Below are 139612 nucleotides of genomic sequence, written 5' to 3'. Positions count from 1 at the left end.
CTAGGAGATAGGGGGGGGCGGGGGCTGGTGGAGAGACAAACCAGCCTTGGAGGCCGGAGGTGAGCAGGAGAGGTGGGTCCAGGAAACCAAGGGAAGGGAGTTTTCCCAGGAGGCCGGGCTGCAGCTCGGAGGGAGCTGGGTGCGGGCTGAGGCTGAGAGCGGCTGTTGGGTTTCGGGGCAGGGAGGGCCTGGCTTCGGGCGGCTCCTGAGCAGTGTGGGCACACCTACTGTCACAGGATTAAGAGAGGAAGGGAGGGCAGAGTTGGGGTGGGGCTGGGGAGGTTGGGGGGTTGGGGTGTGGCGTTGTGCTGCAGAGGGGAGCTGGGAGGGGGAGGGCGTGGCGGGGGGGTTCTCAGAGGCAGGAACACCTCTCTCCCCCCTGTGAATGCACAGGCCCTGCAATCAAAGGAAACAGGCATATTCCTGATGCAAAGTCGTGCGTGCGCGTCACACATCCTGGGGTTTTTACCAAACGCAGAAGGAATCCAGGCGTCCCACGGGCTACACGGGCCACCCCCAGACAGCTGTCCTGCTCCGCTGCCCGTGCCACCTGCAGGCTAATGCGGGGGCCCCCTCCCTCCCCCTCCCTCGATGAATAATCCAGGCGCTATTCTAAATTAAAACCAAATAAAGCCATTTAGAGTGACTAATTTCTTGTGAAATTTATGTTCCCCGAATGGCTTGCTGCTGGTAACGATGCTGGGAGTCATGTACCCCCGACATTTCTGTCGTGTGGCTTCTGGGAGGAATTCCCGGGCTGGGGTGGCCTCCTTTCCAGCAGCGGGGCGCAGGGTGCCCTGGGAGCCTCCCCAGGCTTCCTCCCAGCCCTGGGCGGGGCTCCCGGTGCCCCCCCCCCACCCCCGCCCTGGTTTTCACCTTGAAGGGATGAGTCTCCCAGCCTGAGTTCAAAGCAGACTCCGTTCTCTCCCTGCTGTCGATGGCCCAGGATGAATCCAAAGCACTAAATTTACTGTGTGTCAGGCAACTTTTCAAGCATCCCAAGAAAGGCTCCTGTTTTATAGCCAGCGCCTGTCTCCAACACATTCCGCACGATAAAAATCAGCCCCGCACAGGCACCTCGAGGAGCCGCGACAGAGGAAGAGCGCCGGCGAGATTAGACGCTGCCTGAGAAGATAGAGTGATGGATGGAGACCCGAGGTGTAAATGCAGTGCGACCCGCGGGAGAGGCTGGGGGCGGTAAATCCAAAGTGACAGTCTGTGTACGGTGCGCCAAGATCTGTCACTTTCATTGTTCTTTGTTCAGAAGTTGCAGATGGGTCGTTATTTTTATTGAAGAAGTAATGCTCAATAACGCTTAGAAGTGAAAGGAAAGGGGCTACACCTTAAATCCAGATCCCGGCACGTTACACGATGGCAGCGTCTTTCCGTGGGCCCAGAAAACATTCCAAATCTAGAAAACGTGGGCGTGTCCTGGGCCACGCCCAGGAAGGTGGGTCACGGTAGTGCCCACAGCTCCACAGTGGGAGCGCCCTTCCCCCGCCCACAGGGCACCCTCATCAATCACAGTGACCGCGCCTGGGGGCCTGGCCTCCTCCCTGTCACTCATTCCAGGGGCCTCTGAAAGCAAAGGTGGCTGGGGCCCAGGGCTGCTGGCTCTTCATGGCTTCAGGCGGTCCCCCAGGAGCCCAGTAGAAGGTCTGTCTAGGTGAGCCCAGCCCAGTAACAGAATAAATAAATGTCCGTTGTTTTAAGCCCCCAGATTCTGGGTGGTGCGTTACACAGTGTAGTGGATTAAAATATGTCCATACACAGTTTGACATTCCCTAAAAAAAAATAAAAAAAAAAAATGGAGTCTGCTACTCCTCTGCTGTGTGGGGGCTGGACTTTGTGACTCACTTCTAGTCGACAGCATACGGCAAAAATAGCGGTGTGCGGCTTCTGAGACCAGGTCACCAGTCTCAGTCCAACCCTTGGGAGGCGGCAGACCCCACCAACATCTTGACTGCATCCTCACAAAAGACCCTGAGTCAAGCCACCCAGCTATGCCACTCCCAGGAGCTATGCCACTCCCAGGAGCTATGCCACTCCCAGGAGCTATGCCACTCCCAGGAGCTATGCCACTCCCAGGTGCCTGGCTCTCAGAAATGGTGTGAGATGGCGCTTATTATTTTAAACTGGTAAGTTTTGGGGCGATTTGTTATGCAGCGGTAGGTAACTGATACACGTGCAGCAGCAGATAACTGCAGTAGTCCGTGTGCTCCGCAGGTTGTCAATGTACTGGAATATGTCATGGTAGATGGTCTCTGCTCCAAGCTCCCTCCGTGTCTCTCTGCTGTCCTGGCCACCCCAGCAACTCCCCTGGGACTCCCCAACCTTCTCTTGATCCCTCAGTTATAAGGGGGGTCATCCCTGGCCTGGCAGGCACCCTGGCCCCTGCTCTGGCACATGGCCATGTCCACCCAGAGGCCAAAGCCCAAGTCATGATGATGTGAAGTATTTTTTTAATATGTTTTTATTAGACAGATAAAAGTAGGGGAGAGCAGACAGGGTGAGTGGGGGAGGTGTTCCCGGGACAGCTCTCTAAGGAGCAGGCTCTCTTGTTCAGGGAATTAGAGGGTGGCTCGACTGCCATCTTTTCTCGAGCCCCCCAACCCCAGCCCTTTCTAATTAAAGCAGAAAACATCTCGCAGACAAATGCATGTCTCTCCGTCCCCTTGCCGTCCTGGCCCCTGGTGGATGTCCCTGCTGCTGGAGGAACACCATCCAGGCATCGCGCAATGAGGCTCTATGTTGATCTGTCTGTTAGGGTCCCTGCAAAAAAAAAAAAATATCAGGCATTTTCATACATTGCTGGTGGGAGGACAAAATGGAGCCACCTTCCCAGGGAGGGAAATGGGATCAGAGCACACAAAGCCTCGTGCATTTTCCCCAGCCCAGCAATCCCATTTCCAGGAACCGAGCCTGAAAACACCCCTTCAGCAAGCCTGCCCGACACACGGCTGAGTTATTGCGGCATCACCTGCCATAAACACTTCTACACCGGAGCGCGGCCACGGGGTGGAGACTGCGCGGTTGTTCTAAGAAATGAAGATCTCTATGTACTAATACAGAGTGTTTTCCAGGATGTATTGCAAAGTGAAAACAGCAAGGTATGAAAAAGCATTATGGTGGGGTTGTTTTTTGTGTAAGGAGGGAATATAACTGCACAAACATATGTATCTGCTGGGTTTTGCCCAGAATTAGTGCCATTGGCCGCCCACAGGGTGGATGGGGGGCTTCTCCGACTATACCTTTTTTGTATCGTTTTCACTTCGGTATCAAAAAATTAACTCAACAATATTTTGGGAGGGATGGCTTAAGAATGATTATGAACATAAATAAATGGGCCATACTTTATATCAAACTGATAACATAACCAGATAGAAGAGAATTTTTTTAAAATAGGTGATCCAAGTGTGTTTTAATCCCTGAAGCTTCTTTTTGATTTGTTCGTTTTTTTAAATTATATTTTTATTGACTTCATAAAGGAAGGAAGAGAGAGAGAGAGAGAGAGAGAGAGAGAAACAGCAATGATGAGAGAGTCATCGATCAGCTGCCTCTTGCACGTCCCACACTGGGGATTGAGCCTGTAACCCAGGCATGTGCCCTGACCGGGAACCAAACCGGGACCCCCTTGTTCATAGGTCGACGCTCAACCACTGACCAGGATGGCCAGCCCTCCCCCCACAAGCTTCTTTAATGGGCAAGCCTGGTCCATTATAAGCATTGAATAACGTGCTCTGGTCACAATTTATTTATATAATTTAATGTCTGTTAAGATCATTCATATCACAAAAATGAGCCACAGGTTGTTTCTATGGCCCCACCTCCCACGCCCCTTCCCCCCAACAAGACTCTCCACTCCCCCCCATTGCTGGCATCTTACCGTTCCCTGCCCTGCTTCCCCCACTTCCTCCCCATCACCCAGGGGAGACCTCCCCATGAGGCCCTTGCTGCCACAACCCAGTGCCAGAGACCAGTAGCCGAACAGAAATGCATCGTCCAGTCCTGGGCTGGGAACCTAAAGTCAGGGTGTCAGCAGGGTTGGTTCCCTCCGCGAGCTCTCTCCTTCGCTGTGGATGCCGTCTTCTCCCTGTCGTCACGTGGTCTTCCCTCTGTGAGTGTCTCTGTGTCCAAATGTCTCCTCCTTATAAGGACACCAGACACATTGGCTTAGGCACATTCTAGTGACCTCCTCTTCACCTGACCGCCTGCAAAGACCCTGTTTCCAAATGCGGCCACATTCACGGGTCCGGGGTTAGGGCTCAGCATCCTGGGAGGGACACAGAACCCTGCCTACGACCCTGGCTGACACAGGGCATTGCTGGCACCAGCGGGGCTGCTGTGAGGATTAATTATTCAGACACATAGAGCATGAACCACAGATCGAGTTCGTAACTGTTGTTGTTATTATTATTATTATTATTATTATATACTGTGGCATGGCCTCCGCTCTCACGAATACCCCAGTGCTCACCCCTGAGCAGATGCCATCCCAATGGGGCACCTACCTGTCACTTTTCACCCCACCCTCAGTCATGGCTGCCTGCCAGGTCACCAGGGCCACGCCCCAAAGTGACAGTCCCGGTTCTGTGCCCTCCAGCTCGGAAGCAGCCCAAACCACCGAAGAGAACATGTGAAGCCGAGGAAGACACTCCCAGGGCCGCGAGGACAGACGCTGTCTCTGTCAGATGCCAGCGGCCTCCAACTCCATCGGCCACGTGATCACGGAGTCTCCACCCTCCAGATCCCTCACAACACTGACACCTGTCCAAAGGCTTTAGCTTCGAGAAATGTCCGTGAGCCTGGCCGGTTTGGCTCAGGGGATAGAGCATCCACCCAGGGACTGAAGGGGTGTGGGTTCGATTCTGATCAAGGGCACATACCTGACTTGCAGGCTCGATCCCTGGCCCTGATGGGGGCACGTGTGGGAGGCAACCAGTCAATGTGTCTCTCTCACATTGATGTTTCTCTCTCTCTGTCTCTTCCTTCCACTCTCTCTAAACATCAATGGGAAAATATCCTTGGGTGAGGATGAACAAAAAAAAAGGAAATGTCCGTGAAGTGTGGGTGCTGAGTTGGCAGCTCTCAGGGCTCTCACTGTCCCCGGGCTCTGAGGTCTGCCAGGGACACCCTCGGAGAAGGGCAGAGAGGAGCGGTCTCCTTCGTCACTGGCCGCGCCCAGACCCAGCGCCACTTTCTCAGGGAGCGTGGGCCAGTGTCTGTCCAGCTCCACCCAGGAGTGAGGGACTTGGCTCCACAGTTCATTTGGGGTTTGAGAACCTTGGCCGCCCGCCCCTTCCCTTTAAGCGATCCTTTCAGGGGCCAGTGGAACAGGAGGCAGCCTGGTGTGTGACAGGCGGGCCCCGCTCTCCGCTCAATCCAGGATAGAGAGAGAGAGAGAGAGAGGTCCCAGCTCAGCCAAAGGAAGCACCGCTTTTGTCCATGAAACAGGAGCCTCAGAACAAAGGACGGAGAGCAAGGTGTGGCCGCTCCCGGCGTGGCGATGCGTGACATTTCTGGGAAATGAACTTAGCGCGCACACCAGCCATTCAAAACCTTGTGCCAAACAACCGATGCGAATAGAACCTGTGGGAGAAGGAACGGCGTGGAGATGAGGCACGTCCTGAAATAGGCGCCGTGTGCTGCCGTGTCCACGCGCGCAGAGGGAGGCACGTTGTCAAGGGAGTTTCAATAAAGCAGAAGAAGAGGGGGGAGTCCGCGGAGTCCGCTGAGAGAGCCTACGGGTGGGTGGGCGGTGGGGGGGGGGGCCTGCTGTTCTGCTTACTCAGATTCTTGGTCTCCAGGCTCCCGGCAAACTGTCCAAATCCTTCACTGTCCCCAGGGCCTGCCCACGGACCTCGCCGCGGCCCTGGTGTCCCAAGGCCCATCCCACAGGCCCCTCCTCCTCCACGTTTCCAATATGAGCCCCTGATTCCCCCCAAACTCGCTCCTCCCACCACTCCCCATCTCAGGAAGGCATGGCCCCCCCTCCCCACCACCCCCTTCCTACCTGCTCCCTCCGCATCACCCATGCAAAGTCAGCTTGGGGTTGTGAGGATGGGTACAGACTGCGGGGATGCTGGGTTCAAATCCCAACTCTCCCCCTTACTACATAACCCTGAGCAAGTTCATTTCTCTGAGCCCGTGTCCTCGTCTATAAAACGGGAGTGGTGACAGCCGTACCTTCTTCCTACGGCTGCGGGAGAACTCAACGGCTTAAAACTTGGGACAGCTCAGAGCTGTGCCTGGTCCACAGGAAATACTCAAAAAGCATTGACTCTTGTTATATTGTTATTAATATTAGCACTTCGTCACTCAAATATGTCCCGTCTGTCTGTCCCCACTGTCCCTCCCTGCAAGATCACCTCCCTGCTTCATCCTTCTCCACCCCCTCCCCCCCATCCAGGCCCAAGGTCAGCCAGCTGGGATCCGGCTCCTGGTCAGGGCCATCCCTTCCCCCACTTCTCGGAGCTTCAAGGGACAGTCCCTCCCCTAAGACCACCCGAGGCCTTCCTGGCCCCAGACACCATTACCTGTGGTGTGTCGAATAAGCATTCCTGAAATTCACATTCACCCCCGAACCTGAGACTGTGACCTGATTCAGAAATAGGGCCTTTGCAGAGTCAGCGAGTGGAGGTCACACTAGATGAGAGGGGCCCTAAACCCAGTGGCTGGTGTCCCTCTGAGAAGAGGAGAGGACACAGAGGATGCACCAGAGGAGGAGGACATGGGAAGAGAGAGGCGGGGATCGGAGAGATGCCACCACCAGCCAAGGGACACGGAGGGTGGTGGCCACCACCAGGAGCTGGAGGAGGCGGGAGGGGTCCTCCCAGAGCCTCCGGAGGGAGTGCGGCCCTGCCCACACCTTGACTTTGGACATCTGGCCTTCACAGCTGTAAATGGATACATTTCTGTTGTTTCCAGCCCCCCGGTTCCTGGTCATTTGTCAGGGCGGCCCCAGGGAACCAATACAGCCCATTCCCCCTCACCCGGCACCGTCAAGCGCCCCGCGTCCCTCATTAAATACCATTTACAGCCAACAACACGGGAGTCGGACCGCGTCCCTGCTGCCCAGAAGCCACAGCATGACATTCTGTAGATGTTTAATTAGACTTCTATCGATTATGGTTTTGTAATGTTGTTCATATTTCACAGCCCAAAATTACTTTTTTCCACATTTCAAATGTTTTCTCCGCCTTCGAAAAGCCAACGGCCCAAGGACCCTGCGCCTCCCGGGCCTGGTAGATGGGACACCCCTACCCCACGGCCTCCTCTCCTGGCTTAAAGACGCCCCTAAGGACAACGCATGCTCTGCCCCGGAGGCCACCACTGTCCTTGGTCAGAGGGGAGCTGGCCCCCGCTGCACCCCCCCACCTCCTGCTGAGTGGAGGGACTCCGACCTCCCCGGTGGGGTCTGAAATACAAAAAGCTGGGGCTTCCGACCCTCACACGTGAGCAGAACAAAGCAGCACACGGGGCGGGAACGGGAAGGTACCCCAGCACGGGGGCCAGCCCAGCACAGCTGCGTGAGTGTCCCAGGCCAGGGCCCACGTGCAGGTGGCCGAGCAGGGACCCAGGGACTGACCCCTTCCCAACAGTGCTCCATACGCAGCACCTGGAGTCAACACTGTTTTACTCCCAGCTTCCTCCCCTTTCTCCCCGCTGCACCCATTCCTCGATGCACCGCTACCTCATGGCCTGTGGACCGGGACCCGCCCCGTCCACCCACACATACAGTGATGGGGAGGCGTCCTGCCAGAGCGGGAGCTGTAGCAGCACCTCACCCCTGGAGGGTGCGCCCCCCAGTGGGCACCTGGGTTCCTTGCCGGGTCTGACTGCTCCTCTTTCCCTGTGTCCCTCCACCCACCTCATACTTCTTTGTGCATCAAATCTGCCTTCTCCGTGGGCCGTGGGCCGTGGGCCGTGGGCCATGGAGCCTTCCCCACCACCCCCAGCACCGCTCCCACGGGTCAGCGCCCCGGACACCTGCCTGTCAGAGACCAGGAGCCCAACATAAGGCTGGGTTCTTGGCCGGTGCGCACAAACTGTGTTGCCACGGCGACGGCATCGAGTTCTCTGGATCTGAATGGAAGAGCCTGGTTTCCTGGGCTTTGTGTGCGTTTCATAATTTAGAATGTGTTTGGTTTTCATTTGCAACCCGGCCCGCCAGCCCGTCCTCCCCGCAGCTCTGCAGAGCGCACCAGTAATGAACAGGAATCCATCAAGCCTCCTGGGCTCTAGCTGTCGCCAGGAGGGAGGTGGAGTAATGGGGGGATCCGAGGGTTCTCCTGGGTGGGGGTTCTCAAGACGCCGCCTGGGAGTGTCACCCAGGGGACGTCCACGAAATGCCCCCGGTCTTGCTCACAGGATGAGGCCCGGTGGATTCATCAGAAGTCCTCTGGCTGCTTCTGAGACACGCCTTGCTTAAGAACCTGCTGGAGTCCAACTCCCTCACTTCCGGTGAGGCAGCTGAGGCCTGGGGAGGGAAAGGAAGGTCTCCAGGAACAGAGGGTCTTGGGTGGCAGCCCCAGGGCTAACACTCCTGGCAGTACAGTGAAGGTGAGAGCAGAGGTCCCGGTCTTGGCTCCACCTCCTGCCAGCTGTGTGACCTTGGGCAAGTTGCTTGACCTCTCTGTGGTCAATGTCCCTACCTGCAAAATGGGTGCAGTACCACTCATGCCTGGTTGGCGTGGCGTGAGCTGACAGGAGATCACCCCCCCCCCCACACACACACACACACACACACCCGCATGTAGTAGGCCCACCCATGTCCAGTCTGATTATCTCCAGGACGTGTCTTTGTTAGTCCCGCATCACCATGAAGGGAGCTGGGCTTTGGAGTTAGGGCTCCAGGCCTCCCTTGGACTCCATGGCATCCAGGACACTCCACCCAACCTCCTCTCCCACCCTCTCTCCTCCCCTTGGGGGGAGGGGTCCACCTTGCATCATGGGCTTATGGTCCCAGTCCTTCCTGACTCCCTCCCCATTTTCCCCAAGGGCGTTTCTCCTAATAAAATTCTAACACAGTTTTAGCATCCACTTCTCAGGGGTGCAAAGGAGTCCTATCTGCTTTTTTTAAATACATTTTTTTATTGATTTCAGAGAGGAAGGGAGAGGGAGAGAGAGAGAAACATCAATGATGCGAGAGACTCATTGACTGGCTGCCTCCTGCACGCCCCCTACTGGAGATCGAGCCCACAACCCAGGCCTGTGCCCTTGACCAGAATCGAACCACTGACCTTTCAGTCCACAGGCTGACGCTCTACCCACTGAGCCAACCCGGCCAGGGCCCTATCTGCTTTTGAGGGGACCTGAAGGGATGAGGTCCCAATGGTCACTCCCCTGGGGAGTGAAGACTGGAGACGGGGGCTCTGGCGGGAGCCCCATGACTCTGGTAACCAGGCCTCCTGGGAGACTGGCAGGATTAGGGCATTTGCAAGCCCAGCGCTCCAACTCCACTGGCCGACGCAGGAAACGGAAAGGCTGGTGCCGTGACTGAGGGTCCAGGAGGTCTCACTCCCAGCCCAGGCAGGGCCAGGCCTCCAGCCGCCCTGGGCTCCGCTGTCCTCGGGGCTGGACAGCTGAGGGGGGCTCACCCCTCCAGCAGCAAGAGGGCATCCCTCTGAGCAACTCTGTAGAAAAGCCCACCTGGCCCCACTGTTTCCCGTTGGCCGGCTGGGGTCGCCAATCACTTAGGCCAGGGAATCAAGGGTTCTGATTGGCCAGACCTGGATCACGTGTCTGTTCTCGGCCAGGGGTAGGGTTTGCACAAGGCACCTGGGCCCACAGTGGCGGGCCACTCCCTGCGGGAAGACCTGGGTACCGTTTCTAAGAAGGGAACGGAATGACCACAGCCAGGGCGGCGCTGAGCAGAGGGGAGCCCAAGGCCACCGGCGTCCTCACAGGGTCAGGGCGCAGACAGGGACAGGACCTGAGCCATCCCTGCACGTTCCAGAACTTTCCAGAACCTCACCCACCTTGTCTCCCAGGTCAGTGGGAAAACTGGAGGTGAGCAGAGTCGGGGTGGGGGAGACTGTCGCAGAGACCGGCTTGGTCTTGAGGAAACAGGGGGCAGATGTTTGGGGTTGAGCCCTGGGCCTGGGACAGGAAGGGCGCGAGTGGGGGGTGGGGCCCCGCCAGGGTGTGGAGCCCAGAAGCCCCAAGTGGATGGTTTATACACAAATGTCCCCTCAAAGGACCCTGTGAGGCAGGTGAATAACTCAGGACCCGGGGTCGGGCCAGGTTAACCTGGATGAATGGTCTGCACCTGCTGCCCCTCCCCGCTCAGAACCCCAAGTCACCTGACCTGCCCCTTTCACAGCTGGGCCCCCGACATTTCCTGGTTAGGGGACAACAGGGCGTTTGGGTTTTTTAAATGACAGAATCTGGGAGCTAATTAGGCCATTATTCTTCGAAGATTTAATTTGCTTTGATGGGCCAATCTATAATCATATTTCCAAACAGCTTTTATTTTAATTACTGCACGAAATGAATAAGGTCCTCGAGCCATTGTGTCTGATAAACTCCCTCCTGTTTCCGTTCCTGAGACGGAGAAAGACAAGGGGAGGGGAGGGGAGGGGAGGGGAGGTGGCAGCCCCTGAGGGCAGGGCAGCTGAAGGTGCTCCGCTCACACCTGCCAGTGGGTCAGGGTGGGCCGCCTGGAGCCTGCATTCTTCCAGCCTGAGGAGGGCAGCGTGGGAGAAAGCAAGTGGTTCGTTTACCGAGCGGCCCTCGGCCACCCCGGGTCCCCTGGTGAACCCCTCTGGAGGCCCCGAGGGCAACTGCTGTTGAACTGCCCGGCGCTCATCCTGCCTTCCTCCAGGGGATGACACCCTTGCTTTGTTTTGAGGGGCACCTCGCCCTTTGGATTCTGTCTTGGTGGGTGTCATGGGTTGAATTGTGTCTCCGCCCCCCACGTTCATATGTTGAACTGCTAACGCCAGGACTGCAGCGTGTGACCTGACTTGGGAACAGGGTCACTGCAGGTGGATTTAGTTAAAATGAGCATAATGGAGTGGTCGGGGCCCGAATCCAGTATGAGTGGCGTCCCTGTGAAAAGGGGAACTTCGGACACAGGCACTCTCACACACACACACACACACACACACACGGACACACACACACACGGACACACATGCACACACACACACAATGCCATGTGGAGACAGGCGTGAGGCTGCCACCAGCCAAGACGCTATCAGAAGCCCTGAGAGAGGCCTGGAACGGGTGCTGCCCTAAGGCCTGCAGGGGGAGCGTGGACACCTGACCTTGGACTTCTAGCCTCCAGAACTGTGACTCAACACATTTCTGGGATTTAAGCCACTCAGTTTGTGTCTTGTTTTTGTGTTTGTTTTTTTAATCCTCACCTGAGGATATTTTTTATTGATTTTTTAGAGAGGGAGGAAGGAGGAAAGAAAGAGAGAGAGAGAGAAACATCAATAGGTTGCCTCCTGTACACGCCCCAACTGGGGACTGAACCTGCAGCCTAGGTATGTGCCCTGACCAGGGAGCAAACCTGCAACCTTTTGTCTGGGACGATGCTCCCACCAACTGAGTCACTCTGCCAGGGTGTGGTATTTGGTCACAACCCTCTCACCTGCTCTGGCCAGGGTGCTGATCTGATGCCCCTCCCTGAATCCGGATCCCATGGCCCTGCCATACTCCCCCACACCCCCGACCCCCCTAGGTGGGCGACTTTCCTCTGGGAACCTCCCTCCCTCCTGCCTCCCCTTCAACTCTGTGAGGTACCCCAGGCCCTCCTAATATGGGGGAATGGCTCTATCAGATTTATTTTTTTTCTGTTGCTGGCAGTCAAACGATCCTGAATGCCAATCCAATGCCAGAACCAGAGCTGCCCCTTGTCAGGGAGGTCTCCAGGCAGGAGGGAGGGGGCGGAACCTCACTGCGCATCAGGGTTGCTCAGTGTGAAGTCATCCTCCCTCTGGCCTGACCACACACGTTACTCAGCTCGTCTGGAACGCAGGCTTGGTGCAGGGACGAGGACGCTGCCATGAGTCAGGCAGCAGGAAGAGAGGGGATGAAGTAAGCAGTGTCCATCAGCAGGGTGGGTGTGATGACAGAAAGTATGGGGCCCTGTGGAAGCCCAGGTGAGGGGCCCCTAACTCGGTGGGGGTGGGGCGGTGGTCAGTAATGAGGAGGGAGCAGGGCTGACCAGCTGGGAAGAGGCTGGACCAGGGTGACCAGCTGTCCAGGTTTTTCTGGGCCTGCCCTCAGACAGTCAGTCCCCCGAGACGGGGCACCCAGGGGATTTGTTTGTGGCTGGAGTGGAGCGTGCAGGGCAAAGAGGGCGAGAAACTGAGAAGGGGCAGGATGATGGGGGGGTCTTGCTGCCTGTGGAAGGAGGTGCAGGTCTTAGAGAAAGGGCGGCTGTGGGGGAGCCCCATGCAGGAGGTGGTGTGGCGAAGTCTGTGACCTTTCCCGGGACCCGGTGCCGGAGGTGGGCCATGGAGCTTGGGGGCAGGAGGTGTCATTGACGGGGACTGCAGAGCGAGTCTGCCTCGGGCCGGCTGGTGTCTTGTGGGTTCTTGGCCTCGTGCAGGAAAGATTTCACAGCGGGAGGTGTTGAGGGCACGTTTATTAAAGCGGGGACCGTGAAACGAAGGAAGCATTGGGGTAGGAGAAGCCACAGGGGAGCCTACGTGAGGCTCTGCTCATCTCTCTGGAAATGTTTAGGAAAGAGGTGAGCCGGGGCTGGCCTGCTGTCAGCTCACTGGGAAGTCAGAGAAAAGGGGGCCCTGGAGACAGGATGGGGGTGGGGGGGGGCGAGGAACCTGGGACACGCTGCCGCTGCCCACTGCTCCCCTGGTTGCAAGTCTCGTGGGGACCCTCAGAGTTTAAGGGAAAGAAAGGAAAAAGTTCACGTCCGAGAAAAGGCCTGGGTGTGCGCCAGAGAGAGCCCACATGGTATCCTTTGTCTTGAGGGTTTTAATATGCGGATGCATCACAGTGAGCATATTGGGGAGTTTGGGGGCATCCTCTGGTCGGCTTCACTGCTTCACTTCTTTATCCTGGGTCCGTCCGGCTCTCACCCTGTTACTTGTTCCCCTGACTTCAGCCGTCCTTGGGTTTGGCCGGCACGAATGGCGTTAATTGGGTCTCTGCCCTCTATCTCCCGACCAGCGACCAGCGTGCCTTCAGCTGTCTGTTCTCTGCTTAGGGAGGAGAGGCGCAAACCATTGGCTCTCAAGCGCCCTCAGGGAAGATGAGGGCTTGTGCTCTAGCTGCCTGCAAGTTGCGCATATTGTTTGGCGGTGTTCAGTTATTGTCGCTCCGTTTCCCCCTCCCACCTGCCCAGGGCTCTTCCTAGCGTCTTGCTATCCTGCCTCAAAGGGAGCAGAGAAACCACCCCACACGGAGACCCCCGAGGGTGAGGTCCCAGTGGAGGCGGGGGGAGGGGGCGGTGGAGGATCCAGGCAGCGATTCTGAGCTTCTGAGGGTGGAGCAGGGCAGTGACGGACCCACTCTCGCAGCCCGAAGACAACCACAGACCCTCTCCTCCGCGAGGTGCACACAGCGACGCGCACACGTGCGCTCTTTCTCAGGCACATGCACCGTCGAGGCAGCCTCAGGGGAGTTGCAGGCCCCTGAGACCCGCCCTGGGCCCGGGATGCTGAGCCCAGGTGGCCACATGCTGCGCTGGCCTTTGCCGTGGCTTTTCCATCCAGCATCACACCTTCCCTCCCCGTGTCCGCCTCCCACCCCAGGGCCAGAGGGCTGGGTCCTCCCTCCCTCCTCCCAGGCCCAGCAGGGCAGCCACTGACCAGGCTCGCCCATCACACTGATTCTCGAGTCTCCTCACCCGGGCCTCGGGCTGGGGGACAGTTTCTCCTCTCGGGCAGCATGGTCATTTCGAGTCCGGACGGTGTGACGTGCGCTTCGCAGGATGCTGCCCGTGCGTCAGGGGCTGCGGTGCCGTCATCGGCATTGGCTCCCTGTGCGCGGGCCTGGGCTCCCGCCCTGCCGAAGCCACGCTTTGGAACAAGGGAATCGTTTCTCTTCCTGTCCTGCCGGGTGGGCGGATCGCAGCGACTGCCAGCCAGCGTGTGGGGCGAAGCGAAGCGTCAGGACCCGAGGGGTGCGGAGTGGAGCAGGGGTGCCGCCCGCTGACTCACGCTCCCCGGACGGTGAGATTTCTCCGGAGGAGCCTCTGTGTGTGTGGCCTCCCCATCGAAGCGCCTTTCTTCTCTCCCTTGATGAGATCCAAGTGCCAGCTTTCGCCGGCGATGCCCGGAGAAGGCGAGACAGCGGTCTGGCCTCGCCCACCTCCACGGCCACGCTGCCGACGCCTGTGGGAGGAGATGCTCGGCTTTTCCCTGCGTGAACCTGGCTCTCCTGCAGGTTCCTAGGCGGCGATGCCTGTCAGAAGTGGATGAATTCTTCAAAAAATTAAAAATAGAGCCACCCTGTGATCCAGGAACCCCAGTTCTGGTTTACACCCCAAGTAATTGAAAGCAGGGCCTCCACAGACATGTCCTGAGGAAGCACACCCCGTGCCCATCCACAGGCGAATGGAGACACAGAGCGTGGTCCATCGTGCTGTGGACTATCGTTCAGCCATTAAAGGGAAGGAAAGCCGGTCACAGGCCACACAGAGGAGCCTTGGGGCCCGGGGGGGAGGCAGCTGACACCAGGGCTTCCCGTGGCTTCTCAGGCAGCAGAGGCCTCGGCCGAGGAAGGAGAGGAGGGGAGCGGCAGATGCTTCCTTTTGTGGGCGCCTCAGCAGGGTGGGGTCCCCGGTTCCCGTGAGGCAGGTCATGGCCGGGACAGAGGCAGGCCCGGGCACCTTTCGCATTCGGCAGAGCACTCCAGGGGGGCGGAGTCTGGAGGGAACAGGACTAGAGGGGTCCCCATGGCAGCCCCCCGGGACCTGCAGAAGGCTGTGGTGCCAGGGCCTTCCCTATTCCAAATCCGGGGAGAACGTGTCTCTTCAGTTTTTAGGCCACTAAGCGCGTGCTCATTGGCTGTGGCAGCCCCAGCAAACGTCACGATACCTCTCCATTTTACAGGTGAGGGAACCGGAGGTCACACGCCACTAATTCAGAGTCAGGATTTTTTTTAAATATCGTTTTCTTGATTTCAGAGAGGGAGGGAGAGATAGAAACATCAATGGTGAAAGAGAATCATCCATCGGCTGCCTCCTGCACTGCCACCCGGGCATGTGCCCTGACCGGGAATCAAACCGTGATCTCCTGGTTCACAGGTCGACGCTCAGCCACGGAGCCACGCCGGCCGGACAAGGGTCAGGGTCTGAATATGCAGTTTCAGCTTCCAGGCTCAGGCTGCGGTCTGCTGTCCCGCCTCGGGAGGAAGGCCCAGCCTCTCTAGGACAGAGGACGGTGTACGCTGTGCCCCGCGTCTGCCTCAGGCGGGTTTTCTAGAAAATAGACCCCAAGACAAGACTCGAGGGCTGATGCCTGACTGTGCCCTCCCAGGGGGTGAGCGTGAGGATGGGGGAGACCTAAACGGGCAGACATGCTCCCGGGCTTGTCGCTGCCTCACCTGCGGAGGTGTCCCAGGGCCCTCGGCCGGGGGTGCTGCCGACAGGATGGATAGATTGTCTGGGAGCCGTCTTTCAGGAGGAGGAAAGGGGAAGGTTGTATCCTCCGGCTGCATCCCATCTTCTACCTCCTCTGGCCAGAGTTGTTGCCGGGGGAGTAAACCCTCCCCGCCTGGTTCCTTTAGGCGACTGCGGGGAAGCCGAGGCCACGCGTTCACCTGCGGGAGGTCAGGACGATGCACGGAGAGGCAGATGCTGACACTACACGGAGCAGGGAGATGCCCCAGTGTCCCATGGGTGACCCCCCCCCCCGTCCCCCAACAGATGGCAATACCTGCGAGGCTATAGGGGGGCTGGAGGAGCTGCTCCCTGAGCCCAGCCAGCCCCGGGACAAGAGGGACCACGGGACAGCTGCTGGGGCAGTCTGTTCTGTGGGAATGAGTGAGCAAAGCAGCCGTGACTCACGCTCTGCTTCCCTCGGGGCTGAAATCTGCAAAAAAATCCCATGTAAAATGTCAGCGGTGTGTGAGCGCCCACCCCATTGAGGCGCGGGGGTAGGAGGCGCCCGCTTCCAACCGCCGCCCCCCTGTGCCTTCCGAGGTATTTGCAGCTGACAGTGTGGCCTGTTGGAGGCAGCAGGGCCGAGGATACTGCGAGATTGGGGGCCGCGGTGTGACCCGGTAGCTGGCCCTTCTGATGAGGGTGTGCGGGGACACTGGGCTGGGGCAGAACAGCAGTGAACCTTCTCCGAGGAGAAGAAAGCGTTAGGCAGGCCACTGAGCCCCGTCACCTGGGCTCACGCCCTCTTGGGGCCACAAGGCGGGGCCCAGAGCCCATGCCCAGTAGAAGGGGAAGGGCGCAGGCAGGGACAGTGCTCCCACCCTCACCAAGAGGAGGTGCTCCCTCCAGGCCAAACAGCGTCTGCTCCCAGGAAAGTCGCCAGGGGCCCTGCAGCGCCTCTAGCAGAGAGGCCCAGAGGGCACACAGTCCTGCCCAGGGGTGCCCAGCAGGGCAGCGGCATGGTCAGGCCTGCTCCTCAGTCCTGGTCCCCATCCCGGGCTCCTCCTGCACCCTACCATCCCTGCTGAAGTTGTCCAAGCAAGAGGGTGGGCCTCCTGGGCTCAGCGCTCCAGGCTGGACCCCCGTGGACAGAGGCAGGAGATTTGCCCCCACTCAGCTCCCGGCCCCTCTGGCTGCGAGCGCAGCTGGACGCGTCTGACCGGCTGTCATGGTTGTCATCGGCCCTGGTAACCAGCCAAGGCTGAGAGCGAGTGCCATCGCCATGGAAACCGTGAGTCAGGGCCACACTCCACAGAGCCAAGCATGCCAGGGGCTCTCAGGGCCTCGCGCCTGCCAACGGGAAGCGATGCTGGCACAAGGCCTCTCCTCGGGACTCATTAACAGGGTGCAGAGGGGGTGACAGGGCGGGGGCGGGGGAGAAAAGGAGAGGGAGAGAGAGGAGGCGGAGAGAAAGTCGCAGCACAGCCTCAGGACCAGCTGAGGGCTGCCGGGGGCGGAGGGGTCTCTCCTGCCACTTACTGAATGCTAGAGGCCGAGCTCCCGAGACCAGCGCTCCAGGCGGGCCCCGCAGACGCAGCCTTTAGCGGCGATGGGCAGCCGGGGAGGCTCTGGATCATGAGGTTCAGAGCAGCTGCTCGTTCCCTGGGGTGCAGGGAGCTTTCAGACTTGCCCGGGATCTTGCAGTGGGTCCACATGGGAGGCAGGAAGGCAGCGTAGGGGAGCCCATCCCAGCCCGTGAGCCCTTCCCCGCTCACCAGCGTCTGGGGGACAGGGCAGGTGTGGGCCTCGGCTCTGAGGAGGCTGGACCACACAGGAGCCCTGACGTGGCCTGGGCCCAGCAGAGGACGACCCACCCACCCCCCAGATCCACCCTGGGCACCCAAGTGGTGTTGGTGAGTCAGCTACCGGCTTCACGGCACCCGGGCAGTCAGGTTCCCAGGCTGGCCGGTGCCCACCTCGTTACCACACCCTGTGGTGTTTCCTCTGCCCGTGGCCTCGAGCCTGACCCTCTGAAAAAGGGGCGGAGCCCACCCCCAGGAGACCCGAGCTGTCTGCACACCCACAGCCTGTAGGTGAGGGCTGTCGCCACCTGCTCACTGTGGGTGACATTTCTCTCGTGTCCCGCCTCGTAAGGGCTGGTGAGAGAGGGGCTGCAGAGCTCGAAAGAGGGAGAGCGGGGCTTTGAGCACAGGACCTGCTGATTCGAGAACAGCGTCGTCGTCCACTCGGCCGCTGGGCCATCGGTGGGAGTCACACATCCACCTGGGGAGGCGGCTGGAGGCCGTGCAGCCCGCACCGCGCACAGGTCTGTGGGCACCGGAGGACGGAGAGACGAATGCCGGCTGGGCACGACCCCCTCTGTCCTGGGCCTCGGGTGTGGGAGGGGCCAGGGCAGTGGGAACTTTGGGGTGCGGCCCCTCCGCTGGAATGGGGGTACTCGGGCCCCTCCTTCAGGTTTGCTGAGCAAGCCACAGAGAGTGAGCTGGAAGGGTCGCGGGAAGGACGGTGGAGCTGCAGGTTGCGGCCGGGGGCAGAGCGGGCTCGCCTGGCCCCTGAGCCGAAGGCGCCATCGAAGTTGTAACTATTCCTTCATTAGAGCCGACGGCTCTCGCCCGCCCCGCGTCCCAGGAAGACCAGGCGGCATTGTCTTTGCCGCTGGAAGAGCGGACTCGGAATGAGATTACATCTTATACATGTTTAATGCGCCGTTCTCGCTGTTTACAATGCGGCTCTATTAAAATAGCAGGGAGGGGGGAATCGACTCGCAGAGCTCGGTGCGAGAGAATAGATCACTAGTGAGATGAATAATATATTAAGGGGATAATGATGTTGCTCCTCATATTAATCGTATACATCACAGGGTTCTCAGGCTGTCAGCAGAAGTTTAAAAAAAAAAAAAAGGCAACTTCTGGTTTCCAGACCGACAAGCCTGCGGCCCACGGGGCATGGGAGCTGGCTGCCTGGCGGCCACGTGGACGATGAAGCAGGCTTTCCGGGCAGGCTGGCCAGGCTGCCGAGGACCCGGGACTGCCCCGGAGGCCGCGGGGATGCTGTGGTTCCCCCCCACACACACACACACACACACATCTCCAGGAGTTTGGGTAAAATTTTCCATCCCAGAGAGCCGCCAGCTGACTCTCACAGTGTCTCCTCCCTCCCCCCACCCCTCCACTCATACCCCCCTCCCCCCCCCCCCCCCCGCCAATCCCCAGCTGCCCTGCCCTTCAGCCATGCGCTGGAGCCGATGGGTATTTTTGGAAACTGGTCCCTGGGTAGAGCCTGGAGAGTCTGGATAAGGGGTGGACAGGCCGCTTGAACACGGTGACGGTGGCCCTTGGGGCACAGGCTTGGCAGGTTGAGAACAATGTGGAGGGGAAGAGATGTGAGATGTGAGAAGAGCTCGCATGTCCCCAGCCCCGCCCTGGAGATGAGGGCCAATGGGGGTCAGGGTGAGCCCCCCAGGCTTGGGGCTGGCTCTGCAGCTTCACTGTTCAGTGGCTCGAGCACTTGGTGTGGCCTCTCTGAACCTTGGTCCTCTCATCTGTGAAATGGAGGTCGCCCTACACCCCCACCCCCACCCCCACGCTGCTAGGGCCTATTGGGATGAAGGCAGCCAGAGCGCACGTCAGGGTCAGCACCGTCATCGCGATGGCGCCGTGGTGAGGCCTGGCGGTGAGGGTGACGGCGTTGCCTGTTCCGGGAAGAGTTTCCAAGTCATCAGCTGGTGTTGACAATACTGTCGAGGCTCCTAAAGGGAATAGAGTGAAACCCACACATCTGGAGACAGTGGCAGCAACATCTGGAGACAACAGCAGCAGCCTGTCTCGTGGGCTGTCCTGTGGATTAAATGCTTCAATGATTCAAATCACATCAAGAAGTTGGAGCTGAGGGCTGTGTGTGCCTGTGTGTGTGTGTGTGTGTGTGTGTGTGTGTGTACACAAACGTGTACAGTATTTAGAGCGTTTTCTTTGGGATTCTGGCTGCCATTATGAAACAGAAGGGCAGCCAGCATACTTCCCAGGGGCAGATCCTGGCTAGTCATGGGGTGTTTTCCACCTGGTGGAGGTTATAGAGAGGTGAAGACCCAGGTGGTACCGTCTCACCTCCTGGGACCCGGGTGCTACTCTGATACCTGATCACAGGATGGGTGAGAGGGCCTGGGTAACCCCCCCCCCCACACACACACACACCCTTGACCCCCTGCTGCCCACTGAGGCCCCCTTGCTGCAGTACAGGGAGTCCAGAGGGAGCAGGTCGGGGACTCTGAGCAAGATCAGGAGACTTGCAGGGTTTGGGGCAGGGGCGAGGCACAATCAGCGTAGGTTTTAAGCGGCGTAGGTTTTAATCGGCGTAGGTTTTAAGCGGCGTAGGTTTTAATCGGCGTAGGTTTTAAGCGGCGTAGGTTTTAATCGGCGTAGGTTTTAAGCGGCGTAGGTTTTAATCGGCGTAGGTTTTAAGCGGCGTAGGTTTTAAGCGGCGTAGGTTTAATCAGGAGACAGCACAGGGCTGACAGCAATGAGCCAGGGACCAGGTGGCGGTGACTTGAGCCAGGCTGGGCGCTGTAGAAGTGGGAAGAAACAAGCAAATTCTGGATAAATCACCAAGTTGCCAAAGGGACTTATTGCAGATAAATGTGGTGTTTGAAAAAGAGAGAGGGGTTCAGGGCGCCCCCCGAGGTTTGGCCTGAAACCCCAGAGGATGGAGTTGTCATCAAATGAAGTGGGGAGGCCAGGAGGAGCAGGGTGTGGGGACCAAAGCGGAAAAGAAACCCGGGCTTCCCCCAAGCCCGTTAGGAACCCATTTCAAGAGACAGGAAGAGGAGTGAAGGGCAGGGGAGTGGGACACCCAGGACCACGGTCCGCCCCCTCTGCCTCCTGAGCGTCCTCTGCAGGGAGGGCTGCCCAGTGGGGCACCCACCCAAAGGCCAGGGCCTCCCGCTGCTGCAGAAACCTCAGGGAGCCGTCAGCATGGCTCCTCACGCCAGCCAGCGAGTGACACAGCAGCGTCCCCTGTAAGGCACCTGGTCCTGCCGCCTTCTCCTCGATGGGTCCCCTGTCCCCTGGCTCTGCACCTCTCAGCCCTGAGCCTGCTCGGCTGTTCTGCGCGAAGGTACAGCTCTCCTGGGACAGAACCAGAATCCCTCGCCTTCCCATCTGCCTGCCTCGCCTCCCTCCCTCCCTAAGCTCAGCATGTGGCTCCAGCTCTTTATCATTCATCACAAAGGTCACACATAATGAGCTCGGCTCTGCCTCTGCAGCCGGGCTGTCAGCTCACCTTAGGAACCCCACACCCGGACACGGCCCTTAGATCTTGGCGTCCGGAGGCTGGGGATGAGTCACGTGTGAGTCAGGCGTCCAACTGAGCCAGCGCAGCCTCCTCCTGAGGACCAGCTGTGTGCATAGGTGCCACCTCCCATAATCCTCCTGGCAATGCTGGGAGGAAGGCGCCCACATACCCATTTTGCAGGTGTGAAAGCTGAGGTCCCAAGAGGTTTAGTGTCTTGTCCCAGGTCCGATCATGGGTGTCTACTAAAGAATCAACCGTCCTGGGAGGCTCTCTAAGCCCTGGGGATGTCCTGTCTGGTAAGAGTGACTGTTTGCCTGCCAGGAAGTCTAGCAATGCGAATGAGGGTGGGGCTTTGGGTCATGGCCTGTCAGCTTGCCCTCCAGAGGGGCTGAGGTCAGCCACGTGGACAGTTAACCGTGTCTGTGATGGAGCTCCAGTGAAGACTCGACACCACGGCTCAGGGGACTTTCCGGTGAGCACTACCCTGGGTCGCTGCCAGGAGCTGTGAGTGCTGCCCGAGGCGCCCCTGGAGGGAGGGGCCGTGGGAAGCCGGGCACGTGGAGCCTCCTGGACCCTGCCCCTGCGTCTCTGCCCATGGCTGACTCGAATCTGTCTCCGTTGCTGGAATAAACCCTCCACGGGTCTCGCCTCGCTCAGTGAGTTCCCCAAGTCCTGGTTTCCTTGGCTCACAGCCGCATCCCTCCAGCCTCTCCTCCGTCGTCACATGGCCACTTCCCCCGTGTCTCCGTGTCCTCCCCTCTTCTAATGGGACAGCTTAGGGTCCTCCTAACTCCAGGATGGCTTCCTCTGGAGGTCCTTACCTAAGTGTGTCTCCCAGACCCGACTTCCAAATAAGTCACATCCTGAGGCCTGAGAGGACATGAATTTTGGGGGAGGGGCACGCTCCTACCCTCCACCAGGCATTTCCCCGAATAGAATCCTGGCTTGACATCTGATGATGGGCAGACTGCACTTCGTCCCCTCTGTGGGCCGGGCGCCGGAGCCATGAGGGCAGACCACCTGCCTCCCTGCCTGCCAGGGAGGGGCTCCGGCCCCGCCATTCCAGAGAGAGGACGGCCGGGTGCTGGAGCCAGGCCCTGGCTTCCGGGGCTCGTGCTCAGGAGGCCGCCTGTGGTTGGAAATACTCCAGGCGTCTGCAGGGCTCTTCCTCTCACTGCCTCTCCGGCTCCCGAAATAAACGAACAGGCGACGCTGCTGGCAGGGTCTGCGGAGGAACTCCATGGCAGGGATGCAAATTGGCTGCATACCCAAGAAATCCTTGAATGGAAAGGGATTTCTAGGGCATCACACCTCTAGGAACAGAAGGCGTGGGCGGTAAACCCGGGGGTGGGGGAGGTAAGGCTGCCCTGTGTGTCTGCGGGCGTGCCGGCTGGGCGCACACCGCACAGTGTGGCACCTGCCCAGGTGGGTGAGCAGGTGGGTGAGCGTGGGGAACTCAGCCGGAACCACAGCACGGGCTTTCTCCCAGCCTCTCCCCTCGCCCCACGCCCGCCAGCCGCTGCAGTCACCGTGTCCTGTTACATTTCAGCAGCATGGGCCTTGGCCCCTGTCCAGGGCCTGGGAGGGACGCCAGCCTCACGCCACTCCCTGGGGATCCTCTGCAGGCCGAGTTCCGGCTTTGGCTAAATCCTCCATCTGCCTCAGGATGCGTCGTCCTGTGCCAGCCGTCCCTTCTCCAGGCGTCACACTGCAGAGCTCAGGGACTCGCTGTGGAGGCGGCTCTTTCCGGCTCCATCGCAGCCTCTGCTGTCTTTAAACTGAAACAAGGCAGCCCAGGCCCAAGGCCATGACCAATTCTGCTTCCGGGAGCTGTCCTGGCCAGAGGACCTCCCTGCCCCTGTCCAGACGTGCCAAGGCCGCTGTCGTCAGAACGCCCCCCCAGGCGGGTTGCTAAACAAAGACAGCTCCTCCCCATCCCACATGGACTCTAGCGGGTCTTCAGGCATGGGGTACCGCGTGGGCCAGGACTGTGCCCCTCCCAGCCGGCTCTGGGGGACTCTCCTAGCCCTTCTCAAGGAAGTCCATCCTCTGGTCTTTCTAGAAGCCCCAACCTTGAGCTCGGGCGGTGAGAATCCAGGCGTGTGTGTCCGGGCAACCTATCGGAAACCCCTCCCCTTCAGAGGGGAAACCGAGGTCAGAGAGAGAGCCAGGAGGCCTGAGCCATGCCAGGACTTAGTGGTCCCAGAGAATGTAGAGCCCGGGTCTCCTGAATGTGTTGGCCTGGAAAGGAAGGTGTATACGAAGAGAAAGAAGACAAAGCTTAACCACAAAGCAAACAACGATCTAACAGTGGAATTCCAGGCACTGGGACACTTCATTCACTCTGGAATGTTCATTCATTCATTCATTCATTCGTGTTACGGAACGCTCACCATGTACTAGTTTCAGGACACTGGGCATAGACTGACAAGCAAGATAGATATGGCCTGTACCCACCTGGAGCTCACCCCCCACCTGGGAAGAAAACTAATGCAATTAATTGTGATAAAAATGTCATTACTGGGCCCGACCAGCGTAGTTCAGTGGTTGAGCGTCGACCTATGAACCAGGAGGTCACCGTTCGATTCCGGGTCAGGGCACAGGCCCGGGCTGTGGGCTCAGTCCTCAGTAGGGGTGTTCAGGAGGCAGCCCATCAATGATTCCCTCTCCCTCCCCCTCCCTCTCTGAAATCAATAAAAATACATATATTTTTAAAGGTCACTATTGGGATGGAGAACGAAAGAGGGTAATGAGGACCCCAGAGGAGGGCAGCAACCTAACAACGAGCTGATGTTTACGACCCAGCCAGGGGGAAGCCTAGGGGGGGTCAGGCGGAGGCAGCGGCAGGCCAGGCCAAGGCTGGGAGGTGAGCGGCCTGGGGATGACAGCAGCTTCCCTGGAGGAATCGCTGGCCACGTGCGGCTTTTCCATTTCAATCACTGAAAATGAAACAGAACCCAGACGCAGCTCCTCAGCACTCCACAGCCACCGCCTCAGTGGGCAGGGTCATCACATTTCCATCTTCGTGGGCAGCTGTCCGTCAGCGGCAGCCGTCAGCCACACGTGGTCGCCAGCATTGGAAATACGGTTGGTGCCACCGAGGAACTGAATCTCAAATTTATTTCATTTCAGTTAAAATGGAAAACCAGGCCTTTCATTCAGTCATGGGAAGACTTTTAATCATATTTGGAACAAGGCGGGTATGTGCATCTGTTTTTCCAACTGTACATTTCGTGAAATCTAAAGTTAAAATATGCCGTGAGAGGAGATACACACGCCAGATGGCGCAGGCGTAGCAGGAAAAAACGAAGGTGCATCATCCCATGAGTTAAATTTATATTGCTTACATGTTGAACGGTGACATTTTGGTTATGCTGCGCTAGAGATATTATTAAAATAACCTGGCCTGTTCCTTTTCTTTTTGAAGGTGAACATTAGAAACTTTTAAATGATACACATGGCTGGAATTTTTTTCTATGGGACAGTGTCAGACTAGGGCCTAGAGCAGCCGTGGGCAAACTACGGCCCGTTTGAAATGAATAAAACTATTGAAAAAAAGACCGTACCCTTTTATGTAATGATGTTTACTTTGAATTTATATTAGTTCACACAAACACTCCATCCATGCTTTTGTTCCGGCCCTCCGGTCCAGTTTAGAACCCATTGTGGCCCTAGAGTCAAAAAGTTTGCCCAGCCCTGGCCTAGAGGGAGGGAGAGGGGATGGGCAGTGAGCTGAGAGGTATGCAATGGGCAAGGAGGGCTTGTTGGCTCAATACAGAGTTTGAACTTCTTCCTGGGTAGTGGGGAGCCACAGCAGGTGCTTGCGCAGGTCAGTGACAGGGTCAGGCATTTATGCCTCGGAAGGATCCCTCTGCAGCTTTGAGGAGAATGGGCCAGCAGGACACCAGTTGGAAAGGGTTGTCATCAATGCCAGTGGCTTTGATTAGGATGGTGGCTGCAGGGATAGAGAGTAGCCGTCTGTCTCCTTTTTGAGGGGACGTTGCGGGCGCTTCACCCCAAACTTCTGTGTTTCTTCTCATCAGGCCCCCCCCCCCCCCCAGCTGCACAGGGCGCTGGGAAAGTCACTTAGTTGGGCTCATGGTGGTTCAGAGCAAACGGGGACCACCGTCCTAACGAAACAGAAAGGACAGGGTCTGGGCAAGCAACTACCACCTCCATGGAGGGCAGTCAGGAGGGAGAGGGAGGCACAGGCTCCGGGGAGAGCTGGGGCCTGCAGGCTCGGGAAGGATGAGCTGCTGCCCAGGAGAAGGCTGCCACGCTGAGCAGCAAGGTGAGAGCCGAAAGCTGCAGGGTGCACAGGAGGCGCCTGACAAACGAAGGCACTGATAACCTTGGGAAGAGCCAGCTGCTGAGCGGAGGGGAGAGGGAGGGAGGCCTGAGTGGGTGCACTTCCTTCCGGAGTTGGGCTGGGGAGGGGAGGTGGAGGGGTTAAGTGGAGGGAGGTGGGGGTCCGTTCAGCTCTGACTCCCAGGCCCAGTGTCAGCATTATTATTACCGCCAACAGACAGATAAGATTAAGGCTTCGAGAGGGGCGGGGGGGGGGGGGGGGGGGGTATGTGCCAATGGCCCAGTTTTCAGAGGGGCCTGAGATTGGAGCCCGTGCCCCAGCCCCTCCAGCACCCACAGCCCGCCTGGTCCCCACCCTCTCCACCCCTGCCCTCCCCCACTCCCTCCCAGCATCTCATTTTTCTTTAATGAGCTGCCTCTTTAATAATGGGAGTCGGCCTTTTATGAACTAAACAAACCCAAGCTGCAGGGTATTTTTTTTTTTTTAACAAAAGAGCTCATTGAATAAGCAATGGGCCTTTTGCAACTATTTTTAAAGTTGGAGCTGCAGGCCAGGCTGGGAGGAAAATCACAGAGCAGCTCCTGAAGGTCACCCCGCCCCAAGGGCAACACGCAGGGCTGGGCTCCTCCCGGCCCACAGGACAGCCCATCAGAGGCAGGGTCCTGGGTGTGACTTCCAGAACTCAGCTCCGTCCTGCCCAGGGGCGCACAGGTGGCCCCCCTCCTCCACAGCATCCCGAGCCTGGTCCCTTCAGACAAGGGCGTCGTGACCCCTAAGCCCGGGTCTCTTGTCCAGGACGCTGCTGGCTCCTGCCACACTCACTTTCCGAAAGGAGATGCCATAGCTTCGCCCACACCCCCCACTGCCCCACACCCTCCCCCTCCAGGGCCCTCCTCTGATGCCCACAGACGGCTGTTTTGACCAATCCACCCTCACCCCCGGGCCCCCATGGGCATGGCTGCCTGCATTTGGGGTGTAGTCACTGCACACCCGGGGAACAAGACCTCAGACCTGGTCCCTGTCCTCCAGGAACCCCAAGGTGGGGCCAGTGTCCCTGGGGACACATCCCCACACCTAATTCCCAACCACTTCCAAAGCCTCACCCCGGGGGAAACCGAGGCTCAGAGAGGTCGGTGGCTGCATGTGGCCGAGCAGGACTCACACCCACGGCTCTTTCTGTCTCCGTGGTTCCTCAGTTGAGACCAGGGCACACAGCTTGCAAGGGTTGGAGCCCAGGCAGCCCTGCCTGGCTTACCTCGAGGCCTGTGGGGAGGGCTAAAGAGAGGGAGGGGCTTTGCTATTCGGGTCGAGGTTGGGGTCTTAGGGTCCAGGCTGGCTCTTCGGAACTAGTGTCCGCCCTTTGGGTCTAGATTCGGCTCTTCGCTCTTGGCTGGGCTATTCATTCGGGGCTGGGCTACACCTTTCAGGGCTTTGCTAGGCTCTCGGGGCTAGGCTCTGCCCTTCGGGACTGGGCTCGGCTGTTCGGGTCTTGGGGGGCAAGGAAGAAAGGGGGAGACAGGGCTTGAACTGCTCTCAGCCCTGCTTTTGGGCCTATCAGCTCGCCATTCTTGGGGCCCTGCCGCCCCCTGGTGGTCAGAGCGGCCCCTGCAGCTCAGCTTCTGTCCTAGTCACGCCCGGGACAGGGGGGCCCCTCTGAAGGCGGGAGGAGCCAGCAGAGCCAGGTGGGAGCCCACGGCCAGGCAGCGAAATCCTGCAGAAGTCGCTGAGCGAGGCGGCTCTGCAGCCAGCCATTTCCCAGCACACAAAGGAGCACAGGGCTCAGGTGCCACCGTTCTCGTGAAGGGGTTGAATCTGAAAATAGCAAGAACGCCCACGGTGTCCATAGTGGGTCTGAGAACAAGTAGGCCACGGCATTGCCCTTTCCTCGCAGCGGTCACACCTGGGGAAGGGCGCGCGTCGCACGGGTGGAGTTGGTGCTGGCGGCGTCCTTAGGCACCTGCGGGGTATTGGTTGCTGTTTTCGGCCCCTGGAGCTCAGAATCCGAGAGCGACTCCATGGGAAGCCCGAGCCTGGGGAAGCCTCGTGGTTTTCTGCCAGAAAAGCCACGCTCGACTCCAGAACGCTCATGGCTGTGGCCGGGGCCGGAGTCGGGACTCTCAGCCTCTCGGGCACCAGGCTGCCTGCTGGGCCCCGGCCAGATTTCAGGCAGTTTCCCGGGCAGAACGCGAAGGAGAGGCGCCGGAGCGGCACGGGCAGCGGCCCCTGACGGTTGGTGGCTATGTCGGCGGCTCTTGGATCGGTGTTGCTTGGTCGTCCACGGGACAGGAAGCCCAAGGGGCTGGGCCTGGCTTTGTTCGTGGCTGCACATCCCAGCACTTGGCACAGTGACATTTGCTGAATGAATGAATGAATGAATGATTGAATGAAGGGTGAGCCCTGAGGGTCCTGGCCCAGGGTGAGTACTAGCACAGAAGGCTGGGGTGCACTTGGGAGTCCCTCGAATGCCAAGCGGAGAGTTTGGACGTGGTGCTCAAGGTTACGCGGAGGCGTTGAGGGCTGTGAGCCGGACAGCGAGCTGATCTGACCTCTGTTGGGGGCCAGAGGCCGCAGTTTCTGTTTGAGAGAAGATGCAGCACCTGCCACAGCCCCATCCCGCCCCAGCCGCCCCCGGGATCGGGCTAGGAGTGGCCTGGCCCCAGTCAGATGCTCCTGGGGGACCTGGGAGTGGCCCCTCAGGGTCACTGTAGTGACTGGTCAGAAACTACTGCCAAAGTGGGAGCCACTGATTCTGGAAGGGGAGGCCTGGCCTTCCAGTCTTTGCTCTGCGGCTGGTTTCCTCTCAGAAGAGTTTATAGCGCCCCCTGCTGTCCATTCCTGGAAGCACATCGTAGCATTTGGGAGAAGAAAATGAAAAGAAAAAAAAAGCCCCATTCCCGTTTGCCGACCACAGTCTCCAAAATACTGACTCGTCACATGACTCTCGTGACTGAAATGTCCCCGACGTGCTTGCCATCCTTGTCCCCGCTGTCCCCCTGCAGCGCCCACCTGCTACCTCTGGGAAGAGACTGCAGGAAGCATAGCCGGGCAGGGCTGCCACCTGCTGTTCACACTGGGCGCTGCAGGCAGACAGCCTGTCCGGGCTGGTGCCTGGGCTCCTGGATCAGATTCCCGGGGGGAGCAGCCTTAGGACCCCCAGATGTATCCTTTCCTATGGCTGGAAGAAAGCAGGGCCCCCAGGCGCCCCTGTGTCCCTGTGGGCATCTCTAGGGAACAGCTACAGGGGCCTGATAGCCTCTGGGCACCAGAAGCCCCCTCTAGTCCAATCAAGCCCTCAGAATAATGTTTTAAAAGCATATAAAATAATAGGATTACAAAGGAAACCAGTTATACTGAAATACGGATATCAAAACGGTGATTGTAATGGATCGGCTCCGTGAAATAAGATCAGCGGCAGGACAGTAGCGGCTGATTTTGAAGACACCATCAGCACAGATGACCTTGTGAGATCCCAGCAATCCGACTGTGATGTGCAAGCGTGTGTGATTTCTCCCAACGGCAAAGGCGCAGCGGCTGCTACCACCACCACCACCGATCTTTGCCTGTATTTACCGTGAAAGGAAGTGCACGATGTGATTAAAGGCTTGTGACATTCAAGATGTAATTTCTCCCGTGAATTCTCTCCGTGAATCCCTTGGGTGTCGGGCACCCCAGGTTAAGAGCCAATGGCCAGACCCTGCCTGGTGGCCCCAGCTCCTCCCCAGCTCTCTGGCCAAGCAGGTCCCAGCCCCACTTGCTTCTCTGGCCCTGGCACACCCTCCACACTCCAGCTGCCTCCCCCACCCCTTCTGATCCCCCCTCCTCAGTAACAACGGTCCCTCTCTCCAGGGAACAGGAGAGAAGATCCAAACCAGGGCTTCCTCTTTGGACAATCTGGGGAGACACTGGGTCCTTTCTTTAGAATATCCCCTTTCTTTTGAATTCTAGACATGGTGAGGACATGAGTTTCTCTTGGTTGGGGGGGTGGTGCGTTTCCCACCCTCCTTTCCTTGGTGATATTTAATGGGCACCTACTTGGTGCCAGGCGTTGTTCTAGGCGCTGAAACTAGGATAGTGAGCACAGTAGGCAAAGGCCCTGCCTCTTGGAGTTTTTCTTTCACAGAAGGAGACGGATGAAATAAATAAATTAGTAAAAGTAACAGAATGTTAGGAGGTGACCCGTGCTTTTAGGGGTCGGGGTGTACGATGCGGATGGCAGGAGTGCTGGGTCAGCCTCACTGAGGAGGCCACGCTGAGCAGATGTGAAGGTGCTGAAGGAGCCAGAGCAAAGCCCTGAGGAAGATGGAGTCAGGGATGCAATGCGGGGTCAAGGTCCTCAAGGTCAGAGGGTCAGGTCACGCAGGCCCTGGGGGCACTGGAAGGACTCTGAGCTGGGAGAGGATCAGGGCTTTGGGCGGAGGAGGACACGGGCCTGGTGTGGTTCTGAGGCCGCTCCGGGCTGGGTGAGGGGACGTGGAACGGGAAGGTTCTGTGGGGGGTGGACAGGGCAGCGGAGACAGGAGAAGTGTTGGATGTAAGATCTGGCTAGAAGGACTTCCTGTTGGACGGGTGGGACTGTGACAGACAGAGCTGCCAAAATGGACACGGGGAAAGCGTACGTGTTTCCTGTAGCCGCCGAAACAAATACCACAGACTGGGAGGCATCAAACAACACAATCCTATCCCCCCCCCAGTTCTGGAGCCAGACATCTGAAACCGAGGTGCTGTGAGCCGAAGTGTCCTTCCAACATTTATCTGTGAAGCCCTCACCCCCAGCCCCTCAGAACCCGGAGACGGGGCCTCTAACGCGGTGACTCGGTCAAAACCAGGCCTTCGAGGTGGTCCTAACCCGATCTGACTGGGGGCCTGATAAGAAGAAGAGATTCGAACCCAGACACACAGAGGGGTGACCATGAGAGGACATGGGGAGAAGGCGGCCTTCTGTCAGCCAAGGAAAGACGCCTCAGAGGAACCCACTCTGCTGGCACCGTGATCTTGGACTTCGGCCTCCAGAACTAAATAGATTTCTGTTAAGTCACCCAGCCTGTGTCCTTCGCTGCAGCAACCTGAGCCGACTAACGCTACAGGCACACCTCGGAGAGCGTGTGGGTCTAGCTCCAGAACACCACAATAAAGCCAGCCGTCATCTTTCTGCTGGCGAAGGGTCTTGCCTTCCATTTGTAAAAACCGCGCCATCTGTGAAGCTCAGTAAAGCGCCGTGTGCCTGTACACGAGTCTGCCTCGTGCCTCTCCCAGCTTCTGGGGGCTGACAGCTGACCACCAAGTGTGGGTCAGGGGAAGGGTGCATGTGCTAAGAATGCTGAAGTCCCAGGAAGTTCTCTCACTGGCTTTGCTCACTCGAAGTGGGGTTTCCCAGAGTGGTACAGCAGGGGGCAGGGGAGGGTCCATTCCCACCTGCATCCAGCTTGGGGGATACCTGCTGGGTGCTGGCGGGAGAGCAGAGGCAATGAAGACAAAAGAGAAAGTTAGGGAGGGTGTGGGCCCACCCAGAGGTTTTCCAGTCGGTGTGGTCCTGGGTCCAGCAGCGTCAGCAGGGATCTCGTTAGAAATGCCGCATCACAAGCCCCACTCCCCCCACCCCGTCCCGAATGAGAACATGTCATTGAACAAGCCCTCCCGTGACTGTCATGTACCTCCGAGTTCAAGAAGCCTGCAGGAGACGGGGTTTCTCACACTTGACGCCCTGGAACCCCGAGGGCTGTGGAAACACAGGTGGCTGCCCCTCCCAGGTGCTGAACCAGGTGTGGGCAGGGCCCAAGAATGTGCATTTTCAACAAGGGCCCAGGCGTGGCACATTCCCACTCTGATCTGGATCTGCCCGGAGCACCAGACTTGGCTGCGCATTGGTCACCCAAGGGCGCCTGGACCCACCTCCGAGAGACCCTCATCAGACCGTCATCATGATGCGGCCCGAGCAGCAGTTTGAGAATCACTGGCCCGGTCCCGAGGCCCCAGACGGCAGCTCCTTCCAGACCACTTCACCAGAGAACACGCCAGGGACATCCCGCCGCGGCCAAGAACCACTCCCACGTCACGCGTGGAAAGAAAGCGCTCGGCCTCCCAGCACATGGGTGGTTATACTCAGAGCACACGAGCTTTATTCAGCAACTATGGCAGTGTTTCATGAGGATGAGCTGCACGACTGTGTTTTCTGTGCAAAGTCGGAGAGCAAACAATTACAGCAACAGGGCCCGGCCCCCATGCCCTGCCCTCCCCCCGCCAAACAGGCCCAGGTTGCTCCTGGCACCCCTGCACGGTGGGCTGGGGCCTCGTGACTCTCCTCTGGACCCATCACCTGCTCCCTCCCTCTTCTCTGCCGGCCCCAGCCCCCGGGCTGCAGGGGAGAGGCCTGGGCTTGGTGTCCAGTCCTGCCTTTTCCTTCTCAAGGCCCCTCTGGGGGCATCTGGGCGGCAACACCACCTTCCCCTCCCAGGGATCCTAAGTCCCCACCTGCTCGACTTCTCTTTTGTTTCAAGGCCTTTTCCTCAATGGATGTGAACAGGGTCTCAGCAAAAGAAGGTGCTTTTCTGAAGCACTTCCCACTCACCCAGTATTAGCGCTGCCCCTTCCCAGCCCTCGGTAAGCAGGCAGGGGACGTGGCATCCTTCGAATGGGACCAGGTAGCTGCAGAAACCACTCACAAAGGGACGGACCAGGCCCAGGAGCTATTGGGGCCAAGTGGAGGTCAGATTTCATCTTGGTTCTAATTCAGGGTACATCCCAGCAACTGATTGAATACGAAGATCACCCGAGATATCTGTGTGACCTGTGTGTGTGTGTGCGTGAGTGTGCACACGCATGTGCTTATCTCTATGCATGACCTTTTGTGATGTATCCCTAATCGTTTGTGACCTTTCTCCTAGGTTTCTGACCCAGACAGGGGTGCTTGGGGGAGGAAAGCTCAAACCACACGTGGCCAGCAGACATGCCAACATGGGAGGATCAGGTAGGGACAGCCAAGCACACCTGAAGAGAGGAGGTGCCCAGCCTTTTCAAAGGTGAGGGGGTGGGGCTGACTTGAGAGGGGCTTACAACGGTGGCTGGGTTGACAGATGGGCAGATGGCTGGGGGATGGTGACTGAGGGGGCCTGTGGCAGCAGCTGGACTGTACAGATGGACAGCTGGCCAGGGCAGATGGCTCCGCACACATGAACCCCTCCTGCTGGGTAGCATGCACCACCTGCCGAAAGCGTGGAGTTGGCAGTTAGTTAAAGCGGAGGCTGGGTGGGGAGCGCTCACACTGTGTAAGTTTTGACAGACTTATAGAGGGGTGGCAGCAGCCCGTGGTTCTCACGGACGACCTCCAGGTACTCAGACGGGGTCTCCAGCAGGAAGGGCACGCAGCACATCTGGCAGCACTTGGCCTCAGTGGGTGGCTCTGGGTTCTTGTCAGACATGGGGGAAAAGTCAAAATCAGCCACCTATGATGAACAAAACCCCATGGGTCAATCACCCACCCACCAGGAGCCCCATTAGGTGGCCTTACGAGCTCAGCTGCCTACTGGCAGCATGCACAAAAACCTTTCTGGCACCACACAGCATGCCACTGTGTCCTGGGCTTTTCTGCTTCCTGGGGTTCCCTCTTTCAGTGTCCCTCTCCCTTACTAGCTCCTGGGCACAGCTGCCAGGCAAGAGCTAAGTCAGATGGGAAGAAGCCAAATCAACAATTTTGCCTGGTCTGTGGATGCCTCATGGGCACATCTCCCCCAGCCCCAGGGTCTTGCACTGGATCCAGACCCTTCTAAGCCCTCTGGCCTTGCCCCCATGTCTCTCCATACAACCTCTCCATCATCATCCTCTCAGGGCCTAGAGGTCCAACCTCCCACCCTCCTTAGCACCCACCTCCACCATGTCCTTCTGCTGAGTAGTATTCCTCAGGGTCATGTACATGATAAAGGCCAGCATCATGGTGATAATTGTGGCACAGGGGAAAGCAAAGACAGCTGGCTGGATTCCTGGGAGTGAGAAAGGGTGAAGTCATGGACCCAGGTAGTCAGTGTTGAATGCTAACTCTCAGGAGGCCGCAGCAGGAGAGAAAAATTAACCCCACCAGAGCCTTTTTCTTATGTACATGCATCCCAACTAGGCAACTTCAAAAGGAAAATCCAAGATTTCACAAAAACCAAGTTGCATGTGGCAACAGTGTTGTGACAGAGATCACGTGCTGGGGAGATGGGGATAAACAGGAGATGGGGATCATGGTGGTGCATTTCATGTGGACGTGTTCATGTTGGGGACATGTGTGGCATTGGTAACGTGGAAGGGACATTGGTGACAATGGTGGTGGCAGCTAGAGAGCTGAGACGCTGGGGCGCCATGGCAGGGGTGGCCTTGGTCCAAGTGGCATGGGCCTGGCAGGAGGGGTGTTAATAGCAGTGCTGAAGGGAGCAGCAATTACAGAGCTGTCCGCTGGTTCTGGGCATTGCTGGGAGGTGTCGGCAGTGCATGTGGTTGCGGTGCTGGTCAGCTGGGCTGGTGGTGCGGAGCTGGCTGTTGTTACTGCTAGTGGTGGTGTCAGGGTGGCGTTGTCCCACAAGGGTGGACGGAGCTGCAGAGGTCAGCAGCCAAGGCCCAGCCCTCCAAGGGCTCTCCTGGGGAAGACCGGCCCCCCACCCCCACGGGGACAGGTCAGAGGGAAGCACCATCTAGAATGGACGGTGCTAGAGCTGGCTGTTGGTGGCGCTGGTACAGTTTGGTGGGAGGGGGTACGGGCAGTCATCAGTGGTATTGGTTGATCAGTAGGGTTATTGGTGATTCTAGTGTTGGAGGGACTGGCTGCTGATGGCATGAGCAGCGTGGGCTGGTGGCAGGGTGGCTGGGTCTTGCTGCCTGTGTGGCTCTGAAGCAGAAGGGAGGTGTCACTTACTGGAGGGCCACACCTGGACCCGGTGGTACTGATGTGTCCTGCTGATGACATTCTCGGCCCGGATGCTGAAGCAGTAGTCCCCAGGGTCCATGATGATGGTGGTCACGTTGTAAACTGTGCTGGCCACGGACACGGGGCGACACTCGTGTTCCTCCAGCGGGAGGCACTCGGACTTGATGCGCCAGCACATGGTCAGGGGGGGGCTGCAGGGAAACGTGGGCCGCGTTTCAGAAAAGGCTCAGCAAAGAGTGTGGGCACAGACCAAGGCCAAGGAAGGCCAGGCGGCCAGGAACTCCATGTCCTTTCCAGACAGAACCCCCAGCGGTACTGGCCTCACACCTTCCAGACTGGATAGAGGTGGGGACCCCGAGGGGATTCCAGGCCGTGAGGCAAGCAGCCTGCGCGGACTGCGGGCGGAGGCCGAATGAATGCCCCAGTGATGTGCAGGCACGCTGGGCAAGCCTCCTGGAGAAGGTGGCATTGAGGAGGATCCGAAAGGGTAAGTTGGCCTGTGATCGGTTTAAAGGGGACGAGGGCATTTCATGTCGTTTGCCTGCCCAGCACAAGCTCCGAGCTGGGAAACGCAGGTCTAAGGAACGCCCAGTGAGAATTCCCATCTCACACAACCCCAGGCTCGTGTAAAACACACACGAGCATCAGGCTGCCAAGCCCCTGGCTTCCCAGCCCGTTCTCCAGGTTCAAGCCCCACAGCCTCCTGAAGGCCTCACAAGCCCCCTCCAGCCCCACGGCGTGTCCTCCTCCTTTGCTCATTCTCCCTCCAACCCTGTCTCCCTCTGACCTGTCCCGTGGGGGAGGGAACTGGTCTTCCCCAGGAGAGCCCTGGCTGCTGCCCTCTGCAGCTCTGTCCACCCTTGTGGGCAAACACCCCGGCCTCTCCCTGTCTTGTCGCTTACTACACTCTCAGCTTAATGCTTTCTTGCCAAGAGCTGGGACCCATCCTACCCAGGATGGCTTGCTTTCCGGGGGCTGGAGTCACATACAGGGGCCTTTCATGAAGGGGTCCCTCGTCGGCCTTTGCCCTGATGCCCACACTGCAGACAGCCCGAAAGGCCAGTGCCCTCTCCCCTGCACCCTGAGAATGGAGCTGTGCCCACAGCTCTCCCATGGCACAGCCAAGGGGCTGGGTGGCCCTGGCCCTCCAAGAGCCCCCAGACTTGGGGCCCCTCAGGATATGGAGCAGGCTCAGGACATCTGTGGGAGAGAGCGGCAGGGCCACAGGTCACACAGTGCACTCTGGGGTTCACTCACCTCCCCAGGAAGTTCAAGGTCACTGTCATCTCCTGGAAGGCCTGAATTTCAGTGGGCCCCATGACCTGGATGCCTCGAAGGGTTTCTGAAAGGCAGAGGGCCCCGTTAAACCTGGTGGCTAAGGACAGATGTCTCGGGGCTCCCGGGCCCGGGCTGTGTGAGCGCCCCTCTTGCCAAAGCCGGGGAGAGCGCATTTCGGTGTTTCCTCCCCATGCGCTAGACTGGGGCAGTCCAGTGCGCCTTGTGCCCTTGACCAGAGGCCGATGAAGCCGGGGAACAAGAAGCACTGAACCTGCACCCCCACACACACACCTCCCGGACTCACCCTGCAGCTTCAGCGAGCCCGAGAAGTGCCCCGTCTTCTGCACGATGCCCTTCCCGGCAGCCAGCGCCGCCTGTTCCCACTCCGCCACCACTTTGAGCTTCACGGTGAAGGTCCCCATGATCGAACGGTTATAATAGACAGTAGAGTCTTCCGTCACCATCTGGGCGCTGTAAGGTGACAGGGAGGAGAGAGATGACAGAAGTGACCCACGTGACTTCGTAGAGGCAGGGTGGCTGTACAGTGACAGGCCTCACGAGCAAACCTGTCACCACGGCAGCCGCCTCCAAACCTCAGCATTGCTCACGGACAGATGTTTGTTAGGCTGAGGACATCAGACCTCAGAGCCCACACGCCGCTTTCCAGGTTCATCGAAGGCTCAGGAGCCCTCCCCACCCACCCTCCTGGCCCCATGGGACTCACAGGCTCAGGGGTTCGGGGGACTCCAGTGGGTGAGGGGTCTCCCCTGAGCACCAGCCTTGCATGAACTTGGGGTGCCTGTGGGCTGCCGGGCTCACTCCCCAACCTGCCCCCTGTAGCTGCCTTGTTTGGAGAGGAGGAGTATGGAGAAATGAAGCCGGTACAGGTCCCTCCAAAGTCAAATGGAGGAAAGTCCTGCCGACCTTGGCCTTCCTCAAAGAACTGTTTGGGGCACCAGTGACCTCCTCTACTAGGTCGCAGGCACCTCGAGGCAGGTCCCAGGAGACTCACCATGGTCCCCACGCACCCCAAGCTTGTCAGCGAGCGGGTGCTCAAGGAAAGTTTGGAGTGTGAGAGAGTGAGTGGGTGAAGGCGAGACAGTCCAGGGCCCCCTGCGTGGGACAGTGGGGCCACCACCAGGGGCCAAGGCTTTGGGGCAAGGACATACCCGTCCCCGAAGTCCCAGCTGTAGAGAAAGGAGGCGGTCTTGAAGAAGTTGCTTGGGTCGTGGAGGAGGAAGGAAGTTTTAAGGAGTGTCTTGGTGAAATAGGTGCTGGGCCAGGGCAGGGACGCGTTCTGCGTGATGACGAGTTTCCCCACGATGTTCTCTGGGGGAGAGAGAGACCAAGGGAGGGTGGGCCCACGGAGGTGTCAGGAGGGCGGAGCCAGGAGTGACCTCAGGGGCCTGCAGGCGGAGCAGTCGCCCCCCTACCTGGCCTTCCAGCTGTCAGAGCTGGGGGGTGTCGAGAGGGGACCCTGCCAGTCACTGCACACCGAGGCACACGTCCCCCGAGTCATGGCGCCTGCCGTGTAGACGGCGTTGAAGACCCACAGCAGGTGGGACGTGCATAGCTTCCGCCTGCACCCCTTTCCACAGGGCCTTGAACTTTCTGGCCCAAAAGATGCCCAGAATCAGAAGGAAATGCACAGGCTTCGAAAGTGACTTCTGGGACATACTTCACGGCATTAGAGGAGCCTTAAAGAATGAGCAGCTCTACTGACCGCATCCCTACACCCAAGGTGCTGGGCTGGGTGGGACCTCCAAGCTGTGTCCTTCTCTAAAAAAAAAAAAATTGAAGAGCTGATTTTTTTCCCCTCCAGCACAAAAGCAAAGAGTAAGGTGTGCTCATGGTGCTCATTTGGAAAATGCTGAAAAGTAGAATGAAAATTCTTATCACTCTCACACAACCATTGTTGGCGTTTTTGAAGAATTGCGAAGTATTTGTGTGTGCGTGTGTATATCCGTATTAAACACAGTAGGTCAAACTGGTTATGTTTTGCTTTTTTAAAACATATTTTTATTGATTTCAGGAGGAAAGGAGAGGGAGAGAGGGAGAGAAATATCAATGATGAGAGAGAATCACTGATCAGCTGCCTCCTGCACTCCCTCTACTGGAGATCGAACCCACAACGCCAGCATGTGCCTGACGGGAAACTGAACCATGACCTCCTGGTTCCTAGGTCGATGTTCAACCATTGAGCCACACCAGCTGGGCTGTGTTGCTTTTAAAAATTTTATAAGGCCCTAGCTGGTTTGGCTCAGTGGATAGAGCGTCGGCCTGGGGACTGAAGGGTTCCAGGTTTGATTCCGGCCAAGGGCACATGACCAGGTTGCTGGCTCAGTCCCCAGTGGGGGGGTTGCTGCAGGCAGCCAATCAATGATTCTCTCTCATCATTGATGTTTCTATCTCTCTCTCCCTCTTCCTTCCTCTCTGAAATCAATAAAAATATATTTTAAAATAAATAAATAAATAAAATTTTACAAGCATGAGTGTTCTCTCAGGACATTACGAACTCAATATAAAGGTCATTATTATTCATTACTCAAAATATGTCAATATACTTAACCATTCCCCTCATGGTTGCATACTTAGCTTGTGTATATCTTCTACTATTGTGAACACCACTGCAATGAACACCTCTGTGCATAACGCATCACACCAATGGAGGGTTACTTCCTGACGATAAGTTATTTAAGAGATTGTGAATTCCAAGAGAGCGGGGACCTTTTGGAAGGCGGGAAGGCGGTGGGGGAGAAGGAGAGAATGAAAATGAACAGTAATGTTTCTCTGTTGACCCGCTGCTCTCCACGGGGCTGTATTCATTTACAGCCCCAGGAGCAGCAGGTGCTTGTAAGAGCCCGTTTCAGCACAGCCCTGCCAGCAGCGGGTACCACCATTTTCTGACCCTTCGTTTTTGTTTTGTTTTTAACATGTTTTTATTGATTTCAAAGAGAGAGGGGGAGAGAGAGAGAAACATCAATGATGAGAGAGAATCATTGATTGGCTGCCTCCTATACTGGGGATGGAGCCCACAACCCGGGCATGTGCCCTGACTGGAATGGAACCATGACCTCCTGGTTCGTAGGTCGACACTCAACCACGGAGCCACGTGGGCCAGGCCGATCCTTCGTCAACTCAGCGGACCACGGAGGAGTCAGGGGGCTAGTGTGCATTTCTGTCCTTACCAGCCAGGCCGGATGTTTCCCTGCACCCAGAGTCTGGAGGCCAATTAGCAAGCAGGAAAGGTCCCCACCTGTGATGGAGAGGACGAGGCGGCTCCTCGCCACCGGCTGGCACATCTGGCAGTCGGCGGAGGTGACCCACACGGAGATGGGGAAGTCCCCAGGCAGGTTGCCCACGGCGCGGATGGTGGACCTGAACGCCTCCTCCGTCTTCCCCTTGAGCAGCAGCGGGCTGTGGACCCAGTGGAAGCGATAGGAGAGCGGGTCGGTGGGCAGGGCCAGGCTGCCGTTGTCGCTGGCCACCAGGCTCGCCGTGATGTTCACCTCTGCCCCCGTGGTGGCAGGGCTATCGGCGACGAGGTGAAGTTCATACAGGCCTGGGGGCCCAGAAACAAAAACCGCGTTTCAGGAGGGGGCATGGCAAGCGACAACACTGCCACCCTCTGGGCTGGGTGCCTTCTGTTATTCTACCTGACCGGTGGAGAAACCGAGGCCCAGGCCGCTCACCTGACTCGCCCAAGAGCTCATTGTCAAGCTGGGACTCCAACCCGGGCCTGACTGACTCCAAATCACGTGCTCTTCCCAGTGTCCCAGACGTACTAGTATCTCACAGAGCCTGTGCGTGGCCTGGGCCTGACCCTCCTGGACTTGCATCTCAGCTCTGAGAAGAGACTGCCCGCCCGCCCATGTCGCAGGAGGAACCCCGCAGCCGCTGCTGAGACGTGCCCACCGCTGCCCACTCCTTTGGACTCGCACATGTCCAACGAAATGCCCCTCGTCCATGGCCTGGGGGGGCGGGGGGGGGGGTGTTCCAGATGCTGTGGCAGAAGCTGCCCCAAGAAGATACGGGGTGTATTTTACAATGGGGGACCCTGAGCCCCCTGGGATCACACCACTCCCTGTGCTCAGGGAGCAGAACAGCAGAACAGGCTGAGTTCCAGTCTCTCTCCCTCTGGCTGGGAGGTGGCCGGACTGCGCAAGAAGAGGTGCTCAGATAAGAATCTATCCCCTCCTCCATCCTCATGCTGCTGCCCACCCCCAGGCAGGAGTGTGGGCCAGAGCAAGGCCGGCAGGCGGCAGGGCCGTTTGGCTGGCTGCATGTTAAGGGCCATCCAGCATCTGCAGGGACAGGCACATGTCACAGCGCATGTCAGCACCAAGGCGCAGATCCGTTGCCATGGAAATGGAATCAGGAGGGCAGACTCAGCCGGGAGGAAGGATGGGAGCGAGGGGCTGTGCCTACAGCAAAATTGTGGCAGACCCTGGAACAGCTCCTGGGAGACCCCTACCTATGTAGACACAAAAAGCCTCCAAGGGCATTTTTTCTTAAGCATTTTGTTGTTGCTGTTCATCCTCACCAGAGGATATTTTTCATTTATTTTTTTTTTTAGAGAGAGTGGAAGGAAAGGGGAGAGTCAAAGAGAAAGAAACATCCTGTGAGAGAGACACATCCATTGGTTGCCTCCTGCACACACTCACGCCCTGACCGGGGCCAGGGATGGAGCCTGCCATGGCGATAGGTCCTTGACCCTTCCGTCTGAGGGCCGACATTAAGCATTTAAAGCAGAAGTTTCACAGTTCCTGGGCGATGCTGTCCTCTTCCTGGGGGCTCTGGGAAGTCTCCAGGACATTCAGGCTGAAATGGACCATGAAGGCTTGGCTGAAGGAACCAGGCTCAGGTCCCGGTACCCTACCCATCGAAATCTATCTTTGCAAGTTTGAGAGTCCACGTGACAGAGCAGCCAAGGCCTGGCTAAGAGGGCGCCAGAGGTGTCCCGAGAGACCTCAAGCTGAAAGGGCCAAAGCAGAAGGCCAAGTGGTAACTGCACAAAGCAACACCCACCAGCAAGCCCCGGGAGCAACACGTTTTCTCTGACAACACAGTGTGTGGAGCCCTGAACATTCTAGAATATGGCTACATCAGCCTTTCACCGTGCACATGTAGACAGCCCCAAACACTTCTGGGTACCTCTGAAGTCTGGAGAACACACTGACGTCCAGGGCACAGACTTCTGACTTCAACCCCTGGTGTAGGACCAACACCATGCGGCTGACCCAGACCCCAGGAGGGTGGAATGGGTGTCCGAGCCTCTCTTTTCCCCCTGTGGGTTCTCCCAACCCCATTCCCAGCTATTTTGACCATATCATGGGTACAATAGGCCAGCCTGGGAACCACACATGACTTCCAAATAATTAATTCACTTTTTTTGTGTGATTTGGGCCACATTGATCATTTCTGGACGCGTAAACCTAATGGAGACGAGATCCCATTTCTATCTGAATCTCTGGGGGGAGGCAGGTGATCCTGACCAAGCACAGAATTCCCTTATTTCATCCCTGAGATGCAAGTTCTTATTTTACTTTATGGCTTTCATTGCACGGAATTGCCTTCCTCTCTCCCATTCTTTTAAATTGTGTGTGGGGCTGCGGTGGGGGTGGGGGGCGGGGGTAGTGAATGAAAATGTTAGGTAATATTTAACATCCCCTCCCCAAACCGTCCCAACTGTTCCCAACAACTCTCTAATACGGACAATCCTTTTTTGTCGCAAAAATGAGTTCGAAAATTTGGTGCTGACTTTGAGGGGGCGGCGGGGGGGGCGTGTTGTAGATGGTAGAGGAGCGACCAGGGACGTGGGGTGGGGCCCGCGGAACCTACCCGGGGTCCATTTTGGAAATATTCCCAGAGAGGAAATGGAGGCTGGGCTTTTAAATCGCATCCCTCCCCCCAAACCAACACAAATCGGGTGAAAGGCTCTCCAGATAAGGAGACGTTTCACAGCAAAAACTGCGGCTCCGCGGGCAGCCTGGCTGCGTTCCCTGGGGGGCTGTGACGTGATGGCGGACCCCGCACATAGCCGGTCTCCCCGCACCATCCCCCCACCTCCATCGGCTACTAGGTCCCCAAGCATCGGGCTGGATTCGCGGGTTACCGCGCACTGTTCCGAGGGCAACGCAGGGCCCATCCATGGGTGGCAGCACAAAGCGAGGGGCGCGGGGAGCCCCCTCAAGTGGCGAGGCGACTTTTGGGGGCAACGGTGAAGGGAGGGAGAGAGTAGAGGGGCTCACGGTGGGCGGAGGGGAGGTGGTGCACGCAGGGCGCACGGCGCCAGCTCCGCAGCCCAGGCTCCCGGCAAGGCCCTGGGCGCGCGGCGGCTCGGGGAGGGCGGGTGCCGGCCCGCGCAGCGCCTTACCTGCGGCCACCACAGCTGGGGCCAAGTGCAGGAGACAGGCGAGCCGGAGGATGTGGCTGACGCGCAGCCAGAGGGTCGGGGCCATGGCGGCTCCAGGAGCAGCAAGAGCTGGAGAGGATGCGACTCGACTGCGCGACGGCGGCCTCTCCACCGGGCGCAAGGCGCGCGCAGTGCGGGGAGGTGCGGGCGCGGCGCTCGCTCGTCCTCGCTGGGGACAGTGTCGCTGCGCGCCGCCGCCTCCCACAGCCAGCCGCACCGACCCCAGCCCACGTCAGCTGCTCAGGGCCCCCTCCCACATCCCCCTCCCCTCGTCGCACCCTCCTCTCCCCACGATCCTCCGCTCCGCTCCCCAGTCCGCGCGCCTCCGGTCTGCGCCCCCTCCCCTCCCGGGTCTGCGCGTGCCCGCTCTGACTCAGCGTCCCCGGGGACGCACGCACCGCTGCAGAGCCCGGAGCAGGCCCCTTTGGTTTCTTCTCCGGGTGCCTGCTCCGCTTGTGACGCACACGATTTAGAGATGCGGTTCTTCATTCGAGAAACGTTGAGAGCCTACCGTATGCCAGGCGCTGGGCAACGGACCTTGAACACCCCCTCCAGAGAGAGGGGCTTGAGCACAGGGTCCCTGCTCAGGGAATGACGTTATTCCTCAGTTTACCCTCTCCGCGCCTGCTTAAAATGGTGCTTGTGCTCAAACCTGGCCCCCGGTGACGTCGCTGTCACGGAGGGCCGTGCAAGGATCAGACAACGGTGATGAGGAGTGACCAGACTGCTCCCTGGACATTCCTTGGTCTAAGCAGGCGCTCCCATCTGCCATAACCAAGCAGAGCGTGTCTTTCCTCCTAGAGGGTGGCAAGGCCTGGCTGGCCTTAAAGACTGCACACCAGCTGGGTCGTGGGTCCAGCTCGACTTTACTTTGGACCTGGGCAAGGGATGGGGCCCAGAGGGAAGGGGTCATACAATTGAGGTCAAGCACGGCCTGCCAGGAGGGAGAGCCAGCTTCGGGACACGGAGGAAAGAACATTGCAGACTGGAGAATTAGAGGCCAAGGTGCTAGGTGGGGTGCTGCGATGGTTCCAAGGATGCCTCGGGAGTCACGTGGCCAGGAGACGCGGTGTCCCAGGCAACAGCGGGAAGAGAAAACTGGACGTTAAGCCCCGCCTCCTGGTCATGAAAGGGGCGGGGGGATTTGTTGAGTGTTGTCCGCATGCGCTACTTCTCATTGCATTCTGGGAGTTGTAGTAAGAGCACTGTGTCGCTCCGGGGAGGACTACATTTCCCAAAAAGCCTGCCACGCCGTGTGCGCAGCGTCGGGAAGGAGTCCTCTACACCACGACACGAGGTTCTGGAAGCGAGAGGCGCCGAGTCTGAATTGCCTGAGCGGTGGTCGGCGTGATGCCCAAGGCCAAGGGGAAGACCCGGCGGCAGAAGTTCGGTTACAGTGTTAACCGGAAGCGTCTGAACCGGAGTGCTCGACGGAAGGCAGCCCCGCGGATCGAGTGGTGAGGAGCCCGGGTTCAGGAGGCCGCGGGCCTGGCGGGCACGGCCGGCGAGCTGACAGTTCCCGCTCTCCCTCTTTTCCCGCAGCTCCCACATCCGACATGCCTGGGACCACACCAAGTCCGTGCGGCAGAACCTGGCCGAGATGGGCTTGGCTATGGACCCCAACAAGGCGGTGCCCCTCCGTAAGAGAAAGGTACTGGCTTGGCCCCCGCCCCGCCCCGCCCGGCCCGGCCCGGCCAGAACTAGCCGGGTTCCGAACACCCGCCCGTCGCCTCCCTCGCGTCCTGCCCGGGGTTGCGACCCCACAGCCCTCGGCGCCTTCACTGACCGGCTGCGGGTCCTTTCCTCCCTCCGCCCAGCACACACTGGGCCCGGGTTGGAGCTTCTCCACTTACTTTTTTTCCTCTGAAATTAACTTGTGTCCCTTGGCATCTCAGCGGTATTTTCCCGAATTTATCTTTTCCTGCCCCTTACTTCCCTTCCATTTTCCCCCAAGTCCTCCAGTTATCCTTGGTCTGAGGCGTCTCCTAGGACCAGTTTCTCCCGAGGAAGGATTTCCTGGGCCACCCCTTTAAAAAAACAGCGCCTTTCCCACTCAGGAACCTCTGTCCCGCGTTATTTTAATTCATAGCACTTGGTGGTGTGTTGTATATTTATCTCCTTCCCCCAACAAAATCCAATAAGTAGTTAACCTAATAAAGGGATTTACTGATCGACTTGGCCCCGTTGCCTTTGGGCACGTTTCTTTGTTCCCCTCGCTCAGCTGGTGCGAGGGAACCGGCGCTGCTGTTTCTTGAACAGACAGACGTGAGGCTGCAGCCCAGCGCGGTCAGGTGGCCCCCCTCATTGTGGGGTTTCATGGATTGTCTTACAACAAAGTGGCAGACAAGGCTTACTGTGCCCACTTCACAGGCGCAGGAAGGTGAATGGCTTGCTGAGTCTCTCGAGAATCAGGAAACCTCCAGGGCATCGGTTCTCCTTGTCACCTGTTCCTGCCTGACCTTGTGCAGGGATTCTTGGGGGTCATGCCGTGGCGCTGGGATGGGCAAGCGCCTCTAGAAGTTTCTCTCACCCAGGCTCCTTCCTTCATCTGCTGGTCTCACTGTTTGTTCTCTGCAGGTCCAGGCCATGGAGGTGGACGTGGACGAGAGACGGCAGCTCATACGGAAGCCCTATGTGCTGAATGGTGGGTGCTGGCCACATTGCTCTGGTCACCATCCAGCAGAGTCAGGGCCGGAAGGGCAGCGAGAGAAGCCAGGACCAGAGGGAAGAAAAGCTGGTCAGGGCTCGCACCGTTAGGGCCGTCTCCCCGGCTGGGACGTGCAGCCTCCTGGCTAAACTCACGTGTGTGAAGTGAGGTCAGAGATGTTCGGGGAGGATGAGCCAGGTGCCCGAGAGGTTAGAAAAGAAACCCATTAAGTCTCAGGCTCATATTTCAGCTTCTCCTGAATTTAAGGATGAACAGGTTTTTAGAGACTTCACCCTCTTATTTAATCTTCCCAATGACCAATCAGTTTCATGTTCCCAAAGGCCACAGAAACTGAATATTAAAATAGAAAATAAATTCTGCAGGGAAGGCAGAATACTCTGGAATTCTCTACCCACCCTTCCTATTACTTGTCTGAGATTTTTGGGGGTTTTTGTTAATCCTCACTCAAGGATATTTTTTCCATTGAGAGCGGGAGGGAGGGCGAGGGAGAAGGAGAGAGAGGGAAACATCAATGTGAGGGAGACACATAGACTGGTTGCCTCCTGCACACACACCGATGGGGGCCAGGAGTGAACCCCGCAACCCTGGGACATGCTCTTGACCAGGAATCGAACCTTCGACCACTGAGCACACTGGGCAGGGCTTACCTGTCTGAGGCTTTTAATAGTTGTGACTGTAGGATTTGAATGGTCAGACATTTGATATAGAATTCCTTGAGGTCCTGTCTTTAGTTTTTCTCAGTGATTCTCGTAAGTACTGCATTGGATTGCATATATAAAATCGTGTACTTATTACGGTAAAATTTTTTACTATAAGCAGTTTTAGCACTTAACTCTGGATAAGATCTGACCACCTGGTTTCAGTGAGTATTTTCCTTCCTTCGTAGATGAGAGATAGGGAGTATTTGCCTAGCTAGTTTAAAAGCAAAGCCATTACTGGCTCCACAGCTTGGCTTTTTTCTCTCCAGTGGAACAGAGGTGCCTGGGCCCAGCCTTAGACCCCAGTTCTCATTTGTTCGGGCCTTTCCATTTCATGTGTTATTGTAACACTTCAGGCAAAGAGGGTCTGTTTAGAGCCGACAGGGAGCCCTGTCCTGTGCAGGGAGCAACACCTCATTCCCTGTCCTGGCAGTGTCTTCATCTCTGTCCCAGGACCTGGCACTCAGTAAAGATTGTTAAGTCTGCTGCCCTTTTTTACCCATCTGAGGCCCAAAGAGATGACTTGCCTTTCAGGTAGTTGCCATTGATAAATGATTGTGTCATAGGCAGAGCCTGGGATCCAAGGGGCTGAAGAGGAAGGTTCTAGCACCAAATATAGAGATGGAGGCCAAATCCATCAGATGGCGTTAGCAACGCTTGTAGCTTGGGATTGGCAAAGGGGTGACTGGACAGTTCAAATAGTGCAAGGAGCAACACCTCATTCCCTCCCTGTCTCTTGGCTTCTCACCCCAGACCTCGAGGCAGAAGCCAGCCTCCCGGAAAAGAAAGGAAATACGCTGTCTCGGGACCTCATAGACTACGTACGCTACATGGTGGAGAACCATGGGGAGGACTACAAGGTGAGTGGCTAGGCCCGGCGGAGAGCACCACTTGGGCCCATTGGGAAGATACCACAGACCATTTGTGGTCTGATCTGCTTGCTTAGGGCCTTTTCCTGCGTGGAAATAGGGCAGACAGACTCTGGCAGTGGATCCTGCTGACAGTGCTAATGGCTGAGACAGACTGAGTGGCTATAAAAGTCCATATTTTTAGCTTCTGTTAAACATGGAAAGATCGGGCTACACTGGCCTCCCCCCCCTCCCTCCCATGCCAGTGAGATTAGTTGGCTGTGGATGGAGCATGAGCTGTTCAGCTGGTCCCTGCGCCATCTGCCTCCGTTTCCCCACATACACCATGGCTTTTGAGGTGAGGAAGCTGAACCTCTGGGACAGGAAGTGGTGGCCCACCTCCAGCAGAGCTAGGATTTGAACCTTTGCCTATCCATCCCTCACGTAGCCTTTCTCCCTTCTTAGGCTATGGCCCGGGATGAGAAGAATTATTATCAAGATACCCCGAAACAGATTCGGAATAAGATCAACGTCTATAAGCGCTTTTACCCAGCCGAGTGGGAAGCCTTCACTCATTCTTTGCAGAAGAATGCGATGGAGGTTGTGTGACTGGTTTACGCCTGCCCCAGGCTGAAGCCTCCTGGACCAGAGAAGCTGGAGCCAGGGTTTAAGGCAAGGAGGGGGGTGTGGCTACAGAGGCTGGCCAAACCCCATTCCCAGGCCAGGCCGGCCTGGTTTGGCGCCATGAGGAGTGCCTCCGCTCCATAGCAGGACCACAGGCAGGGTGTGGGTGGGCGTTTCTTGTCTGTCTGCAGCTGTGAGCCATAGAAAACTCTCCTGTTGCTGAGGTTTCTCCTACAAGCCCCTAAGACGTCTCTCCTTGCTGCTCTGGGGAAGAAGGTTTTTACTTTATTTCACATGAAGCTGTGAGATGTGTGGTTTATCTTCACCTTACATGTAAGGAAACGGGGGCTTGATGGGCATTAGGGGTGCGGGCCGAAGTCTGTCGAACTGCTGACCTCCGCTTTCACTTGCTTCTCCCCCTTGGCCTCTGACGGCAGCCCCCGGCCCACCTTCAGGCCACACAGACTCCAGCAGTGACTGGCGACGAGGGAGAGCAGGCACGGCCTGTAGGATCTAGTCCAGTGGTTCTCCACCTTCCGGCCCTTTAAATGCAGTTCCTCATGTTGTGACCCAACCATAACATTATTTTCGTTGCCACTTCATAACTGTAATGTTGCTACTGTTATGAATCGTAATGTAAATATCTGATATGCAGATTGGTCTTAGGCGACCCCTGTGAAAGGGTCGTTTGACCGCCAAAGGGGTCGCGACCCACAGGTTGAGAACCACTGATCTAGTCTGTGACAGAGCTCGAGGGCCTTCGTTATTTGACCTCATAACTTTAGTCCTTCACAGCATCCCAAGTTCAGGCCTTAGACTAGCCTGGCCCTGACCTTGTTTCTTTACAGTTCAGGTGCCAATTTTAGGAGGCCTTCCCTATTGTCATCCCCTACGCCCCGGGCTGGGTAAGTGTCCTGTAGTCCCCATGCCCAGACTTCCTGTTAGCAATCATCCTGGCATAGCTGCCTTTTAATCTGCCTGACGTCCCCCAGTTCCCTACTAGAGTGCAGGGATCTTGCCTGTAAATGCTGGAGGAGTGGCCTCCATTCTGACCTTAGGCACAGAGGCTGACAGGTCTCCTTGCTCCCATTTCCACGCCTGGCTGACATCCCAGAGCCAGGAGTGGGGGAAAGGTTTGGATACTCCCCAGAAGGTACTGAGACCAATGCTGATGCTCCTCACCACCCACCGATGTGGGCTGTCGAGCCCAGGGACTGGGACTTGTTGACAAACTCTCACAGCAAGTGTTCTGGAACCACCCTCTACAGCTGTCCCTCCCTGAGACTAAGCACCCAACAGTCCTCAAAACCAGAATTCCAATGAAACCACACCGTTTTTGGCATTTATTGTGTAGTACCTCAGACACCACCAGCACTAGCTCTTCTGCTGTCCGCCCTTGGTGACCTGTGGGCCTGGGTGCCAGGCACAGGGCAGCAAGGCCCTTGACTTCCCGATCTTTGAGGGCAAACCTCCCCTTGTCCCTTAGTGCCCCATCTCCTGGAGGCAGCAGACGAGAAGTGGGAGGGTCTCTTCTCAGAGCTACTAGAAAGGACTCCGAGGACGTGTGAGCAGAGAGCAAGCATGAGGCCCAGTGCCCCTGCTCCGAGGTCGGGCAGCTGTGCGAGGACCACACCACAGGCGAGCTTCAGCAGCTGGTGCGAGATGTTGGCAGTTGCTACTAAACTACATAAGAACAAAGTTTTTCAAAGGCAAATGGAAAGGTTTCATGGGGAACCTGACGCTTCCTTCAGGCAGACAGGCCAGAGTTAGGTTTTCATCGGCACTTCCGCGGAGGGTTGGGGTAGGGGAGCAGTGAGGACTGACTCCGCCGCCTCCCCAGTCTTAGCCGGTTCCACTGCATCAGCGGTTCCACTGCATCAGCGCAAGCTTACGGCAGTTGTGGGCACCAAGAGGTGCTAGAGGCTTCTTGGGACGGGCAGTCCGTCCAAGGTGGTGGTCCCGGCAGCCTCAAGAGCCCTCTTGCCCAGACCATCCACATGTGCCAGCTCAGGGCCAGGTTGGCCCGGATGCCTCCTACCTGTTCCCATGTGTAGCCAGGTCAGGAGCGTAGAGCCAGGGCAGTGGTGGGAGCAGTGCCACCCAGACTAGCTCAGCAACCTCACTGAGATGAATAGCTCTGAGTAATGCCTGGTTTCCAAAAGCACTTATTTGGCTCCTGAATCAGTCACAAGGCCGGGCAGCCAGCTGTCCTGAAGAAAGGCTACTGTTCTGCTTTGCCCAATCGGGTCCTGGAAATCAGAGCACATGGGCCCGGTGGCACTGCCTCGAGTCTGGCCCAGCAGCCCCCACAGGAGCACAGGCGTCAGCCACAGGCTGGCCCTCAGCGCCCCTCTGCAGTGTCTTCTGATGCCACTGGGACCCATCGGTTCCAAGTGGTCTTTAAAAGTACCTCAGCTACATGTAGTTGAACTCTATTCAAGTTCACCTCTCCCTACTAAAACCTTTAAAAATCGTACTACATAGGGACTGATACTCAACAGACCAAAGGCAGATCTCAGTGCGGAGAAAGGCTCCCGCACCAGCACTGGTTCCAAAGGTAACTTTCAAGCACTGGGACCCAGGTGGGGTTCATAGAACACAGAAGTGAAAAGTTGTCAGGAAAGTTTCAAAGGCTACTCTACAATCCAAGCCGTTCCTTAATTGTTTAAAATAAAAACAGACAAGTCCCTTCTTAATGCAGAAAGTTAATCCGAAGCCCTAGAGCAGAGCGAGCTACTCTTCAGTTCTGCCTCCCTCCTTCCCCTCTTCTCACACCAGCTGAAGAATTGAGCACAAAGTAAACAAATGAAAGGAAGGCACGGAACCTCTGTTCTCAATGAAAAAGCAAACAGAATCGATTAAAAAAAAAAATAGTCCATTTGTGGCCACTGGTTATTCAGTGACCCTGACAGACAAAAGGCTCCTCCTCTTGCCTGCATGAAAGAGAAGTGTCGATGCAGAGACAAAATGGTCCTAACTGGCTGGTCACTGGAAAGAGAATCATGGAATGCGCACGGGCGAGAACACCAGAAATTCCGTCCAGCTCGGCTGTGGCTGGGCACCCACGGGTCTGGGAGGCTGAGTGACATGCCCCAGGCTACCCCACTGGCTGGTCGCTACATCCCATCTCTTTACCTGGATTTACACGATTGAAATTTCCTTTCCCAGAGTCCTCTGCTATCTACACAGAAGGGATCTGACATACCGATGGAGGTACAGTTCCTGTGGATCAGTGTGAACTCTCCTGGTATCATTTTATCAAAGGGCGGGGGAGCTACAGCTTGGCTCCTTGACCTGCATAACTTATCACTGTCATTAATGATTCCAGCCATTTTCCTCAAAGATCCAGATTTTCCATGACAGTCATCTAGGGTTTTGATAGCAGCACCTAGAAACAGAGGCTCAATCTTTGGCCTGTCCCTTTTATAAATAAATAATCACAATTCAGTTCCAGGTCAAGGCCCAGCTCCGGTGGACAGTCCCAGTCTTCTCAGGAGTGGGACTCTGGCCTCCCCCACTTACGGAAACCTGGTGCCGGCATCGTTCACACAAGGGCAGCAGCTTCTGTCTCCGGACGTGGTGGGAAATTCAGTGTTTCTGATCGGGGGTGAGCAACACTTACTCTGCAGTCATGAGAGGCTGGGGCCAGGCCTCAGCTTGGGGAAGTGGGGCGGTTGCAGACCCTTGCTAGGATCTCCAGGTTTGTCCTCACACTTATCTCCGATGCTGGGAAATGCATCTCTCAGTTTGAAAAAAAAAAACCCACAGAAATCACCTTCCTATAAAAATGATGGCCCCAGGGCCAGAGGGAGGAGACTGGTCAAAGCCACAAGCCAGATGGGCAGAGCTGGGGCTGGAGGGCCATGTGGAACGGAGCCAGGGCTCCCTGGGTGCTGCCTAGAACCTGTCTGTGAGGGGCATGAAACTGCCAGGAGGGAACAGCCGGACAGTCCTTTCCTCAACCACCAGGACCTGCAGGGAGGGGGCACTGAGCCCACCCTCTGCCCCACCCCACTAGCCCCACGGCCACCTCACCAGGAAGGATTCTGTGTGGTTCTTGGCTCTGATGAGGGCAAGGAGAGAAGGGACGTGCTGCCACGCAGCTCCTGCCCCAGGCCCAGGCCCAGGCAGTGATGAAGAGCAGGAGCAGCAGAGATGCCAGCCTAGGAGAGAAGCTGCAGGAGTAGTTTCCAGATGTGCACGGTGCCAGGGTCTTCAGATCCGGGCCCCACAGGGGCGATGCTGGCCCCCAAGAGGAAGACCTCCCGCTGGCTGTCGACAACCTGCAGACCCAGCTCCTGCTGCAGCTCCACCATGCTCATGGCCTCGCTCAGGTCCTGGTGAAACAGCCACAGTGTTTCCCAACCCCCGGCCTCGTCCTCCAGGAAATAAACCTGAGCTACCTCAGGGAACCCTGGGCCCAAGTTCCCCGAGTGGCCTCTGGACCCCTTGGTCTAAACTTTTCCTCATCTCTGCCTTTCCTCTGTACTAAGCTCTCATTATCCTCAACCACTGTGGTTAGAAGTAGCACTTCCTATACATCAGACATTGTGACAAGTACCAAGTCTTAATTCTCACAGCTTAAACCAACGGATGAGGAATTGGCTCAGAGAAGGTGAAGTCATTGGCAAGGAAACAACTGGCAGAGCCAGATTTCAAACTCAGGTTGGTGCGATGCCCAAGCTTGGGACCTTACAGGAATCCCAGCTGTGTCCTAAACTCGGGAGTGGAGAGGCCTTGCAGTGGGCTCACTTCCAGACAAGTCAGGGGCACTGCAGAACGTGGCTGCTGAGGGTACATTGTCATTTCAAGCCTGGCTTAAGATTAAAATGATCTCTCTTGGAGCAATTCATAGAATGCTGGGACCTTCAGTGTTGTCTCCTATAGGTTCAAAATTGCTATAAATTACAGTTTATATGTAGGATGATGATGTAATTCATCGTCCAAACTGGGGCGTCTCTGAGACTCAAAGTGGGTACTACCAATAATTATACTAGAATAACAGGCATAAATGGGTATTGTCCCAGGCAGACGAAGATGTATAGTCACCTGTTTATATATGTCACGTATTTCCCAATAGGCAGGGGGAATCTGAGGTCAAAGACGCAAGCTTCTCTCCAAACAGGTTGGAAACACGTCCCATGACACGCAGGGACATGGGCACAGGCCATAGGAGATATTTCAGGACTCCATACTGTGGCCGTTTCACCTGCTGCTGAGAATGGCACTTTAGGTCGAGGGCAGCTGGGCCCGAGGCACCACTCTGGCACCTGGGAGAGGTATGTGTAGTGGTTAACAGAGTCTCTGAGGACGATCCTGGTTTTGCGGCTTACCAACTAGAACTCTGGGCACTTGGGGACAAGAGCAAGGCCTGTCGTGGGGCTTTGTGGGACTGATGTGAGGTCATGGTTGTCAGGTGCTTAGCACTGTGCCTGGTGCACCGTAAGCACGCACACAAGTGCTCGTTATTATTAGACTTATTCGTTAATCTCCCATCCCTTCCCAGCTTTAGCTCTCTGATCAGAGCCAGAAGTCACAAGGACATAGCAGAGTGAAAAGGCGCAGGTTTTGGAGTTGATATCCCACTTTCACTGTTTTCAATGTGAACAGCCTTGGGGAGATGACAGAATCTCTCTGAGCTTCAGATGCCCTGTTTGTAAAATGGGACTAGTATTTCATACCTTGGAGGGTCAGTAGAAGCATAATATGAAAATGTCAAAGCCACACCTGGCATCTAGTTTCTCATTTCTCTAGGATGACAAATGACAGGGAGGCAGCAGGGAAGGCAGACAGGATGGGGATATGGGGTGAGGAAGGAGCAGAGGCAGACGAGTGGGGGACAGGCTGTCCGCCAGGGCTCTAGGCATGGGCCTGGGCCTGAATCCCTCTCCAGTGCGCCCACCCAGCCCAGCCACATGGATCAAGTCTGACCTGAGCCAGACTCCTGTGGCCCTCACCTGCTTGTTGGCCACCACCACGACAGGCAGGTCAGGGTCCTTGTCCAGCAGCCTGTGCAGCTCCTGCCGGGCCCAGGGCAGCCGCAGCCGGTCAGCCGAGTCCACCATGAACACCAGCACGTCCACCTCGTTCACAAACTCCTTCCAGTAGAAGCGCAGGTTCTGGCTGCCACCAACTGAGGAGAGGCCAGGGGCCAGCTCAGAGCCTCCCTAGGCCCCGGCTCTCTACAGAGAGCCCCATCCCCACCCTAATCCAGTTTCCCAAGGCTTCACCCACCAGGAACAAGGAAAAGACCACAGGTTCCAGAGCCAATCAGACCTGGGTTTGGTTCTGCCTGAGTGCTGGCTCTCCCTGGACAAGTTGCTACCTTCAAATATTAGTCTCCTCCTACTAAACTAACCTAACAGCAAAACCCAAAGGTACGTATACAATGCTCTGTTCTGAGGGCTGGTGTATAGTAGGTGCTCAATAAATAGTACTCTCCACTTCTTCCTCCTGGGCTGCCTTGCCTCCTGCCAATTCCTGGCTTCCTCCTGGGTCAGCAGCTGTGGTCAGAAGCCAGGACTCCCTACCCTGCTTGTGCACAGCCATTCTCCATTCAGTCTCTTTTGTTCAGTCTGGTCACCCCACTTTCTTCCCCCAGAAATGCCATATTCAGTCCTACCACTGGCTGCCCACATACACCCCTGATGTGGGTTGCCTTCCTTTTCCTTCTGTACCCCTGCACAGTCCCGTGGTCACCCTGCAGCCTGGTGTTTCTGGTTATAATTCTGACCCTTGTGGATTCTAAGCTCTTTGAGAGTTAGAGCTATTTACCTCTGGATCCCCCCAAAGCCCTCAGCACAATGCCCGGCACATACAGGCACTCAACAAGTATTTACTGAGAGCTTACTGGGTGCCAAGCACTGATCTGGGCGCTGGGGAAACAGGTGAGCGAGGCAGGCAGGGGCCCTGCTCTCATGGGGCTCCCTCCGCAGTCAGGACAGACACAGCAACAACACCAACATTTCAGAAAGGAAGGAAATAAAACAGAAAAAGTGGAAGTGGCTGTGGGGGTGCCTTTGGATTGGGGGTCTAGGAAAGTCTCCCCAAGGAGGTGGCATGTGGGCTGAGTCTGGGCTGATGAGAAGGAACTAGCCATGGGAGAGGCAGAGAAAGTATTCCAGGCAGAGGGAAGGGCACACTGGGCAGAAGGTAGCCAGAGTGGCTGAGGGAGAGAGGGAAGCCATGACCAGCAGCCTGGCCAGCGCTGAACCACACGGGGTCTGGAAGGCCAGAGTGGGGCTGTGGAGCCCCGTAAGGGCTTTGAGAGTGACTTGATCTGAAAGATACCACTGGCTGACCTGGGACAGACGTGAAAGCAGGAAGACCAGCAAGGAGGCTGTTGTACTGAGATGATTTGGGGTTGGACTAGGCAGGCAGGCAGTGGTGGAGGTGGGGAGAAGTGGACAGGCCAGAATCCGGACAGACAAGGATAAAGCAGACAGGACTAAGCTAATTAAATGGATATGAGAGGGGGGGAAGGGAGAGTTATCAAAGACCCACAGAGGCTCATTCTCGGTGGGTTCCAGGCTTGGCATTGTAGGAGACCACCGCAAGGTGCATGTTCTGAGAGGCGAAAGCCCCGGGACTTCAGTGGGAGAGCTGTGGTTGAATCCAGGCTGAAGGACCCTATGGAGGTGCACTGTTACTGGCCAGACTCTTGGGGAACATGAAGACACGGAACCCCTCCTCCCAGGGCTGGAGGAGAGGGGCACCTTCTCTCCTGACAGGGTGGGCCTCAAGGGCAGAACCCCCCTTGACCTTTCTGTGTCCCTGGCACCAACGAGGGAGATGGGGACAGCTTGCTGAAAAGACCGAATTCCAGGTGAACATCAATGTTTGCTACAATCAGGGAGGAGAGATGTAGCCAGATCAGACCAATAGGCAAGTGCCTGAGATCAGAGGAACTGGGCCCAGTCAGGCCAACAGCCAGGCCCTCAGAGTCTGAGCCCCTACCTAGCACTCCGCCAAAGCCACCCAGTCTTTATGGTCTGAGTCCTGTGGCTGACAGGAAGTCTACTGTCCCTCCATCCAGTCTGTGGCTGAACACAGGTGGCTAAGTACTGCTGCCCTCTCTGTCCTGCTCTCCCAAGATCCCAAAAAGCCTAACACCGCGGGCAGGGGGCAGCTCAGACCCTCTCTGATCAACAAGCTCTCCCAGATACCTGCCTGGGGCTGGGCCTGGGGCCAGCGCTTGGTCAGACCTGTCTGTCTCAGAGGCTGGGATGTGGTAAATACTGCAGAAGGTGCGCCCAGAGGGAGAGCCCTGAGCCTAGCAAGGGCCTCAGAGGAGGCTTCCCAAGGACATCGTGTTTGATGTAGATCTTGAAGGGTGAGTATTAGTTTATCAAGGGAAGGTGGCTTTCCAGACTGAGGGAACGGTGCTTGCAAAGGACAGAAGCAAGAAGGAAAATGTCAGTCCCTCAGAACCAAGCAATGGAGCCCAGTGCTGATCGAGAGTCACCCTTGCTGGGTCTCAGTTTCCCCATGTCTTAATGAAGGTAGTAACTGTTTCCAGTTGCATGGAGTTGCTGGGAGGATTTTATTAAGAACAGTCATGCCCCATCTGATATTTCGATCAATATCGAACCACATGTATGGCGGTGGTCCCGTTAGATTAGAATGGAGCTGGAAAATCCCCATCACCTAGTGCCGTGGTCGGCAAACTACAGCTTGCAAGCCACATGCGGCTCTTTGGCCCCTTGAGTGTGGCTCTTCCACAAAATACCGACTTCTGTGCATGGGCCACGAAGTTTCAATCGCACTGTATGTGCATGCCCGCACGCGGTCTTTTGTGGAAGAGCCACACTCAAGGGGCCAAAGAGCCGCATGTGGCTCGCGAGCCGCAATTTGCCGGCCACGGACCTAGTGACATCGTAGCAGAACACATAACAGTTGCCTACAGCATTCAGTACAGTAACAGGCTGTACAGGCTTGTACCTAAGAGCAACAGGCTACAGCACAGCCTGGATGTGCAGCAGACTGTACCGTGGTCCTAGGCGTATACGGGAACTCCATGATGCTCCCACAAGGGTAAGATCACCTAAGGAGGCATTTCCCAGGCAGCATCCCGCCCGCGTGCCTGTCAGATGACTGGCCTACAGAAAACTAGCTGTCAGTATCTGTGTTAGGCATGTGGGCTTCAGCTGGAGTGAGGCACAGGCAGGAGGACCAAGCTGGAGCTGCCTGTTCATGAAGACCCCCCACGTCAGAAGACAGTTTTGTATCCTGTGCCCTGGATGGGGAAGAATTTCATACAGGGGCGCGATCTGCTTAGGTGTGCATTTTGGAGCCACCCCCAGGCAGAGGGCCCAGGCTTGGGTCCCCTCAGGTGATGGGGAGCCAGTGTGTGTGTGCGGGGGGGGGGGGGGGTGTGGGGGGGTCTGCTCACTCTCTAGCAGGTCCACCTCGAAGTCCCTGGTGGGCAGCCGCACGGAGTTGAAGCCCCAGGTGGGGATGTGGCCTTCCAGCGGCGACTTCCCGGACAGCACGCGCAGGAACGTGCTCTTGCCGGAGCCATCCAGCCCCAGCACCAGCACCTCGCGCTGCTCCAGCTCCTCCAGCGCCGGCTCGTCGTCCTCCTCGTCTTCGGGCTGCGGGGCACAGGTCGGGCTGCAGTCTCCCCTCCAGCCTGGCCCGTCCCGGGGGCAGACCGGAGGCACCACGGCGCGCATCCCGCCCTCCCCCCATCAAGGGCAGGCAAGCACCGCCTGGTGCCACGGGAGGAGCGTGCCCCTTGGAATCCCGAATCCCAGCCCCGTTCTGCAGGTCTCCCTGAGCGGCCTCGGCGAATTCCTGACGCCCCCTCCCGGGTCCCAGGGGCCACCGGCTCGCGGAGCCGGCCGAGGGCCTCCCGACAGCCCCGGGCCGCGCGCACTGCGCAGGCGCCGGGCCCCCACAGCGCCCGCGGGGAAGCCGCCCCCGCAAAGCCCACCCATTCCTCGGATCCACAGGTCACGACGGCCCGGCTGCCCGCCCGGAGCCGGCGGCGGCGGCCCCAAGCCCTGGACCCCGGCGCTGCCGTCGCTCGCGCGGAGATGCCCGGCCCCGCACTCACCTCCCACTCGTCCCACTCGGGGAGGCGGGCGGGCTCCGCGCCCCACCAGCCCTCGCCGCGGTCCCAGCGCCGCTCCCGTCCGCGGCCGAAGTAGCTCCTCCAGAGAACGAAGAGCACCGAGCCCAGCACGGCCGCGGCGCCGCCCAGCGCCAGCACCAAGGGGCTCAGCGGGCGCGGCGCCATCGGGCCGGGCGCGGGGCGCGGGGCGCAGGCCGAACCAGCGGCCGCCGAAGATGGCCCCGCTGCGACTGCCGCGGCCGCGCCCACCCACCCACCCGGCGCCACACTACAAGCCCCACAATGCACCTCCGCCGGCCCGACAGGCCGCGCGACCGGGGCGGGGGTGGGGCGCGGGCCGAGCGCGGGGACCTCCGCCCCTCTGCCGGTGCGGAATGGAGCGAGGCGGTGCCGGGGGAAGCGGACGGTGACATCGGCCTCCGCCCAGCTCTTCCTGGCGCCGAGGGCTTAGCTCCCGGCTGCCCCGCTCACCCCTGCAAACGGTGCCTCCTGGAAGGGGAAACCGAGGTCCAGGTCGCACCCCGGTACAGCGACCTGCGTCCTGAGCTTCCCTCACGGCCTCAGGGAGACCCTGGCCGGTTTCGCCCAGTGGATAGAGCGCCAGCCTGTGGCCTAAAAGGTCCCAGGTTCGATTCTGGCCAAGGGCACGTGCCCAGGTTGCAGGCTCGACTCCCCCCGGTAGGGGGCGTGCAGGAGGCAGCCAATCAATGATTCTCTCCCCATTGATGTTTCTCTCTCCTTTCCTCTCTAAAATCAGTAAAAAAATAAAAGAAAAAAAGACCTCGGGGAGCAATGGCTACAGTACCTCATCTAATCTGTGTTTGACTGGCTTTTTCAGGAGCGCTAAGGTGCTCACTGGGAATTTATTTCAAAGGGAGAAAACTAACCCAAATTGTTTTCAAATGCCATCTTTTTTTGTTTTTAAATATTATTGATTTCAAAGAGAGAGGGAGAGGGAAATAGAAACATTAATGATGATAGGGAATCATCGATCCGCTGCCTCCTGCACTCCCCACTCTGGGAACCGAGCCCGCAACCCAGGCCTGTGCCCTGACCAGGAATCAAGCTGTGACCTCCTGGTTCATAGGTCCACGCTCAACCACTGAGCCAGCACCGGCCGGGCTCAAATGCCATCTTTATGGAAATGATATATTGTCATAAATGAAGTCGACATAATCTGTGTGCAGACATTCAATTAAACATACTAATTTTGATTATGCAGATTTTAAAAAATATTAGAGCCAATTATTTTACTTTTAGTATTCAGAGATTTTTTTGTGGGTCCCCAAAAAGCCTGTAGACTTACATTCTGAGGTGCTGGGGGCTGGGACTTCAGCATATGAATATCGGTAGGATACAACTAAGCCCAACACAGGGACTGTGTCCTCCGTCCCAGTGTACCCCAAGCACCCAGCATAGTGCCTGGCAAAAAGTAAGACACAGGGCCAGAACCGGTTTGGCTCAGTGGATAGAGTGTTGGCCTGCGGACTCAAGGGTCCCGGGTTCGATTCCGGTAAAGGGCATGTACCTTGGTTGTGGACACATCCCCAGTGGGGAGTGTGCAGGAGGCGGCTGATCGGTGTTTCTCTCTCATTGATGTTTCTAGCTTTCTATCCCTCTCCTCTCCTCTCTGTAGAAAATCAATAAAACATATTTAAAAAAAAAAAAGTAAGACACAGGAACACAATTTCTATCTAACTGCTCCAGACGAGCTATGTGACATTGGCCTGATTCCTTCTGCTCTCTGCACCTTAGTTGCACCATCTGTAATATTAGGTTGGATGAGTTGGTTTCTTTCTTTTTTTTTTAACCTTTTCTAAAGATATGATTTTATTGATTTTAGAGAGGAAGAAAGGGAGAGAGAGAGAAACGTCAATGTGCGAGAGAAACATCTATCAGCTGCCTCCCCCACAACCTGGGCATATGCCGTGACCAGGAACCAAACCGGCAATATTTTGGTGCATGGGACGACATCAACCAACTGAGCCACACTGGCCAGGCAAATTTTTAATTTTATTGGTTTTAGAGAGAGAGAGGACGTGAGGAAGATTTGTTGTTCCACTTATTTATGCATTCATTGGTTGGTTCTTCTATGTGCCCTGTCAGGGGGTCACACCCAAAACTGTGCGTATTGGGTTCCCGCTCTAACCAACTGACCTATCTGGCCAGGGCAAGTTGGTTTGCAAGGACAGTCTGACAACTGAGTCTCTAGCCCAGCATCCTTAATCTCTACAATGAAATCTTTCTCGCCCCTCACCACTAGAGGGAGACGTGGCTTCCAGTTTTTTCTTCCTTTGGAAATGTACCTGTTGTCCCAGGGATTTTAAAAAGTGGAGGGGCTGCCCTGGCTGGTGTGGCTCAGTTGGTTGAGCTTTGTCCAGTACACCAAGTAGTTGCCAGGAAGGCAGCCCATCAGTGATGTTTCTCTCTCACTGATATTTCTGGGGGGGGGGGGGGGGGGGGGAGAATGGAGGCGCTGAGGCCAAGGACAGCCAGCAGCCAACCTGTCGGGTAGATTACTCAGTCTTGGGCTTGAATTTCAACTCTGGCTTCCTGGCTGAGATACCTTTGCCAAAGTCCCCCTGAAAGTATTAGTTTCTTCAGCTGCCAATTGGGCAATGGAGACGGACAATCCCTGAGCACTGCTAGGTGGATGCCTCATCTATGATGACAAAGGGGGCCGGCTTCCAGGTAGAGCTCCCAGTCTCGAGAAATGCAAATGCCCCCTCTTGCTACCCTCCTAGTAACCCAGTTCCTGTCTGCGGAGGGGTCTGGCAGCTCTGTCTAGGGAACAGGCCTTTCTGAAGGCTTGGCCTGGCCCGAGAGGGGAGAGGTCGACAGGGAGGCAGGTGACCCCTCCCCCATGAAGTGGAAGGCAAGAGAGATCCTGGTCAATTCTAATTTTCAAGGCTCCATGTTTACTAAAGTATGAAATGCCCACGGAAGTACAAAAAGACAATTCAGGGTCAAAACTAATTTAGAAAATTAGTTTCCTCATAAGTGTATGTTGTAACTATACATAAAAAGGCAACCATATTCCCTGGTCAGCCACACGCAGGGCTCCCTGACCAGTGTCTGGCCCCGGAAAAGAACCATGCAGTCAGACCGTATAGAACTTCCCAAAGACGCTGCTGCCCTTGGGGAAGGAAGGTGGCCGTGCACAGAACTGGAAGCAGCTTGGTTAAGAACAAAACCCAGAGTCAGGAGAAGAGCACAGAAGAGGGGAGGGCGGGACTTCTAGTGCCACAAGAGAGCCCTGCAGGAGCTGAGGGCGATGTCCTGACTTTAGGCAGCTCAGAAGGTACCCTTCTTGGGTTTGTGGATTCAGTCATGACAGACTGAATCCTCCTTAACTACGCAACCAAGACACTTATTAAACTCATTTAGCCCAGCTGGAGTGGCTCAGTGGTTGAGCGTTGACCTATGGACAAGGAGGTCGGGTTTGATTCCCAGTGGAGGCACCTCAGGTTGCAGCCAATAAATGATTCTCTCTCATCATTGATATTTCTCTCTCCCCCTCCCTTCCTCTCTGAAATCAATAAAAAATAAATAAAAAAAATAAAACTAGTTTACTTGCATGGAAAGCTTTGAAGGGAGTCCAGGCTTTAGATGAGTAAGGTCCCCAATTAAAAAAAAAAATACAATACCCATTTAAAGGGGAGAACCCCATAAGATTGTGATGGTTAAAAGTTTATAGTTAGTCTATTTCTTTGTGGAAAACAGCAATTTTCGCACATGGCTACTACCTGCCTCGATCATGCCATAGTTTCAGACATCAGTACTGCAAAAGTCAGAGATAAAGTTAAGTCAGAGTCAGTAACTTCCAGGAAAGGCTTCAGTTGTCTTTTATTTGAGGATAAGAATGAAACAAGGTGATCCTGCCTTCTGGTTCGTAGAAGGCTGCAGAGTTCCCTCGCTTCTGACGGGCGTGATGTGCACTCTGTTCTGCTGATGGAGGAGGGCAAGGTGTCAGCTTTGCTTCCACGGAGGGTTAAAAGGATGGCATATACTATTTTTATTTTTTTATTTTTATTGTTTTTTAAAATATATGTTATTGATTTTTTACAGAGAGGAATGGAGAGAGATAGTCAGAAACATCGATGAGAGAGAAACATCGACCAGCCGCCTCCTGCACATCCCCCACCGGGGATGTGCCCGAAACCCAGGTACATGCCCTTGACCGGAATCGAACCTGGGACCTTTCAGTCCACAGGCCGACGCTCTATCCACTGAGCCAAACCGGTTTCGGCAAGGATGGCATATACTATTTTAAAAGTTCCGAAATAACACTTTGAACACACACACACCACATTGCAATGTAATGGTTGCTATTCACAAGCTACTTTTAAAACTTAGAAACGACTTTAATGTGTGAGGGAGTCAGGTGAGGTGGCCTGGTGATGACACTCAAGTTTAAAGTTGTCTGGAGAAAGCTTCTCAGACCTGCCAGTAGACCTGGCAAGTGTCAAATGCTGAAATATTTTTATTTTTATTTTATTTTTATTTTTATTTTACTTTATTGTTGACAGTATTACAGATGTCCCCCATTCCACCCCCTTTTGCTCTTCTCCTCCCAGCCCCTGCCCCACCCCAGGCCTTCCCCACACTATTGTCTGCGATCACTGGTTATGCATACCTGAATATGAATGCTGAAATCTAAATATGATACCTACTCCCCAGCCAACCACAGCCCTCAGAGATGAGGCTTGATGGCAAGCTTGGAACGTGGGGTAGAAACATGTCGCTTTATCATGTTTGTAAACCCTACAGGGAAAACAACTTTCTTCCTTCAAGTTGTGACATTTGAGAGGGCATCTCTTCAGGCGTCACTTTCGTTCGTGTTTTAACAGGGAAATGACATTCGGACCACCTTGTCTAGGGGAGGCGGATGGGGTTTGCCCCCTTTTTCGGTTTTGCTACCAGTATGAACCCTGACTAACCCAGTTCTTGCTGGAAGAGGGTCCCTGCTCATTGCTTCTCTTAGATTCTAATCTAAGACTTAGAAGAACAGCGGGATCTTGGGGGCCTTTCCGATCGTGGACTACAACTCCCAGCATGCCCCGAGCGCCTACCGGACCAAGTCTCGCGTAACTTGAGCGGCTCGGGAGGCTTTATCACGAAGGCGGCGGCCCAGCCGGCATCTTAGGCTCCCTGGTCGGTTCCCGAGGCTTTTGAGTCGCGATTGACACCACAACGCTCACGCCATGGCGTGGATCCCGACTGCGGCACCACCTCTGGAGAGACGCGGGTCCTCGGAGCCTGTTTAGTACCGGAGCACGGGCTGTAGGCAGCTCCGCGGCGGCCAAGCAGGTATGGAGGTGGGCCGGGCCGGGCCCTCCCGGGGGCTCCGTCCTCCGCGGGGCCAGCGGGGAGCGCCTCCCTCCCCCTCGCCCAGGCTCTGGGGTCCCGAGCGGGCCTTCCCTCTGACGCTGTTCCGCGCGGGGCCTCGCCTCTGCTTCCTCCGACCGGACGTGCCCGGGACCTCCCCCCGCCCCGCCCCGCCCTCACCTCTGAAGCCCCCACTGCCCTGCCGCCGGCTGCCAGGCCCCGGCCCACCCTCCGTGGTCTCTCCCTGCCCGCTGGGTGGGAGAGGGGCTGCGTCGGACCCGGCCCTGCCGATCCCGGAGACGTGGTCGTGCGCCCGGTGTCGGGGGCGGGGCGGAGGTGGCCGGGGCGTATCTGCTCGGAGGGCGCCCGGACCCGGGGGGTGGCCGCACTTCGGTGCCTGCGGTGCCCTTGAATGAAGAACGTACGTCGTTTGCCTCTGAGCTGCGTCGGGAGAGAGGGGCCGTGTAGCGAGTTGAAAAGCAAATAAGTCTGCTTTCTCGGGGCTTTGCGTGAACGCCCCGGCGAACGGGATGCAGCCGCCTGCCTTGCAGGTGGGCCGCTTAGCGGTGACCCAGGACAAATCACTTGCCTCCTGGTTTTCAGTTTTCTTCTTCTTGACGTTGCGGATAAACAATGCCCGCTTGGCGGGATTCTGCAAGGGTTCAAACACAAGATAAGTGTTGTATAAAAACCCATATAAATATTAGTCGGCGTTAGCAGCAAAGGATGAATTTACCCTCTGTGCTACCTCGCCCCTCGCCGTGGGGTCAAGTTATCGGCGGCACCCTGAGCCTAACTTAACTGACAACCAAACCGAACCAGACTTCTAACCCTTCTGCCGGGCGGCAGCCCCTGGATGCATAGGAGGCTGTTGGGCAGGTGCTGACGGGCCGGCCCGGTGCTCTTTGCTTGTTGTTCTTAGAACTTCTGGAATGGATGGACTCTTCCCGAGAACTTAGCTCACGTGCAGCAGCCGGAGTCCGGACCATGCTCCTCACTAACCTCTCTCTGGCCGCGTAAACATCGTTCTGCTCGGGTAAGGTGACCTTTTCACCAGGCGTAGTGTTTCTGTCCTATCATAGGTGTTAAGATCAGCCACAGGTGTGGTGAGATCGTTGCCATTATCTTTTTTTTCTTGCCTTGGCATGTTGCTCACCCATTGGCTCATTTATGTGTGTGGTTTCAGCGTTGTAAACAAGCCATAACGCGCTTTGTGTGCCTGTCAAAAGAACAGCGCTGGAGCTATTCTTTGGTGTTCACTGTAAGAAAACGCTTTTTGTTGTTCTCATTAGGTGGCAGGGACTCAGCTCTGAAATCTATATAGAAAAAGTACCCGGATCCGGTCTTACAATGGCTTCGAGACCATCAGAAGTGCCTGGTAAACTTAATTCTTTTTGGTAAAGTCAGTTCTTCTTGGTGAAATCATGTTTGGTCCTCAACGGTGCTAGCCAGAAACCACTTTTTCTGAACCACATATTGATGGTTACTCTTGGTTGCCAGTAAAGTATTTAGATTTAATAGATTGGCATCACTTAATACATTATCTTATTAACTAATTAACTACCTGGCTGGGTAGTTAATAAGATAATGAACCCAAAATCTAACTGAAAAAACAGCAGTCATTTCATGAGTCGTGGGTCTCTGTACAGCAATCATTTCTGGGTTACTGAAGTCAGTGGTCCCACCTTGGACTATTTTAGTGGGAGGGGCAGTGATTTTGTAATCAAAATTTGAATCACTCAATTTGAGGTCATCAGTGAAGTATCTCTTAGGGCTTCGGTAAAGATTAAACATAAAATATGTGAAAATGTGTCAAAGTTAGTGATGGATATGCATTTAATGCCCAGAAAATCTGTAGGATGTTTCTTAGTATTAGCTGACTTTATCATTATTTAGGAAAGCTATGGGGATGGCTGTTGGGAGAAGTCTTAAGATGTTTTTGAAATCGCTCCCAAATTCAGAGCAGTAATAGGGATCTTCCCATGTATCCCGGTATCGATCCTCTAGTTTTGACTTCATCAACTTGCATTTCTGTTTGTCTTTCATTGCTCTCGTGATTAGCATAAATTCTGCTGTGACCATCCCAGACCATCATGCTGCACTTGTCATGTGAATGCTTTGAAGTGTGGGGCGCATGGAGTGTTGCATGTAGAGTGAGCACTGGCTTAGGTCTGTGTTCTAGCCCCACCCACACTTGCTAGCTGGGTGTCACTAAGATCTGTGCCTCAGTTTCCTGAGCTGGAAAATGGGAAGGGTATCTGTTTGATGAGAATAAGGTAAGATGAGGGATGTAAGTGCCTGTTAAGGAAGGGCATTTGGTAATTATTATTGGCTTATTTTTATTGAGGTAATTTACATACCATCAAATTCACCCATTTAAAATGAATAATTTAGTGTTTTGTGTAACTGTGGCCACTATCTAATTTCAGAACATCTTCATCACTCCAAAAAGAAAACCTCATACCCATTCCTCCCCCACTCTCTAACCCCCACCAGCCCTTGGCAACCACTAATCCTCCTTCTGTTTTTAGGAATTTATTAGTAGTTATTATTGATGTTAATAGCAATAATAATAATGGTAGATACTTGGTTCCCTTGCTGTTTAAATGACGTGTCTTTGCTCGTTTTGGACTTAGTGCCACACAGGCTGATGTTTGGGAGAGTGACTGTGTAATTTTAGCAACAGGAAAATGTCACGTGAAGGCAGGATGTGGACGTTAGTTCTGCATGAAACAAACGCTCAGTGAACTTTGCTCCCTGCTGGCAGGGCTGCGGGGCGGGTGCCTGTGTCACAGCGGGGCCCTCCGCCAGTCAGGCCCGCAGATGAAGGGCAGGATCAGCTGGCAGCGCTTTGTGAGGTAGCAGGGTTGTCAGCAGTTTCTGGGCTGGCAGTGGAGCTGCTGCTTAAGTCCTGCAGAGCGCTCGGAGCGGTGGCGCTGGGCAGCGTGCTTTAACCATTTCTCGTCACGCGCTCTTGTTTTCTGCGGTGCGGTAGGGGAGGCAGAGGGTTTGCCGTCGAGCCCCAGCTGGCTGCTGGCTGTGTGAATTGGAGCAAATCACTTTACCTGTCGGCCTTGCCTCCTGTGAAATGGGAGTAAGAACGCCATAGCCTCCGGCTCGGTGAGTTGAGGGTGGTGGTAGTGCTGTGTGTGGGGCAGAGTCGGGCATAAGAGCAAAAGCTTGGGAATGAGACAGGATTGGACTTCGATGACTTACTGAAGTGTGTGACCTTGCTCAGGTCGTTTAAACCAAGTCAATGGATTAGGGCTGCTGAGTGGGTCCAGAGGAGCATCTAGGTGCCAGGCATAAAGGCAGGGGTTAGTATTACAGGTTACTTTCCTTGAATGGATTCGCTTTACAGACAAGCTTTTCTTGCTGTGTCCCAGAGTTTCCTGCCTACAGATGAGTTTAAAGCTGTTAGCGTGCTCAGTTGCTGAACCCACCCTGACAGGTGTCTCTGTTCTTAGCTCTTGAGCCTAGTGGGCCTCTAGGCAAGATGTCCCTGCCCATCGGGATGAGCCGCCGGGCATTCAGCTATGATGATGCCCTGGAGGACCCTACGCCCATGACTCCTCCTCCATCGGACATGGGCAGCCTCCCCTGGAAGCCAGTGATTCCAGAGCGCAAGTACCAGCACCTCGCCAAGGTACCTGACCCTGCCGATTGCTTCTGGCAAGCCCTACCTTGCGTTCTCCTTCCTCGGCTCCGGCACCCGCAGGGTCTGGCCGCCACCAGTTCCTGTGTGTGTTTTCTGGGCCTCAGCTGGAGTTGGTGGGCCTCTTTTTCTTTTTAATTCAAACTAGAATGGCCATGTGTTCTCCTACCCGAGACTCCTCTGTCCAAACCATCTCATTTGCCGTAGCATTAAAAATGCTAGCTCCATAGTCTGGCTCTGCATGACCCGCTCCTGTCTGCTGCTCCCCCCGTCATCTGACCATGCAAGTTACCCAAGGTTTCCTGCACTCACCAGGGCATTGGGTGCCTAGGTCTTTGCTTCCACTACTTCATTGCCTGGAGTGTTTACACCCCATCCTGTTCTCCTCCCTCTTCCCTCTGCCCCCCCCCCCCCCCCCCCACCGCCTGACAAGTGGTGTCCTTTCAGTCTTAACACAGACATCTCTTCTGCGAGGACTTTCCTCCTGATAACACTGTCACCGCGCCACTGTACCACAGGCCCCGTCACAGGCCCTACGTTACTGGCCACCTCCCATTAGCTCTGCGGGGGAGACCCGTGCCAGTTTTGTGCTCCACCTGCAGTGCCAAGCAGAGGACCTGGCGCGAAGCAGATGCCGAGTGACGGGGGGGAAACAGTTGGCTCTTTCCTGAACACGAGCTGTACTTTTTGTCATGCTCTTCCTCCTGCCGCAGATGCCTTTCCCACATAAGAGCTGCCTTCTTCCTCAGGCCTTGCTCCCACTCCCAAACACTACACGCCTCGTCCCACTGCGACCTGCTCTACAGCCCCTCCGTGCAGGCTTCGGGGGTTCTCACGTGCTCGTTGCAGGCATGTTGCCGAAGCCTGTGCTTCCTGGCTGTGGGGGCTGCCACTGTCACTTCTGCTTGGCTCTGTTGCCTGAATAAACGAGGCCTACCAAGTTCAGATGAGGCCATTTAATCTACAGCTAGTTTCACTGAACTTTGAGCTGTGTGACAGCTCAGGGCCTGACAGGAAGTACATAGTGAGCATCCAATATAATAAAAGAAAATATGCAAATAGACCAAAAGGTGGAACAACCAAACAACTGGTTGCTATGATGTGCGCTGACCACCAGGGGGCATGCGCAAAACATGGCAGGTGTAGGCCACGGTGGGATGGTGGGGCAGGTGAGGGGGGATGCCAGACCAAGGCGAGGCGCTGGTCGCTGTCATCGGGGCGAGCCTCTGGTGGTTACTGAAAATTCCTTGCTCCCGTGTGTCGCAGTCCCGCCTGGCACTCGCACCTGCTGCCAGTGACAGCCCCGCTCGCACCCGGTGCCTGGTGCCAGTCCAATTGCTTGGCACCATCAGCAGGTGCAAGTGGCTGCTGCCAGCCTTGATCACCCCTGAGGGCTTCTCCACCTCCCCCTGCTCCTAAGGGGTGATCAGGGCAGCAGCTGCCACTTGCACCCACTGACAGTGCCAGCCCCACCCGCACCTGCTGCTGGCACCGGCCCCAATTGCTCCACGCCTTCAGTGGGTGCAAGTGGGCTGGTGCCGTCAGCATGTGGGAGCGGCAGTGGCGGAGAATGGGGTTGCAGGCAGGTGGGAGGGGCTGGGCAGAGGCACAGAGGATGGGCCGAGACCCGCCCCTGTGCCCACCGCAGCCTCAAAGGCCACAGTTCCTTTCAAGGTATACGAATTTGTGCACTGGGCCCCTCGTTTACTATAACAGACCTGGTTATGAATCCTATAATGGTCTATATATTAGCAATGACCTTGGGCACAGAGCCTCACGCCTGAGTGTCTCCGCTTGAGAAATAGGAATGCTTTTGCCATGGAGGTATGGTGGGATTAAATAAAAGATGATTGAAAGATTTGACATGTATTAGGTGTTCAGGGGACACTGACTCCTGGCTCCCAGCCCAACTTGGACTCGGTAGAGCTGTATTTGATGCCTTTCTAATGGGTCCTCCTCACCCCTTCCCTTAAGCTCTCAGAACAGGGAGCTCCTTTCATCACAAGCTTCCCCTGCAGCTCTGGGGGAAATTCCCCGCCCATTATGTACCGATGTCTGACCCAGTTAGTTGCTAGGAGTAAACGTCCGTGTAGAAAGGACTGGCAGTCCTGGTGAGCCGGACCCTGGCAGCCTGCCTGCAGTGACAGCAGTGGCCTCCGGGGACTGGAGCCCCTGGTAAGCCGGGCTCTGCCAGTGCTCCCAAGGGCGGCACACCCTCCCATTTGTAAAGGCTGCTGTTTGCCAAGGCAGAGAATGGGCATCCCATTTGCTGTGGTGCCCCAGCTGGAACAGCTGCAGTTTTGAACAGCTGCTCTTAAAGGGCAGCGCAGCTGGACTCATCACATGCATTCTTTCATTCGGCCTGCCTGTCCCGCATCTTCCAAGTAAGGAAGCAGAGGGTTACGTTCTACTCCAGTGAGGTCACAGCTGAAAATTATAATCCCTGTTTTGTAACAACACACTTCATACTTCTCCCCTCCTTTCTGACTGTCTTAGTTCCTTTAGGGAAGTAGAGAACAAAGAATAAACCCAGTTTTCTCCTCCCTGCTCGTCCTGAGCATGGCATCGAGTTGGAGTAACAGAAGGTGGCGAGCTCTTGGCTCTCACATTAAAGATTAGGAGCTACCTAGAGTTTTTTTATTTTATTTATTTTAAAAAATATATTTTTATTGATTTCAGAGAGGAAGGGAGAGGGAGAGAGAGATAGAAATATCAGTGATAAGAGAGAATCATTGATCTGCTGTCTCCTGCACACCCCCTATTGGGGATCGAGCATCCAACCTGGGCATATGCCCTGACCTGGAATCGAACCCATGACCTCCTGGTTCATAGGTTGATCAACCACTAAGCCACACGGGCCTTTTTTTTGTTGTTTTGGTTTGTTTTAAAAGAACCGTTAGAGTCGCGGTCTTGGGGACCAGCAGCATCAGCATCACTTGGGAATTTGTTAGAAACATGAGTTCTTGAGGCCCCCCCTCCCCCCAGGCCTACTGTGGGGTGGGGCCTCGCGATGTTTAACAAGCCATGCAGGGCATCCTGATGCTCTGAAGTCTGTCAACACTGAGTGAATGCAGCGATGAGTTAAGCCAAAGCCAGCTTACTTACGCCTGGTACATGGTCAGTGAGCAGTAGTGGGTTCTAGCAGCCTATTGGACAGACACGGGAAGTAGGAGACGTCAGCTTCGCATTCTGGCTTTCCCACTTTTATAAATTCAAGTTATGTCTTTATCTCTTGTCACTATGGATGATATTTATCTAATCGGGAGGACACAAAAACCCTCCCTTCAAAGATTTCCTCACGTATCAGATTCAAGGTGTTTCAGTGACTTCTCCCCAAAGGGGAAAAGTTTAGGTGTGACCCGCCTGCTCTGCTCAAGTGCCTCCTTACCTCTCTTGCACAGGTGGAGGAAGGAGAAGCCAGTGTCTCCTCCCCTGCCATGACCCTGTCATCGGCCACTGACAATATGGACAAGGTCCCAGTGGTGAAGGCTAAAGCCACCCGTGTCATCATGAGTTCTCTGATCACAAGTAAGCGCTCTGCACCCTCAGAATAGAGTGGAAGAGGGCTGGGAGAGGAAGCGTGCATGGGGTTCTGCAGACACACTGCCTTAGCCTGTCCTGACTGTGCCTGACAGGTGCCAGCTCACCAGTGAAGCTCCATTGAGGTGAAGATTTGCCAAATACTAGGCATCCCAGTTGATGTAGGTGTATTCCTGCTGCTCTGCTCCTATCGTCTTGTTTGCCCAAGTCCATCAGAATGGCCTGGGGCCAGTGACTTAACTGGCAAGACTCCTAAATGAAGTGGGGAGTCTGGCTGGCAGGTGGAGGAGGGTCCCACCTGCCTTGTCTGTCTGTCTTTTTTTCTTTTTTTAATTAAGTGGTTCAAAGATGTTCCCCTTTCTGGGCCTTGAGGCAAGTTTGTTGCCTCAGCTTCTTTATTTTTAAGGATGTGTGATTTGTGGTCCTAATGAGACTGGCAACAGGGAGCTTGCATTTTTTTTTTAAAAACTTTGGTTCTGCTGTGGGAAGTTAACAGTTAATCATTAGATACTCAGTTCTGCTTGTCAGCAGCAGCCTCTGCCAGGGACAGGGCGCGTAGAGGTTCTCCTGGTTGGCTCAGTTTTGGAGTCTGAAGTCCTTGTTTCTCTGCTCTGGGAGGCATCGTTTATTCGCGCAGTTACTTGAGAACTCGCCCAAGAACCAAAAGTCCAAACTGCCTTTGGACGTCCTCTCATTCACATGGAAACTCGCCATTTGCATCAGCAACCACTGCTTGTACTGTGCAAGCTGGAGAATGTCCTGGCTGTGCTAGAAGGAGGACTCGGTCCTCTCCTCCCGGCACAGCGGCTTCCCTATGGAAGATGCGCGTCCCCAGAGCAGAGCGTCCCAGCTCCCCAGGGTGCCGCTGCCACGCAGATGCTCGGCTAATTCACTTCCACGGTGTGCATATTTTTACATGATCGCAGATGTAGTCCTACCTTTCTTTCAGTTAATACTGCCATGAACTTCTTTGGATGTTGCTCTAGTCTTAACATTGTTAAAAAATAGCCACATTCAAAGTACCGGTGTTGGTGTGCTGTGATGCATTAAATCCTTTCCCACCTTTTAAATTTTCAGGTAACTACCTGGTAAGACAGTAAAACATCTTCATACATTTAGGTTTTTTTCCTGAGCTTTTATTTCTGATAGAAATAAAATAGTTCCTGTGAGGGGGAATGACTGAGTCATAAAGGACTCTGGGCTCTGGACTTTTGGTCCACAGCTGCCACATTCCTGTGCATGGGCTGTATTAGGTCGTATCCAGAGTAAGCAAAAAACTCAGCTGTCATTCATTCCACGGGATAAATGACTTATTTACATATTCTTTTAGAGAAATTTTATGACTTTATTTGAGCCACACTGCCAGCATATGCCAGGAAGCAGGGTCTCAAATGCTGCCATAACTGACTTATTGTTTACAATATAAGTCGATCACATCTGTCTGTCTGCTGTGCCAGGAGCCATGAGGGGCACTTTGACACATGAGAAATGTTGGCTCGGTAGACCTGGACTAGTTCAAGGCACGTTCTCTGGTTTGAATTGATACCTTGGTGCCATCTAGGCAAAATGTGGCCCGTTTCTCTTTGGTGAAGGTCCTTGTGTGGGTCATGAGGGTGGTGAGCCTCTTAGGAAATTGTACGTGGAGAATGCCAGCTGGCTTCCCCATGTTGCCTTTCTAAACACAAAGGGAATGTCACAGTGTACGAATCGCAGGAAGGTAAGGAGTTTCCCTGGAGGTTTCTGTTCTTGGTGTGAGGGAAGGCTCCCTCTGGTTCTCGAACCTTCCTGTGAGGTTTGGAATTACTGCTGGTCTGGGGAAACCTCCTCGGGCGGCCCGTGTGGCCCTTGCTTCTGGGGAGAAGAGCGGATATCTGCTCTCTGCTCCCCATCTGTGAGGGAGAGCGGGTGGGCATGACTGTCATCTCCTCTGTTCCCAGAACAGACCCAGGAGAGCATTCAGCGTTTTGAGCAACAGGCAGGGCTGAGAGATGCTGGCTACACACCTCACAAGGGCCTGACCACCGAGGAGACCAAGTACCTTCGAGTGGCAGAAGCACTCCACGTAAGCTCGTTTGACAAAAACGACACCGTCATCACTCAGCGTGAGATGTGGCTGTGGTTTAGAAGTTACCAGCTCAGCGAGGTGGGGGTTGCGGGGGATGATGCCAAGAGAAGAGGTGAGGAATGTAGAGCTGTGTGAGCCCACCTGTGGTGGCACAGGGGCCCTAAGGTCCAGGGCTCTGACCCGGAAGGCTCTGCTTATCTGTCTATGAAGTGGGGGCGTCTGGTTAGGAGGGGGAGAGGAGCCTCTGTGCTCACGCGTGTGGTGTGTGTGTGTGTGTGTGTGTGAGAGAGAGAGTGTGTGAGCGTGAGCGCGTCAGGAACAGCAAAGCCAGTGTGGGTCGCTTCTTGTACCAGAGCGATGGGCGCCGAGGGGAGAGGAGCATCGGCAATGCCAGGGGCATGACACTCGCTGGAAAGAATGGCAGCTCCGTGTTTAAAAAATTAAAAGCAAGTGCAGAATTGGGAAGTTTTGCTCTTTATTCTAAAATTGGAATGAAGACTAATTTGTGGTAAGGGTAATGATGACCAAATAGTTGGGTGAATGAAATAATTTCAAATGACTTTAGCTCAAGGAACACCACTCTGTACTTAACAGTGCCTGGTGATGTCTGAGGCACTCCATCCACTTAGGTTTGTGTTTGTTAATCCTTTGAGGTAGAAACTGTTCTTCCTGTCCTATCAATACAGAGACTGGCATCCAAGTTCATGTACTTAACCCAGCCGTGGGCAAACTAAAAAAAAATAAGACTGTACCCTTTTATGTAATGATGTTTACTTTGAATTTATATTAGTTCACACAAACACTCCATCCATGCTTTTGTTCCGGCCCTCCGGTCCAGTTTAAGAATCCATTGTGGCCCTCGAGTCAAAAAGTTTGCCCACCCCTGACTTAACCCCTCACAGCATCTGAGCTCAAGTCTCCTGATGCCCTACTTCTTGGTGTTTCCCCCATATTCCAAAGTTGTCAGAGACCCTGGCTCTTGAAGGCCTCAAAGGAGGATCATGCCCACAGTGTGGAGACGGGAGAGTGAGGTGCAGCCAGCGGCCTGTGGGAGGGATGTAGGACCTGTGGACTCGCATCTCCTAATGAGCATCCCAGATGATGTTTGCACGCTGGGTATAAAACCACTGCCGTGGGGGATCAGAGTTGGGCCGGCCAGTGTGAGCTGTCAGACAGGACAGGTGCTTCCGGAGAGGGGCACGTGGGTCTCTGATTCGGAGAACTTCCCAGGATCCGTGCCTGAGTTCCAGTTGAGCCATTCGCCCTGCATAATGGCAGAGTTGACTTTGGGTCATTTTCTGCATCTTGGCCACAGCACTAGAACACGAAGCCAGCTGAGGTGCCGCTTGCGTAAGCTGCCGTGGAGTGTTTGAGGGAAGAGTGTTAGGGGGAGTGTTTGAGTGTTCAGGCAGGGGCATTGGTTTGGATGTGGTTGGGGCTCGGCATTGGCACTCCGGACATGGAGCACAGAGGCAGTCAGGGAGCCTCGACCTGGAAGAACTGGGAAGTAGACTCCCCCCGCCCCCCCCGGCAGCCGCTTGCCTGTATGTCAGCGGTATGTTTACAGTGCGGAAGGAACCAGGGTGGCTGGTTACGGGAGGAAAAGGTTCAGATGGGCAGGCACCACAGAGGAAGCAGGCAGCTGGAGGAGTAGCATGCCCAAGTCGTGGCTTAGAGAGCCTGGCGTGACGGATTGTCCGTGGCAGGAGAGACAATAAGGGAAGAGTTCAAGGCCATACTGAGAAGGCACAGAAGGCCTGCAGCTTGAGTTCTGGCTCTTGCACTTACTGGCTGGATGAGGTGGGAAAACTAAAAGCTCTAATGTGGTATTTAGTGCAGAAATACTGAAGCTGTGTTGTAGAATTAATCATTTTTTTAAAAGATAGATGTCTGTCTAGTATGACAAAATCAAAGGAATATCTGTTCTATGATCCAAAATTTTTCTGCCTATTAATGTCTTCCTTCTGCCTGAAGTTGGTGCGGACCAGGATGTTTATACCCAAACTTGGCTCACGTCTCTCCTTACCCATCTGAACAGAAACTAAAGCTACAGAGTGGAGAGGTAGCGAGGGAAGAGAAGCAGCCGGCCTCCGCCCAGTCCACCCCCAGCAGCACCCCCCACTCTTCCCCCAGGCAGAAGCCGAGGTGAGCCTGCATGTGCGGACGCGGGGCTGAAGCCTGGTTTCTGAGCGAGAAGGGGGAGCTGACCGTTCCCAGGCTTCTCGCACGAGGCACTTCTCAGGGGCTAGAAAGAGGATCTATTGGGCTGTTGTGTTCTTTCCCTGCCAGAGGCTGGTTCTCTTCGGGCTCTTCCACAGCCCTACCTGGCCCACATTTTAGCACCATGGATTCTGGGGATAAAGACAGAAACTCGGCAGATAAATGGAGCCTCTTTGGACCAAGATCCCTCCAGAAGTCTGATTCGGGTAAGCCAGGGGCATTGGTTTGGATGTGGTTGGGGCTCGGCATTGGCACTCCAGACATGGAGCACAGAGGCAGTCAGGGAGCCTTCCTCAAGAGAGAAAGTGTGTGCGGCATTTACCGTGTGCGGCAGGAGCTGCTTGCTGCTTTTGAAATCGTTTGCTCTGGTTCCTTCTGCAGGAGGCTTTGCCACCCAGCCCTACAGAGGCGCCCAGAAGCCTTCTCCAATGGAACTGATGCGCATGCAGGCCACGCGGATGGCCGACGATCCAGCCACCTTCAAGCCCCCCAAGATGGACCTCCCAGTGATGGAAGGGAAGAAACAACCGTCTCGGACCCATAATCTCAAACCCCGGGACTTGAATGTGCTCACACCCACCGGCTTCTAGAGCTTTCTCTTCCATTGACTGAATCGAGGTGTCTTGCACCCACTTCCTTATTACCCTGGTTCTGACATAGGAATGGTTTGGTTTTTGTTTTTTTAAACCTTAACCTGGGGCTAGAACTGGAGACATTATTGGTTTTTGAGAAACATTAGTGCAAAGCTGTCCTGTGTGGAAGCCATTGTGCATTGCTTTAATTTGAAGTTAGACTGAATACTCTCAGCAGTGATGTATGGAGGCCTGATCACCTATTTTTGCATTATTTAGCCTAGACAAGAACTTGATCATTGCTTACGAGGTAGATAATGCTTATGTTGTTCCCAAACCAAGACTTCTTGATTCCTTTAAAGACCAGGGTCAGCAAGGGCATGGGTAAGTCAGGGAGTAGAGGTGCTCACTGTCTAGTCTCTGGCCCTCTTGGCGGCTGGTGCTGTGTGCTCCATCCTTGTGGCTGCGGGGACCTACGATCCGTTTGAGATCTGGGCACGAAGAAAAGCCAGACTTGGCAGGGACCCTTCTCCTGCGTGGATACCGGAGCCCTCGATCTAGCTTTCGGGCAGAGCCGGCTCCTACTGTGATGCCTCCAGGGCAGTTCTGCTGGGCAGCGCTTCTCTTCACCTGTCAGCAAACACAAGTCTTGCATATCCTCTGCTGCACTTTAAAGTGAGATTAAGTTAACTCCAATTTGGTAGGAAAGTTTCTAAGGGAGAAAATGCAGCCTACTGCTTTGGTGTAGATTAATGGATGTTAAGGTTTTTAAAATAAAGATGGTGGTAACTATATGTAGATTCTAGTCCAGACATTCATGTGAAACAAGTGTCACCAGGACCTGAAACTTTTTCTAAGAGCCACATGGAAGGATGGAAAAAGGTTCTACATGCAACCGTTGCCCCCAAACGGGCCTCAGACCTGTGTGAGCACAGAGCGTGCTGGGGACAGGAGCCAGGGAAAGCACCTGCTCATCCTCCACCGCGGCCGTGGGCGGTCCTTGTCCTGAACTGTCTCAGACTCTGCTGTTCTTGCTTCGGAGGGGTCGTGTCTACATAGGGAGCTGGGCTGAGCCTTCCCCAGAGAGGCCTGCATCTCAAAGGATGAGAACAATTAATTTATTTGTGTCTTCTGTTAAGCTCGTATCTCTTACTTGTTTTGACAATAAAATTCCTTACTACTTTCTCAAATGTGCATAGCTGTTGTTTTTGTCCTGTTAAGAGTCGTTATTGCATTCTGCTTACTCATAGCCATGGTAAGCAGGTAAACTTGGTATTTTGAAAAACCATTGCCTTTTTATTGTATCCTTTTAACATTTTTATAACACTCATCCTCTTATTTCTAACCTTCCATCCTTCCCCCGTTACATTAGATCTTAATAGACTTGCCACAAAATCAAATTCATAGGCAATATAACAGGTCTAATATTGATGTTTGTGTTCCATTGGGGAGAAATGAATGTGTCTCTTTCGAAACGGATCATCAGTACCTTGAGTAACATTTGATGTCTAGGATATGTTCAGAGGGATTTTTTTCACATCCTGAATGGAAATATTAAACATGTAAGTGCATATAGTATTACCTGTTTCAAAAAGTATAGATAAATAATTTATCAAAAAATATATACACCTTGTATATTTAAGCCATATTTGAGAATAGGCTATGATAGGATTATTTTAAAAAGGTATTACTAAAGAGTTAGAAAGTTGTTATAGCCTACAGATAAATAAGATAGGTTTGGTCCTGTAAGACTTTGAACTACTTTCCATACTTTCAGAACTTGCAAGTAGTTGGCGATACAGTTCAAGAGGTATTCTTGGTGCGCAGTGCATAGCAGGACCTCAGGGGCTGCTCCAGGGCTTGGGGGAGGGCTCTGCATCGGGGTTCAGGTCTGCAGCATAGAAGAGCAGGAGCTTCAACAAGTGCACTTTGTCTCGGAGCTGGGGGACCAGGGGCTCTCCCAGCATCTGGACCAGGCGGCTGCGGAAGGCCTCGATCTGCTTCTCCACGTCCACCACTGTGATGTCATCGCCTTGCTGGGGCTTGGGCTTAATCCTTTTGATTATTAAGTCTTTTCGATCGATCACCGAACTCCGTAAATGCTCTGCAAGAGGGAACAAGTCAGTTGAAAAGAACTGCTTTTTATCCCTTCCTGATTGAAGACACTGAAGTCCAATTTTAGTAGCAGGGTCTGGGCAAAGACTTGTCGCCTAGTTACTGGGACACAAGTCAACGGCCAAGTGGGTACCTGTGGTAACTATTTCCAAAAGGTCCATTGTTCTTGTTCTCTCTGGTACTCAAGTTTTTCATATTAAAAAAAATTTCTATTCCATTTTAATTTTCCCTTGGTTTAAACAATGAAACTATATTTAAGATTAACATAACCACTTGAAAAATATTCAAGTGAATTTTGAGTATCTTCAGGTAGATTTTTCCTAAGTATGGAAGAATGGCAAAGAAATACTGAACTTATATTTAGTAAGTTTATTGTGGTGTTGGTTTATTATAGTAACTGTTTAAGTGAAACCATTTTGTCTGCACTGTAGGGTAAGCCAAATGAGTAAATACATTTGTGCTCAGAAATGGGGGTGTGGGGCGTTGTTTCTTTTAGCCAGAGAATGCGTTCAACGGACAGCCCAGCACCCATGTCTTGTGGGGCTGCTCTGCCTCTGGAAATGTTTGTAAAATGTGAAGGTTCAGGTTATACTTCTCCCCAAAGTCAAGGGTCTAGACCAGGGGTGGGCAAACTTTTTGACTCGAGGGCCACAATGGGTTCTTAAACTGGACCGGAGGGCCGGAACAAAAGCATGGATGGAGTGTTTGTGTGAACTAATATAAATTCAAAGTAAACATCATTACATAAAAGGGTACGGTCTTTTTTTTTTTTTTTTTTTTTTTAGTTTTATTCATTTCAAACGGGCCGGATCCGTAGTTTGCCCACGGCTGGTCTATACGAAAGTAATTTAATCATGGGTAGGGAGTTAGAAACTCTCACTTTCTAATTTCATTAGCGATTTCATAGGAAAGTAATTCCTTCCAGTGTTTTCACTGCACAGACTTTGGCAACAGCCCCGAGTTTGAGTCCTGGCTCTGCCTTTCCTTTCTTCCCAGTCTTTGTGTCCCCATCTGTAAAGGTCAATGACTTTTTCAAGGTCATTGGATGGCATAAGCTAGTGTATGTGAATTTGCTTATCTTCCTTCTTCTCTCCATGTTAAGAGGCTTTTCAGCCTCTCCCTTTTCTCCCCCACCTTTGACAATTCAGGCCGAGCTCCCAATGTCCTCAGCCCGTGTGAAGAGGCAGAGATGACCAGGGAGCCCGCACTGACCAGGACACTGACCATTTCAGGGTGCCGTTCGGGGTAGGGCACTTTCAAACCACTGAAGCTGGAGAGGGCGTCAAGGATAAAACAGCATTGCATCGCAGCCCATTCATTCAGTACAGGGAGGCTTACATTTGTGAGGACTTGAAAGTTTATATTTGTATTATTTACTAATTATTGTATTCTTTATTTGTATTACAACTGTAAGCTTACTTTTGCCGCCCCTGTATGCTGATCTGAGGCCTGCCTTTCCCTTATTTTTTTTTAATTTTAGTATATTTTATTGATTTTTTACAGAGAGGAAGGGAGAGGGATAGAGAGTTAGAAACATCGATGAGAGAGAAACATCGATCAGCTGCCTCCTGCACACTCCATACTGGGGATGTGCCCACAACCAAGGTACATGCCCTTGACCAGAATTGAACCTGGGACCCTTGAGTCCGCAGGCTGACGCTCTATCCACTGAGCCAAACCAGTTAGGGCCCTTTCCCTTATTTGAAGCATAAGAATATTCTGTAATTAAACCAGAATCCATGTCTATGTTAAGTCACTATTGCCCATGATACAGGTGTATTTCCGGGGAAGCAAAACAGAAATGAACAAGACATTTTAAAGGTGAACTTTAAACAAAAACAAGCTGCTTTAATATTAAACTTTCTGCTAGATCTCCAAAAGAAATAGTTACAGAAAGCTCAGTGAGGCTAAGCACCCATGGAATTTGCCTTTGGGGCTTTGTTCTGAGTAGGTTATGTACTGTGCTTTGAGAGTGCTAAAAATGCCCCACTACGCAAGCATATGCTGTGGCCTTGACAATGCACTCTGTTTAGTTACAAGAACTTGAAACAGAGGAGACCCTTGGAGCGTACCCCTGTTTAGGCAAACAGGCAGACAAGGTCCACTCACAATGCCTGAGCCATGCCTACTCTTTCCTCACACCCACTTGCAAGCGGCATTGGCAGGTTAAATATTACCAACCCCATTCTGTAGAAGGAGAAACGGGTCTAGAGACCAAGTTAGCTGCACAACGCAGAGTAAGTGCTGGGCTTGGACTTAAACCCTGCTCTTCTGTCTTAAATCCAGAGCTTTTTTTTTCTGTCTCTACAACATCAGCCTCAGTTCTAGGCCCGGGAGGGTACAAAGACTTTCTTACCTTCCCAAGTGCCTCTACTGAGCTAAAATCAATGTCAACAGGATCATGCAGATAAATTTCATATACACACTTTCCCTATTGTTTGAGAATAAGATACTGCCCTTCTACCTCTCAATACTTCAGTATAGACCTCCTAAGATCAAGGACATTTACTTTCATAGGCCAGGATAATTATCAAAAATAGGAAATTTAATATTAATGCAGTTCTATAATCTGTTTAAATATCATCAATTGTCCCAATAATGTACTTTCTAGCTTCTTACTTCCTGGTTCAGGACCCCCTCTAGGGCCATGTTTTGCATTTAGTACTCACGTGCTTTAGTTCCTTTTTAAAATGGAGCAGTTTCTCGTTCCTCCGTTGTTTTGAAGAAAGTGGCACTTTTGAGGAGTACAGGCCAGTTCTGTGAAATCCCTCAAAATGGGTTTGTCTGATCCTTGTGATGAGGTCATGGACTTTTGGCAAGAATATTACATACATAAGGCTGAGGTGTCCTCGGGGCATCACCTCCAGAGGAATGCCAGTTTTCTTCTGCAGTTGCTATCTTTCCTTTTGTAATTAATTACATCACTTTTCCAAGGGCCCCATTAATCCTTGGCTAACCAATCATTCTCATTTGAAGCAGCTCTTTCTCAGCTTCGCCTGGGAGTTGAGCAGAGCCGCTCTGACAGACGTTAGGATGTCTGCTATCTTTTGTAGGATGTACACTTTCACCTTCCACTGATGCGCTCACTCTGTGTTTGCATCATACTGATGATGTTTATAATGTCCATAGTCAGTGAGCAATCGACCCAGCAAAGACATGGCCGTGACGGGCTGGGCCAGTTGCCAGGGCTAGTTAGGAAATGACTGAGCACCTCCCATGTTTTGGTGACTCTTGCTCACTCATACTGGTGAGGACCTATGTGTTACATACTGTCATGAACAGGTGAGCTCTTCTGTTTCAGAGCAGTGATTCCAGCTATGTCATTCCTTGTTCCTTACAGGTACAACCAAGGAACAATGCTAACTCACTGGAATCCCCGCGTAACTTTAATGCACAACACTGTCCCCCATGAGACTCCCACACCATCTTGAGCGCAAATGCTCCTTACCTCTGAGAACGTGTTGATAGCTGGATAACAGAAACTGCAGGTGCTCAACCAGCTCATCCCACATCTGCCACTGGGTTTTGTCCGACTGTGGAGACAGAGCACTTGCTAATAACCGCCTCCCTCAGTTAAAGGTTTCGTGCAGTTTCCTAGTCACTTGGACATGATGCTCAAAGGTTGGGGAAGGTGTCCTGGCCTGAACTGAAGCAGGGAGGCACGTACCTGACACTTGAGCAGCGACGTGGAATGGTTCAGGAAGTAGAGGGCCTGGGCCAGAGACAGGGGCAGGCGGGTGGGCGTCTCACAGCTGTGCAGGAATATGATCTCCAACACTTTGCAGCGCAGAAGGTGGCTTTCCATGGTGGTAAAGAACATCTCTCTGCATGGAGAAGGTGAAGAGGCAGCTAACCGGCACGGCTCTTATTTCCAGGAACACGTTCCACAATTCCCCCTCGGTGCTCTAACATTTGCCCTAAAACAGGCAGCTACAAAAGAACCTCATGGAGGCCTACACACTCACCAGCCCCGTGGACAGGGCAGACACAGAACCCGATGCAGGTCTGCACACTCACCAGCCCCGTGGACAGGGCAGACACAGAACCCGATGCAGGTCTGCACACTCACCAGCCCCGTGGACAGGGCAGACACAGAACCCGATGCAGGTCTGCACACTCACCAGCCCCGTGGACAGGGCTGACACAGAACCCGATGCAGGTCTACACACTCACCAGCCCCGTGGACAGGGCAGACACAGAACCCGATGCAGGTCTACACACTCACCAGCCCCGTGGACAGGGCTGACACAGATTTGTTCATGAACTAACAACTGCTAGAAATAGGAGAGCCTTGGTATTTGGAAAAGACCAATTTAGGACACATTAAGAAGAATTACTTCACTAAGAGAGTTAATATTGAGAATAATATTTCCGGATGTTCACAGTGTGCTAGATACTGTTTGTCTCAGTAAGGAACATTAAGATAAAGGATTTTCTAGTATAACTTGGTGAATGCCAATTTGCCCCCCTTCTGGGAGAGTTTTAAAGTAGGGCCACGTTTTACTTTAATTATTTTTGTCTGTGTTAAATCTAAATTTGCTTATAGTTATGTAGTCCTTAGATTTCTCACCTCTCAGCAGAATCTGGGCCTAAATGTTGACTGGTATGAGTTGGACCTAAATGAAGTGGTAATGGGAGCACAGATCTATGCACACCTCCTCTCTGACCTCTCACAGACTCCTCCTTTGAACAATGAACCTGGGGTTTAGAAGTCTTGGGTTTAAATTTGGATTCTGAATCTGATTAGCTGTGTAACCCTGGATTAGTTATTTCACTACATTTAGTATTTTTCTCGTCTTTTAGTATCATGAAAATATGAGAATGTGACCATGCCTGGCACATTGTAGGGACCCAATAAACACCTGTCTTAATTTAGCAGGGTGTTTTAATTAAATCTTTATGACAAATATTTGGAAGGACATTTTCTTCTAATGGAGGAACCAGAGCTGTGGAAGAATATTCTTGGCTGCCAACTGGGAGCGTCGGGGTTGGGGGTGAAAAGCAGAGAACCGAGGGAGATAATTTCTCCAATGCCCTCCCATAGTTACTTCCTGTACCAGCAAGTGTTTACGAATTCATATTCATTCCAGTTTGTCTTCCTCTGGATTCTAAAATTGCTGGTTCAAAGAAAGAATCATTAGTTCTAGCCAAGAACTCTCTTTCTTTATCCCCTCCTTATTCTGGTCTCTGGCTTATTCCGGAATTCCTTATTCTTACTCTCTGGGCTCATGCTACAGGTCCAGCCCTGCTCATTCTTGGTCATCTCTAATATTGGACATGCCTGTTCCATTCGCCTCTCGGGCCTCCCATGGATATTTACGCTAGGCTCCATGGCTGAGGGCCAGGGAAGAAGGCTGTGCTTAGCAGGTGAACCTTGAAGGATGAGTAAGATTGTTAGCTAAATGGGTAAAGTAGGAAAATTTAGGTTCCATTTAAGGTATCCCAACTTTTCCCCCAAAATTACGACTTCGTTGCAAATAATAATAATTCATTGAAAACTGTCTTCTTGCCCTAACTGGTTTGGCTCAGTGGATAGAGCATCGGCCTGCGGACTGAAGGGTCCCAGATTCGATTCAGGTCAAGGGCATGTACCTGGGTTGCGGGCACATCCCCAGTAGGGAGTGTGCAGGAGGCAGCTGATCGATGTTTCTCTCTCATCGATGATTCTAACTCTCTACCCCTCTCCCTTCCTCTCTGTAAAAAATCAATAAAATATATTTAAAAAAAGAAAACTGTCTTCTTTTAGAGGTTATAGAAACAGGAACTACCTCCCCACTCCCACTCCCCCTCCCCAATTTAACTACTGTTTGGAATTTTCTTTCAAAATTAAGTTCCTGGTATAAAAAAGAAAAACAGAACTAAGACTCACCTCTGACTCCTTTCCGGAATGTCCAGCACAAACCCAAACATCATCTCGGCAATTTTATTCGAGCTGCAGGTGGGGGTCCTGTCCACCTCCACGGCTATGGACAGCATCCTCTGCAGCTGGCACACAATCCTGAGTCCAGAACAGATACGGGTGAGCAGGAGGTCGGAATGAGCCACCTGCTGGCAGGGAGGAGGTCCCACCAGCGTTCTACAGGGTCTTTGTAAAGCACACAGTAGGTCAGGGAGAACTACTCAAGCCACCAGCATGCTTTTGTTCAGCAGTTTCACCTACCTGGATCCCTTTTGCCAGATCATACTATCTGAACCTCTCAGAACCTGGGGTTGAGCTGCAAAAGCAAGCTGCTTTTAAATTCAAAGATAGAAACATACAGTTATAAGGATCTAGAGTACTTTGAGGATCATCTAGCCTATAACTTTTGCTATGCAGATGAAGAAATGGGTCCAGAACTGCTTCCAAGTATTTGAATCTCTTCCATACAGGTGGAGACACAGAGGTGGGGAAAAGTAGGCTAACAGCTGTGAAACGCAGAGCTTATTGTATTATTTATTAATTATTGTATTATGTCTTTTTCCAACTGCAAACCTGCTTTGCCCACCCTTGTAGATATTTACCATATAGTTTTCTCCTATTACTGATTCCTTTACATTAATCTTTTGCTCAGTTCATTCTCAGAACTTCAACCGCTGGAACGAGGCCCTCTCCCATGAGACCTCACCAGCTGATATGGCAGAAGGAATCTGGACAACCTCTCAGAAAGTCCACCTTTTCTAACATGCATTATTATTGTGATGGAAGAGAGCGCTGTTGGCAGAAAATCTGTAGGCGGTGACACAATAGGTGGACCAGAGGCATGGGCCTTAGATTCTGGGCCGGCAGTGACAAGCTGTTCACCTGTTGACAAATTACTGACAGGCCTGGTTCAGAAAGTTGTGAGTGCTCTGAGGGACATCTGGCAGACAGGGGGTCATTAATGATAAACAGTAGTGCCTATTATTGTTGGTAAGATCTATTAGTATTCACTTCTAATCAATTTCTCATTACTATTATTTATGTGAGATTAGCTTCCCTTAAAGGAACTAAGTGGGCCTCTCTTGAATCTGTAAACTGGGGTTCTGGGATAGCCCTACTTCAAGGCTGCCCAAGTCAATGCTTTTTTGCTCCAAGACATTCTCCATTTTGATACAAGATTGTCTCCTAAGTTAGTCAAAACCCATAGGCCTTCTATGAAAATCCGTGCAACTAGATTGTAATATAGCGTTGTGAATTTAAGCACAAACGCTGTGTTTGAAAAGCCGAGTGTGACTGATTTCTCACAGTGACTGACACAGGATAGAGGGTTACTTGTATAAGGGCAGCTCCAGCTGCTAAAATCTTGGCATCTCTCAAAAAATACCTAGACCACTCTCAACCCCATAAAAGAACTCCAGGAATCTCTTTCCGGTGCTGAGGTCCTGGGACCGGCCTGGTCTGAACCACTGCTGTTATAACCTGGTAGAACCACTGCTGTTATAACCCGGTCTGAACCACTGCTGTTATAACCTGGTCTGAACCACAGCTGTTATAACCCGGTCTGAACCACTGCTGTTATAACCTGGTCTGAACCACTGCTGTTATAACCCGGTCTGAACCACTGCTGTTATAACCTGGTCTGAACCACTGCTGTTATAACCTGGTCTGAACCACTGCTGTTATAACCTGGTCTGAACCACAGCTGTTATAACCCGGTCTGAACCACTGCTGTTATAACCCGGTCTGAACCACTGCTGTTATAACCCGGTCTGAACCACTGCTGTTATAACCTGGTCTGAACCACTGCTGTTATAACCTGGTCTGAACCACAGCTGTTATAACCTGGTCTGAACCACTGCTGTTATAACCTGGTCTGAACCACTGCTGTTATAACCTGGTCTGAACCACAGCTGTTATAACCTGGTCTGAACCACTGCTGTTATAACCTGGTCTGAACCACTGCTGTTATAACCTGGTCTGAACCACTGCTGTTATAACCTGGTCTGAACCACAGCTGTTATAACCTGGTCTGAACCACTGCTGTTATAACCTGGTCTGAACCACTGCTGTTATAACCTGGTCTGAACCACAGCTGTTATAACCTGGTCTGAACCACTGCTGTTATAACCTGGTCTGAACCACTGCTGTTATAACCTGGTCTGAACCACTGCTGTTATAACCTGGTAGAACCGGCAGGCTGAACGGCCAGACTCCTCCCAGGACTGGAGGAGAGAGACGCAGGTCCTCGAGGACTAGAGGCTGCCGATCGCCCACTACCCATCCCTTCTCTTCTGTCAGTGAAGCTGAAGGATGCGCAGCTGTAACTGCACTGTCTCTTGGTGTCCAGGAAAGGGAGGGCTGTATCCTCGTTTTTTGTTTCACTTCAGTTTATAAATTTGTGTTTACTTATGGAGTCCTATCCATCTAGGGGAAAGCATCTGCTGTTGTTCTACCTTTGGAATTAGAAATTTAGCCTTTGATCAAACAAGACAGTCTTTAGTGAGAATCATTCTGTTTCAGGGCTTGTTAACTTGGGGGAACTGCTCTTAGGAGTCGGGCTGTTTCTACAGTCAATCCCAGCAGCCCCAGCAAAGGCAGCGTCTGCCCTTACACCTGAGTGGTGTTCTTCGTCAGAGGAGGCTGGGGAGAAGCGTGGCTACTGCTGGCCTTCATGGTGCCTGTTCCCGAACAGGTATGACTCCCATTTGGGGGCTGAGTTAATCCACCTTCCGTCACTGCTTTAACCAACCACTTGATCACATCTCTGCAAGGGAAAACAGATAAGAAAACGTTTAAACTTTTGTCTGATTGTATGGTGCTCAGAACTGCAGCCTTATCCTGGGCTCCTAAACCCCTAGGATTCCCCAATGGCAACAGAAGGCCCTTAGGCTACTTTCAATGTACGTAAGTCTACTGGAAACCACACACTAAATGCAGTAGGGTTATACACGTAACTAAGATACCAACATTTACTGAGTTACCATCATTGAAAGGTACCTCCAAGGTCTAAGAGCACTATTTCTGGCTTCCTGACCAGAAACATCCCTTGACTAGGTGGTGAGCTGAAGTGAATGACCACAGAAGTCCTTGCTGGCTTTCACTTGTTAGGTATCATCTATTAATGCTAACACTCCAGGTTTAAAGTATGTACAGCAGAGTCATATTTTACACAGGGTGTAGGCTCTAAAGGTCAGCAAGGCAAAAACATCTTATACAGTCAAAATTCCTTTGATGATCACTTAGGTAACCGAGGCAGAAACGGTGGATTGAACACACACAGCTAACTTTGTATCTTTCAAAAATCCCACTAATAAATACTACAGTAAATCATTTTTAAAAATCTACAAGGAATGAGAAAAAAAGGTGAAAACAAATCATGAAATTTTAGAAATCAGGAGGAAAATGAAGTATATTCACATAACAGAATATTATATAATAGTGGAAATGGATAAGCTACAGTGTTAGGTAACAATATGGACAAATCTTAGTATTCTGTAATATTAAGTGAAAAATAAAAGACTTTTTAAATAACGGATTACATATAGCATGATATCCTTTTATATAAAGCTAAAAATAAAAATATATACTTTGTAGGAACACATGCAGATGTAATAAAACTACATAAAAAAAGTAATCGAAGTAGCTTATAACTTCTTAACAGTGATTCTGGAAGCTAGAAGACAGTGGAAGATTTCCTTCAACTTTCTGTAGGAAAGTTATTTCTTTTTTTTTTAATTCAATCTTTATAGTTCAGATTATTACATTTGTTCCTCTTTTTCCCCCCCATAACTCCCCTCCTCCCAGTTCCCACCCCACCCTCCGCCCTCACTCCCCACCTACTGTCCTCATCCATAGGTGCACGATTTTTGTCCAGTCTCTTTCCGCGTCCCCCTCACCCCTTTCCCCCACAAGAATAGTCAGTCCACTCCCTTTCTATGCCCCTGATTCTATTATAATCACCAGTTCATTCTGTTCATCAGATTATTCACTTGATTTTCAGATTCACTTGTTGATAGATGTGTATTTGTTGTTCATAATTTGTATCTTTACCTTTTTCTTCTTCTTCCTCTTCTTAAAGGATACCTTTCAGCACTTCCTATAATATTGGTTTGGTGGTGATGAACTCCTTTAGCTTTTTCTTATCTGTGAAGCTCTTTATCTGACCTTCGATTCTGAATGATAGCTTTGCTGGATAAAGTAATCTTGGTTGTAGGTTCTTGGCATTCATCACTTTGAATATTTCTTGCCACTCCCTTCTGGCCTGCAAAGTTTCTGTTGAGAAATCAGCTGACAGTCGTATGGGTACTCCCTTGTAGGTAACTGACTGTTTTTCTCTTGCTGCTTTTAAGGTTTTGTCTTTGTCTTTTGCTCTTGGCATTTTAATTATGATGTGTCTTGGTGTGGTCCTCTTTGGATTCCTTTTGTTCGGGGTTCTCTGCGCTTCCTGGACTTGTAAGTCTATTTCTTTCATCAGGTCATCAGGTAGGGGAAGTTTTCTGTCATTATTTCTTCAAATAGGTTTTCAATATCTTGCTTTCTCTCTTCCTCTGGCACCCCTATAATTCGGATGTTGGTACGCTTGAAGCTGTCCCAGAAGCTCCTTACACTATCTTCGTATTTTTGGATTCTTTTTCCATTTTGCTTTTCCGGTTGGGTGTTTTTTGCTTCTTCGTATTTCAAATCGTTGACTTGATTCTTGTGATCCTCTAGTCTGCTGTTGGGATTCTGTATAATATTCTTTATTTCAGTCAGTGGATGCTTAATTTCTAGTTGGTCCTTTATCACAACCTCGAGGGTCTCATCAGATTTCTTGTAGGTCTCATTAAGTTTATCGGCAGTTTCTAGAAAATTCTTGAAAAACCTTAAAAGTGTGGTTTTGAACTCTATATCTAGTAGTTTGCTTTCCTCCATTTCTGTCATTTGTGTCCTTTTTCTTTGTCTCCGCATTTTTTATGGTTTCCTATGTTGATAAAGTGGTTTTCTGTGTTAAGTGTCCTCTAGGGCCCAGTGGTTCAGCCTCCCCAGTTACCTGAGGAGGACACTCTTGGTGCACCCCCTTGTGGTCTTTGTGCACAGTCTTGTTGTAGTTAAGCCTTGATTGTTGTAGGTATCACTGGGAGGAATTGACCTCCAGGCCAATTGGCTGTGAAAATCAGCTGTGTCTGCAGTGGGAGAACTTCTGTGCTGGAGACACCACACCGGGGCAAGACTTGCTTCAATGGGGCTTTGGTGCTCACTGAGTCTGCCCCGAGTATGTCCTTTATGGTTCCACGGAGCCGCAAACTGGATGGTCCCACTCTGACCTCTGGGTACACTGGCTCCTGGATCTCTAGGGAGGTGCTAATCTAGCCTCTGCCTGAGGCTATCCAGCAAAAGTCTCCCTGCAGGGCTTGGGCGGGGCAGGATCAACAGGGCGAGGCTAGCAGTTATGGCTGCTCTCAGAGGCCCTGCTTCTCAGTGTCCCGACAATGGCTGCAAGCCCCTCCGAGAGAAAGCTGCCCTTGAGTTCCGACCGATGCCAGAAAGTCCCGCTTCTCCCATATGAGTCTGGGTCCCCAGAGACTCGCCTGGAAATGGAGCTCGGAGCCTGAGACTCCCTCCCAACTGAAAACGACAACCGCGCCCTCAGCCGCCAGCCTGCTCTGCATGCGCCTCTGTACCTTAATATTTTACTTCCGCACTGTGCCTCCTCTGAGTCTCGGTATGCTTTTCTCTTTCCTTCTAGTTGTAGAATTTCCACTCAGCCAGCCTTCCTGTGGTTCTGGATGATGTCCGTTCCATCTTTTAGTTATATTTTTGAAGTCGTTGTTCGAGGCAGCAAACTCCGGTGTTTACCTATGCCACCATCTTGGTTTCTCAGGAAAGTTATTTCTAATCTAAATGTCTACACTCAGTTATGAATCAATTTGTGGGAAGATAATTTCAGACATACAAGATCTCAAAAATTTTACTTCCCACATACCTTTCTAAGATTCTACTGGTGACTGGTCCATCGAAAGGAGGGAGTGAACCAAGAAAGAGAAGAAGTAGAGCAAATAAGAGTCTAACACTAGGAACAGGCAGAAGGAACTCCCTCATTTACAGTAAGGATTGGCAAAGAGGACAATCGATCCAGATTAAAGGAGGCCAAAATGTTTCACCATAGATATTTGAGAAGAAACTGGTAAGACTAGCCAGTGCAAATAAACATCTGAGGGGAGGTTCAGACCAAATAGTAAAGAATTTGGGATTGATTTCCAATATGCACAAAGAATACAAGGAAACTAAAACTAAGGCAATTATCAACTCAAAGGAAAATAAAAAGGTATCATAGTTTAGTATTGACTCAACTCTGACTAGCTACATAGCCATAGTAATAGAAACATCAAATACTAACCTATACAAAATTATGATATAACTATATTAATGGTATGGGGGCTGGGAAATGTGTGTATGGAGGAAGGAGGTAGGGAGCAAAAAGAGCCAACTCCTCATCTTTCATGTGGGAAATTGATAGTAGCTAGTAATAAAGAAGTCAAGAATTAGCAACACAGCAGGTTATTTAGCCACACAGATGTAAATATCCAAAGAATCAAATGAAAGAGTTGAAAGTAATTACCACTGTGGGAAAGGAAAATGCAGGTAAAGGGACTGGGGACTAGTATATTTCTTAAATCTTATGGAACTAATTTACCCGTTGTGGGCACAGTTAGAAAAGAAAATCCCGTACAAAGGGGTCATAAGGAGACTGACTTACCATCTCTTTTAAAACCTTATCTGTGAGGAATAATTTATATACAATAAATGGCATACAGGTTTTGTGTGATGCGTTTTGATAAATACATACATACATCCATGTAGCCACAACCTTAATCTCATATCCATCTCTTACTGAATCAAAGACAGCTAGTTTTCCCATCTGATAAAGCACAAATGCAGGACCTGGTTTGCATTTTGAGGGCACAAATGTCTGTTTTTAAACCCAAGAATCGCTCTGTATAGTAAGAGGCTCACATCAGGAGAGGTGGGAATGAAAGTGACTGGCAACATTGGCTAGAGTGGGATCCTGTCTCCCGTTGCCTACTCTATCCAATGCCTTACATTCACACAGCAGAATGGTTGGCAGAACTGCCCTCATTCAAACTGGTATTTTCTAATTTAAAACCCAACTATGCTCTCCTGTGCTCTTTGAGGATTCTCTACTTACTAATTCTCTATCCCTAGACTGACTAAGAGGAGTTGAGGTTTCTCCTAGATCTCCTGAGGTTGTTTGGACAATAGGGAAATAGACTCAAGGAAGTCTGATGGCCTTGAGAGAAAAACGCAAGCTCTGGTGCCCAGCATACGCTTGGTACGGAGAGCATGTGTTTTAGGGCGGTCTGTGGTTTCAGTGACTGTCCCTGGCCCACCACCCGCTCTGGATGGTCTCGCCCATCTGGTGTTCCCTGGCCTACCTATCCCCCCGCCTCTGGCCCTCCCAGTGCTCAGGGCCGGTTACCTGACGTTGTGGGGCTGCTTGTCACAGGACAGCACCATGTTGGCAATGGACTGCTGCAGGTGCTGGCGCTGCTTCCGCAGGGTGTGCTGGAAGTCATCCTCCAGGGTCTGGACCACATAGCGCAGAAAAAGGACTCGCCCAGGCAGATGTTGTCCCTGTGGGAGAGAAATGAGAAGTATTTCATCTCCTGGGTGACAGTGAGCACTGGGCTCTCATAAAGACTTAGTCAAAGGAAGGCCACAAGTCAACAGTGTGTCTATACTGGAAAGGGAGAGAGCAGGCAGACTAGGTCATTACAAAAGAGGGCAAATAGGACATTCCTGGAGGCTCAGGAGTGCAGACTTTCTGATGGTAAGAGATGACCATGGGAAGTGAGTCTCTCACTAAATCTATCAGTTTCAGAATAAACCCTTAACTGTAGCTCTCAGAACAGAGAGGCAGGAACCGGCTCCCCAATAACTCTGCTGAACTGCTAGATCAAGCAACCAGGACATCCCCCCGGCCGCTGACCTTCTATAATGTGAGCTGATGCGCAGCCTTACTGTGTAAGCAAGTCTGCGGTGGGTTTTCTGTTACAGGTGAGAAGACCCTCCCTGAGAAAGCCCGCCCGGGCGGGTAGAGAGCGTGGGCTCTGGTGGCACACGGACCTCATTTACGGATTTTTGTGTTTGATCCTCTTATTAGCTTAGGCCTCTGAGTCTCAGTGTCCCTGTGATTTCTGTGGTGCCCATTCTAACCAAAGCCAATGTCAGTACCTGTCACCCAGCAGGCGGCACGCACAGTCAGCAGCTTCCCTTTCCTAGGAGACAAGTGCTGGGATCCAGGCCTGGGAACTCAGGCTTTGAAATTTCAAAGAATGAGCGGGCACCCAACCATTTCTGGCCTCTGTGGGGACTTTTCAAACACCACAGGGCAGGCATGTTTCCTAGAAACCAAACTCTTGGTCAACAGGAAGAAGAATGACCATTCTAAGTATTTCTACCATTTCTTTCTTTGGAGGATGTGGGGATGGGATACCTTTGTCTTCTAAAGTATAATTTTTTTCTCTAATCTTTATTGATATAAATGCTTTTGAAAAACTCAAGTACGTGTGCTAGATTTATGAAGAGTCTTCCAGTGACACCTCTCCATAGCCCCTCCAGTGCCCTGCAGGGAAGAGCCTGAACTCTTCTGAAGGTTACCCTAAATATCTCTTAAAAAATGCTTTTATCACACTATTTTTTTTTATCAGCTTTAGACATTACCTATTGGTTTCTGCTATGCTAGATGAGGATTTATCTCATTTATGCCACATCCCAGTTCTCTTCCTAAAATAACTACCTCAATTTATGTTCCAACACCTACAAATAATACATTCTATCTCTATGCTGTAAGATAAGGATACTGTAATAGCCCCACTATTCTCAGAGATGCTATCTCTTTTCACTTCCCAACCTTTATCTTCTATACTTTTCTATTTTCTACTGTCAAAACTAATAAAATTGTCTTCCATGCTTTGTAAAAAATTGATTTTAAACATGATAACCAAATAGTGTTCACAGTGTGAGGACCATATTAAAATTATTTATTACACTGGAGATCCATATAGTATTCTAAGAAAATCATTTGTTTCTGGTGAAGATTTTTTATTTTCTTAAAGCTTCTTTTATATCCTTTCTACATTGCTTGACATTATCAGTTTACTTCTTTGATCTCCTCAAGAATGGTGTTGAATTTTGAGAATACCCTTCTTTCCCAAATTGATTTATTTTGGTATTTTTAAAAACAACTTATTGACAAACCATAAAATTCATCCATTTTAAATGTACAACTCAATGATTTGTTATAAATATATCAAGTTCTGCAACCATCACCATCACCATTTTATTTATTATTATTATTTTTTTAATTGTTGACATTACACATGTCCCTGATGTCTCTGTTTGCCCTCCTCCACCCAGACCGTCCCCACCCGCCCCCCCCCCGGCCCTCACCACATTGTGGTCTGTGTCCACTGGCCATGCATACATGTCCTTTGGGCAGGTTTCCTCCCTCCTTGGCTGCAGCCCTTTCCGTATGTACTCTAGCCTCTGCCTTTCTCTGCCTGGCTTCATCAGTCATCACTCTTACCTCTCCTCTTCCCATCTTCATTCAGATCTAATGTCCTTATTTTCATTGCCATGGATTTATGACTTTCCCTACTCATTTACGATTATTGCTCATGGGACCTCAAGAAAGAGAGGGATAAGTGAATGTCCTCAATCTTGAATTAGAAGCCAGCACATACCATTTCAGTAGGAATTATCTGATGGGGATGAGAGTATAAAGGAAATAATGGCCAAAGACCTTACTATCAGATTTGTTGTTACTTTTGTTTCTAGTTAAAATTTCCTCTGCAAAAGACACACCCTCGTAACGTTGACGTTACCTCTTCCTCCATGACGTACGTGAGCAGCTTCCAGTCCCACTCCACGGTCTTGGCGTTAGCTGGATGGAGCCTGAAAGTCAAGTGACATGAAGTGAGTGTTCTGGAGACCTTAGTGGGAGAAGGGATGGGATCTAGGAGGTAGAAGCAAGAAGCCTCCTCTTATCCTGAGTGCTTTTGCCACCCCCCTTTGATACACTACTGTCAACTGAAGGTAGTAGAATTTCTTTTTCTTTTTTTGCCACCCAGTGTCCATTTCTCTTTTGGAGGCATTAGTGGCCCAATCTTGCCCGGAGGAAATCAACTTTCATTAGTGAGCCCCTGGCTTTACCACAGGACCCTGGATGAAGCCTATGAAGCGCACTGGCCAGTAACTTCTACCCCTCAGCTCACAGGGACTGTCTCACAGATGGGCTCATGTTGTAGGTTATGCCGATTAAATCCTGTCAGACTCCATTGCAGAACTCTTGTGTGATTGTAAAGGAAGCAGATTCCCTCTCCCACTCAGAGTGTCATAAAAGCTAGACTGAGAAGGCTACCACATGACGCCTGAAAACAGAAGCAAAGCAGAGCTGAAACATGAGTCTTTGTAACTGTTTTTGAACTGAATTAAGTCGTTTTATTCCTAGGTTTCTAGTAACGTGCATCATTAAATTCTCTTTTACTACCTGTTAAAGCCAGTTTGGACTGGCTTTCCTGTCAACTAGTAATCCAAATAACACTAGTATACTAAGGCACCCTCTCTAATGGTTAGCTGAATAAGGCCTAGGCAAGAGAAAGCTATGCCCCAGTCTAGGCTCCCTAGAAGGTTTGCCCACATCTAAGATTCATACTGTTGAATTTTCATGAGAAGCATGTAGGCCTCCTTTAGGACGTCCACGGACTCAGAGCCACTGAGCAGGATTTTCTGGATGATGTGAGCCACAATTTCTCTGGGTGGGTAATGCTGGGGTGACACGAAGTCCATCAAAAACTGCACCGTCCCCAGGGGAAAATTTTCTTCAATGGTGTTTGTTACCATTCTTAGTCTTCGATGGGGGATGGGTTCTAATTTTTGAGCCTTGTTCTGTAGAGATAAAGAGAAATAAATTAGGATGGGTTTTCTACAGACTTAAAAACAAGAGGTTCTGAAACAGGTTGAAGACAGCAAAGCTTTACATGCATTTGAAATATTCATATTTTTTTTTAAAGTTTGAAATATTCATATTTTTTTTTAAAGACTGGAAGGCCTTATCTAAGAATGTTCAATGACATGGGCAAATGCTTATATTAAGTTAAAAAATAAGAATTCAGTATTATACATATAACATGATTTCATCTGTGTTAAAATATAGCATAGAAAGAAAAGCACAAAAGAGTCAAGAGCTAGCCTAAGCTGATTTTGGGGTGAGGGTGATAAGATATTTGGGGTAGCTATAATAGCTTATCAGGTACTGAAATAGAGGAAGAAATATATTTTTAAATATGTTTTATTAGGAGAAGAATCCGATTTTTTCTTTTTCTTTTTTTGAGTTGCTAGTAAATATTAAGTTGTTTTCTCACCCAAAAAAGTATGTATATAAAGTCTGGGAGAGAAAAATGTGAAAGTGGTTTCTATTATCTGGGTAGTGGAATTATAGTGATTTTCTTCTGTATATGCTCTTTTGTATTTTCAATTTTTTCATAATAGACATATATTATTTTCATAACCAGAAGAAGAACAAACATTAAGAAGTTTGATATGGGAATAACAGCAATAATTATAAAACAATTTTTGTACATTGAACTTATCCTCATTTCTTACAACAACCTTAAGAAATACTTATTATTGCCCTGGCTGGTTTGGCTCAGTGACTGAGCACTGGCCTGCGGACTAAAGGGTCCCGGGTTCAATTCCGGTCAAGGGCACATGCCCAGATTTCGGGCTTAATCCCCAGTAGGGGGCATGCAGGAGGCAGTTGATCAGTGATTCTCTCTCATCATTGATGTTTCTCTCTCTCTCCCCCTTCCTCTTTGAAATCAATAAAAATATATTTTAAAAAAAGAAATACATATTATTATTCCTACTTTATAGATTAAAAAACTGAGATTCAGAATATAAGCATTTGTCATACATTAAATGGTTTCACAAATAGTGGAAAGATAAAAATGTCAAGTTCATATTGGGCATGTTCTCTCATGCATGGATTCCTGCTAGCATACTAACCTTATTCTAGGTCTGTTCAGAGGGCATCTAAGCCCTAGGGGAAGATAGGTTAGCTCAGTGGTCGGCATTAGTCAACAGAGCCAAATATCAACAGTACAACGACTGAAATTTCTTTTGAGAGCCAAATTTTTTAAACTTAAACCATATAGGTAGGTACGTTGTTATTAACTTAATTAGGGTACTCCTAAGGCTTAGGAAGAGCCACACTCAAGGGGCCAAAGAGCCGCATGTGGCTCGCGAGCCGCAGTTTGCCGACCACAGGGTTAGCTCACCTCTCTTACGTCTTTATCGGGTATTAGTGTCTGGAAGAAGAGGTGATGCACCGGAGGTCGTAAGAAGTACTTCAGTCTATGCAGGCAGGGTCTGTGGTACAACACGCCTGGTGGTGTTCGTGCTTGTATGTGGGCAGACCCGGGGTTGGCAGGCTCTGACATTGCTATCTCCTTTCTGGCTGGAGTTTCTGGGACAGAGAGCCAGGGAATTTTCTCTAAGTAAGTTTTAGACTGTGGAGACTGTGGGCTGAGAGAGCAGCTTGGAGAAGACGGAGCTGAGACATCCATAGGAGTGTCATGGTTCTGTACATCATTTGGGGGAGAGTTAGGCCTGCTTCCTGGCAAGTGTGGCATGTCTCCAGGTGAACGCAGCACATCTGGTAAATGTGAGACTTCTCCAGTTGACTGTGGCACACCTCTTGGTGACTGTGGCACACCTCTTGGTGACTGGGGTGCAGCTCTTGGTGATGGTGGCACATCTCTAGGTGACTGTGGCACACCTCTTGGTGACCACGGTGCATCTCTTGGTATCTGTGGTGCATCTCTTGGTGATTGCGGTGCATAGCTTGGTGTCTTCGGTGCATCTCTTGGTGACCGCAGTACATCTCTTGGTGACCGTGGTGTACTTCTTGGTGACTGTGGTGTATCTCTTGGTGATCGCAGTGTATCTCTTGGTGACCGTGGTGCATCTCTTGGTGACTGTGGCACACCTCTTGGTGACTGCAGTATATCTCTTGGTGACTGCAGTATATCTCTTGGTGACTGTGGTATATCTCTTGGTGATTGCGGTGCATAGCTTGGTGTCTGTGGTGCATCTCTTGGTGACCGTGGAGCATCTCGCAATGACTGTGACATGTCTCCTGATGACTGTGGCATATCTGGTGGCTGTGCCTTGTCTCCCAGTAACTGTGGCATGTCTTGCAGGTGTGCCACATCTTGTGGATAGGATATGTTTTGAGGTGGGCCAGGTACACGTTGAGGTAGGCCCGGAGAGTCTTGAGACGGGCAGAGTGAGTCTTGAGATGGGCTTGGAGAGTGTTGAGGATGCCATGATGTGTTCTGAGGTCGGTTTGGTGAGTGTTGAGGATGCCATGATGTGTTCTGAGGTCGGCTTGGTGAGTGTTGAGGATGCCATGATGTATTTTGAGGTCGGCTTGGTGAGTGTTGAGGATGCCATGATGAGTCCTGAGGTGGGCATGGTAAATGTTGAGGATGCCATGAGTCCTGAGATGGGCATGGTAAGTGTTGAGGATGCCATGAGTCCTGAGATGGGCATGGTAAATGTTGAGGATGCCATGAGTCCTGAGGTGGGCTTGTCATATTTTGCTGAGGGCATGACATATACTGAGGGCATGGCATTTCTTGAGGCAGGTTAGGCAAAGCTTGTAGTTGGCACGGCACAGGTTGTGATGGGCACGACAAGGCTCGTGGTGGGCAGGAGGAGGCTCGTGGTGGACATGGCAAGGCTTGCAGTGGGCATGGCAAGGCTTGTGGTGGGCAAGGTACATCTTGCTGTGGGCATGGCAAGGGCACCCTGTGATTGCTGCTGTGACCATTATTGCTTATTGGAGAGAGGGAGTGAACATCTGAAGATAGCTCTAGGCCTGCCAAGAAGCTAAAGTCATCTTTGAATGCAGTTGAGCTACAGTTCGGCTGTGCTGGATAAACAGAGTCCCCACTGATGGATGCAGGGGGTTGGGAGCCTTCAAATGTGGCTTCCTCCAAAAGGTCCAAATCCACAGGGTCGCTGTTAATGATTCTCCGTGCTGCAGGCCAAGAGCTTCTGTCTACCCGCCCTTCCATCGCCTCTTTGCTGGAGAGGCTGGCACATGTTTGAAGATTGGTTGACTCCTTCTGGGAAGGAGCAACGGGTTCTAGAGTCAAGTCAAGAGTGGCAATAGGTCTGCTTTCTTCCTCAGCTCTTGTCAGGTCAATCACACAGATTGCATTGCGATCCTTTGGCCTTGGTCTGGTTTCTCTGGTTAAGTCAATGAAGTCCTGTCAAAGGATTGTGAGAAGACAAAGGGTCAAGTAGATAGTCTCAGCTTGATCTAAGAAGATAAACCTTAGCCTTTAAAGACAAGCTGCAGAAAAAGAGGCTCTAATATAAAAGACTCTACTGTGTGCTAAGAACACGTTGAGTGCTTTCACATGCCTTTAATTTTCACAATGACCCTATGAGGGAAGCATGATCGCCTCCATTGTGCAGAGAGGAAACTGTGGTTCAGAGACAGGAGGTCACTTACCTGAGGGTTATACAGCTAACTAGCAGAGACAAACACGCAAACCCTAACATAGAGAGGGTTTGAAAAATTAAAACAATACAAAAGGTGGAAGGTAAACACTTTCTTTCTGAGCCCAGTCACACTCCCTAGGAAACAATCACTCTTACCTACTTCTTGTGTTCAGATGACTCTTTTTTTTTTTTTTAATATATTTTATTGATTTTTCACAGAGAGGAAGGGAGAGAGATAGAGAGTTAGAAACATCGATGAGAGAGAAACATCGATCAGCTGCCTCCTGCACATCTCCCACTGGGGATATGCCCGCAACCCAGGTACATGCCCTTGACCGGAATCGAACCTGGGACCTTTCAGTCCGCAGGCCGACGCTCCATCCACTGAGCCAAACCAGTTTCGGCCAGATGACTCTTAAAAAACAAATTCTACAAAACTTAGAGAAACAGATATTAAGTTATTTATCCTATTCAAGATCATTGTAAAAAGGCACATAAGCTTCCTGCTTCATTTTGCAAACCTCGCATAATGCAATAAAATGCAATCAAAAGCAAAGAAAAATTGAAAGGTGCTCCTTATTTGCCTTGGATGTTCCTAGTTTATGTCTGTTGTCCTAGGGCAATTATTATCAGCACTCCCTTTCACTCTCAAAAGTGTATCGGTGTGTATAATAAATAATGTCATCCTAATTACTAACCAGTCTCACTCATGAATAGAAATGCCAATATCCTCTCTAAAATATTAGCAAATCAACTGCAGTATTTTTTTTAAAAGAGTTCCATTTCTCATCATAAGGACTAACTAGATCAGCCGTGGGCAAATTACGGCCCGCGGGCCGGATCCGGCCAGTTTGAAATGAATAAAACTAAAAAAAAAAAAAAGACCGCACCCTTTTATGTAATGATGTTTACTTTGAATTTATATTAGTTCACACAAACACTCCATCCATGCTTTTGTTCCGGCCCTCCGGTCCAGTTGAAGAACCCATTGTGGCCCTCGAGTCAAAAAGTTTGCCCACCCCTGAACTAGATACTTTGATAAACCAATCCAATAAAAGCTAGAATTAATATATAAATGTAAAAACATGGGAGAAGATATAACAAGGAAAAACCAACCAAAAGAAAGCCAGTGTAGCTATATTAATATCAGATAAAATAGACTTCAACGAAAAGATACGATTTAAAAACTATATACCTCATAACATAGTTTTCATAAAGCAAAACCAGATAAAAGTAAAAGGAGAAAAAGAATATCCAGTCATTGTGAGAAATTTTCACAAATCTTTTTTGGTCAATTATGAAAATAAAAAATTACTAAGTATATAAAAACTTGAACATATTTAACAAGCTTTTGCTCAGGTAAAACAATTATCCCCAACCAAATGAAATATTTACAAAAATTAACCATATACTAGTAGTCAAAATACATCTTAGTCAATGCCAAAAGATTGATAATACTCAGGCCAAAATACTATTAGGTTAAAAATCAATACAAAAAAAAAATAACTAGGGAAAACTCCACACAACTGCAAATTTAGAAGTATGACCACATAACGTATAGATCAAAGAAGAAATCATAGAAATTAGAAAAACTTTAGAACTAAACAATAACAAAAATGAGACATGCAGCAATTTAGAAGAAAATTTAGAGACTCAGACACTTAACTAGAAAAGAAGAATGAAAGGAAATTAATGTGCTACATACACATCTTTAGACAACAGAAAAAGAACAGAACAGGCCCAAAGAAAGCAGAAATGAACAAAAGAACAAACACAGCAGAGAAGAGCAATGTCAAAGGTTTGTTCTTTTAAAAGATTATTAATAGTCCTGGCCAGTGGCTCAGTTAGTTGGAGCATCGTCCCATACACCAGAAGGTTTGCAGGTTCGATTCCTGGTCAGGGCGTGTACAGGAGGCAACAGATAGATGTTTCTCTCTCACACATCGATGTATCTCTCTCTTTCTCCCCCCCACCCCCACCCCTTCCTTTTTCTCTAAAATCAATTTTAAAATCCTCGGGTGAGGATTAAAAATAATAATAATAATAATAAAAGTCCAGCCCTAGTTGGATTAGTTGCTTGTAGCGTCCGTCTGTAAAACAAACATTTGGGAGTTGGATTCCTGGTCGGCCTCCTTCCCCAACCCCCCCAAATAAGTAAGACTTTTTTTTAAAAAAATATTTTATTGATTTTTTTACAGAGAGGAAGGGAGAAGGATAGAGAGCCAGAAACATCGATGAGAGAGAAACATCGATCAGCCGCCACCCGCATACCCCCCCACTGGGGATGTGCCCGCAGCCAAGGCGCATGCCCCTGACCAGACTCGAACCCGGGACCCCTCAGTCCGCAGGCCGACACTCTATCCACTGAGCCAAACCGGTCAGGGCAATAAGTAAGACTTTTAATATTGTCAGACATCTGATAAGAAAATTAAGGAAACAAAGAGAAAGCACAAGTAACCAACATCAAGAATGAAAAGGGACAAAATTATAGATGTTTTCAAGGTAAAAAAAGATGAAAAAAAAGAGAGAAGATATTACGAATAACTTTGTCAAAAACACTTGGGAACTTAGATGAAATAGATAAATTCTGGGAAAATAAAGCTTAGCAAAATTGACTTAAGAAACTGGGTGCTGGTATATGGGAGATCGTTACATGATTTGCTCCATTTTTCCATGTTTGAAATTTTCCGTAATAAAAAGATACTTTAAAATTGACTCAAGAATATAAAGTCAAAATAGTCCTTTAACTATAAACCAAATCAATAAATTTTTTTTCCTTCCAAAAAATGCCAGACCCAGGTGACTTTAAAAAGAGAATTCTCACACTGATGTTTCTCTCTCTCTATCTCTCCCCCTCTCTTCTACTCTCTCTAAAAATCAATAGAGCCCTAGCTGGTTTGACTCTGTGGACTGAAGGGTCCCAGGTTCAATTCTAGTCAGGGGTACATGCTTGGTTTGTGGGCTTGATCCCCAGTGTGGAGCATGCAGGAGGCTGCCAATCAGCAATTCTCTCTCATCACTGATGTTTGTATCTCTCTCTCTCCCTCTTCCTTCCTCTCTGAAATCAATGAAAATATACTTAAACTAGAGGCCTGGTGCATGGATTCGTGCACCAGTGGGGTCCCTCGGCCTAGCCTGTGCCCTCTCTCAATCCAGGACCCCTCAGGGGATGTTGGCCTGCTGGTTTTGGGCCTCTAGTATGCATATAAGATCTTTGGTTAATCTCTTCCCGCCCTCCCCACTCTCCCCTTCCCTCTGAGATTCATCAGTCTGTTCCATGTTTCCATGCCTGTGTGTTGAGCGTCTGCCCCATGGTGGTCAGTACACATCATAGTTACCGATGAATGGTTGAACGGTCGAACAGTCGCTTAGGCATATATATATATATATATATATATATATATATATATATATATATATGTATATAGAATAGATAAATAAAAAATCAATGGAAAAATAAACAAAATGTTTAGTAGAATACACCTGGGCCAGGTGCTTTATGATACTGAAGGTTATTATGACTAAATTTCTTTGATATAGGTCTATTCAGATTGTCCATTCATAGGATTATTAAAACAAAACATTTAAAATTTAAAAAGTATTGGTTCTCCTCTAATTAATCTATAAATCTATACAAAATTCCAATGGATCCCACAAAGAATAACAGTATGTCCATAACAGTGGCATATATTAAAATTATAAATACACATTAGACTTTAATTCCAAAATTCCACTGTAAGAAACTATCCTACAGACATATTTTTATGAAGAGTTCATCACATCATAATCTAAAACATAAAAGAAAAATTCAATTCAATGAGAGACTGATTAGTTTTTTTATTTTTATTTTTTTAAATATATTTTATTGAGTTTTTACAGAGAGGAAGGGAGAGAGATAGTTAGAAACATCGATGAGAGAGAAACATCGACCAGCTGCCTCCTGCACACTCCCCACCGGGGATGCGCCCGCAACCAAGGTACATGCCCTTGACCGGAATCGAACCTGGGACCTTTCAGTCCGCAGGCCGACGCTCTATCCACTGAGCCAAACCGGTTTCGGCTGATTAGTTTTTTTAATCCTATATAATAAAAGCATAGTATGCAAATTGTCCCCTCAACCAGGAGTTCAGCAGGGAGTTTGACCAGGGGGTGGGGCAAGCCAGGGGAAGGGAGGGAGTACACTGGCTGGTGGCAGTGGCTGCGGCAGCAGGTGACGGGGGAAGGGAGGGAGTAGACTGGGCCTCTAGTATTAGATAAGATGCAGCTAATAAAATATGCATGGAGTGAATATTTGTGCCAGGCACCATGTTATGCACTGGGAATACCATTGTGAGCAAAATGGACAATAGTAGGAATGATACTGATATTTTTTATAAATTATTATTATTTAGTTTTTAATTGACTTCAGCAAGGAAGGGAGACAGGCAGAAACATCAATGACAAGAGAGAACCATTGGTCAGCTGTCTCCTGCATGCCCCACACTGGGGATCGAGCTTGCAACCTGGGCATGTGCTCTGACCAGGAATCGAACTGTGACCTCCCAGTACAAAGGTCGACACTCAACCACTGAGCCACACCGGCCAGGCCTAATATTTTTTAAATGACAAAAATATATTAAATGGTTTTTAAAAAGTACGATTCCATTGGGAAAAAATTAGACACATATATTTTTATGTACATATACAAAAAAGTTCTGGAACAATACACAAAAACTGTTAGTTATCTTGGGAGAGTGGGAATGAACAGAGGTGGTTCTTACTGATGTCCTGAATTTTTTCCTGTTTATAATTTTTATAATTTAAAATGGGTAAATTTTTTTTCAAAATATATGATTGTGTACTTTAAAGAAAAAACCTAGAGAATCCTTGGAGGGTACAGAACTTCCTTTTGGAGTAAAGAAAAATTTATTAAAGTGATAATGGTGGTGGTTGCACAACTCAGGGAATTTTATCTGGTATGGAATTATCTATATATATGTAAAAGGCTAATATGCTAAGTGTCTGTCCAGTAATGATGTCATGTAGCAAAACCTGGCTTCCTCTCCCTAGCGACTAACCTCCTTTCAGTTTCTTCAGTCCAGGAACATGACTTGATTTATAGCCAGGTGCAAACATTTTACACTTTAACCAAATGTCTGTGATGCGTTTTCCCATGCCTCATCCTATTCGATCCTCACAGAAGTCCTGCAGTAGGTAGATAGGAGACTCAGTGGAATTCTATTTTCTTTTCATTAGCTGGAAAATGGAGATTTAGAAAGCTTAGAAACTTGACCCAACCGAAAAAAAGTAAAAAATGGTGGACACTGACAATGACTTCAGGTTTTCTCACTGCACAGAATATAGTCAACACTGCTGCAGTTAAATAGTTTACCCTTTGTTCTCCCTGTGTGATCTACAATAATAATCTGCTTCATGTTGATATTGATTGCTGTGTTGCTGACAATTACCTGAAAGAGTAGTTGGGGTGCTTCCCTGGGCTGAAAAAACTTTAGCTAAATCAGAAAGCAGGTCTAATTAAGCAAGTTTATTCTATATATAGAAAAGGCTAAGTTGACTCATGCATGTGCAATACATATAAAGCTCTCACTGGCACCAATCACATGCATGTTTCTATCTGTCATTGTTGATCATTAATTTGATTGACATTTCCATTATAGAGAAAGGGAGAATAGCGATATTAAAATATTTCTTCTAATTAATTTCCTTTCAATGTGCATGAATCCATGCACCGGGCCACTAGTATCTTAATAAAGCTATTAAGCTGTTAATGGAAGATGAGGAAGTCATTTTCAGCCTTAAGGGAAACTGACCTTGATTTAAACTCCAAATTATTTTGACATCTGATGTTTTAAATTCAAAATGTAGGTGAATTTTGCTTTCTACTCATGACATATCCATATTTTAATTCCAAAAAGTCTTTATAAAAAAAATTAGCCTGGTGCTTGCTTTGGCAGCACATATACTAAAATTGGAACAGTACAGAGATTAGCTTGGTCCCTGTGCAAGGATGACATGAAAATTCATGAAGCGTTCCATCGCCTTGGGTGGGCACTGGTGTCCTCATATTGGGCTTGGAGGTCATTCCAGAGACCCACTCTGGGCGTGTGCCCAGGCTCTCTGTGACGCCCACCTGATCTTTAAAAAAAAATGTTAGCCTGGGATAGATTCCGTGTTTATCCCTTGGCTCTCTCATCACAGAGAGTATTTTAACATAATCCTATATAATAAAAGCCTAATATGCAAACAGACTGAATGGCAGAATGACCGGTTGCTATGACGCCCACTGACCACCAGGGGGCAGACACTCAATGCAGGAGCTGCCCCCAGCCCACAGGCCCCAGGCCAGCCAAGGAGGGTGCCAGCAGGGGCCCCCTGGTCGCCCTGCAGATTTTGGCCCTAATCGTAGGCCAGGCCTAGGGGCCCTACCCTTGCACAAATTTTGTGCATCGAGCCTCTAGTGTGTGTATATATATATATATATATATATATATATATATATATATATAGGCTAATATGCAAAGTGTCCCCTTGGGATTTTGACTGGGAGTTTGATCACTCACTATGTGCGCTGACCACCCAGGGGGCAGTGTGGAATGAAGGAAGGCTCTGGCTGGCAGCCGGCAGGTGGGGAAGGAAGGCCCCAGCCAGCAGCTGGAAGGCCCCAATCGGCCCTGATCACCGGCCAGGCCTGGGGACCCTACCTGTGCATGAATTTCGTGCACCGGGCCTCTAGTTATAACATAACTTATCAGAAAGGATTTCTTAGAATACTAACAATAAGAATTCAGTTTCTCCTTAAATAAATAGTTACTGAGCACCCACTCTATTTAAGGCATAAGCTAGTTGCTGGGGATATTGGGGATATGGCTGCGTACAGCAGTGAACTTACTATTTCAGGGAAGAGTGATTTTTTTTTAAGTGATTTTTTAAAAATATATTTTAAATAAATGACAGGGTTTTAAAAAAGTAATTTTTAAATTAAAAAACCCTGGTCTGTCTATTCTTATAAAAACACACATTTAAAAAACCAGAATTATAGTTCTGGGTGGCTCAGTTGATTGGAGTGTCATCCTGTACACCAAAAGGTTGTGGGTTCAATTCCCAGTCAGGGCACATACCTAGGTTTTGGGTTCAACTGGTTGGGGCCCATATGGGAGGCAACCAATCGCTGTTTCTCTCTCACATTAATTTTCTCTCTCTCCCCTTTCCTCTCTCTCTAAAATCAATAAAAACATATTCTCAGGTGAGGATTAAAAAAAAAATTGTATTTTGCAACTTGCATTCTCCCCCTCAACCATTTCTAGCATCCCTAGAGGATGTTCCCTTGGAAACCTGGTGAGAGGTTCACAAATTTACCCCAGGATATTGAGATTGAGACTACTGGTCTCAATCTTACTCTCCCTGGGAAGCTTCCTCAGTTTCCCCCAATAGAGATAATAACAGTATTTACCTCGTGGCGCTATAGTGAAGATTACATGAGTTTAGTCCACTCAAAGCACGTAACAAGGTGTGAGGCATGAATGCCACCTATAGTGGGGGTGATGCTCATCCGGATAACGTGTTCAACCCTATGTGACACGTAGTCATTCAGGATCAAAACACTAGTTCCTTGATAAGAAAGACCTGGACCCAAACAAAGTCTGATTGCCAAGAATAAAACCTCATAAAATGAGTTATACTGCCCTGGTAGGTTTGGCTAGTCAGCCTGCAGACTGAAGGGTCCCGGGTTCGATTCTGGTCAAGGACACATGCCCAGGTTGTGGGCTCAATCCCCAGTAGGGGGCGTGCAGGAGGCAGCTGATCAATGATTCTCTCTCATCATTGTTGTTTTTATCTCCCTCCCTCTCCCTTCTTCTCTGAAATCAATAAAAATATATTTTTTAAATTGAGTTATTCTATGCTTCTAATTAGGAAGACAATGTTATAAAGATATTAATTCTTTAATTAGCTTACAAATCTAATGTAGTGATTTTGAATTGGTGGCAGCTTTGTCCTCCAGGGGACATCTGGCAATGTCTAAAGACATTCTTGGTGGTCACAAGTGGGGGGCTGCTACTGCGTCGAGTTGTAGAGACCAAAGATGCTGCTAAAATCCCACAGGACATGTGACAGCCTGCCCCAACAAAGAATTATTGGCCCAAGAAACCCTAATCTATTTCAATCCTTGACAAAATGATTCTAAAGTTCATTTGGAGGAATAAGTGGGCACAATAGCCAAGAAATCTTGGGGGTGGAGGGGGAGAGAAAGGAAGGACAGATAATTGCTCTCCCAGATACCAAAAATATTATCAAACCACAAAAATAAATAAAATTTTAAAACCCACAAAAGTGTGGCTCAGTGGTTGAACACTGACCTATGAACCAGGAGGTCATAGTTCAATTCTGTCAGGACACAAGCCCAGACTGCCGGCTCTATCCCCAGTGGGGCATGCAGGAAGCAGCTGATCAATGATTCTCTCTCATCATTGATGTTTCTCTCCCCACCTCCCCCGCTTCCTCTGTGATAGCAATAAAAATATATTTTTAAAAAATTGTTCCTGGATAACTGATTAACATCATACTTGATTAACAACATACACTCTAATATCCAGAATGTTCTCCCTATACATCTACAATCAGGATGCATTTTATAGTTATTGTGTAAATTTTGTGTGTAGTTCCTTTTTTCCTGAAAAGCTATTCTTAAATTGGCAAGTCTTCCATTCAGTGCTCTCTTAGAAATAAGGCAATATAGTCTATGTTAAACGTTAGGCATACTTCATGCCATATAAAACATTTCAGATGAATAAAGGACTAAGCATTAAAAAGAGATGGCAAAATAACAGGAAAATAATCAGGACAGGAAAGATTTTTCTAAACATAAAGCAAAGAAAAAAGATGTACAAATACATAAACACAAATGTTATGCTTTATTAAGTAAAATACCACACACTATAGATTTCTAAATTGAGTGTAATCCCAATTTAAAAGTAAAAATTATTCAGAAGTTGACAAAATGATTTATCTTTTGAAAGAATAAATATGCAAAGCTCGACAGAAAAATTCTAAAAAAGAAGAGTAATGAAATGTTTCTTCTACTTTTTATTAAAACAGCATGTAAAAAGGCCAGAATACAAAGTCCACAATGGACACAAAAATATGTAAAACTTTACCATTTAGTAAAGGTAATATTTCAAGCCACTGGGTAAAAGGTTGGATAATTCAATAAATGATGAGGAGACAACTAACCATCTAGAAGAAAAGTATTAGATTACCATTTTATCCCTTTTTTTAAACTAATTCCAGGTAGATTAATGAAGTAATTAAATGTGAAGAATATTTTTATATCCTTAAGAGTGAGGAACGCCTTTCTAAGCATAACAACAAAGACAGAAATCAAATAATAGAAAAGAGTGACAGAACTGACTACACAAAAATTTGTAACTGTTGTGCCTGGCCAGAGTGACTCCGTTGGTTGAGCATCATCCTGTGCAACGAAAGGTTGCCGATTTGATTCCCACTCAGGGTTTGATTGGCAGTCAGGGCACAAACCTGGGTTGCGGGCTTGATCCCTGGTTGAGGCACGTATGGAAGGCAACCAGTCAATGTTTCTCTCTCACATCGATGTCTTTCTTTCCCTCCCTCTCTCTAAGCATGTCCTCGGGTGAGGATTGAAAAAATATATATATATATATAACTCCTGTACAGATAATCAAAAGTTGTGGGGAAAATGTTAACATGTATGACACAAAGGGCTGTTATTATTAGTTTTTTAGTACAAATTACCACAAACTGGCTGGCTTAAAACAATAGTAATTTATCCTCTCAGTTCTGGAAGTTTAGAAGCCCAAAATCAAGGTGTGTGCAAGGGCAAGCTCTCTTAAAGGCTCATTGGAGAATCTGTTCCATGCCTTTCTTTTAGCTTCTGGTGTTGTCAGCAGTCCTTAATGTGCAGCTACTGCATAACTCCCATCTTTGCTTCCATCATCACAAGATGTTCTTCCTCTGACTTCACACGGTGATAAAGGGGAACCACCCTACTCCATATGCCTTTATCTTCACTGATTACATCTGTAATGACCCTATTTCCAAATAAGGCCACATTCTGTAGTGAGAAGTTAGGACTTCAACTGGGGAGGACCCAGTTCAACCCATAATGAATCTAATATGTACGTAATATTTACACCCCAACAGGCCAGGAAAAGGCAACCTGCTTGAGCATACTCTCTGACCTCTAGCCTCACTAGCTGTTCTTTCACCCCTGGCCTTCACCTGGGCGCAGTACTGTGGTCGTAGGCCAAGGGCGCCCTGGATATTCTTCTTGTGGCCTCTGAGCCTAGATGATCACATCCAAATCACTATAATCTATGTGACGTGCTAATGACAACAAATTTGTGTCCCTAGTGAGGACTTCCTCCCTGTCCTATAAACTCAGTACAAACATCACACCTGGCATCTCCAGTTGGCAAACCCACAGGTGTCTTGAAACCTTCAAAAGAGTAGGTCAAACGCTCAACCACTGAGCCACACCAGCCGGGCTCCAAGCCTTTATTTTTGCTGCACCCTTTGCGCCTACCTTATTCCCCTAGAGGCAAACTCCGGATAGCGAGCCACATGCGGCTCTTTGGCCCCTTGAGTGTGGCTCTTCCTAAGCCTTAGGAGTACCCTAATTACGTTAATAACAATGTACCTATCTATATAGTTTAAGTTTAAAAAATTTGGCTCTCAAAAGAAATTTCAATCGTCGTACTGTTGATATTTGGCTCTGTTGACTAATGAGTTTAGCGACCACTCTCCTAGACCTTCTCATAACAAATCTGTTTTGTCATTATGGTCTCAGATCAATTATTAACTCTTCAGAGAGACATTCTTTGAAAACACAATCTGATGTACCCAATCCCACCCAAGTACTCTCTATTATATTGTTCACTTATTTGTGTATTGCTTGTCTTTCCCCTTGAGAACATACTTATTGAAAGAGTGAATCACAACCAAAGGAAAAAAATTAAAAATTAAAACCATGATAGCTCACAGAATCTGGGCCTCAAATCAGCAAAGATGAAAAGGCCTTATTTTTCTTCCTAACACTCTGTATATAACCCGATGTTACATTTGTGTAGTTGTTAGCTGGTTGTCTCTCAGACTACAAGGAAATCTCAATTGGTTCGTTCATTGCTGGGCCCTCTGCATTCAATAAATACTTACTGAATAAAATGACAATATCTAGGGGTGACTGGGCAGTGAAGGAAGGGGTATGATGAGACTATAATTGATGCACAATTTCTGTAGGAAATTCTGTAGGCAATATATGTCAAAAGCTCTCAAAGGAGGACATGCCTTTTGACTCAGCAATCTCACATCCAAGAGGCTCTTATCCGAAACAAAGAAATGATTATTTATGAGGGAATTCCTCACTGGGTTATTTATAATAGAGAAAATTTAGAAACAACCAGCATGATACCCATTAATAGATTACAAATATAATTATAAATCTGTACAATAAAATACATTAAAAATATTGGTAAAGACATGTATTTATTAATGTGGAAAGAGATAAAAGTACATAAATAGAAAAAGGCAAGCTACAAAAAACACACATATATAGCAAGACTTCATTTTTGCAAAAACAAATATTGGGGGATACATGGGTATGTACGAGTATACATGCACATTTACAGATCCAAGTTTGGAAAGACAAACATCAAAATGTTAACATTAAAAAAAAATGTTAACATTCATTACCTGTGGATAGTGAGATTAAGGGCAATTTAAAGTTTCTTCTTTACATACATTTCTAAATTTTTTTTGTAATAGGTCAACCAAAAATTAATCGACTATCTGTACATGTTCTGCGTGGAAAAGAAAAAGCAATAAAGATTATTAAAAACAAACTTCATCAACTTAGTGAAGCACTAAAGCCCAGGTGAAGCCCAGGAGTTCAAAATATTAACTACAGTATTGGAGATAGCTTTCTGATTTCCTGAATTTAAGCACGTTGCTTCCCCTCAGTCCATACTGTAAAAGAGAAAAAATAATTGTAAAACTTGTTCCTTTTATTTCATTCCTGCCAAGTGTGAGAAGGTCAGGACTGGCTGAGAAACAACAGAGAGTGTAGCAAAAGCTCTCATCTATGCTGGGCATTTTCCTTGCATTGCCTCACTGCAAATCTTCTCAGGGTTCTACCAGGAAGGTATTCATGTTCCCAAAAGCAAAAGCTGAGAGAGGTGACAGATCTGGCCAAAGCTCACACAGCTGAGGTCTCTCTGACCTCAGGGCCTTCAGGAAAAGTGAGATAAAGGCTCTTGAGGCTTTAAAACCTTGCAAGTCTCTCAATGCCCCTGGTCTTTTACAGGATTATCCGGTTATCCTTATCCGGTTATCCAACTGCCCTTATCTAATCGGCAAGAAAGATAAAAGGAGAAAAGCTTGGAGTTTTTAGAAAGCTGAAGTAAAAAATATCCAGAGAAGCAAGATTTAAATTGGGTAGAACTCTCCGGAACTGGACCTTCATTTCCCTTCAACTCCAAAGGCTCAAGATCAAAATGCTCTTGCCGGAGAGTGGACGCATGTGTGTGTGAAGAGTCACGACAGACACAACAGACGAGGGCAGTGACGGCGAACCTAGGACACACGTGTCAGAGGTGACACGCGAACTCATTTTTTTTGGTTGATTTTTCTTTGTGAAATGGCTTTTAAATATATAAAATAAATATCAAAAATATGTCTTTGTTTTACTATGGTTGCAAATATCAAAAAATTTCTCTATGTGACACGGCACCAGAGTTAAGTTAGGGTTTTTCAAAATGCTGACACGCCGAGCTCAGAAGGTTCGCCATCACTGGACTAGGGTAAGGTGCCACCTGTGTGCTCGAAGAAGGAAGCCGGACTAGGGTGAGGGAAGCGGGCAGGAAGGGCCAAGTCCAAGGGGCACTGAGACAGGGGCAGCAGGAAAGAGGGGGAACCAGGAGGGAGGGCGGCCGAGTGATTCTGCCGTATTTTCTTCCTCCCACCTCTTTCCGCCGTCACTCTTAGGTCTTCGGTGCTTTCTATACAGATGGCCACCAAATCTCTCCCTTCTGCCGGTTCTCCGGGACCGGTTTCTCTGGGCCGGCCACCGCCATGTACATTTCCCGGCTGCTCTTCGCGCCCAGCAGGTTCAGGCTGAATGCAGCACCGCGTCCACATCAAGCCTGCTCCCACTCTTGAACTCGCTCTCCCTTTCCTTCAATCATTATTTCACCCCCACCACCCCACCACCCCCCACCATCAAAAAAAAAAAATGCATTGTGGACCTATGATGCCCCGCTCACTGCCACAGTGCTGGGGACTTCCATTCACCTACCCAGGTGGCTCACTTCTCCCGTGAAACCCTCTTGTCTGTCCATCTCATCTGGAGTCTTTACTGAGATTTACGGCGAACCCCTCCGGCTTGAACCACGCAACATAGCACTGTACGTCCCTTCGTTTGGCACGCCATTCATTCTCCAGTGACCGTCACAGGGGGCTCGCGTGGAGGCCGAGGGGTCAAACTGGCTGCTGGGAAGGGGCATGAAGGCGCGGAGGCTAGAGCGGCCTGGAAGGGGTATTCGCGTGTGAAGAAAGGTGGTTTCCTTGCACGGCACATGGGGGACCCATAAGATAACAGGAGCGCGATCCTTCCTCTACCTTCGGGGTGAGCGGCGTCGGGAGGCGGCCCGAGGCCGACGACCTCGGATAGAAGCCTGTCCGCCGCCCCCGTGGGCACTCCGGAGCCACCTGTTGGCTCTGCCACCTCCTGGGAGCGGGGACCCGGACGGCGTGCTCTCTATTGTGTCCCCCTCCCCGAGAACACCTGGCCCGTGGGAGGGGGTCCAACAAGTCTCTGTGGAGGGTTCTAGAAAAGCAGGGGCCGCAGACGTCTCATTCACCTTCTCGGGACGAAGGACAAAGACTGAGGAGGCCGAGGGGGAAAGAAACCGGGCAGGTGTCCCCCCGGGTTCCTTCGGGCGCGGCGAACGTTTGCTAAGCGACAGGAGTCGCCCCCCGCACAGCTCCGACCCCGGCCCCTCGCGCGGCCGCCGGGCCTGCAGCGCCGCCCCATCGGCCCAGGCCCGACCGCCCGCCGCCCGCCGCCCGCCGCCCGCCGCCCGCCTCGGCTCCCGTGGCCGCCCCGCACATCTGCACCCACCAGCGGCCAAACAATCGCCCGCGCCCGCGGGCCGCCTCGCGGTCGGGGCAGCCCCGGGGCCCCACGCCCCCGCCCCCGCCCCCGCCGGCCGTGGGACGTCGCCCATGTGCTCGGCCGCCCCTCGCCAGCCCCCGGCCGCTCGGGCTTGAACTCGGAGCCGGGAGGCCAGGCCGCCCCCGTGCGGGCCCGCCGCGCTCCGCGGGGCCGGGAGGCGGCGAGGCGGGAAGCCCCTGCAGCTGTGCGGCGCCACCCGGCGGGCGGCGGGGACGCGGGGGCGCGGGGACCCAGGGCCGGGCGGACGGTCGCGGATCGGCGCGGCGGCCGCGGAGCGCGCTCACTCACCACGGTCCGGCGGGGCAGCGCGCCCGGGGTCCGGGACAGGGCCCGGCGGAGCCTCCGCGCCCGGCCCGAGCGGGTGCCCTCCGAGCTCTCGGAGCCGCTGTCGTCCGAGATCACGATGAAGTCCTCCATGGCTGCGGGCCCCGGCCGGGCCAGCGCGCGGGCGACCGGCGACCCAGGCGGCGGCGGCGGCGGCGACCCGGGCGACGGCGGCGAGGACTTCAGTTCCTGCTGCTGAGGAGACGGCAGCCGCGGCAGCGACAACCAGGCCATCACCCCGCGGCCCCGCCCCTTCCCGCCCAAGCCCCGCCCCTTCCCGCCCCTAACCACGCCCCTCCCCGCGTAGTCCGCTCCCAGCCCCGCCCCTCCTGGACCCGGTCCCCGAGGCCGCGGGCAGCGAGCAGCGGGCAGCCCCGGGCAGGGTCAAGGCCGTGGTCACCGTGCTCAGTGGTGGCACTCGTCCTCCCTGACCGAAGATAAGAAGAAAGGAAGGAAAGTCAAGTTGCAGCCGGTCGGGGCCGGTGGTGAGGGCGGGCGTCAAGGCTGCGGCTGCGAGGGCTTCCTCGGCTGCTGCTGAAGGACTCCAGTGTGAAGTGAGGTGTGAACAGGCCTGTGCCTGAGCCCGGGGCCCCTCCAGGGCGGGGGACCTGGCGTGGGACTGAGTCCCGGGACTGAGGCGGGGGAGGCCCCACTTCTTTGCACATGTGCAAATACATCTGTAAGAGGAATTCTTAGAAGTGTAATTGCTGAGTCAGAGGCAACATTTCCTCCGTGGTCGGCAAACCGTGGCTCGCGAGCCACATGCGGCTCTTTGGTCCCTTGAGTGTGGCCACGAAGTTTCAATCGCACTGTACGGGCGAGCCCACACGTGGTATTTTGTGGAAGAGCCGCACTCAAAGGGCCGCAGTTTGCCGACCACTGCCCTAGTTGTTTCAATAAACGATGCCAAATTACTCTTCTAAATTGTACTAACTTGCAGTTTCATCAACAATCCATGTAATTCAGAGATATAAGCTGTGAGATTTAGCCTGGCTGGCGTGGCTCAGTGGTTGAGCGTGGACCTATGAACCAGGAGGTCACAGTTTGATGCCCAGGGTTGCGAGCTCCATCCCCAGTGTGGGGCATGCAGGAGGCAGTTGATCAATGATTCTCTCTCATCATAGATATTTCTGTCTCTCTCCTTTCCTCTCTGAAATCAGTGAAAATATCTATATATATAAAAGCCTAAGCGACTAGCCAACTGGTAGCTATGATGTGCACTGACCACCAGGGCTAGACGCTCAGTGTAGGAGCTGCTGAGCTGCGGTGACTTAGCAGCTGCAGTATTTGGGCAATGTACCTGGAACCAGAGAGGAGGGAGCCCCATTCCAGGGTGTGTCACCCCAGAACCGCCCTCTCGCAACCTGGGACCCCTTGGGGGAATGTCAGAGAGCCGGTTTCAGCCTGATGCCTGTAGCCCAAGTCAAGGGACCCCACTGGTGCATGAATTTGTGCACCGGGCCTCTAGTTAAAAAATAAATAAACTAAGATATAGAGACTTGTTCAGTTGGTAGTAGGATCAGGGAAACAAACATAATGCACAAAGAGAACCCATGAGGTAGTAGTTAGATGTTATGAATGAGCAAGGTTACAAAAATGAAGAAAGATATACCCAGTAGAGGGAGAAGGGATAGGAGGTTGGTTGGTTGTAAGGTAGGATCATTAAAATCAGGACGGGATCTGTGTTACAATCAATGTGGGGGTTTTGGCAAAGTCCTGCCTCTTAGACTCAAGCAAGTAGGTGAAATGTACTAACAGATCCCAATGAAAATGTGTTTATTAGAAGGGGGGTCAGGTCCTGATCAGGTGCTAAGCCCTGTCTGGGGCTGTGATTCCCAAACTTTCCTGAGCTTCAGAATCACCCAGGAAGCTGGACAAAAAAACAGGTTTCTGGACCCCACCCTAGAGTTTCTAATTCAGTACTGTGAGGCGGGGGCCCCCAAAATTTGCGTTTCAAACAAGTTCCCAGCGGGTGTTTCTACTGCTATTCTGGGGACCACATGCTGAAAACCAGAGGTCTGGTGGACAGGGAGTTTATGGCCAACAGGTTTCAGACGTTCTGGTCGAGCAGCTGAAATCATCCTTGTTGTGAAGGGATTCATTACATTGTCCTCACCAAATGCCATGAAACACTCAGTTTATTTAACTCCCTGCTTCTCTAGGCTTCGGTGAATCTGCACCACTCTTACAACTTCTCTCCGTCTCTTTACTTGACTGCTGCTCCTCTTCCCACCTCTTAAATGTTCTTTAAAATTTATCTTTATTGTTGAAAATATTACAGATGCCCCCCCGCCCCCACCCCATGACTTTTGTAGCCTGCACCACCCACCCCAGGCCTTCACCTCACTATTGTCTGTGTCTATGGGTTATGCATATATGTGTATACGTTTTGGGTTAATCTTGATGTCTCTCAGAGTTCTGTCATAGATCATCTTCACACGCTTCTCCCTACACAATCTCAACTATTCCCCTGGCTTTAATGACCATTTTTATGCCAGTGACTCCCACAGGTTTATTTCCAGCCCAGTCTGTCCTCAAAGCTCCAGATGTAAATATCCAAATGTCTGTTGAATCTCACAGGCATCTCAAGTTGAATGTCTAAAACTGAACTCACCCCTCTGTGCTCCCCCCAACTTCCCCACCCAAGCCTGCTTGCTTCTCCTTCTGTGATCCCTGTCTCAGTAAATGGTGGTACCACCAGCCGGCAATTGCTCAAGTGAGAAAGCTGATCATTACGCCTTATTTCTATCTTTTTCTCATCAACAAATCCTATCTGTTTACCTCCAAATGTTTCTTGTACCCATGCAGTTCTTTTGGCTTCTGCTGATTCTAGATAAGCTAAGATCATCTCTGACCCAGTCTATTGTAATAGCCTCCTGTCCAGTCTTCCATTCTTGCCCTCTTTCATTTCGTTCTCCACACTCAGCCAAAGTGATCTTTAAGAAAGTATGAAATCAAGCCCCCTTGGTGACTTCCTAATAACACGACGTCTTAGTCTGCCCAGGCTGCCATAACAAAATATCACAAACTGTTGGTTTCAACAACAGAAACTTACTTTCTCACAGTTCTGGAGGCTGGAAAGTTTAAGATCAAGGTGTTGGCCAGTTCAGTTCCTGGTGAAGACTCTCTTCCTGGGCTGCAGATTTCTCCCTATATCCTCCCATGGCCTTTCCCCAGGGCGTGGAGAGAGAGGGAGAGAGGGAGAGAGGGAGAGAGGGAGAGAGAGAGAGAGAGGGAGAGAGAGAGAGAGAGAGAGAGAGAGAGAATATCTTGTCCTCTTCTTAGAAGGCCACTAACCCCATCATGAGGGCCCCGTCTTCATGTCCTAATCTAACTATACTTGCCTCTCGAAGACCCCATCTCCAAATGCATCATCTTGGGAGTTAGAGCTTCAACATATGAATTCTGGGGGGACAGAAACATAACACTATAAATTTCTAAATAGAAATGTATTTTTATTGTTGTTGTAATCCTCACTCAAGGATATTTTTCCGTTGATTTTTAGAGAGAGTGGAAGGGAGGGGAAGAGTCAGAGAGAGAGAGGGAAACATCGATGTGAGAGAGACACATTGATTGGTTGCCTCCCACTCCGGCTCTGACCGGGGCTGAGGATGGAGTCTGCAACCCATGTATGTGCCCTTGACCAGAATCAAACCTGCAATCCTTCGGTCCGTGGGTCGACACTCTATCCGCTCAGCCAGACTGGCTAGGACTATATTTGTATTTTTGTAGATTACACAAATAAATGTTTTTCTATGCAGCAAATATATCATTTCGTGGTAAGTAAATTTTACCTTAAAGAAATGGAAAAAATTGTGAACTCTCATGATATGCATGCCGTAGTGTTAAGGGGTGAAATGTACTGATGTCTGCAAGTTACTCTGAAATGCACGAAAAATAAGAGGGATAAAAGTGTAGATGGATAGCTATGAAGCAAACACAACGAAATGTTAGCATCGTCAAGTCTTCATGGTGGTTATACGGGGGCTCACTTTTAACTTTTATGTATATTTGAATGTTTTCATATTACATTGAGAAAAAATTTTAAATTAAGAAAGTTAATGATGATCTTGTCAGAATCTTTAAAAGTTAAAAAAAGTAGAGAGAAGATTATGATGAACCCTGTGTGCCCTACATCCAGCTTCAACAATATCAATCTGTTCTACTTATATTCCCACCCACTCTTTCAACCCTGCCTTCCTGAGTTATTTTAAAGTGAACCCTAGACATCACATTGTTTATTCTGTAGATATTTTAGTTTGTATGTTTAAAAGATAAGAAATATTCTTTCAGCAAATCCTGCTTGAGCACATATGCTGTCCTCTTAAGGGATACAATAGTGAACAACATAGACATGGTCTCTGGTCCATGGTGCTGATAGTTATAAGGAAGACAAACAATAAATTAGTAAATACTTATAAATTACTAGAGGTCCAGCACGCAAAGTTGCACGAGACCCAGACTCCCCCCCATGCGCCCCCTGACCGCACCGCGGGACCCCAAACTCCCTCCCACTGCTGCCACAGGACCCATCAGTGCACCTGGTGAGTCCGATCATTGGTCGTTATGGCATTACGATGTATGGCCACGGGCCTTTTATAATATAGATGATAAGTATATAACCAGTTTTATATGTCTTAACTTGTGAGATATATCTATAGTATATGAAACAATTTCATTTTTTTTCTCCATTAACCATCCCCACTGTCTCTAGCAAATCATCTTGCTCCCTGCACAGCAGATTCCCTTAGAAATATCCTACGCTGATCCCATAACTGTGCAGTCACTCTCAGTAGCTACTACAGTCTCATTCCAAGTATGATGACTTAGGCTTGCCCATCTGCCCCATTTAAATATTTAAGTTCATATTCATAGCTCTTCTCATTCTGGTGCAGGTGGGCTCGTGGCTACAGCAGCTTTTAGTGGAGGGGGTGATAATGTCATTCCCTCCCTTTTCGCTTGGCTCTTGCTCCTCCCAAGTAGGGATGAGGAGGAGGGGGAAAGAATGTTCTCAGCAAGGCTGCCCCTGAAGAGTTGTTTGTTCTCTTTCTGCTTCTCGCTGCTACTTCAGTAACAGATTTCCCAATGAGTCAGGAGTCCAGATGCCAGCTTTCTTATTTTGGACACATCATTGCTTTCTGGGGCCTCCCCTGTGCACTCTCAACCCAGGAGAGGTGAGCCTCAGTCCCTTTCTCCTGGACACCCTCACCCGTTCCTGCCAGGGGAATCTTGTTGTTGGGGATCACTGTGGGGAGGGGCTTCCTGGGGAGCGCCAGCAGAAGCTTCAAGGCTCAGCCACCTCCTGTGCTCTCTAGTTGACGCCTTCTGTGTTCTCCAGCTGACTCACGGAGAGTTCCATGCACAATTCAAGAAGGAAATGCAGGCAGCTCCCACCTTGGTGCCCCTCTCTCAGCACCAACTACCTCTCTTCTCCCTTCCTCACCCCCAAGGGCATCGGGGCTTGTCCAGGTCAATGGTTCAGTGACTTCCAGACAAATTCTCAGCTTGCGGAGAGGGGAGAGGAATTGGTTGCTGCCCTTTAAACTTGTGGAAAAAGGGACTGGGGAACACGTTGAATGGTCCCCATCCTCTTCAGCTGTAGAAAAGCAATGGATGGTTGCCATATATAATAAGTAATGTTCACCCATGGAGAGGTGAACTAATTAAGAAAATTTCAGCCCTGGGCAGTGTTGGTCAGTGGTTGGAGTGTTGGCCTGCACACTGAAAGGTGGCTAGTTTGATTCTCAGTCAAGGGCACATACCTGGGTTGCACATACCCCATCAACCAATCTGTGTGTGTGTGTGTGTGTGTGTGTGTGTGTCTTCCTTCCTTCCACTCTCTCTAAAAAGCAATGGGAAAAACATCAAGTGAGGGTTGAAAAAAAACAACAATTCAAATATCTACTTTTTTGCAGATTTTATGATAAAGTGATTAATATTAGTTGCTGACTTTCAAGTATAAAAATAGTGTTATGAAGTCAGGGGTACAATAGCTTGATTGTATATATCATTCTCATCAGCCATCCTGCCTGAAACTCAGGAAAGACAGCGTTCCTGGTTGTGAAATGTGAGTACACCTGAAAAGCATCTTGTCCTTATCTGGCAACCCAGGTGGATGAATACCGGCCCTGAAGTTGCTTGTCTTAAAACTGTCAATAGTGCCACTTATGCCCTCTTGGCCATCCTGGATCTGTCTTGAAATATGCTGTTTACTCTAGACTTCCAAAATGATGGTATCTTTTATAGAAATTAGTATGTATGTGTATTTTGCTTTTCTTTTTTTCTGGGGGATGCCTTATTTCTTTTCCAGATTTATTGAGATATAACTAACATATAACATCGTGTAAGTTTAAGGTGTACAATGTGATGTTTTGGTACACATATACACTGAACTCTTCGGTGTGTGGGCCGATGCTCTAACCACTGAGATCACCAGCCAGGGGTAGATGTTTTTAGTTTCCACATATAAGTGAGACTATACAGTATTTGTCTTTCTCTGTCTGAATTATTTCACTTAGCATAATGCCCACAGGTCTGTCCATGTTGTTGCAAATGGTAGGATTTCCTTCTTTTCTATGGCTGAATAATATTTGTGTGTGTGTTTTTCATGTCTTCTTCATAGACTTATTACCTTCACATCATACATTAATCCCATGTAAACTGAGAGCCTAACACAGTTATCTATTCATCCAATGAATACTGATTTATTGAGTGCCTGCTGGGTGCCAGGCGATTTGCTCAGGCTGAGGATGTAACAGTGAGCAAGACAGCCATGGCCTCTATCCTCACAGAACTTTGCAGTGAAGCCGGTATCCTTGTTTGTGAATGAAGAAAACAAATCCTTATCCCTTACTGTCTTTTTTAAAGTAATTTTTTGTAATATATTTTTATTGATTTCAGAGAGGAAGGGAGAGGGAGAGAGAGATAGAAACATAACTGCCTTCTGCACCCCCCTAACTGAGGATGGAACCCAAAACCTTGGGCATATGCCCTTGAAACAGAATTGAACCTAGGACCCTTCCATCTGCAGGTTGATGCTCTATCCACGGAGCAAAATCAGCTAGGCTTTAAAATAATTTTAATTAAAAATTTATACATGAAAAAATTATATGTGAAAATGCAAATCGAAACCACAATGAGCTGCCAATTTGCACCCATTGGCTATTATTTAAAAAACAGAAAACAAGTGTTGGTGATGATGTGGAGAGATTAGAACCCTCATGCATTGTTGGTGGGAACGTAAAATGGTACAGCTGCTGTGGAGAATAGTTTGGCAGGTTCTCAAAAAGTTAGGCATACAATTACCATGTGACCCAGCAATTCTACTCCTAGGTATTTGCCCCAAAGCATTGAAAGCAAGGATGCAAACACACTTATCTACCAATCTTCATATCAGCATTACTCATCATAGTCAAAAGGTGGAAATCACCCGTGTCCATCAGCAGATGAAAGAATAAGTAAAACATGGTCTACCTGCACAATGGAATTCTCTTCAGCCTTTAAAAGGAAGGACATTATGACATACTAGAAGCCCAATGCATGAAATTCGTGCGGGAGGGGACCTCTTGCTCCTAACCACCTGCCTGCTCACTCCTTACCACCCACCTGCTCCCTCCTTGCCGCTTGGCTGGGGCAGGCTCCCTGCTCCTTAGCTGCCACGGAGGTGGGAGGGGCTCCCACCACCACCGCTGTGCTTGCCCGCCATGAGCCTGGCTCTGGCTGAGTGGTGCTCCCACTGTTGGAGCGCACTGACCACTAGGGGGCAGCTTCTGCATCGAGCATCAACCAGTGGTGGTCAGTGTGCATCATGGCAACCAGTCGTTCTGGTTGTTCCGCCATAATGGTCACTGGGCTTTTATTATACAGATGCCACAACACGGGTGAAACTCAAGGATGTTGTCCCTAACGGAAATAAGCCAGTCACAAGAGGACAAATACTGCATGATTCTCTTATAGGAGGGACCTGCAATAGGCAATTCATAGAGACTGAAAACAGAATAGAGGTTGTCAGGGATTGGAGGGAGGGAGAGTTATTTCCATTTGGGATGATGAAAAGTTCTGGAAATGGCCTGGCCAGTTTCCCTCAGTGGATAGAACACCGGCCTGTGGGCTGAAGGGACCCCGGTTTGACTCCAGTCAAGGGCACGTACCTCAGCTGCAGGCTCGGTCCCTGGTAGGGACATGTGCAGGAGGCAACCAACCGATGTGTCTCTCACATCGATATTCTCTCTCTGTCTCTCCCTCTCACACTCTCTCTAAAAATCGATGGAAGAATATCCTCAGATGAGGACTAACAACAACAACAAGAAAGTTCTGGAAATGGATAGCGGTGCTGGCTGTACAGTATTGTGACTGTTCTAATGCCACTGAACTGTACACCTAAAATGGGTACAATGGCAAGTTTTATCTATATTTTAACGCAATAAAAATATGTGACTACTTTCCTTTTATTAACCGACCAGAGCCCCGAAATTCATGCAAGAGTAGGCTTTCCTTCCGCTGGCTGCCAGCACCGGCTTCCCACTGACACATGGAACCCGGGCTTCATCTGGAAGGTCTTCCGGAAGGATGTCTGGTCTAATTAGCATATTACACTTTTATTATTTTTTTATTTTATTTTTTTTTTTTACTGTTCATCAGATTATTTATTCCCTTGATTTTTAGATTCACTTGTTAATAGATGTGTATTTGTCGTTCATAATTTGTATCTTTACCTTTTTCTTCTTCTTCCTCTTTTTTTTTTTTTAATATATTTTATTGATTTTTTACAGAGAGGAAGGGAGAGGGATAGAGAGCTAGAAACATCGACCAGCCGCCTCCTGCACACCTCCCACTGGGGATGTGCCCGCAACCGAGGTACGTGCCCTTGACCGGAATCAAACCTGGGACCTTTCAGTCCGCAGGCAGACGCTCTATCCACTGAGCCAAACCGGTTTGGCTTCTTCCTCTTCTTAAAGGATACCTTTCAGCATTTCATATAATACTGGTTTGGTGGTGATGAACTCCTTTAGCTTTTTCTTATCTGTGAAGCTCTTTATCTGGCCTTCACTTCTGAATGATAGCTTTGCTGGATAAAGTAGTCTTGGTTGTAGGTTCTTGGTATTCATCACTTTGAATATTTCTTTTTTTTTTTTAAATTAAATCTTTATTGTTCAGATTATTACATTTGTTCCTCTTTTTTTCCCCCCCATAACTCCCCTCCTCCCAGTTCCCGCCCCACCCTCCGCCCTCACTCCCCACCCACTGTCCTCATCCATAGGTGCACGATTTTTGTCCAGTCTCTTCCCGCATCTCCCACACCCCTTTCCCACCCAAGAATAGTCAGTCCATTCCCTTTCTATGTCCCTGATTCTATTATAATCACCAGTTCATTCTGTTCATCAGATTATTTATTCACTTGATTCTTAGATTCACTTGTTGATAGATGCATATTTGTTGTTCATAATTTGTATCTTTACCTTTTTCTTCCTCTTCCTCTTCTTAAAGGATACCTTTCAGCATTTCATATAATCCTGGTTTGGTGGTGATGAACTCCTTTAGCTTTTCCTTATCTGTGAAGCTCTTTATCTGACCTTCAATTCTGAATGATAGCTTTGCTGGATAAAGTAATCTTGGTTGTAGGTTCTTGGTATTCATCACTTTGAATATTTCTTGCCACTCCCTTCTGGCCTGCAAAGTTTCTGTTGAGAAATCAGCTGACAGTCGTATGGGTATTCCCTTGTAGGTAACTGAGTTTCTTTCTCTTGCTGTTTTTAAGATTCTCTCTTTGTCTTTTGCTCTTGGCATTTTAATTATGATGTGTCTTGGTGTGGTCCTCTTTGGATTCCTTTTGTTTGGGGTTCTCCGCGCTTCTTGGACCTGTAAGTCCATTTCTTTCACCAGGTGGGGGAAGTTTTCTGTCATTATTTCTTCAAATAGGTTTTCAATATCTTGCTCTCTCTCATCTTCTGGCACCTCTATAATTCTGATGTTGGTACGCTTGAAGCTGTCCCAGAGGCTCCTTACACTATCCTCGCATTTTTGGATTCTTTTTTCATTTTGCTTTTCCGGTTGGGTGTTTTTTGCTTCCTCGCATTTCAAATCATTGACTTGATTCTTGCGCTCCTCTGGTCTGCTGTCGGGAGTCTGTATATTATCCTTTATTTCAGTCAGTGTATGCTTAATTTCTAGTTGGTTCCCCAATATAAGATCGAGGGTCTCATTAGTTTTCTTGTAGATCTCATTAAGTTTATCGGTGGCTTCTAAACAGTTCTTGAGAGACCTTAAAAGTGTGGTTCTGAACTCTATATCTTCCATTGACAATTTTGTCCTGTTTCTTTGTCTCCGCATTTTGTTATGCTTTCTTGGTGCACCCCCTAGTGGTCTTTGTTCGCAGTCTTATAATTAAATCTTGATTGTTGTAGCTAATTCCAGGGAGGGTTTGACCTCCAGGCCAAGTGGCTATCGCTTTTATTATTATAGATTAAAACCTTATAGAACAGGTTAAAGGCCCCTTTGACCACCTCCTCCATCTGGATCCAATGCCCCCTCCTCAGTGCTCCGTGTTTGCTTTCTAGAGTTTTCTTATATTTACCTGTATTCATATGTACTTGTCAAAATGACACATTTTTTGCTTTATCCAAAGATTCAGTCTGCTTTAGTATAGAAATGCGAAACCATCATTTACGGTAAAAATGTTCCAAGCAATAAGGGTTCCTATCTTATTAATGGGGATCTTTTGAGTGGATATGCATCTTAGAAAGGTCTTTTTCTCTCATTTTCTTCTTTTCATCATATGGCAGGTTGGTGCCTGTGGGCCCGCTTTTGTTTTCTGCTGAAGCTGGCCGCTCAGTCCGCCCCTTCCCTGGAACATTCTGTCCCCTGCCGGGTCCCAGTAGAATCTCCCACTGCCCGTCACTACCAGCGTTTCTGGACGGCTTTCGTAGGGAGCCTCTCGGTGTACATCATTTCAGATAAATCCCTTTCTTTTCCTTTCCCCATCCCCCTACCAGCTTCTAGTTTGCCAAGCTCTCAAGTCGATGTTAAAGTCTTTGTAAAAATTTCGCTTTATCTTCGACATCCAAAGATGAATCGTCCTCATTTTGAGAAAATTCAAGCAATTCAGAATGGTTACAAAGCAGCGTGTGTAACCACATCACACTTCGCTAGCACCTTTTCAGGTCTCTCCGAAGGGTCAGTCCGCACAGGTGCACGTGTGTACATCATTTTATATGGAAATGAAATCATACTGTGCCTGTTGTATTGCCATTGGCTTTCTTTTTTTAAAAAAAATATATATTTTATTGATTTTTCACAGAGAGGAAGGGAGAGGGATAGAGAGTTAGAAACATCGATGAGAGAGGAACATTGATCAGCTGCCTCCTGCACACCTCCCACTGGGGATGCGCCCGCAACCAAGGCACATGCCCTTGGCCGGAGTCAAACCTGGGACCCTTCAGTCTGCAGGCTGACGCTCTATCCACTGAGCCAAACCGGTTAGGGCTGCAATTGGCTTTCTTAAATTAAGAGAAATATGTCTTTACAGTTTTGTGTGTCTGTGAATATAGATCTACATTATCCATGTTATTAACTCATAAAAATATTCTTAAAATAGTATGACATTTACTCTTCTTTTATAGAAAAGCACAAAGAAGCCAACAAAAGAGTTATCACATTCTCCCATCCCTGATATCCTACAATGAACAGTTTGTAAAATTAAAAGAAACAGCTATGAGACTAGAAAATTCATACTGCAAGAAGTTACAAAATAAAAAGCGAAAATTGAACGTCACCCTCCCTGTCCTAGCTCTTCCCAAGGCTAACTACCTAAATCAATAGGGCTTTTGTGAGTCCTTCAAAACATGCGAAATTACTATCTACACGCATTTCTTTCTATCTCTTTGTTTTCAGCAAAAAAAGATCACACTACACACAGTTATTCACTTTGCTTTTCCCCACTTAATATATCTTTGGGACCATTCCCTAACTACAAGATAAATATATCTTTCTCTTTTAAACCCCTGCATAAAAAGTCATTTGTTAGAATGTGCTGCAGTTTATTTAACGAGTTCCCCATGATAGATATTCTGGTTGTTCGTAGGATTTTGTATATTTGTTTGTTGTGTGGTTTTTATTTTTCTATTATCAATAATGCTATACGAGCATCTTTTTTAAAAAATATATTTTATTGATTTTTTACAGAGAGGAAGGGATAGGGATAGAGAGTTAGAAACATTGATGAGCGAGAAACATCGATCAGCTGCCTCCTGCACGCCCCCCACTGGGGATGTGCCCACAGCCAAGGTACATGCCCTTGACCGGAATCAAACCTGGGACCCTTGAGTTCGCAGGCCGATGCTCTATCCACTGAGCCAAACCGGTCAGGGCTATATGAGCATCTTTGTGCTTATCTTAACAAATCTTGCCAGCCAAGCCACAGAGAAATTCTTAAGCACTGGGGCCTAGGTTAAAGAGTATATGTGTTTTTGTTTGTTTTTATTGATTTTTTTACAGAGAGGAAGGGAGAGGGGTAGAGAGTTAGAATCATCAATGGGAGAGAAACATCGATCAACTGCCTCCTGCACACCCCCTACTGGGGATGTGCCCGCAACCAAGGTACATAACCTTGACCGAAATCGAACCTGGGACCTTTCAGTCCGCAGATTGGCGCTCTATCCACTGAGCCAAACCGTTTAGGGCAAAGGTATATGTGTTTTATATGTTGATAGAAATTACCAAATTGTTATCCAGAAAGGTTGTGTCAAATAACATTCCAACAAAAGTGTTGAGAATGTTTGTTTCCCAAAATTCCACAAGCATTGGTTACCAATCTTTTTAGTTGTTGCCAATCAAATAAATTAAAAGTGCTATCTTAAACAGAAACACCAATCAGAAAGGATATATGCACCCCTATGTTCATAGCAGCACAATTCACCATAGCTAAGATCTGGAAACAGCCTAAGTGCCCATCAGTAGATGGATGGATTAGAAAACTGTGGTACATCTACACGATGGAATACTATGCTGCTGTAAAAAAGAAGGAACTCTTACCATTTGCAAAGGCATGGATGGAACTGGAGAGCATTATGCTAAGTGAAATAAGCCAGTCAATGAAGGAAAAATACCACATGATCTCATTCATTTATGGATAATAAAGACCATTATAAACCTATGAACAAAAATAGATACAGAGGCAGAGCAGCCTCGAACAGACTGTCAAACTACAGCGGGAAGGCCGGGGAGGGTTCGGGGGCAGGAGGGGAGGGTAAGAGATCAACAGAAGGACTTGTATACATGCATATAAGCATAACCAATGGACATAAGATACTTGGGGGTAGGGGAGGCCAGGGGATTGTCAAGGGCGGGAAAAAAAGGAGACATATGTAATACTCTTTATAATATTTTAAGCAATAAAACAATGAAAAAAAAGTGCTATCTTGTTCCAATTTGCATTTAATTTATTATGAATATAGTTGGGATATTTTTTAAATGCTCATTGGCCAATTGTAGTTTTATTTTAATTGTCTGTTCACACACATTTATTTTTTTTCTCCTCGGCTGTTCATTTTTTTCAATAGCTGTTAGTAGAATGTGTATGAATAGCGAACATTTATTGAGCAAAGTATTGCCTTGCTTGGATAATTTATTCAATTAGTCCCTAATAATGAACATGTAGGATACTCAAATAGCATACTGCTGTTTCAAACATTCTTGCACTTACTTCTTTGTGCTCTGAACCAAATATCTCTTTAAGTTAGATTTCTAGAAGTGGAATTGCTGATTTAAAGCCGAATTCTCGCCAAACTTTTAAAAACAGTTTTGTGTAATGGGAGACTGGTCCAAGGGGAAAAATGAGAAGGAATAAAGGAGGAACTAATAGTTGCTCCTAATTGCAAGGCCAATAGGCTTTACGTTAGAGTCGAGCTCTCAGGCTCAATTGTCGAGCTCTCAGGCTCAATTGTCGTTATTTCCCATCCTAGCTGCTCTCATCAAAAAAGTGCTGAAAACCCTAAATCTCCCTCTCTGGTTGGGTACTCAGGCCTCCTGGAGTCTGAAAATTCTATGGGGGGAAAAAAGAAAAATAATAATTTTGTAATTTTCAAGTGAATAATAGTATCTCTCTATATAAAAGCCTAAGTGACTGTTTGACCATCTGACCGTCCGACGGATTGCTATGACACACAATGGCCACCTGGGAGCAAATGCTCCAACTGGCAGCTATGACGCGCACTGACCACCAGGGGACAGTTGCTCAACGCAGGAGCTGCTGCCCTGGGGTGACTTGGCAGCTGTGGTTCTCAGGTGACGGCACCGGAACCAGAGAGGAGGGAGCCTGATTCTGGTCATCTGAGAACCACCCTTTCGCAATCCGAGACTCCTCAGGGAATGTTGGAGAGCCAGTTTTGGCCCTATCCCCATAGGCCAGGCCGAGGGACCCCCCACCCCCCACCCCCGACCCCCCTGTTGCACGAATCTGTGCACTGGGCCTGTAGTTAGAAAATAATTAAAAGCTCATTTGCAATCATTTTATGGCCATGCAATGTTAATATTGGTTTTATATTTCTGTTTACAATTGTCTGAGTTGGTACATACTGTTGGAAGAACAGTTGGCATTATGGTAGCTTATGACTTTAAATTGAATGGAGGGGGGGAGTGGGAGAATTGAGCCAGCTCACCTATGGGACTGGTGGACGCCTGGGGAGGCAGAGTTCAAAAGAATCTGCACAAAGCAATCCATTCAATCAGAGGAACGTAGACAAAGATGGGGGGAGGGTGAATGGCATCAATCCTGCCTTTGTACCTAACAGCATGTTCGGCAGCAGTAAGCGCAGTAGAAAATGTAGAGTGGAGAAGTTTTACATTGCCGACTTGAGTAATAATTGGACTGGGAACACTTCAGGCCAAATTGCATTAATGGCCACAATGTCAGCCTGAGTTTTACGGGAGTTTCCGGTGACACTGCACCAAACCAGGCATCCCAGGAATGCGTGGGGGCAGTTTGGACCAAGTATAAGGTCTGCCTGGTGTTAGTAAAGAACTGGAGTTACTAACACCATTTTGTACAACACAGTTCTCCAAACAGACATTTTCTGCATTAGCATTTTCAATAGGCAAAGTGAAACAGACAAAAATTGGGTGGCTGTTAATTGTCCTAATATGTACTTATTTGAGCATTATGAGTGTATATATACACACACATATATATAATGTTAATCTGTCTTTCCTTTTTTCCACTGTTACTTTATTGTGGAAAATATATAAGATAAAAATCTACCACTTGAGTTTTTATTTAACCTTGTCACTACATATACATATTCATTCTCCTATATTTGCAGCAATATTATGATGAGGGTTTTGTAAAATTATAATTGGCATGCACTATTATTAGTTTCAAGAGTTCTGATTTCTACATTTCCCATACTGTAAATAACTTTCTGTTTTGCTACTCTGTTTTTATTCTTATTTCCTCTTGCCTTATGCACTATCATGTAACCAATGTCCTTTGAAAAGGTGTGTAAGCCCACAAATTTTTCTCCATAATCATGTAAATATCTACAAAGGTATTCAGAAATATGTACATACACATATGAATAAATATATAAAATTCCCCTAGCTGGTTGACTCAGTGGATAGACTGTCAGTCTGTGGACTGAAGGGTCCTGAGTTCAATTCTGGTCAAGGGCACGTACCTTGACTGCAGGCTCCTCCTTGGCGCCTCCTTCCCTCCCTCCTTCCCTCCTCCCCCAGCGGTGCTCCTCCTGCTCCCCTTGCCTCTGGGGAGGGGGGAGGGAGGAAAAGAGGCAAAAGTGAGATCATATTTCTCAGTTACTTTATTCTTTCTTGCTTAATTCATTAGGGGAACCCTCCAGACCAGTAGCTAGAGATCCAACTTGACTTTTTATTGTATTTATTGATTTATTTTTTATTTTTTAAAATATATTTTATTGATTTTTTACAGCGAGGAAGGGAGAGGGATAGAGAGTTAGAAACATTATCAGCTGCCTCCTGCAGGCCCCTACTGGGGATGTGCCCGCAACCAAGGTACATGCCCTTGACCAGGATCGAACCTGAGACCCTTCAGTCCGCAGGCCAACGCTGTATCCACTGAGCCAAACTGGCCAGAGCCCATCTTGACTTTTTTTTTTTTTTAATGTTTTTATTGATTTCAGAGAGAGGAAGGCAGAGAGAGAGGGATAGAAACATCAGTGAGAGTGAATCATTGATCCACTATCTTCTGCACGCCCCCTACTGGGGACCAAGCCCACAACCCCGGCATGGGTCTATCCACACCAGGGAGGCCAACTTGACTTTTTAATAGCAACGTAGTTATCCATACTTTGATACACACATTTATTCATCTTCCTCCGTTGATGGACATGTAGGTTGCTTTCAAGTTTTTGTTATTACCAATAATGCCACAATACATAGTCTGACAGATTCATCCTTAGATTATTAGGACAGGCTCACTAGATCAAGGGATACGTATATTTTTGTTTTTAACGTGTAAGGCCCTGTTACTTGCTTTAAAAAGCTGTGTGTAGGCCTCATTTGCATCTTGAATCAAACAAGCCATAAAATTGAGCCATATGTCCTACCTCTTCGCAGGGAGAGGTCAGACATAAGGATTCTCGTTCAGGTTGGATCACACCTGGTTTGATGGCATTAGCAAGACTTCTCAGGATCTTATCAGTTTACCAGTAAAGCTCCTGAGAATAGAGGGGAAGGCAGGATCTGAGCTAAGTTGGACCTCTCCATTGGCTCGGGACAAATCTGGTTATTTTCTTGGGCACCAGTCTAGCTTGGCTGATGATGATGTGTGAGTGTGTGTGTATTCACCATTTATTGCTCATCTTGTTAGGGATTGAAGGAGGAAATACATCTTTACTCAGAAGTCTGATGTTTATATTAGATTTTGCTTTATAGGCTCTGATGTGAGATATGTAAAAATTCAGTATTTCTTTGTTAATTGTTCTTTTATTGATATGAAATATCACTATTTGTCCTTTTTAGTGCTTTTCACCTTGAATTCTACTGTTTGTTACATTTAATATTGTAACATTTATAACGTAATCTTTTGTTTGGTATGCTGGGAAATTATTTTGATATTTAAACCCCTGGGTTTTTGTCCAGTATGTAACCCTTTCTCGTTGTCACAGAATACAATAGAGGCAAATTCTTGGCTTGTGAATGTCAAAGCCAAGGCTCAGTGTAAGGCATTCTGAGCCTGATTCTTCGCCCTCGCTCAGAGGCAAGGAGAACCACGGCATGTTCTGTTTGGTCTGATAGTTCTAGTTCCTCAGGCGTTACTTCCCTCTTTGTATTTTTTAATATATTTTATTGATTTTTACAGAGAAGAAGGGAAAGGGATAGAGAGTCAGAAACATCGATGAGAGAGAAACATCAATCAGCTGCCTCCTGCACGCCCCCTACTGGGGATTGAGCCCACAACCAAGGTACATGCCCCTTGACCAGAATGGAACCCAGGACCCTTCGGTCCTCAGGCCGACACTCTATCCAGTGAGCCAAACCGGCCAGGGCATTTCCCTCTTTTTTGATATGTGGTGTTTCTCCTTTTGGATGTTAGAATTTTCCTCAAATGTTTTGACATTTTTGTGCTGGGCATTCATCTCAATTTTTTTTTTAAATATATTTTATTGATTTTTTACAGAGAGGAAGGGAGAGAGATAGAGAGTTAGAAACATCGATGAGAGAGAAACATCGATAAGCTGCCTCCTGCACATCTCCTACTGGAGATATGCCCATAACCCAGGTACATGCCCTTGACCGGAATTGAACCTGGGAACTTTCAGTCCGCAGGCCGACGCTCTATCCACTGAGCCAAACCGGTTTCGGCTCATCTCAATTTTTGAAATTCCGTATCAGCCCGCGTGTGAGTGCAGGATCTGTGTATGGCATATTGTTGCTGTAATTTTAGGAAAGAGACTTGCTGCTGGATGGGGGTGGTTTATTAGTCTTCTGGGATTGGGGACAACCACATTATTGTCATGGGCACTGGGAGCCTGGCTCTCTCTCCCAGGTGCTTACCCTCCCTCTTACTGCTCTTACCTGGAGGCAGAAGCGGGGCTGGTTATCTTATCAGTTGTCCTCCTCCGGTCTCATTCCTATTTCCCCATGTCCACTTCCTCTGGGGTGGGACAACCTTCAAGTCAGTTTTTTTTCTGAATTATTTTAGGTTCTTATTTTGTCTTTCAAACTGATGCCATTTGTTTTCCATTTTCCAGAGTGTTTTTTTTTTGTTTTGTTTTGTTTTTTTAGAATAGTTATTGATTTTTAGAGAGAGAGGAAGGGAGAAGCATCAATGTATGAGCACAACATTGATCACAACCCCTACCAGGGATCCAGCCTGCAACCCGGGCATGTGTCCTGACTGGGAATCGAACCAGTGGCCTTTAGGTACATGGGATGATGCCCAACTAACTAGGCCATACTGGCCAGGGCTTTTTAAAAAATACTTCTAGCAGGCTATGATTATCAACATCATATTAGCCCTAACACTTTTGGGTAATTCTCCACTTTTCTGATCAATTTGATTTCCCACTCTCTACAATTATTTATTTCACACCTTTTCTTTTTGTCAGTTTTATTGAGATACTAGAGGCCCAGTGCACAAAATTTGTGCATGGTAAGGGTTGGGGGGCCCTCAGCCCAGCCTGCACCCTCTCACAATCCAGGACTGCTGGCTCCTAACCACTCACCTGCCTGCCTGATTGCCCCTAACCACTCTGCATGCCTGCCTTATTGCTCCAACTTCTCGCCTGCCTGCCTGATCACCACTGACTGCCTCTGCCTCAGCCCCCATCACCATGGCTTCATTGGGAAGGTTGTCCGGAAGGACGACCAGAATGACATCTGGAAGGTAGTTCGGCTGTGCGGTCTAATTAGCATATTATGCTTTTATTATTATAGATAATTGACGTATAACACTACATCATTTTTAGGTGTATAGCATACTGATTTGACTTATATATATTGTGAAATAATTACCACAATGTCTATATCTCATGTAGATTCAATAAAGAAAATATTAAAAAGGGTTTTGCCCCCTTGTGATAAGAACACTTAGGATTTACTCTCTTAACTTTCATATACACCATACAGCAGGGCTGACTATAGTTATCTTGCTGAACATTACATCCCTAGTACTTACTTATTTATCTTGTAACTGGAAGTTTGTGTCTTTTTACTGCCGTCTTCCAATTCCTCCCCCCCGCATCCTCTTCCTCTGAAAACCACAAATCTGATTTCTTTTTCTGTAAGTTTTTTTTTAGATTCCACGTGTATGTGAGATCCTATAGTGTTTGTCTTTCTCTGTCAGACTTATTTTGCTTAGAATAATGTCCTCGAAGTCCACCCATGTTGCCACAAATGGCAGGATTTCCTTCTTTTTCATTGTTAAATAATATTCCACTGTGTGTATACACTTAGTATTACAACTTAATGTATCCCTTCCTCCGTTCATGAACACTTAGGTTTCTCCTGTGTCTTGGTTATTGTAAATACTGTGGCTATGAACATGGAGGGGGGAGGCACAGATATCTTTTTCACATACTGGTTTTGGTTCCTTCAGGTATATTTCCAGAAGTTAATTTTTTTTTTTTTTTGAGCAATCACCCATATTGGTTACCATAGCAGCTGCACCATTTTACATTCCCAGCAACAGTGCACAGGGGTTCCAATTTCTCCCCATTGTGGTCAACAACACTGTGGTTGTTATTTTCTGTTATAAACGATGTCTTCTTAAACTAAAATATTTTTAGTATTGATGCAATTTGTCTTTTATGGATTGTGCTTTTTATGTTATATTTAAGGACTCTTTGTCTAACTAGGGTCACAAGGACTTTCTCCGATGTTTACTTCTAAAAATTTTGTAATTTTAGCTCTGACATTTAGTCCATGCTTCATTTTGAGTTATATTAAATGGCGTGAAGTAAGTGCCTAAATTCATCTTTTGTTATGTGGATAGCCAATTGCCCCTGAATCATTTGTTGAAGATAATATTCTTTCTCCATGGAATTGTTCTGGCGCCTTTGTTGAAAATCAACTGCCCATAAATGTAAGTTTATTTTTGGTCTCCCAATTTGTTCCGTTGATCTATGTCTATCTTTATTCCAGAACCCTGCTTTGATTTCTGTGGATTTAGAATTTGTTTTGAAATTTTGAACTGTAAGTCCTCCAACTTTGTTCTTCTTTTTCAAAAGTATTTTTACTGTTCTAGGTCCTTTGCATTTTTATATGCATTTTAGAATCAACTTGTCAATTTCTGCAAAAATAGGCAGCTGGGATTTTGATAGGATTATATTGAATCTATAGATCAATTTGGGGAGAATTGCTATTTTAAGAAGTTTGAGTCTTCTAGTCCATGAAAATAAAATGTCTCTCCATTTATTTAAATCTTTGCCCTCGCCGGTTTGGCGTCAGCCTGCAGACTGAAGGGCCGGGCTCGATTCCGGTCAAGGGCACATACCTCCATTGCAGGCTTCTCCCCGGGCCTGGGCCCTGGTTGGGGTGTATGTAGGACGCAACCAATAGATGTGTTTCTCTCACATCAATGTTTCTCTCTGTCTTTCCCTCTCTCTTCCATTCTCTCTAAAAATCAATGGAAAAATATCCTCGGGTGAGGATCAAAAGTAAATATATCTTTAATTTCTCTTAGCAAATATTTTGTAGTTTTAAGTGTACAGGTCTTATACTTTGTTAAATTTATTCCTAAGCATTTGATGTTATTGACATGTTGTAAATGAAACTGTTTTCTTAATTTCATTTTGGAATGTTCATTGTCAGTAAATAAAAAAACATTTTTAAAAATATTTACCTTATATCCTGTGACCTTGCTGAAATGGTTTCTATCCTACTAAATTTGTTTATTTAGCTGTGTTGCTTTGTTCTTAGTGCTGGTGGTGCTAGTCCGCTTGGAAGCTATCTGCTCTGGTCCTGACAGCTTCCGCTGCCATTTCTACTGTTGTAAGGAACCCCCAGCTGTCTGCACGCTGCTCATCCTGGCCTGGGGCCAGGGCCAGTGCCGAGTCAGTTAGGAGGTACAGCCCTTTTATCTTATCCTGCTTTTCATCAGCGCTGGGAATGCACAGTCTGAGAAGCCTCCTGCCAGGGGAAGGGCTAAGATGCTGAAAGATTCAGTGGCGGAAACTGGACAACAACCTCTTTGTCCTGGCTCCATCCTTCAGCATTCCCAGGATCTAGGTCCCCTGGGGACCTGGGTTTCCTGGATCTTGTTCCAAATCCCTCCTCCAGCTTCCTGGGGCCTGTGGAGGAGCCACCCAGCTCTCCGAGTTTGCACATTGTGCCTTATTTTGGTAAGACATGTTTTCCTGGGGGAAGGTCAGGGCTGGATATTTCCCCTGCTTTGTCCCTGATTATTTCGCGTGCATTTCCTTAGAGCTCTATCTGCAACCGGCAGGCCCACCTCTAGGTTGACGCCAGCCAGTGGTCATTGCTCCTGTTCTCTTTGGGGAGCTGCTGGGAGCTGCAGCTGACACTGGGGTAGCTTTTTGTTTGGGAAGTTAGAAATTGAGTTCTTGGCAGTTAGTAGGCCAGATGGACAACCGTGGGCCATCCCCAGGACTAGGTATTAGCATCACAGATGTGACTCTTCAGTTCCAGTTAGTGGGTGATGCCCAAGGAGAGAAGGAATTGTGCCAACTAAAGACAGGTTCTTTCTGATTTGTAATTTTCCCCAACCAGCAAACACAGCATCTGTCGTAGGAAGCTTTCTAATCGTCATAATTATTATTATAGTCACAATGTGAATTTAAAATTCAGCCACCACCTCAGGTGTGCTTAAAGTGCACTTTTCTTTATTTTAGTACCTTTTTAATTTCTGACTGTGCACCCTCATTCTGCACAATGGCAGGCACCTCCTAGCCAGTGCCAGCTGGACCCAGTCCTCTTGATCGGCCTCTGCTGACCAAGTAGACACTGTTGCTCCCCCAGATTCAGTGATGGCCTTTACTGGAGCCTGCTTCAAACTTTGCTGGTTGCCTTATAAAAGAACTTTGAACATTTATATGCATACCTCCTTGCTCAATTTTTAGTTGACTTTTAAACTTTTTCATCATAAGTTTAAATAGTTGCCGAAGATGTACTAGGGATACTGCATATATTGACATTTAAAAATAAAACTATTTCTCCGTTCTTTTAAATGTATCCAAAGAAATCTAAATACCATACCAAGTTAATTTCACTTAAAAAAATACCTCAGGCCCGCTGGCGTAGCTCAGTGGTTGAGCATCAACCTATGAACCAGGAGGTCACGGTTCGATACCCATCAGGGCACGTGCCAGGGTTGTGGGCTCGATCCCCAGTAGGGGGCATGCAGGAGGCAGCCGATCCATGATTCTCTCTCATTATGGATGTTTCTATCTCTCCCTCTCCCTTCCTCTCTGAAATAAATAAAAACATATTTAAAAAAATACCTCAGTATCCTAAGGAAAGAGATAGGGATGTCTACTTTCATCACTTTTATTAAGTCATCATCCTTGAGCTTGGTTGGGGATGTAATTTGAGTAGGGCGGGGTCCCTGGGAATCACCAGGGCGGGGCCAAGGGCAATGGCATCTCCGCTTCTACCCGCCTCTCGGCAACTCAGCGACTCGCGTCCCCGAGTGCCGGCGAGCAGTTCTGCAAGACAGCCACTCCCGCTCTCTGGGTCGTTGCAAGGCCGTCCGGCTTTTCCCCGTAGGGGTCTGGGACCTTAGTATCCCGCCCCAACCACGCTCAGTGGATTTGATAGTCCGCATCCCCTTCTGGTTGAAAAAAACCGCGCATCCAGATGCAGCCAGCCTGGCGCCTGATTCCCTACCTCCGTTCTTGGAGCCTCTGCACAACCTACTCAGTCTCAATGCTCTTCTTTCTTTCCTTCCAGTTGTAGAGCTTCCACTGGGCCAGCTTTCCCATGGCTCTGAATGACAACTGTTTGTTTTATAGTTGGTAGTCTCGATGTTGTTGTGGGAGAAAGCACGCACAGGTCTGTACCTTAGCCGCCATCTTGGTTACCCCAACTTTTTTTTTAAAGGGAAGGTTTGTTTTTGTGTTTTTATTAAAAAAGATATATTTTTATTGATTTCAGAGAGGAAGGGAGAGAGTTAGAGATAGAAACATCAATGATGAGAGAGAATCATTGATCGGCTGTGTCCTGTACAACCCACACTAGGGATCCAGCCCGCAACCCGGGCATGTGCCCCGACTGGGAATCAAACCCTGACCTCCTGGTTCATAGGTCGGTGCTCAACCACTGAGCCACACTGGCTGGGCACATCAACTTTTAATTCAACGAACCCTTTTCTGCAAGACCCTGTGTCACAACATGGGGATTAGAAAGAAATAAACTCGTGAGGATGATGACAACATTTCTAAGCACGATTGCTTCTTTGCCCCGTTTTCGTTTACTTTGTCCAGATTCTAGCCAAAGAGACTCAGCTCAAGGAATTACCTTCTTGGAGATGTCAGAAAAAGACTCCTGGGTTTTGGCCCTAACCAGTTTGGCTCAGGGGATAGAATGTCAGCCTGCCGACTGAAGGGTCCTGGGTTCGATTTCGGTCAGGGGCACATGCAGTGTCTCAACAACACGGTTGATATTCCAGTTACCACAATATTAACTGTGAATTGTTGCATAAACTTTATTCCACAAATCATTATGCAAATAAAAGATGTGCATCATGATAAAAAGAATACCTAAATAAATGGAGAAATAGGACATATTCATGAATTCAAAGATTCAATATTGTTGCTATGTCAGTTCTCTTCAAATTGATTTATAGAGTCGATGTAGAATAATAAGCTGATTCTAATATGATTCAGAATAGCAAAACCAATTTTGAAAAGGGCAAAGTTGGAGGATAAAGGGCTCTACACGCACACTGCCTATTACCACCACTTATTAGATATGCATCTCTGATCAAATTTCTTAGCCATCCTGGCCTTGGTTTCTTGATAAATAAAAAAAGGGAATAATCATTATCTACCTACATAGTGTTTCTGAGAGGAATGACTGACATAATACATATACAGCACTTAGAAAAGTACTTGGAACATAGTAAGCCTTCTAACACTGTTATGTTCTTTTGTCCTTGACCTATCTGGGTATATGGAAACTCTGGGGCAATGGGGAGCCTCCAGAGCCCTGAGGGGTCTCCCTGACTCCTTGTCCAAATGTAGCATGCTGTCCTTTTCACTGCTTTTTACAGGGACATACATGGGGGTGCAACTCTCACAACGCCAGGCCGGAGTTGGTGCACAAGTCTTATTCTAGGGTTTCCAAATTTCAATCAGCATTTCATTCCTTCCTTCCTCTGCCATAAACCTAGATATGGAGACGCGGGGGCAGAGCTTGAGTAGTAATTACTACTACTACTTTGTCCGGAAGGTCTCCCGGTCTAATTAGCATATTACTCTCTTATTAGTGTAGACTAGGGTAACTACAACGTATCAGTTTCAGTAACATCTGAATTCTAATCGTTTCTCTGTCATATACCAGCTATGTGACCTGGAGAAGGACATTTTACCACTTTGTTCTTCCGTTTCTTCATCTGGGACTGGGAGATAGACACCTCTGTGTATGTATGGGGGCGGGGGTGGGGGCAGAGGGGGCTTGCTTCTAATTTTCAATGTCTTCAACTTCTCTCCCACTGTGGGACTTTGTAGTCTTAGGGCAGGAAGAAAAACCAGTTTTCCCTGTTGCATGGCCTCAAAAATAATTTCTGTCTCTCTTACCTGCTAAACACTAAGAAGTAGCACCTTTGTTCCCTGAATAGGACAGTCATTAGCTTAAGATACTAATTTTTTAAAAAATGGAATTAAAAATTTGCATTCAGTGAAATGTGTGGGTCTTAAGGGTCTAAGTCAATGAATTTTGACAAATGTATATCCTTGTGTAAACCAACACTCCAATAAAGACATAGAAGATTTCTATGACCCCAGAAAGTTCTCCCATACCCTATTAGTCAATCCAATCCTCCTTTCCCCCAATAGGCAACCACTGTTCTGATTTTTATTGAAACTAGCGGTTTCAGTTGTCAGGTGAGGCAGCTGTATCAATTCCGAGGGGGCAGAAATCCATCAACTAACGCTTTGGAATAAACCACAACAAAGTGCCAGGGCTGCTACTGTGAGGCTTTCTTGATTGTTTATTCTGTTCCAGTCACTGTGAAAGCATGGTGGGTTCTGACATTTGTTTATAGAATATAGAAAAAGAACACAAGGGAAATGAAATATAACATATAAAAATACAGAACAGACCCCTGGGGAGTGTAAAGTTGTAACTTCCTGGCGAAGCTGCCCAAATGACACACCTATAATATTTGGCCTTCCCTTTGCTCCTTTCCTATTATTAATAACTAGTGGCCCGGTGCATGAAATTCATGCGGGGGGGGGGGGGCGGGTGTCCCTCAGCCAGGCCTGTACCCTCTCCAATCTGGGACTCCTCAGGGGATGTCCGATTGCCAGCAGTTGGACATCCCTCTTGCAATTCAGGACCGCTGGCTCCTAACTGCTCACCTGCCTGCCTGATTAACCCCAACTGCCCCCACTTCTGGCCTGATCACCTCTAACTGCCCGCCCCTGCTGGACTGATTGCTCCCAACTGCCCCCCCTCACGTTGGCCTGATTGCCCCCAACTGTCCCCCCCACGTTGGCCTGATGGCCCCCAACTGCCCCCTCACCCCACCCACCTGCTTCCTCCCAACTGCTCGCCCCCAACTGCCCCCCCCCCCCACTGACCTGCTTGCCTCCAACTGCCCTCCCCTGCTGGCCTGATCACCCCTAACCGCCTCTGCCTTGGCCCCACCACCATGGCTTTGTTGGAAGGTCTCCCGGTCTAATTAGCATATTAGTCTTTTATTAGTATAGACTAGGGTAATTACAACGTATCCGTTTCAGTAACATCTGAATTTTAATGGTTTCTCTGTCATATACCAGCCATGTGACCTGGAGCAGGACATTTTACCACTTTGTTCTTCCGTTTCTTCATCTGGGACTGGGAGATAGACACCTCTGTGTATGTATGGGGGCAGGGGTGGGGGCAGAGGGGGCTAGCATATGAAAAGATTCCTGAAAATGGAAGTTAGGGAGGGAAAACAACGCCACCTAGTCTCCTACCCCACGATTTAGTGATTTCATTGGTATTCTTTGGAGCCTGAAGAGGTTTGAAGTCTCCAAGAATTTCTGGTTGCAGTGGGGAGGGGAAGGGAACTGGGAAAAGAAAGGGGCTCATTTCCTAAGAGCCTTCTTGGAGCTTCATGTGTGGACTCATTTGGGACCTTATGATATTCCCCTGTGATGCCGGGGGGGATGTAGATTGTTAGAACCTCTTCCTAAGTATTTTGGCAATACGCATTTAATGAAAAAAGTTTACATTTGCATAATGAAGTTTGTATAGGGATATTCACTGTATCATTGTTTACAAGCAAATTCATGGACACGTACATGTCCATCAAGGGGATCAGTTGAATGATCAGTTGAATATGGGTGTGTGAACAATTATACATTCATATCATTAAATGCTACATCCATGAAGAGTGAGACATCTGCATATACTGACAAGAAATGATTTCTTACATGTGTTTGTCATAGAAAGCAAGATATGTAAGCAACAGTGCCATCTTTTGGGGGAGGGGGAAGGATATACACACACCTATTTACTCTTCCACTATTTCTGAAAGGCCCACAAGCAATTTAACAATATTTTTCTGAAGGGGAATTTGGGCACACAGGAGGGAGGGAAACTTACTTTTCACTCTATTTTTGTACTTTTTATTTTATTTTAATTTTAATTTTTTTAAAAATATATTTTATTGATTTTTACAGAGAGGAAGGGAGAGGGATAGAGTTAGAAACATCGATCAGCTGCCTCCTGCACACCCTCTGCTGGGGATGTGCCCGCAACCAAGGTACATGCCCTTGACCGGAATCGAACCTGGGACCTTTCAGTCCGCAAGCCGAAGCTCTACCCACTGAGCCAAACCGGTTACGGCTATTTTTGTACTTTTAAAATTTGTTACCAAGTTCTCTTACATTTGTATGTGTTATCTTTAAAATATTTTGTTTTCAACTTTTTATTTTGAGATAATTGTAAATTCACAAAAGATGTGTTTTTTAAACACATTTCCAGGAGCCACCTCCTCACCGCCCCAGACCCCTCCTAGTCCACAGCCCTTCTCCAGGGTCTTGCCTGTCGCTGACAGCTCACCACTGTTTTCTTCAGTTCAAAACTGCTGGATCTGTGGGTTAAGGTAGGGGTGTGAAGGGTGGGGAATAAGGAATTTACTCTGTATCTTTTGTAATTTTTTTTGCATATATAATCATGTGCATATAGTCTCTTCTAAAAACAAAGAATTTATTTATTTAAACAAATCCAGACCCCTTCCCAATAACCCTCCTCCCTAACCCCTAGTCTTTACTGGAACGAGCTCACCAGCACGCCCTTCTCCAGCAAGAAGTTCAGGGCCTTCAGCTCTACGGGAAGGGGCTGAGGGATGAACAGCAACTCTAGAAAAAAGGTATTTTACTGACGAGGAACCGAGGTTTAGAAGGATAACGTTGGTTTCCGTCTTCGATTACACACGGATATAAATGTTATCTACCCAGAAGGAGGTAACGGGGGGGGGGAATGGGAATCCCAAAAACCTCAGAATCGTTCACTCTGCAGTGCCTTTAAAGCGGAATCATTACTGTTTGAAAAGGCACCAGCGGGCGCGCGCTGCACGGCGGGATTTGTAGTCCTTTTCCGGTGGGCCACAGTGCGGCTGCGCGGCAGAGACGCCGCACGTCCGAGCGCATTAGTGCGGCGGCGGCGGCGGGACTGATTGGACTGCGGCCGGGACCGCGGCAGGACCGACTGTTCTGAGGCCGCGCGGGTGGGCGCGGCTGCACGGGAGCTCGGCATGGCGGTACCCGCGGCGGCCATGGGGCCCTCGGCGCTGGGCCAGAGTGGGCCCGGCTCCATGGCCCACTGGTGCTCCGTGAGCAGCGGCCCGACGCGCTACGTGCTGGGCATGCAGGAGCTGTTCCGGGGCCACAGCAAGACGCGCGAGTTCCCGGCGCACAGCGCGAAGGTGCACTCGGTGGCCTGGAGCTGCGACGGGCGGCGTCTGGCCTCTGGGTCCTTCGACAAGACGGCTAGCGTCTTCCTGCTGGAGAAGGACCGGTTGGTGAGCTGCCAGGGCCCGGCACAGGCCGGGGAGAAAGGCCGCGGGGTAGCGGGCGCGGTGAGGCGGGAATGGCCGGAGAGGCTAGAGGGGAGAGGCTAGGCCGGGACGGGGGAGCGGTGTGTGTGGTGCGAGAGCGAGGGGGGGGGGGTGGTGGTGGTCTGGGCACGCGCTGGCGTGGTGAGGGGCGAGGAGGGGGCGTGGTGAGGGGCGAGGAGGGGGTGTGGTGAGGGGCGAGGAGGGGGCGTGGTGAGGGGCGAGGAGGGGGCGTGGTGAGGGGCGAGGAGGGGTGTGGTGGAGAGGAAGCGGGGTGGTGAGGGGCGAGG

General features: G+C 50.3%; 6 protein-coding genes across 22 annotated transcripts in view; 3 read left to right on the top strand and 3 right to left on the bottom strand.

Moving 5' to 3' along the window:
* Positions 1–31187: 31187 nt before the first annotated feature.
* Positions 31188–42059, bottom strand: TMEM130 (transmembrane protein 130). Of its 4 annotated transcripts, none has more exons than XR_013996041.1 (9): positions 41687–42059; positions 38567–38872; positions 36480–36639; positions 35615–35781; positions 35290–35374; positions 34021–34223; positions 32997–33109; positions 31490–32575; positions 31188–31415 (listed from the first exon to the last, which is right to left on the bottom strand). XR_013996041.1 is itself a non-coding variant. In XM_081092043.1 (8 exons), exons 1-8 carry the CDS (start codon positions 41769–41771, stop codon positions 32390–32392), a joined length of 1305 nt encoding a protein of 434 aa, XP_080948169.1. In that variant the 5' UTR covers positions 41772–42059; the 3' UTR covers positions 31188–32389. The 4 variants fall into 4 exon arrangements, 2 of the variants coding, with proteins under 2 accessions (XP_080948169.1, XP_080948170.1); XR_013996042.1 differs by having other exon boundaries at positions 31490–32539; XM_081092043.1 differs by having other exon boundaries at positions 31188–32575.
* Positions 42060–42637: 578 nt separating this feature from the next.
* On the top strand, positions 42638–46856 carry NOP16 (NOP16 nucleolar protein). The gene is made up of 5 exons (XM_081091862.1): positions 42638–43182; positions 43268–43376; positions 44303–44369; positions 45845–45951; positions 46405–46856. Exons 1-5 carry the CDS (start codon positions 43076–43078, stop codon positions 46546–46548), a joined length of 534 nt encoding a protein of 177 aa, XP_080947988.1. The 5' UTR covers positions 42638–43075; the 3' UTR covers positions 46549–46856.
* A 1021-nt stretch (positions 46857–47877) lies between these two features.
* Positions 47878–56901, bottom strand: ARL10 (ARF like GTPase 10). 2 transcript variants are annotated; one of them, XR_013996027.1, is made up of 5 exons: positions 56621–56901; positions 55955–56156; positions 52521–52696; positions 50599–50900; positions 49974–50160 (listed from the first exon to the last, which is right to left on the bottom strand). XR_013996027.1 is itself a non-coding variant. In XM_081091861.1 (4 exons), the coding sequence occupies exons 1-4, from the start codon at positions 56801–56803 to the stop codon at positions 50727–50729; spliced, it is 735 nt and encodes a 244-aa protein (XP_080947987.1). In that variant the 5' UTR covers positions 56804–56901; the 3' UTR covers positions 47878–50726. The 2 variants fall into 2 exon arrangements, 1 of the variants encoding a protein (XP_080947987.1); XM_081091861.1 differs by having other exon boundaries at positions 47878–50900.
* A 4833-nt stretch (positions 56902–61734) lies between these two features.
* KIAA1191 lies at positions 61735–75208 on the top strand. 12 transcript variants are annotated; one of them, XR_013996090.1, is made up of 9 exons: positions 61737–61948; positions 62889–63002; positions 63259–63344; positions 65434–65612; positions 69023–69149; positions 71099–71338; positions 73265–73371; positions 73516–73652; positions 73828–75208. XR_013996090.1 is itself a non-coding variant. In XM_081092950.1 (9 exons), the coding sequence occupies exons 3-9, from the start codon at positions 63317–63319 to the stop codon at positions 74034–74036; spliced, it is 912 nt and encodes a 303-aa protein (XP_080949076.1). In that variant the 5' UTR covers positions 61737–61948; positions 62889–63002; positions 63259–63316; the 3' UTR covers positions 74037–75208. The 12 variants fall into 12 exon arrangements, 11 of the variants coding, with proteins under 11 accessions (XP_080949078.1, XP_080949076.1, XP_080949083.1 ...); XM_081092950.1 differs by having other exon boundaries at positions 71099–71223; XM_081092954.1 differs by lacking the exon at positions 63259–63344 and having other exon boundaries at positions 61753–61948; positions 71099–71223.
* An 81-nt stretch (positions 75209–75289) lies between these two features.
* On the bottom strand, positions 75290–111372 carry SIMC1 (SUMO interacting motifs containing 1). 2 transcript variants are annotated; one of them, XM_081092948.1, is made up of 10 exons: positions 111095–111372; positions 94371–96368; positions 92747–92979; positions 91917–91986; positions 89510–89664; positions 84644–84796; positions 82003–82131; positions 79801–79957; positions 79582–79666; positions 75290–76122 (listed from the first exon to the last, which is right to left on the bottom strand). In XM_081092948.1, the coding sequence occupies exons 1-10, from the start codon at positions 111362–111364 to the stop codon at positions 75860–75862; spliced, it is 3513 nt and encodes a 1170-aa protein (XP_080949074.1). In that variant the 5' UTR covers positions 111365–111372; the 3' UTR covers positions 75290–75859. The 2 variants fall into 2 exon arrangements, with proteins under 2 accessions (XP_080949074.1, XP_080949075.1); XM_081092949.1 differs by lacking the exons at positions 92747–92979; positions 94371–96368; positions 111095–111372 and having other exon boundaries at positions 91917–92226.
* A 27079-nt stretch (positions 111373–138451) lies between these two features.
* Positions 138452–139612, top strand: part of THOC3 (THO complex subunit 3) — an 11952-nt gene continuing 10791 nt past the window's right edge. Inside the window, exon 1 of the mRNA XM_081092947.1 lies at positions 138452–139289. Within this exon, the coding sequence (XP_080949073.1) occupies positions 139023–139289 (267 nt within the window). The 5' untranslated portion in view covers positions 138452–139022. The remainder of the gene's footprint in view (positions 139290–139612) is intronic.

The sequence above is a fragment of the Myotis nattereri genome (assembly GCF_964212035.1).
Source record: "Myotis nattereri genome assembly, chromosome: 5".
In the NCBI taxonomy this organism is placed as follows: domain Eukaryota; kingdom Metazoa; phylum Chordata; class Mammalia; order Chiroptera; family Vespertilionidae; genus Myotis; species Myotis nattereri.
Note: the sequence above shows the minus strand (reverse complement) of the source record. Positions and strands in the feature narration are given on the sequence as shown.

What these genes read in the sequence shown, in the direction of transcription:
- TMEM130 (XM_081092043.1), bottom strand. Translation starts at nt 41,771, where the DNA reads ATGGCCCCGACCCTCTGGCTGCGCGTCAGCCACATCCTCCGGCTCGCC. An exon ending in CCTCGTCCTCTCCATCACAG is followed by an intron (nt 36,640 to 38,566) that starts GTGGGGACCTTT and finishes TCTCTCCCCCAG; the next exon opens with AGAACATCGTGGGGAAACTC. An exon ending in ACCTTGAACTTCCTGGGGAG is followed by an intron (nt 34,224 to 35,289) that starts GTGAGTGAACCC and finishes GTTTCCCTGCAG; the next exon opens with CCCCCCCCTGACCATGTGCT.
- NOP16 (XM_081091862.1), top strand. Translation starts at nt 43,076, where the DNA reads ATGCCCAAGGCCAAGGGGAAGACCCGGCGGCAGAAGTTCGGTTACAGT. An exon ending in GAAGCCCTATGTGCTGAATG is followed by an intron (nt 44,370 to 45,844) that starts GTGGGTGCTGGC and finishes TTCTCACCCCAG; the next exon opens with ACCTCGAGGCAGAAGCCAGC. An exon ending in ACCATGGGGAGGACTACAAG is followed by an intron (nt 45,952 to 46,404) that starts GTGAGTGGCTAG and finishes CTCCCTTCTTAG; the next exon opens with GCTATGGCCCGGGATGAGAA.
- ARL10 (XM_081091861.1), bottom strand. Translation starts at nt 56,803, where the DNA reads ATGGCGCCGCGCCCGCTGAGCCCCTTGGTGCTGGCGCTGGGCGGCGCC. An exon ending in CGAGGTGGACCTGCTAGAGA is followed by an intron (nt 52,697 to 55,954) that starts GTGAGCAGACCC and finishes GCCTCTCCTCAG; the next exon opens with TTGGTGGCAGCCAGAACCTG. An exon ending in TGGTGGTGGCCAACAAGCAG is followed by an intron (nt 50,901 to 52,520) that starts GTGAGGGCCACA and finishes CTGTTTCACCAG; the next exon opens with GACCTGAGCGAGGCCATGAG.
- KIAA1191 (XM_081092950.1), top strand. Translation starts at nt 63,317, where the DNA reads ATGGCTTCGAGACCATCAGAAGTGCCTG. An exon ending in CATGAGTTCTCTGATCACAA is followed by an intron (nt 69,150 to 71,098) that starts GTAAGCGCTCTG and finishes CTCTGTTCCCAG; the next exon opens with AACAGACCCAGGAGAGCATT. An exon ending in CCTCCAGAAGTCTGATTCGG is followed by an intron (nt 73,653 to 73,827) that starts GTAAGCCAGGGG and finishes TTCCTTCTGCAG; the next exon opens with GAGGCTTTGCCACCCAGCCC.
- SIMC1 (XM_081092948.1), bottom strand. Translation starts at nt 111,364, where the DNA reads ATGGCCTGGTTGTCGCTGCCGCGGCTGCCGTCTCCTCAGCAGCAGGAA. An exon ending in AAGCAGCCCCACAACGTCAG is followed by an intron (nt 84,797 to 89,509) that starts GTAACCGGCCCT and finishes TTTCCCTTGCAG; the next exon opens with AGATGTGATCAAGTGGTTGG. An exon ending in CTATCAACACGTTCTCAGAG is followed by an intron (nt 76,123 to 79,581) that starts GTAAGGAGCATT and finishes TCCCTCTTGCAG; the next exon opens with AGCATTTACGGAGTTCGGTG.